A 127,415-nucleotide genomic window follows, 5' to 3' on the forward strand; every position below is an offset into this window, starting at 1 on the left:
ACAAACTGTTTGCTCATCAGGCTTTCTGAGAAGAGCTACCACTGTGTCTTGGCTGTTAGTGATAGGTGTGTGCTGAGTGATTTGGGAGGAGGTTGAACCCTGCTCCCTGTCTGTCTCTCTGTCTCCCTGTCTGTCTCCCTGTCTGTCTCTCTGTCTCCCTGTCTGTCTGTCTCTCTGTCTGTCTCCCTGTCTGTCTCCCTGTCTGTCTCTCTGTCTGTCTCTCTGTCTCCCTGTCTGTCTCTCTCTGTCTCCCTGTCTGTCTCCCTGTCTGTCTCTCTGTCTCCCTGTCTGTCTGTCTCTCTGTCTGTCTCCCTGTCTGTCTCTCTGTCTCTCTGTCGGTCTCTCTGACTCTCTGTCTCCCTGTCTGTCTCTCTGTCTCCCCGTCTGTCTCTCTGTCTCCCTGTCTGTCTGTCTCTCTGTCTCCCTGTCTGTCTCCCTGTCTGTCTCTCTGTCTCCCTGTCTGTCTCTCTGTCTCCCTGTCTGTCTGTCTCTCTGTCTGTCTCCCTGTCTGTCTCTCTGTCTGTCTCTCTGTCTCCCTGTCTGTCTCTCTGTCTCCCTGTCTGTCTCCCTGTCTGTCTCTCTGTCTCCCTGTCTGTCTGTCTCTCTGTCTGTCTCCCTGTCTGTCTCTCTGTCGGTCTCTCTGTCTCCCTGTCTGTCTCTCTGTCTCCCTGTCTGTCTCTCTGTCTCCCCGTCTGTCTCTCTGTCTCCCTGTCTGTCTGTCTGTCTGTCTGTCTCTGTCTGTCTCTCTGTCTGTCCCTCTCTGTCTCCCTGTCTGTCTCCCTGTCTGTCTGTCTGTCTCCCTGTCTGTCTCTCTGTCTGTCTCCCTGTCTGTCTCTCTGTCTGTCTCTCTGTCTCTCTGTCTGTCTCCCTGTCTGTCTCTCTGTCTCCCCGTCTGTCTCCCTGTCTGTCTGTCTCTCTGTCTCCATGTCTGTCTCTCTGTCTCCCTGCCTGTCTCTCTGTCTCTCTGTTGAGGCCCCAGTGTTGAGAATCAGCGGGGTGGAGATGTTGTTACCTACCCTCACCACCTGGGGGCGGCCCATCAGGAAGTCCAGTACCCATTTGCACAGGGCGGGGTCTCGACCCAGGGTCTCGAGCTTGATGACGAGATTGGAGGGTACTATGGTGTTAAATGCTGAGCTGTAGTCAATGAACAGCATTCTCACATAGGTCTTCCTCTTGTCCAGATGGGTTAGGGCAGTGTGCAGTGTGGTTGTGATTGCGTCGCCTGTGGACCTATTGGGGTGGTAAGCAAATTGGAGTGGGTCTAGGGTGTCAGGTAGGCTGGAGGTGATATGGTCCTTGACTAGTCTCTCAAAGCACTTCATGATGACGGAAGTGAGTGCTACGGGGCGGTAGTTGTTTAGCTCAGTTACCTTAGCTTTCTTGGGAACAGGAACAATGGTGGCCCTCTTGAAGCGTGTGGGGACAGCAGACTGGGATAAGGATTGATTGAATATGTCCGTAAACACACCAGCCGGCTGGTCTGCGCATGCTCTGAGGATGCGTCTGGGGATGCCGTCTGGGCCTGCAGCCTTGTGAGGGTTAACACGTTTAAATGTTTTACTCACGTCGGCTGCAGGGAAGGAGAGTCTGCAGGTTTTGGTAGCAGGCAGTGTCAGTGGCACTGTATTGTCCTCAAAGCAAGCAAAGAAGTTATTTAGTCTGTCTGGGAGCAAGACATCCTGGTCCACGACGGGGCTGGTTTTCTTTTTGTGATCCGTGATTGACTGTAGACCCTGCCACATACATCTCATGTCTGAGATGTTGAATTGCGACTACTTTGTCTCTATACTGACGCTTAGCTTGTTTGATTGCCTTGCGGAGGGAATAGCTACACTGTTTGTATTTGGTCATGTTTCCGGTCACCTTGCCCTGGTTAAAAGCAGTGTTTTCGCGCATTCAGTTTTGTGCGAATGCTGCCATCAATCCACGGTTTCTGGTTTGGGAATGTTTTAATAGTTGCTGTGGGTACGACATCGCCGATGCACTTGCTAATAAACTCGCTCACCGAATCAGCGTATTTGTCAATGTTGTTGTTGGACGCAGTGAGGAACATATCCCAGTCCATGTGATCGAAGCAGTCTTGAAGCGTGGAATCAGATTAGTCGGACCAGCATTGAACAGACCTGAGTCCGAGAGCTTCCTGTTTTAGTCTCTGTCTATAGGCTGGGAGCAACAAAATGGAGTCGTGGTCAGCTTTTCCGAAAGGAGGGCGGGCGAGGGCCTGATATGCGTCGCGGAATTTAGAATAACAATGATCCAGGGTTTTACCAGCCCTGGTTGCACAATCGATATGCTGATAGAATTTAGGGAGTCTTGTTTTCAGATTAGCCTTGTTAAAATCCCCAGCTACAATGAATGCAGCCTCAGGATATGTGGTTTCCAGTTTACAAAGAGACAAATAACGTTTGTTCAGGGCCATCGATGTGTCTGCTTGGGGGGGATGTAATGCGGCTGTGATTATAATTGAAGAGAATTCTCTTGGTAGATAATGCGGTCGACATTTGATTGTGAGGAATTCTAAATCAGGGGAACAGAAGAACTTGAGTTCCTGTATGTTGTTATGATCACACCACGTCTCGTTAATCATAAGGCATACCCCCCCGCCTCTCTTCTTACCAGAAAGATGCTTGTTTCTGTCGGCGCGATGTGTGAAGAAACCAGCTCACTGTACCGACTCCGAAAGCGTGTCTCGAGTGAGCCATGTTTCCGTGAAACAAATAACATTACTGTTTCTGATGTCTCTCTGGAATGCTACCCTTGCTCGGATTTCATCAACCTTGTTGTCAAGAGACTGGACATTGGCGAGTAGTATGCTAGGGAGTGTTGAGCGATGTGCCCGTCTCCGGAGCCTGACCAGAAGGCTGCTTCGTTTGCCCCTTTAACGCCGTCGTTGTTTTGGTTCGCCGGCTGGGATCCGATCCATTGTCCTGGGTGGTGGGCAAAACACAGGATCTGCTTCAGGAAAGTCGTATTCCTGGTCGTAATGATGGTGAGTTGACGTTGCTCTTATATTTAGTAGTTCCTCACGACTGTATGTAATGAAACCTAAGATTACCTGGGGTACCAATGTAAAAAAAAAACTAAATACTGCATAGTTTCCTAGGAACGCGAAGCGAGGCGACCATGTCTGTCGGCGCCGGAAGTATGCGTTTACCAGTGGTGCTGGGAATTCCCCGGTTGGCTTATCACAATCCTAAAATTGAGTGGAAACAGGGGGCTCTTAAGGGGTGGTCAGAGGAGTGCTCAGGTAGGTGTGTGGGAGTTTCCATCGGTGCGATGACGGTGGAGAGTCCAGACCAAGTCTCCACCATGCACATTCCCCCCGAATATGCCCATTTGGCAATCGCCTTCTGTAAAAAAGACTATAGAGGTCTAAATTCCACCACAGTGGGGTTCAGTTACCCGCTACCTCTCATCGCCAAAGCGTTGGAGTCATTCCACGGAGCACGCTTCTTCACAAAACTGGATCTCAGGAGCGCGTATAACTTGGTGCGAATCCGGGAGGGAGATGAGTGGAAGACTGTGTTTAGTACCACATCTGGCCATTATGAGTACCTCGTCATGCCGTATGGGTTGAAAAATGCTCCAGCCGTTTTCCAAAAACGCTCTTTTCGTAATATGCTCTCTCCTGCGCCTGACTCCACACCCACTTCTCCTTGGGGAGATTGTTGACAAGTTCACTATTTATACAGGCGTCATCTCTAGTTCACTATTTATACAGGCGTCATCTCTAGTTCACTATTTATACAGATGTCATCTCTAGTTCACTATTTATACAGATGTCATCTCTAGTTCACTATTTATACAGGCGTCATCTCTAGTTCACTATTTATACAGTACAGATGAAAACTCTAGTTCACTATTTATACAGTACAGATGTAATCTGTAGTTCATTATTTATACAGATGTCATCTCTAGTTCATTATTTATACAGATGTCATCTCTAGTTCACTATTTATACAGTACAGATGTAATCTGTAGTTCACTATTTATACAGATGTCATCTCTAGTTCGCTATTTATACAGATGTCATCTCTAGTTCACTATTTATACAGTACAGATGTAATCTCTAGTTCACTATTTATACAGATGTCATCTCTAGTTCGCTATTTATACAGATGTCATCTCTAGTTCACTATTTATACAGTACAGATGTAATCTCTAGTTCACTATTTATACAGACGTCATCTCTAGTTCACTATTCATACAGTACAGATGTAATTTCTAGTTCACTATTTATACAGACGTCATCTCTAGTTCACTATTTATACAGATGTCATCTTTAGCTCACTATAGGGTGTCTCTGACCACAGCTACCTGACTGAAACTTCACAGCCCATATATTCCTTAAACCAGACTGACTCCCTTTATATTACTAAAAACCAGTACACCACAACAGTCCTAAGAATGAAGTTATTTACCTATTTATGCAGATCTAATCTTCCCTACTAGCGTTACCTGACTGAAGCTTCACTGAGCAAAGTGAGGGTGTGTCTAATACCACTAGTGATTACAGGAACACAGTAGCTTTGATCTACAACAGGAGGTAGAAATGCAAGTCGTGTTTACATTTTGCACCAACAAATTCTCTACCGCCCCCTCCCCTCCTCCCTCCTCCCTCTCTCCTCCACTGCCTCACAGTCCTGTCATCTCATTCATCATGGAGATGATAATATACCTTCAGGGTGTACGTGTCTGGGAACAGGTTGGCAGCAGATCGCAGCATCACACCATCTGAGTGGGAAATAATAGAGGGAGGAGCTGAGGATATATAAATGATTTCCAACCTGTCTGTCGAGTCCTGAGATACCGTTAAAACCATCTGTGTGTGTGTAAAAATTACATTTTAGTTTGACTTTCCACTGTTCAGTTGAGAAATTACTATCTATCCCCACTCTTCCAAATATTTTCCTTCAACTATGCTGTGCTGTAGGAGCAGAAAGCCCTCCGAACTCCATCATCCATAACGAGTGATCCTGAAGATATCTGGAGACATTTGGCCTGAACCAGATGATTATGGAATCTCCACTCAGGCTTGACAGGGGATAAATTGACGTTTTAGATCTTGGTGCCTAAGTCAGGCCTGAATGGCTGTCAACAACATAGCCAATCTCTGGGTGCTGAGCAGCTACCCTGGTCTATAGAACTAGGGAAAAACACTTCCTTTAGAGTGTAGAGTGCCTGCCACTTTTAGTCTCCACACACACACACACACACACACACACACACACACACACACACACACACACACACACACACACACACACACACACACACACACACACACACACACACACACACACACACACACACACACAGAGATAGTAGCTCTCGCTACCTTCCATCAAAGTTGCCGACTTGCCTCCAGACATCTTTCAACCTGGTTTTCATTAGAGCCAGCAGACGAAGAATTTACACCCGTGGAATAACAAATGGAAACAAGTTATCGCTGCTCCCACTGTGACTGGGACACCTCGTAAAACTGTGTTAGCACCGTGGAGGATGAGGGATGTGGAACTTGGATTGAAATATTTCAATCCGTACCCTTCTAGAATCTAACCACTGCTTTACAAGGCTCTATGTTCCCATCAGACTAAGCCTCAAACATGTGATCTGATTTCATCATAGCCTGCACCCAAATGGCACCCTATTCCCTTTATAGTGCACTCCTTTTTGACCAGGACCCATAGGGCTCATGTCAAAAGTAGTGTATGGTGTAGGGAATAGGATGTCATTTGGGGCGCAGACATAGCTTAGAGTCAGATGAAATACAGCCAACATTGAGTTAAATAAAACACACCCCTCTGTCTGATTGAAATGTCTAATGTGTGTCCTTGTTTAATAATGATATGATACTCTAAATGAATGGCAAAACAATTGGCTTTATGATTATTATCCATGAGGGTACAGTCAATTCTTTACCCATCTCCTGTTGCCTGTTAAATTAAAACTCTGGAATGAGTAGGTGTGTCCAAACCTTTGACTGGTACTGTAAATACTTGTTGTTAGATTACTTTTTGCTGTGTTTATTACTGTAATGCAGTTTATTCTGTAATCTTTTACCAAATTGTACAGGATTTGTTCTGTAAATGTGTTTTTACTTGATAAAATACCATGCATTGTCTCAAAGTACTCTATAAACTGCAATACGTTTTGCTGTGCTGGTTTTCAACGCATAGAGAAAATCAGAGAGATGAATTTGATGTAGTTCACTAATCCGTTAATCACTAATTGGTTCAGTTTGGCAACTAGAGGCATGGATGACCTAAAAGCCAGAAGATCTTTCAGCCATGACGCTCTGCAGATACTTTCTATGAATGGTAGAGGTTGGTTGGCTGGTGTGTATCTGTGTCTCTGTCTGTCTCTCTCTGTGTCTCTGTGTCTCTGTGTCTCTGTGTCTCTGTGTGTGTGTGTGTGTGTGTGTGTGTGTGTGTGTGTGTGTGTGTGTGTGTGTGTGTGTGTGTGTGTGTGTGTGTGTGTGTGTGTGTGTGTGTGTGTGTGTGTGTGTGTGTGTGTGTGTCTGTGTGTCTGTGTGTGTGTGTGTGTGTGTGTGTGTGTGTGTGTGTGTGTGTGTGTGTGTGTGTGTGTGTGTGCGTGCGTGCGTGCGTGTGTGTGTGTGCGTGTGTGTGTGTGTGTGTGCGTGTGCCTCAGCTTTGTATTTTAGCTTTGTATCCCCTTTATAACAGAAGAATGTTCCACAGACTATAAACTAATGAACTAATTTGTTAAAACAATATATAACATCATCTTTAGTAGCATGTTGTGATCAGAGCTTGTTTAACTAAGTGTTAGGCCAATGTCATTATTTGCAAAGTTACATTCTCTCTCCCAGTGAAAGTGGCTTCTTCTAGTAAAGCTGCAATTAGTGACAATGTTAAAATGATTTCATCCAAACAAAAACACAGGGGTACAATTGTCCCTGTCATAACCATTTAACATTAATGAGTCTAATCAGCTCATCTCTGGCAGATTGTTGGTTTTATATGGGACACTGTGGGCTGGTAAGAGATAGGACAGGTCTTTCATAACACACACACTAAAACACACACATAGACGCATGCACGGACAGGCTCAGATGCACAGACACTCACAAGCACGTGCACATACACAAACAAGCACACACACACATACACACATACACAAAAGGACAAGTAATGATTTGTTCTGAGAAGCTACTCACCAGAACAGACCATCTTTTGAGTACCTTCTGAAAATGAATTATTTGCCTTGAAAATCTGGTAATGACATAATGCACAAGTACCATTAGGGGGCTAAGGGGAGGGGAGTTATGTGGAACATAAATCCACAATCCACTGCCAGATACAAATCTGACTTTGCTCATGGTACACAGAGCATAAAGAGAGTGATTTGTTTCCATCCATAGTATATCATCGTAGTACCAGAACATTCATAATCTCTAAATAGTGTATCATCGTAGTACCAGAACATTCATAATCTCTAAATAGTGTATAATCGTAGTACCAGAACATTCATAATCTCTAAATAGTGTATCATCGTAGTACCAGAACATTCATAATCTCTAAATAGTGTATAATCGTAGTACCAGAACATTCATAATCTCTAAATAGTGTATCATCGTAATACCAGAACATTCATAATCTCTAAATAGTGTATCATCGTAATACCAGAACATTCATAATCTCTAAATAGTGTATAATCGTAGTACCAGAACATTCATAATCTCTAAATAGTGTATCATCGTAGTACCAGAACATTCATAATCTCTAAATAGTATATTATCGTAGTACTGGAACATTCAACATCTCTAAATAGTATATTATCGTAGTACTGGAACATTCAACATCTCTAAATAGTATATTATCGTAGTACTGGAACATTCAGCATCTCTAAATAGTATATTATCGTAGTACTGGAACACTCAGCATCTCTAAATAGTATATTATCATAGTACTGGAACATTCAGCATCTCTAAATAATATATTATCGTAGTAGCGGAACATTCAGCATCTGTAAATATTGTATCATCATAGTATTGGAACACTCAGCATCTCTAAATAGCTCATAGTTTTCTGTGTCCTCTCTGTTCCTGTCTGACTGGGTGCAACCCTATTGGCCCTGGTAAAAAGTAGTACACTATAAAGGGAATAGGGTGCCATTTGGGATGTAGACGTTGCAGCAGGAGAATAATAAACTTCCCTTGAAGTTGCACTAGGCAGAAATCGCTCCGACATTTCCTCGTTGCTAAAACTCGAATAGTTCGCCTAATTTCAGTTTATGTGACAAAATAAACTAGCATAGTATAGAGTCATTAGAACATCTAAACCGCTGTGAATTATATTTTCCATAACCAAAAATATTGTTGTTTCAGCTGTTAGAATCTGGTGTACAAAGAAATAGTGTACATAGAACAGATATAAAGCTTCTTAGACTTGCTTTCAAGTAGAATGACAGATCTATAACCACATTTCTATGTGAATTTGGTCGAGTCGCCCAAAAAATTATATATTGCCACTTTATGTAAAAACTAATCCCATTACATTGTACCACTCCTGCAGTTTCAAAAGCAGTAGGTTGGTTATGAATGGCAACAGTAGGTTGATTATGAATGGCAGCAGTAGGTTGATTATGAATGGCAACAGTTGGTTGATTATGAATGGCAACAGTAGGTTGATTATGAATGGCAACAGTAGGTTGATTATGAATGGCAACAGTAGGTTGATTATGAATGGCAGCAGTAGGTTGATTATGAATGGCAACAGTAGGTTGGTTATGAATGGCAACAGTAGGTTGATTATGAATGGCAGCAGTAGGTTGATTATGAATGGCAACAGTAGGTTGGTTATGAATGGCAACAGTAGGTTGATTATGAATGGCAGCAGTAGGTTGATTATGAATGGCAACAGTTGGTTGATTATGAATGGCAGCAGTAGGTTGATTATGAATGGCAACAGTAGGTTGATTATGAATGGCAACAGTAGGTTGATTATGAATGGTAACAGTAGGTTGATTATGAATGGCAACAGTAGGTTGATTATGAATGGCAACAGTAGGTTGATTATTAATGGCAACAGTAGGTTGATTATGAATGGCAACAGTAGGTTGGTTATGAATGGCAGCATGCAGGCTTTCAGCCCAGTCTCCGATGTTCGTTGGTCTTTTGTCTCATCCCCTGCTTTACAAATAAAAATATGGTCATATAAATTGAAAGTAAACATTACAGAAGTGGATTAAGAGGTGCTCTGGTGGGCAATGTTGAATCACTTCCACTTAATATGAAAGGATTTAAATCAGAATGCTCAATGATGATTATCCCGCCATGTGTATTGTAGTAACCACTTAAATATCAAAGGATTTATGCTACTTAGGTCATTGTTGATGATTACGCAGTGTGCATTCTATTATAATCCATAAAGAGGAAGTTGAAGGTATCAGAAGACATCTGAGGGATGCTAATCTGACAGCTTGACACACACCATCAAGTGCCATTTAAAATCCAATAGCGGTGTTATTGAACTGTGTTTCCTGAATAATAGAGGAAGCGCTCCAAAATGGAGGGATGGGATCACAAGCAAGCCAAAGCTCTGATGTCACAGAGGGGTGTGTTCCACCTTAGTCGATGGCAAAGGGTTTTAATGGCCTTTGTGCATCTTCTGTTGTCATTGTGTAAAATTACACAATAGATTAAAGAGGTCTATCTATGGCAACATAATGTTAACACAGTAGGGAGAGGCTGTAATGTCAGATTGTAAGCTAAGCAGGAGGTTGCCCTACTGTCATATCGTCCCTACATCATATCGCTGTTTGTCTGCATCTCAACTGGCCCCCCTATTCCCATCATAGTGCACTACATTTGACCAAAACCCTATGGGCCCTGGTCAAAAGTAGTGCACTGCACTCTTGGAAAAACAGATTCCATCTAGAACTTAAAAGGCTCCAGGTAGAACCCTTTTGGCTCCAGGTAGAACCTTTTGGGGTTTTGTTTAGAACCCATTCCACAGAGGGTTCAACCTGGATCCAAAATGGATTATTCTATGGGGACAGCCAAATAACCCTTTTGGAACCCTTTTTTCAAAAGGGCCTATCTAGGGAATAGGGTTCTATTTCGGAGGCAGACCCTGTCTTTGAGGGGGAAGGTCAGAATATGTGATTCACAGTTAGAAGAGCATCATAAATCAGTTGTTTCTAGCGTCCCCAGACAGTGACAACCAGCTTGACAACATCTATCAGATGTGGTGTTTCCTCACACTACACACACACATGCACACACAAACACACATGCACACACTCACGCACACGCACACTCACACACACACACAAACACACACACACACTCACGCACACACACGCACACTCACGCACACACACACACACACACACACTCACGCACACACACGCACACTCACACACACACACGCACACACACACACACACACACACACACACACACACACACACACACACACACACACACACACACACACACACACACACACACACACACACACACACAGAGTACTGCACCCTCCTGATGGATTGGAGCTAAAGGCTGACAGATCTGCTGATCTATGTTTATGATGGTGTGTGTGTGTGTGTGTTTGGTAGGAGAACCGTTATCTCAGCAGGGGGCTAACAACACCAGCATATGGAGGAAGCATAAAATAAAACTACTACATAAAAAATATTGAAGAAAATAAATAGTTGCACTCTCACACAAACGGATTTGTAGGCTGTTGCATAAACACTTGCGAAAGACTTCCATTACAAGATCCATGATTGGTTGTACAGATCTTCTCCAATATGAATGTAATGCCAAAGGCAATCTGGTGCTGTGCATTCACAGCAGATGGGACATTATGACATTGAGTTTTGAGCGGCAGCAACCCATTAAGCATTTACAGCTTAAACCATCGTCAGGAGAGGTTGTGTAAACATTGGTGTCAGGTAAAATTCCAAGGTACATTGTACATGATTACTCCTCTGTGGTCACCTTATCCCTGGTAACTTACAGGTTAATACTGTAATTCCATTAGCTGCTCATGTTGGGGTCAATGCTCAGTGAAGGCCATAAGTTTAGCGCAACAATAGACTGATGCAGGTCCAGTCATGAGACAATCCCAATTAAACAATGTTTTGTGGTCACATGAAATGATATATACCCAAAATAAGACATTTATACAGACCCATACCGCTAGGATCACTGAGTAGGAATGATTGCGTAACAGGTGAAAATATTACAGCCTTGAGAAGGAAGGAAGGAAGGTAGGAAGGAAGGAAGGAAGGAAGGAAGGAAGGAAGGAAGGAAGGAAGGAAGGAAGGAAGGAAGGAAGGAAGGAAGGAAGGAAGGAAGGAGGGAGGGAGGCTGAACTGTAGTTTACAGGCCCGTGTCAGAGGGCCGAGGAGAAAACGAGAGGAGACGTGGTTGGGTCTGGCGTCTCAGCGTGGGAGGCTAGACTAGGGGACACGGAGATGTGCAACCAACAAGAAGAGAACAAAAGTCTCTCAAACAACAACAAGCAATTTTGAGTCCCTTTCTGCACCCTGGGTTTATCTATATACTGATTGTCAATGTCCGGTCTCTGATATACAGTACCAGTCAAAAGTTTGGATACACCTACTCATTCCTGGGGGATTTTCTGTATTTTTACTATTTTCTACAAAAGTTAATTTGTGGAATTTCTTTCTTTGAGCCAATCAGTTGTGTTGTGACAAGGTAGGGGTGGTATACAGAAGATAACCCTATTTGGTAAAAGACCAAGTCCATATTATGGCAAGAACAGCTCAAATAAGCAAGTCCATCATTACTTTAAGACATGAAGGTCAGTCAATTCGTAACTTTGAAAGTTTCTTCAAGTGCAGTCATAAAAACCATCAAGCGCTATGATGAAATTGGCTCGCATGAGGACCACCACAGGAAAGGAAGACCCAGAGTTACCTCTGCTGCAGAATATAAGTACATTAGAGAGTTACCAGCCTCAGAAATTGAAGCCCAAATAAATGCTTTACATAGTTCAAGTAACAGACACATCTCAACATCAACTGTTCAGAGGAGACTGTGTGAATCAGGCCTCTGTGGTCGAAATGCTGCAAAGAAACCACTAAAGGACACCAATAAGAAGAAGACTTGCTTTGGCCAAGAAACACAAGCAATGGACATTAGACCGGTGGAAATCTGTCCTTTGGTCTGATGAGTCCAAATTTGAGATTTTTGATTCCAACCGCTGTGTCTTTGTGAGACGAAGAGTAGGTGAACGGATGATCTCTGCATGCGTGGTTCCCACCGTGAAGCATTGAGGAGGAGTTGTGATGGTGTAGGGGTGCTTTGCTGGTGATACTGTCAGGGATTTATTTAGGATTCAAGGCACACTTTTTTATTTAACCTTTATTTAATTATGCAATTCAGTTAAGAACAAATTGTTATTTACAATGACGGCCTACCCCGGCCAAACCCTAACCCGGACGACGCTGGGCCAATTGTACACTTAACCAGCATTCTACAGTGAAACGCCATCCCATGGTTTGCGTTTAGTGGGACTATCATTTCAACAGGACAATGACCCAACACACCTCCAGGCTGTGTAAGGGCTATTTAAATCACCGACAGTAGGGCAACTGCACTGCCGCGTGCAACCGCAGGGCTCCCCAGAGGGTGGTGCAGTCTGCCCAACGCTTCACCGTGGGCAAACTACAGTACCTGCCCTCCAGGAAACTTATAGCACCCGATGTCACAGGAAGGCCAAAAAGATCATCAACGACAACAACCACCTGAGCCACATCCTGAAGGCAAGGTCAGTACAGGTGCATCAAAGCTGGGACCGAGATGCCATCAGACTGTTAAATAGCCATCACTAGCACCTTAGAGGCTGCTGCACTATATACTTAGACTTGAAATCACTGGCCACCTTAATAATGGAACACTAGTGACTTAAATAATTTCTACATATTTTGCATTACTCATCTCATATGTACAGTTGAAGTCGGAAGTTTACATGCACCTTAGCCAAATATTTTTAAACTCAGTTTTTCACAATTCCTGACATTAAAACTTCCCTGTCTTAGGTCAGTTAGGATCACCACTTAATTTTAAGAATGTGAAATATCAGAATAATTGTCACGCCCTGGTCTTAGTATTTTATGTTTTCTTTATTTATTTGGTCAGGCCAGGGTGTGACATGGGTTTATTTTGTGTTGTGTTTATGTATGGGGGTTTTTCGTAGGTTTTGGGATTGTGGCTTAGTGGGGTGTTCTAGCAAAGTCTATGGTTGCCTGAGGCGGTTCTCAATCAGAGGCAGGTGATTCTCGTTGTCTCTGATTGGGAACCATATTTAGGCAGCCATATTCTTTGAGTGTTTCGTGGGTGATTGTTCCTGTTTCTGTGTTTAGTTTGCACCAGTTTAGGCTGTTTTGGTTTTCACGTTACGTTTATTGTTTTTGTATTGTTCGTTTCATCATTCATTAAAGATGTATCGAATTAACCACGCTGCATTTTGGTCCGACTCTCTTTCAACAGAGGAAAACCGTAACAATAATAGTAGAGAGAATGATTTATTTCAGCTTTTATTTCTTTCATCACATTCTCAGTCGGTCAGCAGTTTACATACGCTTAATTAGTATTTGGTAGCATTGCCTTGAAATTGTTTAACTTGGGTCAAATGTTTCGGGTAGCCTTCCACAAGCTTCTCACAATAAGTTGGGTGAATTTTGGCCCATTCCTCCTGACAGAGCTGGTGTAACTGAGTCAAGTTGTTTGTAGGCCTCCTTGCTCGCATACACTTTTTCAGTTCTGCCCACACATTTTCTATAGGATTGAGGTCAGGGCTTTGTGATGGCCACTCCAATACCTTGACTTTGTGGTCTTTAAGCCATTTTGCCACAACTTTGGAAGTATGCTTGGGGTCATTATCCATTTGAAAGACCCATTTGTGCCCAAGCTTTAACTTCTTGGCTGATGTCTTGATGTTGCTTCAATATATCCACATAATTTTCCTTTCACATGATGCCATCTACTTTGTGAAGTGCACCAGTCCCTCCTGCAGCAAAGCACCCCCACAACATGATGCTGCCACCCCTGTTCTTCACGTTTGGGATGGTGGTCTTTGACTTGCAAGCCTCCCCCTTTTTACTCCAAACATAACACTGGTCTTTATAGCTAAACAGTTCTATTTTTGTTTCATCAGACCAGAGGACATTTCTCCAAAAAGTATGATCTTTGTCCCCATGTGTAGTTGCAAACTGTAGTTTGACTTTTTTATGGTGGTTTTGGAGCAGTGGCTTCTCCTTGCTGAGTGGTCTTTCAGGTTATGTTGATATAGAACTAATTTTACTGTGGATATAGATACTTTTGTACCTGTTTCCTCCATCATCTTCACAGGGTTCTTTGCTGTTGTTTTGGAATTGATTTGCACTTTTCGCACCAAAGTACATTCATCTCTAGGAGACAGAACGCATCTTCTTCCTGAGCGGTATGACTGCTGCGTGGTACCATGGTGTTTATACTTGCGTACTATTGTTTGTACAGATGAACATGGTACCTTCAGTCATTTGGAAATTGCTCCCAAGGATGAGCCAGACTTGTGGAGGTCTACAATTTTTTTCTAAGGTCTTGGCTGATTTCTTTTGATTTTCCCATGATGTCAAGCAAAGAGGCACTGAGTTTGATGGTAGGCATTGAAATACATCCACAGGTACACCTCCAATTGACTCAAATTATGTCAATAAACCTATCAGAAGCTTCTAAAGCCATGACATCATTTTCTGGAAATTTCCAAGCTGTTTAAAGGCACAGTCAACTTAGTGTATGTAAACTTCTGACCCACTGGAATTTCGATGCAGTGAATAATAAGTGAAATAATCTGTCAACAATTGTTGGAAAAATGACTTGTGTCACGCACAAAGTAGATGTCCTAACCGACTTGCCAAAACTATAGTTTGTTAACCAGTTTTAATGACTCCAATCTAAGTGTATGTAAACTTCCGACTTCAACTGTATATACTGTATTCTGTTCTATTCTACTGTATTTTAGTCTATGCCACTCCACCATTGCTCATCCAAATATTTATTTATTCTTAATTCCATTCCTTTCCTTTAGATTTGTGTGTATCGTGTGTATTGATGTGAAATGTTTTGAAATGACTTGTTAGATATTACTGCACTGTTGGAGCTAGAAACACACGCATTTCGCTACTCCTGTAATAACATCTGCTAAACATATGTATCTGACCAATAAAATATGATTTGATATTTGACCAAGAAGGAGAGTGACGGAGTGCTGCATCAGATGACCCAGCCTCCACAATCACCCGACCTCAACCCAATTGAGATGTTTTGGGATGAGTTGGACCGCAGCGTGAAGGAAAAGCAGCCAACAAGTGCTCAGCATATGTGGGAAATCCTTCAAGACTGTTGGGAAAGCATTCCAGATGAAGCTGGTTGAGAGAATGCCAAGAGTGTGTAAAGCTGTCATCAAGGCAAAGGGTGGCTACTTTGAAGAATCTAAAATGTATTTTGATTTGTTTAATACTTTTTTTGGTTACAACATAATTCCATATGCGTTATTTCATAGTTTTGATGTCTTCACTATTATTTTACCATGTAGAAAATAGTCAAATAAAGAAAAACTCTTGAATGAGTAGGTGTGTCCAAACTTTTGACTGGTACTGTAGGTCTACTGTTACTTAGTTTGAATGCTAAGATTCAGATTCAGATTATTTTCATGAAACTTTACAGGCATGGTGAATTCACCACCAGTTTCAAGTTGAACACTATCATTTAATGATTCCTTTTTATGGGTTGGGGTTTGCCTGTAAGTACTGTAAAACAGCAATTAGAATAATATTATTGAAATGGCTTTACAAATCCAACTTCATTGACAAACACACAATGCTATGAATATGGGGGCGGAATGCTTTTTCCTTTTAAGCTGTGCTTAGGAACCAACAGGCCTTGAAATTGTACTTCATGTTATAGATACCCTATAGTTGCGGGGGCTCTTAAGAAAAGCAAAAGCGTTCCCTTTTAGGATGATAACAGCCTTTACTAGAGTCTACTGATGAGAAGAACTGTCCTATTCAGAGGACAACTGAGCTCTGATGAGCCCAGACTTTGTCTGCATCTCCATTGGCCCCTATTCCTTCCATAGTGCACTACTTTGACCAGAGCTCTTTTGGCCCTCGTCAAAAGTAGTGCACTATGTCGGGAATAGAATGCCATTTGAGACTTTGTGTTGTATAATGGGTGTCAAAAGCATTACTGTATGACGGTTGATGAATGAGAGAGCAGGAATATAAATTAAGTCAAACACTATACATAATTTCCCTCACATACTTACCAGGCAAATCTTCTGAACGTTGAAATGTGTATTTTCCATAAAGGACAGTAGATATCAAAGTACACCTAAATAATTTAGTGGGGACATTTTTATAGACAAATAATACAGTGAGGATTGGTTGTTGTCTACTGAGAGGTACATCGGTGATGAAGTATTTTTGAACTTTTAAAATCATATTTTTCTGCTCCTTTTCAAACACACACACACACACACAATAAATAGATAACAGAGAATCTTTTCCAATATATTTCTGATTGCAATAGCTTTCAAACAAAAAGCTGGTCGATTTGTGCATTAAAAAAACAGTTTTTCTCTTGTTTGAAGTAACGCCACACAAAGAGCTTAGAGGTCGAGAGCCAAACACAAGCAAAACAAAAGAACCAAAAACAGTGGTTAAAACATTTCACATCTATTACACACACAAACTTTGCGGTCATGTTGACATGGGCACTGGACAACATAGCCATGAACATACTAAATATACAGAAATATTCATCATCCTCCAAATGAAGAAAAAAACAACTTTGAACATTGTGTTCATATCCAGAACAAATCAACCTTATAATATGGATGGATCAAAACCTTTCTAAATCATCTATAAGACTTCACAGTGGTTAACACCTTCTCTGATTTACAGAATGAGCTCTTAGGGCTCTATTTAATCTGGATCGCTGAAGCCTTACAGAATGAGCTCTTAGGGCTCTATTTAATCTGGATCGCTGAAGCCTTACAGAATGAGCTCTTAGGGCTCTATTTAATCTGGATCGCTGAAGCCTTACAGAATGAGCTCTTAGGGCTCTATTTAATCTGGATCGCTGAAACCTTACAGAATGAGCTCTTAGGGCTCTATTTAATCTGGATCGCTGAAGCCTTACAGAATGAGCTCTTAGGGCTCTATTTAATCTGGATCGCTGAAGCCTTACAGAATGAGCTCTTAGGGCTCTATTTAATCTGGATCGCTGATGCCTTACAGAATGAGCTCTTAGGGCTCTATTTAATCTGGATCGCTGAAGCCTTACAGAATGAGCTCTTAGGGCTCTATTTAATCTGGATCGCTGAAGCCTTACAGAATGAGCTCTTAGGGCTCTATTTAATCTGGATCGCTGAAGCCTTACAGAATGAGCTCTTAGGGCTCTATTTAATCTGGATCGCTGAAGCCTTACAGAATGAGCTCTTAGGGCTCTATTTAATCTGGATCGCTGAAGCCTTACAGAATGAGCTCTTAGGGCTCTATTTAATCTGGATCGCTGAAACCTTACAGAATGAGCTCTTAGGGCTCTATTTAATCTGGATCGCTGAAGCCTTACAGAATGAGCTCTTAGGGCTCTATTTAATCTGGATCGCTGAAGCCTTACAGAATGAGCTCTTAGGGCTCTATTTAATCTGGATCGCTGATGCCTTACAGAATGAGCTCTTAGGGCTCTATTTAATCTGGATCGCTGAAGCCTTACAGAATGAGCTCTTAGGGCTCTATTTAATCTGGATCGCTGAAGCCTTACAGAATGAGCTCTTAGGGCTCTATTTAATCTGGATCGCTGAAGCCTTACAGAATGAGCTCTTAGGGCTCTATTTAATCTGGATCGCTGAAGCCTTACAGAATGCGCGCTAGAAATGTAAAGGTAATTTCCGATTGAGGAAACATTTCCTTTACATTTCAATCGCTCTGTAACGCCGAACTTCCTCAATCCAGATTGAATAGAGCCTATTGAGACCTCATCTAATGGCCTTCTCCCATTTCAAACTGATTTTCTCCATCTCTTCCATAATGGCCCAACAACAGCAAAGACATTGGATTCAGTATAAACATTGGCATAAGTGTAAAGATTTCTTTGATCTTGGCCTAATAGGAATTGAAGCTGTAAAATAAATTAGATTGGCACAATAAGTTTGACATGGTCTAAGGTAAGATAAGCTTAATTGTCCCCAAAGGAAGATGTGTTTTCGGCATTCAAATCCAGACTAGTCTGCTATGGGTCTGGGCACCTGAGGCCTCATGTATAAATTGTTTGAGATGTATAAATCACATTGTTGCTGTGAATTTCATTGTATGCACTATTTAGGATTAAATATAGGTTAAAAAAAACGTGTTATAAATGAGTCCCCTCGACTGTCCTCGGTACCCTACTAAAGTCTTGGTATCTATCTAGCATAGTGCTATACTCTTAGAAATTAAAGTGCTATCTAGAACCTAAAAGGGTTCTTTGGCTGTCCCCATAAGTGAACCTGTTGAAAAAAACCTTTTGGTTCCAGGTATAACCCTTTTGGGTTATACCTTTCTCCTGAGGGTTCTACATAGGCCGACCTTCTACAAAGGTCTCTACATGGAACCAAAAAGGGTTCTATGGGGACAGCAGAAGAACCCTTAATGGAACTATTTTTTTCCTAAGTGTCCTCTATATCCAGATCAGAGCTGTTCTTAGTTTCTGAAAGTCCCCTGGAGATAAATCATAACAGATGTCTATCTTTAAACACCATTAATGTGAATGGGAATAATTTAAACATCAGAAGGCCCCAAGGCTCATGCATCACTAGCTCCATTTACACATTGATAAACATGAACACACACACACACACACGCTCGCGCACACACGAACACTCACACACATCTTAACTCAATACAAAACAGCATTTCAATGGTGTAGATAGGTTTTCCATGTGTCTAATATAGGAATCTGTTAAGGTTGCGCAACATACAAAGGAATACATTTGAGAATAGGTAGAGATTTCATTTAGGATCTAAGGGCATAATAATCTAAGGACATAATATAGTAGGTGTGTGATAATAAACAATGAAAGAAAATACTAGTAGTATTCACACAAGAGAAATGAAAACAGAATCTTTCAAATAGCCCTCAATTAGAATGATTTTCTTAACATTTGATAGATTCTGTACACTAGAGGGATGCTATTTCTAGGTAATTATGGTTTCGATATAGATAATTGCCTGGGGAAACGAGGGGTTTTACCTTGAATAGGCCTAGATTGTCAAGACTTTTCTTTTAAAAATGGTATATTGTTATTGTTTATATGATTATTTTTGCAGGTAACCATATCGTTTTTTCTTCTCTCCTCCCTCTCTATTCATAACTGAAATGACATAGAGAAAATAATTTCACCATATTGAAATGGCTTTCATTTAAGCACAAAACATAAAATAACGCTTATTGTGGAATCCTAGAAGCTTCACATTAGACCTTTTGGCAAATGGACACGTCAAACAGACTTCACAGAAAATATTCTCAAGAGCCAGGTGGTACTCAGAAATGTGTCTGATAAACACATTACCTATGCGATTCAGTCTGTTTTTATTTTTAGTCTAAGTTAACCAATCCTTTTTATTCTTTCTCTCTTGAGCCCATATCAAGACATTCTGTATCTTCTGCACTCTTTAAATACAGGCCTTGTGACAGAAACACACACCGCAAGCACAGTCAGCAGCTGTAAGCAGTCTGGAGGAGCTCGCTAGCTTCACGAAACAGACAGAAAGTATTTAAAGAGCAAGTTGTTGGCAAGAAAGAAAAAAAAATTGTCATAAAAATAAAATCCTCTAAAACACACTTTGACACTTTTAAAGTGAAAGTGGTGAACCATTATTTACAGGATTCCAGAACTTAGGCACAGGGAGCCTTTTAAACCATTGACCTCTTGTGTCGCCATGGACACACACACACACACACATGCACTGTGCTGTCCGTCAGTATGTGACCTTCAGGGGAACTCTTCAGTGTTGGATTCAGTTCACACAGAGCATGCCTCTCATACTGGCAGCCCACCCCACACAGCCTTTGGTATAGGCAAAGCAACAATAGTTTCATCATTATCATCATCATCTTCAACATCATTCTAATAATCATCATAGTTATTCTAATTATCATCTTCTTCATCATCATTATAATCATCCTTAACATTCCCATGATGTGTTAAGAGTCCCACAGATAGCAGCTTTAGGACGCGCCACATTTCAAACGCGGCTCCCGTTTCATGTACTGTATATCTTAGTGTTTTTAATAAGCAGCCATAGCAGCAGCATTGTCATGTAAATGAAGCATCAGCCATCATTGGCCAATTCATGGGAGAGATATCACTGTCCAGACACACATGGTCTTCTCCTTCACAGTCTGGGGATGAACCCACCAGTTCTATCTATGAAATGTGGAACTGCGGCGGGATATTAGAGAAATGTTTCCATCTTGGTTCCTCTACTAATTCTTCTCTCCTCCGACACTCAGACTGCCTCCCGCTTTTCAGGCGTACGTCTCCCCTGTCTTAAGAGCCACCAGCTCAGAGTCCTCAGAAGTGTGTCTGCCGTTTAAGTGTTCGCTGTTGCAGTCGTGGTGGTACATGAAGGCGGGCACCTCAGTGATTGATGTGGCGGTGTAGGAGGTAGAGCGCATGGAGCAGTGGTCCCTCCGTCTCTGACCCCACTGGGCCTTGTACTGAATCCATTGTCGCTTCAGAGCCGCCTGCACCTGAGAAAAAGGGACATTCAGATTATAAACTGTATTCTCTAATGGGTGAGTAAACATGCAAATGCATAAACACACACTGAGAGAGAGAGAGAGAGAGAGAGAGAGAGAGAGAGAAAGAGAGAAAGAGAGAGAGAGAGAGAGAGAGAGAGAGAGAGAGAGAGAGAGAAGAGAAAGAGAGAGAGAAATCTATATAGCCATGTGAAAAAGTAAGTACATCCCCTGGAAAGTATTATTTATAAAATGTTTTTAACATTTTTGAACACATGGATATGAGCTAAATTCCCACCACATTCATTGACAAAGGTAACCCAGTAAAACAAATCACCCCCCCCCAAAAAAAATTTGGGGGGAAAATGTTATGGAATTAAATAAACAAAAATGCATTTTCCTTATGCAGAAAAAGTTAGTACACCCCTACCTTTACCATCACATAAAATGGCTAAAATTGGAATCAGGTGCACCAAAACAGGTGCAAATGATTAGAAAATAATTAGAGAGAAATTAAGAAGGGTCCAGCCTTCCATAAAGATTAGAAACTTGGTCTGGTTTGGTCTTAACCATATGGGTGTGTGGTAACACGTCATGCTAAGATCAAATTACCTACCCGAGGCCCTCAGAAGAAAGATTATTGATGCTTGTGAGTCTGGGAGGGGTTACAAATTCATTTCCAAGCAATTTGAAATACATCATTACACTGTCCAACAGCTCATCTACAAATGGAGAAAATTCCAGACCACAGGCAATCTACCTAGGACAGGTCGTCCCACCAAATTCAGTCCAAGAGCTGATCCGAAAAATGCTTATAGAAGACTCTAAGAACCCCAGGGTAACATCAAGGGATCTACTACAGGCCTCTCTTGCCACAATGAATGTCGAAGTGCTTGAGTCAACTGTCAGAGACTGCACAAATGTGGCCTACATGGGAGGTCAGGAAGGAGGAAACCTCTGCTCTCAAAAAATAATATCAAGACATGACTGACGATTGCCAGACAACACCTGGGTAAAGTCCAAGACTACTGGAACAATATGCTCTGGACAGATGAGTCAAAGGTGGAGTTGTTTGGTCGCATGAAAACGAAACACTGCCTTTGAACAGAAGAACCTCATACCAACTGTAAAGCATGGAGGCGGTGGCATTATGGTTTGGGGCTGCTTTGCTGCCTCAGGGCCTGGCCAACTTGCCATCCTTGAGTCAACTATGAATTCTATAATGTACCAGATAATTCTTGAGGAGAATATGAGGCCATCTGCCAAAAAGCTGAAGCTGAACATGGATCTTGCAACAGGACAAAGATCCAAAACACAAAAGCAAAGATACAACAGAATGGCTGAAAAATAAGAAATGGAGGGTTATGGAGTCAAACCCCAGGTCCCATCGAAATGCTGTGGGGGGACTTGAAATGGGATGTGCATGCAAGAAAGCTCTCGAACATGACACAATTGATGTAGTACTGTAATGAAGAGTGGGTCAAATTCCTCCCAGTGGATGTAGAGACTGATAGACAGTTACAAGAAACGGCTACATTGTTATTTCAACCAAAGGGGGCAACACAAGCTATTGAAGCTAGAATGTACTTCTTTTTTTCTGCACTATGGAATTGCATTTCTGTAGATTTTTTTAATGAATAAATGATTGCAAAGTATAATCTTTCAGTGTAATTTGTTAAAATAGGTTACCTTTATCTGTCAATAGTGTTGAAGTGAAGATTACATATCCATCTGTCCAAATATGTTTAAAAAAAAGACTACTTTCCAGGGCGTATACTTACTTTTTCCACAAGACTGAACATAAGTACAATTTTTTTTTTAAAGTTTGTTAAAACAGATAACAAAACCTACTATTTATAAGTGTATAAAATAATTGATCAGTAATTACGAAGAAAAACAGGTATTTTAGGAACGCCTTATGGTTCTTTGCGTGTCAAAAAAGATGCACGTCAAATAACACTATTCTATTGTAGAATGTTGTGTGTGCTGAATTTCCACGTGCAAGCCAAGCGCCACCAGTACTTATCAGTAGCACTGTCAAAGCTGTACTAAAGTCTGCAAACAAGCACACACCATGTGTATGTGACCAATACAATTTGATTTGTTCACAATACCGCGTTGGTAATAAGGCATTATTTGTTCGAACGCTGGTTCTGGGGTAGCTAGCTAGCCTTAGCTTCGTACCTAGCTAGCACCAATACAACCAGCCTGAAAACAATGACCAGTAGAAACTGCAGTCATTTTAATTATTCTTAGCAATGATTTAGGAATCCTTGTGAGTAAGTATTAGCTAGGTAGCCACTTGTTGTTTGCCTATTGATATTGAACTTCAGTTCATGAAAATAAATAGCTAGCCAACTACTTAACCCTGTTGCCCAAAGCTAACGTTATAAACAGCCAGCTAGCTTCATCGGACTAGTGAGGCTCAACCGGACCGGGTTGTATTGTGAAGCTAGACACTATAAGGATTAGGCTTGGTAATCAATTAAATGTGGCTATCAATCTAGCTACTCAATACCCAATATATTTTTTCCCAACGCCCTTCTCAGACTCCAAAACGCTCCAAAACACCCACACAGTATTGTTTTTCCTCTTGGAATAATGTTCAATACACGTAGTAGGTTGACAATAAATGTGTCTCAATTCAGTTCTTTCAGAGACCCGCAGTAAGAGCTAACTTTAAAAAATTTAAATAAATGGATTTATATATATATATATATATATATATATATATATATATATATATATATATATATATATATATATATATATATATATATATATATATATATATATATATATATATGTATCTTTTAAAATTATTATTTGTTTTTATTACCAATGTAGAAAAGTCTGTATACATATAGTACGTACGTACATAAATATACAATTATAATATATGCTAGGGGCTACAACAAATGACAAATTATACACAATAAGAGCTAACTGTTACAACGCTAATGTTCTCTGCGTGTCACTGAGTAGACTGATACCCCATGTCATTGATCCACCATCCATAGGTAAGACTGTACAGTGAAATAAGTATGCCCACAATGCAATTCTAAAGTATACTACATCCAGTGTGATTTCAACATATTTTTGTCGAATTAACAAATGATTGTCTTTTGTTGATTTTATATAACAACATTCCAAACTCGTTTACCATGATTAAATTATGGCATAATTCTACTATTTGTTTTAATTTTCATCGCTGTCAATTATATACTTTTATTTTGAAGGCTAACCGCAAAGTCCAGTATTGTGGCTAATCCTTATTGCGGCTAGCTTCATATAGATGGGTCCGACCACCATTAATCAAATAAGAACTGTTTTATAAATTAGGGTTATTTTAGATGATGACACCCAGCTATATAGTTAGATAGCTAAACTATAGCTACTGAAACAGATGATGTCGTTTTGCTATGTTTTTGGGGTAGACATTGTTTGCATCCATCAGCTAACTATCTTTTTTTATGACCAGCACATTAGGTGCGCGAGACAACTTTAACAGCGTCATAGCATAGTATCGATGAATCGTTGTGACATATGGAATATAACTTATAGTGTAATCAATGTGTAATAACTAGTTAAAAATGTATGAACTCGTTCAATTATTATGTGACGTGCAGTCATATTCAGGTCCTGATTGGTCAACATTCATATTTGACACGTCAAATAGTGTTATTTGAAGTGTATCTTTTTTGACACGCAAAGACCCAAACGGCGTTCCATAGTATTTGTTTTATTTTTTAATGTTTGTGTTCATGTGAGTGTGTAAGAATTTGGTTACATACTGCGTTAGGCATTTTAGTGTCTAACCACACACTTTCATCAATATGCATGATCATTAACTCAATTTAATGTGACAGCTGAGGAAATGTGGATTGATTTGATACATGTTAATAGAAGTTTGTAGATATGAATTGGGCAAGAACTGAATTCATTCAATCCCAATCTAGACTCCCATTTCCTGTCATTACTTGAAGGATAATATCTTCCTTCCTCACTCAGTTTAGTGCAGGTCGAGGAGCTTGAGGCATTTAAACAATAGTTAGGCACTTTTGAAAAGAGACACGTGAACACAAGTGTCCATTTAGGCTAGTTTATCTGCTTTTTGTTTGTACATTTTACATTATGAGAGTATCACATTTTTGAGCACAGCACCAATCTGATTAAGGAGCGTGTAAAAAATGTCAATCAAAGCAGTGTGTGAAATAGGGCCCTATTCAATAATAATAATAATTATAATCTGTATCGCTGAAGAGTTACAGAATGTGCCATAAAAGATGTAAAGGTAATTTCCGATTGAGCTGACGTTTATAGTGAATGCAATCACAGCTAACGAGGGAACATTGCCTTTCAATATCAATCGCGCTGTAACGCTGAACGTCCGTGATACGGAATGAATAGAGCCAATAGTTAACTCAAAAGAACGGGCTGACCCAGAACAAGGAATGTCTAATTCCTGAACAACGCCACACTAATTACTGAGGGAAAATGAGGACAGGACACACTGCACTCTCCCATGATCTAATGATGCAGAGCATATCAACAACTAGCATTCTAAAACAATAAAAAGGCGACCAATCGAATGACTTTCTTCAGTATGCTGTTTTTACTCGTTTTGTAATACTCGTTGTTCCTGCCAAAACCAGCAGCTGTACCGAGACACATTGCTGTGCACAGGGTTTCTCTTTCCTTTGTATTAACTAATTGTAGTTCCAAAGTAGTGCACTATATAGGGAATAGGGTGCCATTTTAGACACAACCTAGAAAACATAAAAATAAGTACAACTTTTTTCCCCATTGGCTGAACTTGACAAAGAGCTATTCAACAATGTGTTGTTTAGTTAAGTCTCAAATGGCACCATATTCCCATATATACTGTAGTGCACTACCAGGGCCCATAGGGAATATAAGGAATAGGGTGTCATTTGGAACATAGCTTAGGTCTATGCAGTTTGGCAAATCGGCAATGAACTCAGCCCCAAAAACGAATGTCTCAGAGACAGTACAAACTATTATGCGGCAAAGCAAACAAACATTCCTATACCAAAAAAACTATTACTTTGTGTCAATGTGTCTTTTATCCCCCCGAAACTGAATCTGTTCTTTGGACATGTCGAACTTGTTTACTGAACGAACGCTGTGTTAATTCGCAGTGTTTTTGTCAGTGCAAGATACCACCTCATGCTGAGTATTCAAATAAGTTCTCAGTTTTCCTTGGTCTGCGTATTGTTTTTGTTTTCTCGTTTCTCAAGCGAAGAAAATGCTCAGTCAGTCCCTCTTTCTCCTAGTGTCTGGCCAAGCAGTATGCAACCCCTGAACGATCAAATGTGTTCTATCAATGTATGACATTAACTAACTGGGTGGGGGAGCCCACTGGTGAATGTAGACAGCAAATAGCTGCAGGCTGAGCTAAGTGGGTGACAGACAGGCAGGGTGATTCGCCCCAGAGTTGTTCAAGTGTCTGTCTTCTTTCCTCTTCATCTGAGATGGCCTTACTGCTGTGGTCCTTGCTGCTGTACAGGAGTCAGCAGCAGAGACGCGCTCCCTCCCACTCTATAACCACGGGCCACTCATCAATCTGTTATTAGGTGCACAAGATGACCTGGAAATGTCACCAGGCAGCGATGAGCTGTTTCAATGGTACAGTATATCACAAAAGTGAGTACACCCCTCACATTTTTTGTAAATATTTGAGTACATCTTTTCATGTGACAACACTGAAGAAATTACACTTTGCTACAATGTAAAGTAGTGAGTGTACAGCTTGTATAACAGTGTAAATTTGCTGTCCCCTCAAAATAACTCAACACACAGCCATTAATGTCTAAACCGCTGGCAACAAAAGTGAGTACACCCCTAAGTGAAAATGTCCAAATTGGGCCCAATTAGCCATTTTCCCTCCCCAGTGTCATGTGACTCATTCATGTTACAAAGTCTCAGGTGTGAATGGGGAGCAGGTGTGTTAAATTTGGTGTCATCGCTCTCACACTCCCTCATACTGACTGGTCACTGGAAGTTCAACATGGCACCTCATGGCAAAGAACTCTCTGAGGATCTGACAAAAAGAATTGTTGCTCTACATAAAGATGGCCTGGGCTATAAGAAGATTGCCAAGACTCTGAAACTGAGCTGCAGTACAGTGCAGTACAGTCACTCAGAACAGGCCTCGCCATGGTCGACCAAAGAAGTTGAGTGCACGTGCTCAGCGTCATATCCAGAGGTTGTCTTTGGGAAATAGACGTATGAGTGCTGCCAGCATTGCTGCAGAGGTTGAAGGGGTGGGGGGTCAGCCTGTCCGTGCTCAGACCATACACCGTACACTTCGTCAAATTGGTCTGCATGGCTATCGTCCCAGAAGGAAGCCTCTTCTAAAGATGATGCACAAGAAAGCCCGCAAACAGTTTGCTGAAGACAAGCAGACTAAGGACATGGATTACTGGAACCATGTCCTGTGGTCTGATGAGACCAAGATAAACTTATTTGGTTCAGATGGTGTCAAGCGTGTGTGGCGGCAACCAGGTGAGGAGTACAAAGACAAGTGAGTCTTGACTACAGTCAAGCATGGTGGTGGGAGTGTCATGGTCTGGGGCTGCATGGGTGCTGCCGGCACTGGGGAGCTACAGTTCATTGAGGTAGCCATGAATGCCAACATGTACTGTGACATACTGAAGCAGAGCATGATCCCCTCCCTTTGGAGACTGGGCCGCAGGGCAGTATTCCAACATGATAACGACACCAAACACACCTCCAAGACGACCACTGCCTTGCTAAAGAAGCTGAGGGTAAAGGTGATGGACTGGCCAAGCATGTTTCCAGACCTAAACCCTATTGAGCATCTGTGGGACATCCTCAAACGGAAGGTGGAGGAGTGCAAGGTCTCTAACATCCACCAGCTCCGTGATGTCGACATGGAGGAGTGGAAGAGGACTCCAGTGGCAACCTGTGAAGCTCTGGTGAACTCCATGCCCAAGAGGGTTAAGGCACTGCTGGAAAATGATGGTGGCCACACAAAATATTGACACTTTGGGCCCAATTTGGATATTTTCACTTAGGGGTGTACTCACTTTTGTTGCCAGCGGTTTAGACATTAATGGCTGTGTGTTGAGTTATTTTGAGGGGACAGCAAATTTACACTATTATACAAGCTGTACACTCACTACTTTACATTGTAGCAAAGTGTCCTTTCTTCAGTGTTGTCACATGAAAATATGTACTCAAATATTTACAAAAATGTGAGGGGTGTACTCACTTTTGTGATATACTGTATCTGACTTGTCTTCCCCTCAACATGGCCAATCAAAATTGTACTTTAACCAAAGGGTAAGGGTTCTTCAGAGGTTCAAGTGTAAACTGTACTTTATCAAAGGGTAAGGGTTCTTCAGAGGATCAAGTGTAAATTGTTACTGTATACTGTCAACTGTACCTCAAGAAACAAATGATCTAAGAGTAGAAGTGAATGGGAAGTGAATTGCTTGAGTTGCTTGAGTTTTACTGAAAAGTAATGCTTACCTCGCCATTGAAAAAGCAAAATATCGTTGCCACTAGTAACCCCTGGAGGAAAAGCAAAACAAACAAACATCAGATCCTCTTGCTAATATTAACATACTGTTTGTCAGATCAGAGCTTTGGCAAGGACTGTGCTGCTGGCATACCATCACTTGCATAATTTACCTGGTAATGCATTAATATATCCATGATGTAGTCATAGCGATCAGTAGCATTACCCGGTAATGTGTTAATATATGCATGATGTAGTCATTACCTGGTAATATATGCATGGTGTAGTCACACCTGGTAATAAACTCAGCAAAAAAAGAAACGTCCTCTCACTGTCAACTGCGTTTATTTTCAGCAAACTTAACATGTGTAAATATTTGTATGAACATATCAAGATTCAACAACTGAGACATAAACATGAACAAGTTCCACAGACATGTGACTAACAGAAATTGAATAATGTGTCCCTGAACAAAGTGGGGTCAAAATCAAAAGGGAGGAGGATGTCTTCCCTGTAACGCACAGCGTTGAGATAGCCTGCAATGACAACAAGCTCAGTCTGATGATGCTGTGACACACCACCCCAGACCATGACTGATACTCCACCTCCAAATCGATCCCGCTCCAGAGTACAGGCCTCGTTGTAACGCTCATTCCTTCAACGATAAACACGAATCCGACCATCACCCCTGGTGAGAGAAAACTGCGACGCGCCAGTGAAGAGCACTTTTTGCCAGTCCTGTCTGGTCCAGCGATGGTGGGTTTGTGCCCATAGGCGACATTGTTGCCGGTGATGTGTGGTGAGGACCTGCCTTACAACAGGCCTACAAGCCCTCAGTCCAGCCTCTCTCAGCCTATTGCGGACAGTCTGAGCACTGATAGAGGGATTGTGCGTTCCTGGTGTAACTCGGGCAGTTGTTGTTGCCATCCTGTACCTGTTCCGCAGGTGTGATGTCCGGATGTACCGATCCTGTGCAGGTGTTGTTACACGTGGTCTGCCACTGCGAGGATGATCAGCTGTCCGTCCTGTCTCCCTGTAGAGCTGTCTTAGGCTTCACACAGTACGGACATTGCAATTTATTGCCCTGGCCACATCTGCAGTCCTCATGCCTCCTTGCAGCATGCCTAAGGCACATTCACGCAGATGAACAGAGACCCTGGGCATCTTTCTTTCTGTGTTTTACAGAGTCAGTAGAAAGGCCTCTTTAGTGTCCTAAGTTTTCATAACTGTGACCTTAATTGCCTACCGTTTGTAAGCTGTTAGTGTCTTAACGACCGTTCCAGAGGTGCATGTTCATGAAGTGTTTATGGTTAATATAACAAGCAGGGAAACCGTATTTAAACCCTTTACAATGAAGATCTGTGAAGATTGTTTCTTTTTTTGCTGAGTTTATATGCATGATGTAGTCATAGCGATCAGTAGTATTACCCGGTAATGTGTTAATATATGCATCATGTAGTCATTACCTGGTAATATATGCATGATGTAGTCATGCCTGGTAATCAAATCAAACTTTATTTGTCACATACGCCGAATACAACAGGTGTAGACCTTACTGTGAAATGACTACTAACCAGCCCTTAACCAACAGTGCATTTCAAGAAAGAGTTAAGAAAAGATTGACCAAATAAACTAAATAAAACAATTGTCAAAATTAACACAATAAAATAACAATTTTGAGGCTATATAAAGGGGGTACAGGTACAGAGTCAATGTGCGGGGGTACAGGTTAGTCGAGGTAATTTGTATATGTAGGTAGGGGTGATAGATAATAGACAGTGATATAATAAACTGTGAGTAGCAGCAGTTTAAAAAAACAGATAATGGTGTATGTATGATACAGTCATTACCTGGTAATATATGCATGATGTAGTCATTACCTGGTAATATATGCATGATGTAGTCATTACCTGGTAATATATGCGTGATGTAGTCATTACCTGGTAATATATGCATGATGTAGTCACTACCTGGTAATATATGCATGATGTAGTCATTACCTGGTAATATATACATGATGTAGTCATTACCTGGTAATATATGCATGATGTAGTCATTACCTGGTAATATATGCATGATGTAGTCATTACCTGGTAATATATGCATGATGTAGTCACTACCTGGTAATATATGCAGGATGTAGTCATTACCTGGTAATGCATTAATATATGCATGATGTAGTCGTAGACCTCCCCCGCCAGGCGGTTCTCTGGCCTCCAGGGGAAGATGACAAACTGGATGCCCAGGAGAGGGACCAGGATCAGGGTAGCTCTCACTGCCTTCATGTACATGTTAGACTCTGCCCGGTGGGTGTCCCTCAGCTTAGTAACCAGCACCCTCACGATGTTTAACAAGAAGAACAGATTTACCTGGGAAAGAAAAGAAATAAATGATTTTATAGTATATAAACCTAGATGCCATTTCCTACAATTGTGCCATTTAGCAAAGCACTTAACCTGCCACAACAACTGCTTCAAGTACGCCCAGTGTGGCAGCCCCCTGCTCCAACCTCTCCAACCTGTATATAAACAGTACCATTGAAAAGTTTCTTTATTTTTACTATTTTCTACATTGTAGAATAATGGTGAAGAAATCAAAACTATGAAATAACACATATGAAATCATGTAGTAACCAAAAAAGTGTTAAACAAATCAAAATATATTTTATATTTGAAATTCTTCAAAGTAGCCACCCTTCGCCTTGATGACAGCTTTGCACAAGCTTGGCATTCTCTCAACCAGCTTCATGAGGTAGTCACCTGGAATGCATTTCAATTAACAGGTGTGCCTTGTTAAAAGTTCATTTGTGGAATTTCTTTCCTTCTTAATGTGTTTGAGCCAATCAGTTGTGTTGTGAGAAGGTAGGGATGGTATACAGAAGATAGCCCTATTTGATAAAATACCAAGTCCATATTCTGGCATGAACAGCTCAAATAAGCAAAGAGACATGACAGTCAATTTGTACTTTCAGACATGAAGGTCAGTCAATCAGGAAAATGTCAAGAATTGTGCAGTTGCAAAAACCATCATGCGCTATAATGAAACTGGCTCTCATGAGGACTGCCACAGGAAAGGAAGACCCAGTGTTACATCTGCTGCAGAGGATAAGTACATTATATTTAACTGCAGCTCAGATTGCAGCCCAAATAAATGCTTCACAAAGTTCAAGTAACAGACACATCTCAACATCAACTTTTCAGAGGAGACTGCGTGAATCATTCCTTCATTATCGAATGTCTGCAAAGAAACCGCTACTAAAGGACACCAAGAGACTTGGGCCAAGAAACACAAGCAATGGACATTAGACCGGTGGAAATCTGTCCTTTGGACTGATGAGCCCAAATTTGAGAGTTTTGGTTCCAACCGCCGTGTCTTTGTGAGACGCAGAGTAGGTTAACGGATTATCTCCGCATGTGTGGTTCCCACCGTGAAGCATGGAGAAGGAGGTGTGATGAAGAGGGGGTGCTTTGCTGGTGACACTGTCCATTATTTATTTAGAATTCAAGGCACACTTAACCAGCATGGCTACCACAGCATTCTGCAGCGATACACCATCCCATCTGGTTTGCACTTAGTGGGACTATCATTTGTTTTTCAACAGGACAATGGCACAAATCACACCTCCAGGCTGTGTAAGGGCTATTTGACCAAGAAGAAGAGTGATGGAGTGCTGCAACAGATGACCTGGCCTCCACAATCACCTGACCTCAACCCAATTGAGATGGTTTGGGATGAGTTGGACAGAGTGAAGGAAAACCAGCCAACAAGTGCTCAGCATATGTGGGAACTCCTTCAAAACTGTTGGAAAAGCATTCCTCAAGAAGCTGTTTGAGAGAATGCCAAGAGTGTGCCTTGTCATCAAGGCAAAGGGTGGCTACTTTGAAGAATCTAAAATATAAAATGTATTTTGATTTGTTTAACACTTTTCTGGTTACTACATGATTCCATAGGTGTTATTTCATAGTTTTGATGTCTTCACTATTATTCTACAATGTAGAAAATAGTCAAAATGAAGAAAAACGCTTGAATGAGTAGGTGTGTCCAAACTTGTGACTGGTACTGTATGTGGAGGGGTTGGGATAAAAAGGAAGTCAAATTTCGGTAAGACCTTGCATACAGTTGACGGACCATGTGATCTTAACCCACCTTATGCTGGGGACAATAAAAGGCCACTTTAAAATGTTGTGATACACAACACAATGCCACAGATGTCTCAAGTCTTGAGGGAGAGTGCAACTGGCATACTGACTGCAGGAATTTCCACCAGAGCTGTTGCCAGATAACTGAATGTTAATTTCTCTACCATAAACTGCCTCCAGCGTTGTTTCAGAGAATTTGTCAGTACAGCCAGCCGGCCTTGCCTGAGGCGGTTGGGGGGGGGGTTTGTGCTGAGGAATATTTCTGTCTGTAATGAAGCCCTTTTGTGGGGAAAAACAAATTATTATTGGCCCACCCAAGGCTGCACCCCTGTCCAGTCATGTGAAATCCATAGATTAAGGTCTTATTTCAATTGACTGATGTCCTTATATGAATTATAACTCAGTAAAATCTTTGAAATTGTTGCATTTAGATTTTGATTTATTATAGTTGCAATGTTGCTAATTAGCTAAATTTCTAAAATTGTCCATGATGAGATTCGTATGTGCAACCTTTTGAGTTCCTAGACGTTCGCATTAAGTAACTTTCTGTCTTATGCATCCATACCGAATGTAACATATCATACTAATTTCGGTGTCCCGGATTTACGTTTGCTATGTTACGTCTAGTCTATGTGACCAGGCTGTACAGGATGTAGCCTTGAGTGTCCACTTCAGGTATTTCAATTGAGTAGGGTGTGACTTACGAGCAGCGCTGCCATGATGGGACCGTGGACCACGTAGAGCAGGTGGGTCTCAACACTCATCCAGCAGCTACAGGAAAGAGAAACATTAGCCATTAAACAAGTCCCTCTCTACAAACAGACAATGAAGTATTCTTCTTCTTCTTCTAGATCTGTTTACTGCAGCCCACCACACAGCTGCTCAGCATATTTACAATACTAGTGCAGAGGACCATTACTCACTTGTCATCAAAATACTTCTTCCTCGCCACAGCGTGAATGGATGCAGGCACTAGGGGAAACCCTGGAAACCAGAAGACAAACACTGTAAGGACATCTGCAAAACTAATTAATCAATTCATGAACTAATGATGTTGTGTTTATTATAAAGTAAACAGCTATAATATTTTTACGACAGTAATTTGTGTGTAATTCCTCATTTATAAGAGTAACCTTTTGCATATCTACTGTACTGTAACCTGTATAGAAGAAGTTAAAGGGGAAGGTCGCCCCCACACCTCTCTGATTCAGAGGGGTTTGGGTTAAATGCAGAAGACACATTTCAGTTGAAGGCATTAAGTTGTACAACTGACTAGGTATCCCCCTTTCCCTTTCACTCAAAATACAAAATGAGCATAAACACAGCCAAGGTAAGTGGATATCCCTTTGAACTGTCCCTTTAAGGCTGTTAAGTATTGATCATGCAATTTATTGTGAAGATACCTGACAGAATACCTGATACCTGACTCTTTCTAAACTCAAAACAAGCTTATGTTGTCTGCTACAAGCTTAGCAAGAACAACCCCATACGAGGCCATTTCCTCTACTTACCAAGTCTGGTTAAATCCTTTCCCTAAAAACAACACAACCATGCCAGTATTTATTGGGGTTCTCATTTTAGCTGGGGCCATAAACAGATGAAACAGATGAATCCGAGCATCGGGTCAGTTTAGAAGTCATTTATCAAGGTCCTCCATCCCTCTCTCTTATCCCTCTCTCCCTCTCTCCATCCATCCCTCCATCCCTTTGGGTGGCTGTGTGAAAGATACTGTAGCTACTGCCCCGAAGTTACATCGCCGCATCTTTAATAATGGCCGATCATTCACAGTTATATCGTACCACTTATCGGGTGGCCAGGGCTCATACTATAACACTCCTCCTTTAATCAGAACAGACAGCACGTTAATAGCTGCTATCCAATAGGAAGAGCTAATAAAGCTGTCAATCAAATGCAAGGTTTGGCAGGTTCGACACACGGGGAATGTCGACTGGTTAACAGGGTTGTCTCTGATCCTGTGTCCCAACACAGACTTTGTCCTGTCCCGTTGTGTGACACAAGCTGATCTATGTGTGGTCCAGCGATATGTTAGCTTATATTATATTAGCTATATTAGCTTAACGTTTAGAACAAACTGTAACATACAACAAGCTGCTGTACAGACTTGTTACCATATCGTGTTAACTCAGACATCAGACATCAGACATTTTTTGTGGTATGTAAATATAATTACAGAACAGAATAGAGTACAGAGAAAATCAAATAAATTACCCATAAAAAGATGGGCAAGGTGCACTGTCAAAGTTATGGATTCCGTTTTAGTGAGGTCAACATAAAGGTGAATAGCCTACATCTGTCTAAACGACTGCATCATTAAATTACATTTCTCTTGATGGTTAAAAATGAGGACTGTCACTTTAAGTATAGTAGAAAGAGGAGAGAGAAATGGCCATGGTTTGAGAAACAATGAATTCAATTTTAAATAGTGGGTGCTGGAGGAACCACAGGAGGCTGCTGACGGGAGGACGGTTTATAATGAAGCTGGAGTGGAGTGAATGGAATGGTATCAAACACATGGAAGCCAATTAACCCAATTAAGGTGCAATCGGCTACCTGTGGTAGAAACCTGTTCCCTTGGGTTATCTGCCTGGAGAAAGGGAATTACTGGACTACTCTCACATAAGGACTTTCTATCATCACCAAGGAGTGGTGAGTTTATCCAGAGAGGAAGAGGCTACGTGAGAGGCCTAAATGCGCCCCAGAATCTGTCAGTGTGAAAAATACAGCGAGAAGTAGAAAAGACTTTGGTCAACAAATAATGACATTTCTAATTTACTATGTGAGGCTTATTATATTAAATATACATTTAGTAATGTTTAGGTTGTTACGAAGGTAAATAAATGGACGCACATGGCATTCAGGCAACTTTGAGAAAAACAATTTTATATCGGAGTTGTCGCTGCTGTTCACATGCGTATTTGCCCTCTTATGAGCTAGAATGTTCCAGCCTGACACCGCCTCCTCTCGCTTGCCTTCTGCCTTTGTGGACATTTATTCCCATTGTTATGCTGCATTCATAACCAAGTGGGAAGGTGGCAATTGCCAGTTGTGAAGTCATACATACCAGTTGCATGCATTCATGTGCTTTGAACTCGTTCAGAAACGCTGATTTGCTAATGGCCACAAGCTGCATCAAGCATAAACTAAAAGTACAACTATCATGCATGTAAACACATTTGTGTTAAAAAAATAGATTCATTAGATTGCTTTTATAAAATGTTATTTTTGTTGCATTTAACTGCTGAAAAATGTAATCAAGGTCAATTCCTTAGTAGGTGACGCCAGAGGTCAGCATCTGGGAGAAGTTGGAGCTCAGGGATGATCGACAAGTTTCCCACTAGTAATTACCAGTTGGAGGTAATTCCCAGTCGTATGTGGTAAATACCACCTTCTCAATTGGTTATGAACACAGCATATGAGCATACGACCAGTCCAGCATCTTGTCAACATGTAGATAATCTTTGGTTTATCATTTATAATTTTTTCCTTTGTTGATTGACTCTCCTACACTTCTTATTGGATTATAATTGATATTTTTGTAGAAAGAATTTAACCGTTTTTGAGACGTAGGATTTAAGGACATTTCAAACTTTTTGGTTCACCTTTTTTGGTTTTGTGACCATTCAACTCTGGATTATTGAATTGACTATTGACCTTCTATTGCTGGCTATAACCACTGATCCTAGATCTGTGGTTAAGGCAGGTAGTAAGACTCACCCCAGCCTAGGAGGTAGTACCAGTGTAGATGCTGCTCCTCGGCGAACACAGCCACCACAATGAGCGTGTGCAGATAGATCCCCTCACACAGCATCCAGAAGTAGTTACAGCCCAGCATGTACATGTGGAAGAAGTGCAACACCTTACAGCCAACCTGCAGGGGATTAGGATCACAGAGAGTCACACAGAGACAATAACAACAACAACACAAAGCCCAACACTCAACCAGCCCTGACACAATATCGTTAGTGGGGTATTATGATTTTACGAGAGGAGGATGTTTATCCGTTTACTCCTTACTGTTCGAGCCACAGAGTATCCCTCACTCCACATTTCAGATAGTTGTATTTGCCAGACAAAATAGACTGTTAAGCAGCCTATATTCTGTTCAATAATATCCCCACATTCTTGTCAGTCAACACCATACTATCATATGTCTCTTTCTGTCTTTTAAAGCCTTTCTATTTTTTTAACGAGTGTTCTTCAAAAGGTTCTCCTATGGGGACAACCGAAGGACCCTTTTAGGTTATTGATAGCACCTTTTCTTCTAAGATGGGACTTGGTCAAAAGTGGTGCACTATATAGGGAACAGAGTTCCATTTGGGACGGGCCCATACATATTAACTGAGGCTCATCCTCTAGTTTTTCCCTTGTTGAGATTCCTGGTTCTCAGCCCTCTGTCTCCAAGTGTGCTGATCTAATTAGAAGATACTGGCATTGGTATTAGCTAGTCTCCTGTCCCTGAGGTCCGTGTATGCAGCATACGCAGCCTTAAAAACCTGTCAGTCACCCACAAACTCTTAGCCATATGTCACCTCCTCCTCTCCCCTCTTCCTCCTCCTCCTATTTGTCCTGCGGCATTACATGTATGGTGAAAGACAGTTGACATTACTAAGGTCTATTGGTGTGATCAGAACACTTCATGGGAGCTCCTGAGTGGCGCAACGGTCTAAGGCACTGTATCTCAGCGCTAGAGGCGTCACTACAGACCCTGGTTTGATTCCAGGCTGTATCACAACCGGTCGTGATTGGGAGTCCCATAGAGAGGCGCACATTTGGCCCAGCGTCGTCCGGGTTAGGGTTTGGCCAGGGTTGGCCGTCATTGTAAATAATAATTTGTTCTTAACCTGACTTGCCTAGTTAAAAACCTCTTAAGTATCTGCCCCTTTTTTTTCATTTTTTGCCTAAAATTACACCCAAATCTAACTGCCTGTAGCTCTGGACCTGAAGCAAGGATATGCATGTTCTTGATACCATTTGAAAGGAAACTCTTCGAAGTTTGTGAAAATGTTAAATTCATGTACCGTCGTGTTTGAAATGCAAGAAAAAGGCCATAATGTATTATTCCAGTTTAGATTTGAGATGGTAGCAGTGTATGTGCAAAGTTTTAGACTGATCCAATGAACCATCACATTTCTGTTCCAAGTTTTGTATCAAGACTGCCCAAATATGCCTAAATGGTTTATTAATACATTTTCAAGTTCCTAACTGTGCACTCTCCTCAAACAATAGCATGGTATTATTTCACTGTAATAGCTACTGTAAATTGGACAGTGCAGTTAGATTAAAAATAATTAAAAATAATTTCTGCCAATATCAGATATGTCTATGTCCTGGGAAATGTTCTTGTTACTTACAACCTCATGCTAAACACATTAGCCTACGTTAGCTCAACCATTCCGCGAGGAATCCACTGATCCTGTAGAGGTTAAATTTTAAAAACTCACACAAAAAACGTCTCAGCACTTCATAACCACAACCTAATGTAATTGGGCAGTCTGGATGGTTCTCAATGTTTTATGGAACAGAGTTTAAGGCACTCATGTCTGACAATTCCAAAGTGTGTCTCAAGTCTTTGCCCTACTTGACCTGAGCACTAGGGATCCACTCCTCTTTCACTACTGGCAGACTACTAGTCTCTGCTGTGATCCGCCAGAGAGAAAGAGACCTTGTTATTTTTGTTCAGAGAGAGCTGAGTCTATTCTCCCAGCAGAGCACCACATCTCTAAATCAAACATGCAGTCAGAACACAGACCGACCCCATCTAAATTTGCCGCTCGAGGATTTCAACATGTTCCACTAAAGACGTGTAGTATGTGCAACCAACTGTGATGGGATTTCTTTTCATCCCATCCCTGGAAATCAAGACCATGTTGTCTGAGGTGTGAAAGACAAACTACAATTTGGTTCTCTCGCTTTTCAAAACAAGCAGATTATAATAAATTTAAGACAGATTGGGAAAGGTGGTTCTGAGCCAATGCTGCTAGAACATAGCTATTCATACTCATTTTGAAAGCTGTCGTTCCTTTCTCCCTGTCGGTTGGATCACCAGGGTCAGTTGGTATATCTGAATAAATCTTCCACTGTGAATATGCCAGTTGGATTAGGCTTGAAGTCTGTTTCTCCAGTGAGAACGTGATGGTACGGGGAGAAGAGAAGAGACGATGAAAATCAAACCCAGACGACAGTATTTTTCTGTGTCTGGCTAAACTGAAGGACATCTCTAAAGAGATGCTCCAATCGAGAGAATGATAACAGGACCTTACTGTATACATTGGGCCAGCAGTCTTCTGCTAACCATTTAACCTAACTGGGAAAAAAACGAATGTCTCTACTCATAGGCTATCCATCTCTACAAGCCCATGTTCTAGCTATTTCTCTATATTAAGATCATCTCTACAATTCTCAGACCTCTTAAAAAAATAAAAAATAAAAAAACGTTATATTTTTATGGAACTGCGACTCTGTAACTCTGTCTGCTGAGTCACAATACTGTATAATAAGAAGCTGATTTATTCAAATCCTTTCCATTGAAAGGTGGACAATGAAAATGTCTCTTAAAAGACAATACTGAAAGTATCAGAAAGGGATGATTATACCAGATACAGTAATGTCACATTCCATAGAGGCAGATTTACTATCTTCACCTTAACAGACCTCAGGATACAAAGAATTCACGTCTGACTGAAACTCAACGAGTGGCAACAGTTCAAAAGTCTGAGAAATGAAAGAAGTCTGAGTGATATGAGAAGTATAGCTCTGGGCTGTCTGTTAATGGCAAAACACATTAAAAAGATATGCTGAAAAGAAGAAATTATATTCTAACGAACGCTTTTAGAAAAAACAGCTGATATAGAGTAAACTCATTTGAGTGAAGTAAAATAGTGCTCGAGGGCCACATCGTTTTTAAGAATTCAAACAAGTATTATTTTGAAATGATCATGCAGTGCAACTCTGAGCAACACTGAAGAGTCGTACATTATATTTCCTCTTCCCATTGATCTTCTTGACCTTAAATGTGAAATGTATTTCTGTGATGTGTTTGACTGTGATACGGGTTGAGTGAAGTAAAGTGACACTTACTGGATTTCTTCCCACTACATCTGGGTTGTTGACCACTGCTATGAGGTAGATGAGAGTTAGGGCGGAGTTGAGGACATAGGAAACAAAGAGGTTCTTATGAAGCGTGATCCTTTGGCAGCTCAGGTTCCTGAGTGAAGACAAAGAAACAGCATAATAAAGTTAACATATGATGTGGGTCTGGCTGCGGTTACCCCAGCAGACATTCACAGTTACCCCAGCAGACATTCACAGTTACCCCAGCAGACATTCACAGAGAGAGCTACATCAAACAATTTACTAAATGACAGAAGCAAAATGATTAAGCTGATTATCTCATTTTTTTGTGTGAAAATATATAAGGAATGCTGTCGATAACATAGGTTACAGAATTGTAAGTGATACAGAGTGTAAATTGTATGTCTGAAACGAGAGAACAAACTTCAATATAAATCGTTAGTATGTGAAATATGAAAAATTACTTCACAGTTAACAGTCACAGATGAGAATATAATCTGCAAAACTGGAGGTAAATTATTCTTGTCATGAGAAACGATTAAAAAAAATAATGGAACTGTATGCAAATCGAATTTTAACATCATCAAAATAATGAATATTCATGATGAAAAATCCATTCTGCACTTTGCAATAAAAAACTAAATCCGCAACTTCAACATATTAAATCCTACAAAAAAAGATGTTTCGAGCTTTGATGAAGTAAACAGGACGATAAATAACATGAACCATTGGAATGACTAACTCTGGCCCATAATGACTTAGTCAGATGTTGCGGTCATCTGAACGAAGGATCCTCTTGTAAAATATAAATACAGATTGTCTTTCCATTCAGAGCATGCTGTAAACTGGTATAAGAATACACAGCAATTCTCTCAAGCAACACCAAAGAACTGAAATCATTTGCTTCGGTTCAGCAGTGCTAAATACTGGCACACACAACGTCCGACAATAAGTGGAATCAGTTGTCAAAAAAGATTATTGACGACTGTATTTGAGGTCCCTGTGGAGCTTCCTGATTCTCACGGAATCTGATACAGAAGCATATTAGTCACATAATAAGTCATTTACAAAGTAGTGGGGGTACAATCATCAGTAATCAAAAGCTCCATCATCCATATGGATGGCAGTGGAATCAAATGATACTATTTTCTATAAAAAGGTTAGGAAAGTAATGCCAAACACGAGCAATTAAAGATAGGATGGAACAGTGTTTACTGGAGTGAAAACACTTTGTGCCAAACCTGTGTACAGCAACAATGTCCTGTTATTTGTCTCCAGTCATTGGAAGCTAATGTAGCAGTCTTGCTGTAAATGTGTTGTTTATAGAAGAAGAAGAAGAAGAAGAAATCTCAGCATGGCAGCATTAGTAAATGACTTATTGTGGGTCAGTGGTGTGTGATGTCTTTGAGAACAAGGCTAACTTTAAATGGCCCAACAGAAGTAAAAGGATATATTAGCAAAATATCTTCAAACTAGGATAAGCAGAAAATAGAACAGACAGAAGAACGCTCTTCATCTGAAGATGCTGTATGGATGTTCAGACTACACCTAAACAAGCTAAAGGAGTTTCAGGGCAACGTCTGGCATGCAAGGTACAGTAATAGCAGGAACTACCAAAATGATAACCCCATGTACATTGACACTTTAATCAGACAGGCCCTGTCAAAACAAACAGAGCCATTTTATGACAACAAGCATCATGTATGCATTAGGACAGGATCAGACTGCACAGTGATACAATATTTTTTAAGCTAACCCAACTCTATTTTTCCACAGCTAGCTGGAGTATTTTTTGTCGGTGAGTCCTGGCAGTGCTGAAGTGGAGGCCATAAATAAGAAGTGCAGCTGTACTGCGTCAAATACCACTGTAAACTGCACATCTGGGAACATTAAGACTTTCAGTTTTAAAGGGATCAGCCTATAAATATAGTGCCATGATCATAAAAACGATGTTCCCCTAAAAAGCAATGCTTTGCTTGCCATCTTTAAAGCGTAATTGAGGTCATAATTAGCTGACTGCTTTGATCGTCCATTGATGCTTTACAATGCCAAGAAAGGATCTATTCTATCTGATTCGTGTCATGACACACACAGTGTAGTTTGAGCATTTACTTTTGTTTTGGATAGCGGCTAGTTGGCTACTAAGATATGCACCTGAACTATGTCTTAGCTAGATTTATGAGCAGGTATAAACTTTGCGGAACTTTGCAGTCTGTTACAAGACCTACTGTACGTTGGCTCACATTGCAGTCTGTTACAAGACCTACTGTACATTGGCTCACATTGCAGTCTGTTAGAAAACCTACATTGACCCACAGCTGCATTTGCTGGTTAACACCCTACTTGCTATATCCATTGAGATTTGAAACACGTCAAATGTCAACATTTTGGGAATTTTCACATTGGCAACTGAGCCAAATGAGAACTATCCCAAGTCTATATTAACCAATATGATGCAGAAATGTTGTTTTTGCTCCTGCAGTTATGTCCCCCATAATGTTTATTCAAGGATAATGGCCTAATGGTTATAGACTCTTAGAAAAAAGGTTGCAAAAAGGTTCTTCAGCTGTCCCCACAGGAGAACCCTTTTTGGTTCCAGTTAGAACTCTTTTTGATCCAGGTAGAACCCTTTTGGGTTCCATGTAGAACGAACCCTCTATAGAAAGGGTTCTACATGGAACCCAAAAGGGTTCTACCTGCAACCAAAAATGGTTATTCAAGGGTTATCCTATGGGGACAACCGGGGGAACCCTTTCAGCTTCAAGATAGCAAAAAAATAAAGAGTGAATGGACATTTTGATAACTTATCAGCGGCTCAGACACGAGACGTATGTTGCAGGGACTCATAGGGAAAACCAGCCACGTCACGGACACCTACGTCTTACTTCCGGATAAGGTAAACACCTTTTTCGCCCGCTTTGAGGACAACACAGTGCCACCGACGTGGCCAGCTACCTATGATGGTGGGCTCTCATTCTCCGTGGCCGACGTGAGTAAGACATTTAAGCGTGTTAACTCTCGCAAGGTTGCCGGCCCAGATGGCGTCCCAAGCCGCGGCCTCGGCGCATGCACAGACCAACTGGCATATTCAATCTCTCCCTATCCCAGTCTGCTACACCCACAGCATCTTTCTTTTTCCCAACGCAGTTAAGCCAAAACCATGCCCCATTATTCAGAGTGGCGTTCTACAACGCTTTGAGCGCTCTCTAAGTCTGGAAGTGAATATCACGTAGCGTGAAATTTCAGTCTCTGATTAATAACATTTGCCCATGTATTTCAAAATTGAAAAATATATAACATAATGTCGTGGACAGACCTAGCCACTAACGTCCCTTAACGCTCAAAGATAGATTCAATGGCTACGCCCCGTAGTCTATTAGTAGTCTATTATCAGGTAAAAGTATATGCTTATTATTAATAATTTCTCAAATATGTATTAGCTAATCATTCAGTCGAATAAACAATGCTACTGCTTATTCGACTGAATGATTAGCTAATACATATTTGAGAAATTATTAATAATAAGCATATACTTTTACCTGATAATAGACTACTAATGATAATATAACAACTTATAACAATACGGAGCTAGTAACGTTACATATCCTAGGTAAATTTAGCTGACCTTCAATTGAGGGAATTCAGCTGACATTTTTACAACTCTAAAAATAAATACATGGGCAAATTTGACCAAACATGATAATAATAGGCCTGCATTACGGTAGGCAGCTAAATTGTTAAATTACACTTTCCATCCTTACCTAGGAAGGCCACTGTCTCTGCGGTGATCGCCTGTGAGAGAGACAACGTTAGCCAGCCAATGACAGCGTAGTAGAATGCCTCTCTGAATAACGGGGCGTAGTTTTGGCTTAACTGCGTTGGGAAAAAGAAAGACGCACCCTAGACCCACTTCAATTTGCTTACCGCCCCAATAGATCCACATACGATGCAATCACCATCGCACTGCACACTGCCAGTGTTATATCAGTTGAAACACACGGCCATCTTTACAATTCAGTTATCTCAGAGGAAATACACAGCCATCTTTTCAGTTAAATAATGACAAGATGATTGATAAAGCACTCTCAGATCCTTAGGAGAAATATATTATACCGCCTGAACAGCACCACCATCAATATTATCATAACTTTCATCATATTTATCACCACTATCATCATCAACATCCTCATTTTCATCACGATTAGATGTGTCTTCATCTTCACCATAATCACCATTATCGTCATCATTATCACCATCATCAGAAGTATTCATTAATCATGTGGGAAAAAAAGCTTTGATAGTCCAAGACCGACTACTCTCCCTAATCAAACCAGTAGCTTGTTTCATAAAGAAAGCAACAGCAGCATCTATAATTACCTGAAGTAGAAGAATATGGCCAGAGAGATCAGGAGGGAGGCTATGGATAAGGCATGACCCACAATCGCCATGTAGTACAGGATATAGGCCATCTGGAAAATACAGATACATGAACATTAAAACAAATAGGATCATACAGAGTGGTGCATCAAGGACATTCATGAACCATTATAAACTGGGTGGTTTGAGCACTGAATGCTGTTTGGCTGACAGCTGTTGTATACCACAGGTATGACAAAACATTTCATACAGTGGTGCATCAAGGACATTCATGAACCATTAACCCTGACTTCCATTTGCTACCCTGATGTAACAAAATATGAAAGGGGTGAGACTAGGACCTTAAAGGGATACTTCGGCATTTTGGCATGCATGATTATGATTATCTACTTCCCCAGAGTCAGATGAACTCGTGGATACTATTTTTATGACTGTGTTCAGTATGAAGGAAGTTTTTGCGAGACAATATTGACTAGTGTTACCGCAATGACAAAGTTTACAGGAACAGCTCAAATAAAAATGGTGTCCACGAGTTCATCTGACTCTGGGGAAGCAGATAAAGGGCTTCACTGCCAACATCCCAAAGTATCCCTTTAAGGTCTAGGACCTGGGTATTTCAAATCAGGTCCTTAAGCTCTGTAGCACAGCTGGTTTTCATTCGTACTCTAATCACAGTTTGACTAAGCCACGCTTGAACCATTTACCATGTAGAACAGTGGTCACTAACTGGTCGGTCGACTGGTCAATCTCCAAGCCATTCCTAGTCAATAACCATTTCTGTAAAAAAAAACTATGATAAAGCCTTGGGTTCCTATTTTTTAAAATTAGTTTTGCGGTGTTGGCGGCAGTTGCACTTGATTCAGTAGCCCTAGGGCCGGGAAGGCAAAGGGTTCCCATTTTGAACCATTTAATGTGTCTGTGTTTGCTAACTACCTCTCTCAAAGAGTGCAGTGTGTAAAGTCAGAACATCTGCTGCCTCAGCCACTGCCTGTCACCAAGGGTGAGCCCCAAGGCTCGATCCTAGGCCCCACGCTCTTTTCAATTTACATAAACAACATAGCTCAGGCAGTAGGAAGCTCTCATCCATTTATATGCAGATGATACAGTCTTATACTCAGCTGGCCCCTCCCCGGATTTTGTGTTAAACGCTCTACAACAAAGCTTTCTTAGTGTCCAACAAGCTTTCTCTGCCCTTAACCTTGTTCTGAACACCTCAAAAACAAAGATCATGTGGTTTGGTAAGAAAAATGTCCCTCTCCCCACAGGTGTGATTACTACCTCTGAGGGTTTAGAGCTTCAGGTAGTCACATCATACAAGTACTTGGGAGTATGGCTGGACGGTACACTGTCCTTCTCTCAGCACATACTGTATCAAAGTTGCAGGCTAAAGTTAAATCTAGACTAGGTTTCCTCTACCGTAATCGCTCCTCTTTCACCCCAGCTGCCAAACTAACCCTGATTCAGATGACCATCCTACCCATGCTAGATTAAGGAGATGTAATTTATAGATCTGCAAGTAAGGATGCTCTTGAGTGGCTAGATGTTCTTTACCATTCTGCCATCAGATTTGCCACCAATGCTCCGTATAGGACACATCACTGCATTCTATACTTCTTTGTAAACTGGCCATCTCTGTATACCCGTCGCAAGACCTACTGGTTGATGCTTATTTATAAAACCTTCTTAGGCCTCACTCCCCCCTATCTGAGATATCTACTGCAGCCCTCATCCTCCACATACAACACCGTTCTGCCAGTCACATTCTGTTAAAGATCCCCAAAGAAAACACATCCCTGGGTCACTCGTCTTTTCAGTTCGATGCAGCTAGCGACTGGAACGAGCTGGAACGAGCTGCAACAAACATTCATACTGGAATGAAACCAATAGAACAGGAGAACGCATATTATGAGTAAGTCTTATCTCAATCTCTTCATTCAAAGACTCAATCATGGACACTCTTACTGACAGTTGTGGCTGCTTTGTGTGATGTATTGTTGTCTTTACCTTCTTGCCCTTTGTGCTGTTGTCTGTGCCCAATAATGTTTGTTCCCTGTTTTGTGCTGCTACCATGTTGTGTTGCTGCCATGCTGTGTTGCTACCATGTGTTGTCATGTTCTATTGCTACCATGCTGGGTTGTCATGTGTTGCTGCCTTGCTATGTTGTTGTCTTTATGTAGTGTTGTCTCTCTTGTCGTGATGTGTGTTTTGTCCTATATGTCCTACAGCCCCCGTCCCTGCAGGAGGCCTTTTGCCTTTTGGTAGGCCGTCATTGTAAATGCGAATTTGTTCATAACTCACTTGCCTAGTTAAATAAAGGTTCAATGAAGGTACAACTCCACCCACTTGGCAGGCCCAGAGAGCAAATCAAGTGCACCTATAGGTCTACTGCTGGCCAATCAGATAGCTCAGATCACTGTGTCTGCAGAGTTTCCTAGAACCATAGACTGTAAAAGTCTGTAAAAGACTGTAAAATATATATATTTTTTATTTCACCTTTATTTAACCAGGTAGGCTAGTTGAGAACAAGTTCTCATTTACAACTGCGACCTGGCCAAGATAAAGCAAAGCAGTTCGACACATACAACAACACAGTGTTACACATGGAATAAACAAACATACAGTCAATAATAGAGTAGAAAAAGAAAACAAAAAGACTATATACAGTGAATGCAAATGAGGTAAGATAAGGGAGTTAACGCAATAAATAGGCCATGGTGGCGAAGTAATTACAATATAGCAATTAAACACTGGAATGGTAGATGTGCAGAAGATGAATGTGCAAGTAGAGATACTGGGGTGCAAAGGAGCAAGATAAATAAATAAATACAGTAAGGGGATGAGATAGTTGGATGGACTGTTTACAGAATGGCTATGTACAGGTGCAGTGATCTGTGAGCTGCTCTGACAGCTGGTGCTTAAAGCTAGTGAGGGAGATATGCGTCTCCAGCTTCAGTGATTTTTGCAGTTCGTTCCAGTCATTGGCAGCAGAGAACTGGAAGGAAAGGCGGCCAAAAAATTAATTGACTTTGGGGGTGACCAGTGAGATATACCTGCTGGAGCGCGTGCTATGAGTGGGTGCTGCTATGGTGACCAGTGAGCTGAGATAAGGTCAGGCTTTACTTAGCAGAGACTTGTAGATGACCTAGAGCCAGTGGGTTTGGCGACGAGAGTAAATCGAGGGCCAGCCAACGAGAGCATACAAGTCGAAGTGGTGGGTAGTATATGGGGCTTTGATGACAAAACGGATGGCATTGTGATAGACTGCATCCAATTTGGCTATTTTATAAATGACATCGCCAAAGTCGAGGATCGGTAGGATGGTCAGTTTTATGAGGGTATGTTTGGAAGCATGCGTGAAGGATGCTTTGTTGCGAAATAGGAAGCGGATTCTAGATTTAATTTTGGATTGGAGATGTGAGTCTGGAAGGAGAGTTTACAATCTAACCAGACACCTAGGTATTTGTAGTGTTGGAATCAGCTAAACTTTGAACATTGAGATATTAAATGAATGATAGGAAATGAAAGAGACTGGGTGTTATGTTAGAAGTTAATGGTTCTCTGAAGAAAGACAGAAGGCTTTGGAATGTGTTTGATGGAGGAGAGGAGAGCGATGGGTTGATATAGGGAAGACAGATGGACATCTGTGTATTAGATGAAAGAGGGGTTGAGGTCAGGAGGTGAGGACAGATTCTCTTAAGAGAGTAATAAATGTTTGGAATCCTGTTACCCTCTTTATTAGCTTCCTGTAGAGCCATAACATGTAAGGATTGGAGAGAAAGAGGAGTGTCTTAAGTGGGATGTATATAAACTGTGATGTCTGAAATGTTTTGCTGTCTGATTTCAGCTGTACAGAACCTTTGGGTTGAATAAACTTGGTTAAAGCTTCTCTAGTGTCCGTGGGTTATTTACTCTGAAAAATAAGAACCTAACAGTAGTTATCCACGTATTCTAAGTCAGAGCCATCCAGAGTAGTGATGCTGGACGGGCGGGCAGGTGCGGGCAGTGATCGGTTGAAGAGCATGCATTTAGTTTTACTTGCATTTAAGAGCAGTTGGAGGCCACGGAAGGAGAGTTGTATGGGATTGAAGCTTGTCTGGAGGTTAGTTAACACAGTGTCCAACAATGGGCCAGAAGTATACAGAATTGTGTTACCTGCGTAGAGGTGGATCAGAGACAACAGGCCCTCCGATTTGACACAGTGAAACTCTATCAGAGAAGTAGTTGGTGAACCAGGCAAGGCAATCATTTGAGAAACCAAGGCTGTTGAGTCTGCCAATAAGAATGTGGTGATTGACAGAGTCGAAAGCCTTAGCCAGGTCGATGAATACGGCTGAACAGTAATGTCTGATATCGATGGCAGTTATGATAGGACCTTGAGCGTGGCTGAGGTGCACCCATGACCAGCTCTGAAACCAGATTGCATAGCGGAGAAGGTACGGTGAGATTCGAAATGGTCGGTCATCTGTTTGTTAACTTGGCTTTCAAAGACCTTAGAAAGGCAGGGGAGGATAGATATAGGTCTGTAGCAGTTTGGGTCTAGAGTGTCTCCCCTTTTGAAGAGGGGGATGACCGCTGCAGCTTTGCAATCTTTGGGAATCTCAGACGATACGAAAGAGAGGTTGAACAGGCTAGAGATGGGGTTGCAACAATTTCTGCAGATCATTTTAGAAAGAGAGGGTCCAGATTGTCTAGCCCGGCTGATTTGTAGAGGTTCAGATTTTGCAGCTCTTTCAGAACATCAGCTATCTGAATTTGGGTGAAGGAGAAATCGGGGAGGCTTGGACGAGTTGCTGTGGGGAGTGCAGGGCTGTTGACTGGGGTAGGGGTAGCCGGGTGGAAAGCATGGCCAGCTGTAGAAAAATGCTTATTGAAATTCTAAATTATTATAGTGGATTTATCGTGGTGACAGTGTTTCCTATCCTCAGTGCAGTGGGCAGCTGGGAGGAGGTGCACTTATTCTCCATGGACTTTACAGTGTCCCAGAACTTTTTTGAGTTTGTGCTACAGGATGCAAATTTCTGCTTGAACAATCTAGCCTTAGCTTTCCTAACTGCCTGTGTATATTGGTTCCTGACTTCCCTGAAAGGTGTCATATCCCGGGGGCTATTCGATGCTAATGCAGAACGCCACAGGGTGTTTTTGTGCTGGTCCATAACCATATTTGTTCCTGATTCTACATTTTTTGAAAGAGGCATGCTTATTTAAGATGGTGAGGAAGGCACTTTTAAATAATGACCAGGCATCCTCTACTGACGGGATGAGGTCAATATCCTTCCAGGATACCCAGGGATGTTTCAGGGAGCGTTTGACAGTGATGAGGGGTGGTCGTTTGACCGCGGACCCATTACGGATGCAGGCAATGAGGCAGTGATTGCAGAGATCTTGGTTGAAAACAGCAGAGGTATATTTGGAGGGCAAGTTGGTTAGGATGATATCTATGAGGGTGCCGTGTTTACAGATTTGGGGTTGTACCTGGCTGGGGGGGTCTATAACAAGCGGCAACGGTGAGAGACTTGTTTCTGGAAAGGTGGATTTTTAAAAGTAGAAGCTTGAATTGTTTGGGTACAGACCTGGATAGTAAGACAGAACTCTGCAGTCTATCGCTGCAGTGATTGCAACTCTGCCCCCTTTGGCAGTTCTATCTTGTCAGAAAATGTTATAGTTATGGATGGAAATTTGAGGGGTTTTGGTAGTCTTCCTGAGCCAGGATTCAGACACGGCTAGGACATCCGGGTTGGCAGAGTGTGCTAGGGCAGTGAATAAAACCAATTTAGGGAGGAGGCTTTAATGTTAACATGCATGAAACCAAGGCGTTTACGGTTACAGAAGTCAACAAATGAGAGCGCCTGGGGAATAGGAGTGGAGCTAGGCACTGCAGGGCCTGGGTTAACCTCCACATCCCAGAGGAACAGAGGAGGAGTAGGATAAGGGTACGGCTACAGGATAAAAGAACTGGTTGCCTAGTACGTTCAGAACAGAGAGTAAAAGGAGCAGATTTCTGGGCGCGGTAGACTAGATTCAAGGCATAATGTACAGATAAAGTTATGGTAGGATGTGAATACAGTGGGGGTAAACCTGTGCATAGGGTGACGATGAAAGAGATATTGTCTCTCAGTATATAATTTTAACCAGGTGATGTCACTGAATGTGTTGGAGGTGGAATTAAAGTGTTCACTAAGGCCTATTGAGCAGGGCTAGAGGCTCTACAGTGAAATAAGGCAATAAATACTAACCAAAACAGCAATGGACAAGACATATTGATGTTAGGGAGAGCCATGCGTAGCCGAGTATTCATGGGAGTCCAGTGAGTGGCTTCAGGCAGCTAGAGGGCCGGGGCTAGCAGCTAGCAGAAGGGCCTTAGAAGGACGTCACGACGGAAAAAAGTCTGTTGTGGCCCCCTCGTGCTGATAATGACAGCAGACGGATCAGCAGGGCTCCGTGTTGCAAACCAAGCCAATTGGCAAAATAGGTATAGTGGCCGAAGAATTTGTCCGATGGGCCTCTTAAGCTAACAGTCCGGTGTGCTCTAGATATCTAACGTTAGCGGGCTGCGACTAGCAGTGCCGCAGAGCCAGTTTGAGGATCCCCTCAAGCAGATTTCGTCGGTAGTCCAGTCGTGAAGGATCGGCTGGGTTCCGTGCCCCTTACCGGCAGTAGAAGGGGGTCCGGGCCAGTTGGCAAAAAGGGTATTGTAGCTCAGGAGTGGCTGTTGGGCTTCTTCTGCTAGCCAGGATATGGGCCTAGCATGGGCTAGCTCCAGACTAATTGCTGCTAGCTTTGAAATAGGGACGTGACGTTAAACCAGGAATAGTCACTCGGATTGCAGCTAGCTGTGGTGATCCAGGTGAAAAGGTTCAGAGCTTTCTGTAGGAATCTGGGGATATGGAGAGAAAAATACGTCCGGTATGCTCTGTTTTGAATCGCGATGTACAAACTGGCGAGAGCTTTCCGAGCTAAAGGTTGGCTGATGACCGCTAGCAGTGGTTAGCTGACTATTAGCTAGTTAGCTGGCTAGCTGGCCAGCTTCTGCTGGGGAATACCGGTTCGGAGGTGGATAAGAATACTTTAGAAGAGACAGATCCACACCACATTGGGTGAGGCGGGTTGCAGGAGAGTATTTGAAGTTGAGGTTCAGAAAAATATAAAAGATATGCAAAGAAAAAAGATATACACATGGGACACAACAAGACAAAGAACAAAGATGTCTGACTGCTATGCCATCTTGGATCAACCAAACAATGATAATGTGATATTTCCAAATGTTTAAAACCATGTCTAGAGTGAAACTCAACCAATACAGCAAAGAGTTGCTGTTTTTATGAGTAAGATTATGTTTAAGTTGTTATTCAGCACTGTCAACACTTTGTTCTACACTTTCATATGCCATATAATTCATGTTCTCGCTACAACCAGCACTGCAGCTGCAATGAATGAGTATAGCCAGTGGTGTAGTGGAGGGTATACCCAGGTACACACCGCATAACCACTTATTTGTCAGTGGGCATTACGTATACTCACTTCTTAATCCCCACTGATATGTATCAAAGTAGTGTGGTGGAAGTACACGCCTTATCAATTAATAAGACAGATGGAACAGATCAGAATGTTCAGGTTACAATTTGATAAACAATTATTTCTTCACATTTTAGGCACAGCAATGTAGGCCTACGTGTGAATCTTCCAAAATGCAATTGCTGGAAAACACCATTCTAAAATGCACATGAAAGCTGGTTTATGGTCAGAGATGGAAATACCCACTAGACATTTAGAGAGAGGGGGGATTTAAAGATGCAACTACTATCACTAGGATAATACCTTTGGCTGCTAGACAATGAAAGAAAGTTGATTTGAAAACCAGTAAAACAGGAGAATGCATATTATGAGTAAGTCTTTATATAAAAAACAATGCCTCCACGTTTCCATGGTGGGATTGTGGCTATAGGCTACTTTGAAGCAAGGTAAGACATGCCTCATAATATGAAACATCCATCTGTCAAATAATTCAAGAACAGGGAAAATATAGCAATGCCAATGATAGACCTAACCATCTTCTGGTAGATGGAAAGGCTTTCCCAACAACCTTCTCTATTAAAGGTTAACTAGCATAAAAGTAGCCTATCCCAACCTGTCAAAATGATATCATGCATCAATCCAGTTGCCATTTCTTTTGAAATCTTCATCTATCTCATGTGACAGAAACAGCTAACCAAACAACAGAGCTAGGTGTCTGCACACTTGAATTAAAGGGTAACTACACAAAAAAAATCTAAATTTCTTAGATTGTTCCCAGACCTCAAATGTCATCTCCTGATGTGGTTCAAGCATTGTTATGGACTTAGAACATACAATTGTGTTGTTTTTCTGTTACAAAAAGTTGGGTAAAATCTGAAACCTGTGAATTTCTGACTCCGTTGACAGCCTCATTTATCTGTTTCAGTAATGGGCCTACTATTAGTGTACCTGCACAGTACAGCTTGGGTTGGCCTGACTGTGAAAGACCAATAAGGGATTCAGAATTTTAAGTCCTTCAGAGTGTATGTCACTGTATCTCATATAATTTTTCACACAGGGCGAGTTTCTTTCTCTGGGTGGGCCATCTCTGGGTGGGCCACACCACTGAGTACACTACACCCCTGAGTACACTACACCACTGAGTACACTACACCACTGAGTACACTACACCACTGAGTACACTACACCACTGAGTACACTACACTACTGAGTACACTACAACACTGGGTACACTACACCCCTGAGTACACTACACCACTGGGTACACTACACCCCTGAGTACACTACACCACTGAGTACACTAAACCACTGGGTACACTACACCACTGAGTACAATACACCACTGAGTACACTACACCACTGAGTACACTAAACCACTGGGTACACTACACCACTGAGTACACTACACCACTGAGTACACTACACCACTGAGTACACTACACCACTGAGTACACTACACCACTGGGTACACTACACCACTGAGTACACTACACCACTGAGTACACTACACCACTGAGTACACTACACCACTGGGTACACTACACCACTGAGTACACTACACCACTGAGTACACTACACCACTGAGTAGAGTAAAGTGTTCCGGTAAGCTTGCATTGTTATTATTAGCTGATTGTGTTTTTTTAATAATTCACTTATAATTCACTAATCATAGGAGTAACAACAGGAATTGGTGCATGAGGAAGAGATTATGCAGTGCGACTTGAGTTCCACCATCAGAATGTGGAAGAATGTGTCCCCTTTTCTCAGCAAAGGGAGGAGGGAGAGCAGAGAGACGGTGAGTCGGGTGAGAGGCAGCCTCACCACTGTTCCCTCCCTCCACTCAGGCTGATCATCAGATCAGGCCATCAGTCCAGTAAAAAAATATATATTATTATGCTCACTCAGCTGTGGCTCACAAGTAATACAACAAATGATCTATTATCAACGTGATTATATACCTACATTTTTAAAATATAATTTAAAAAATTGTCTGACAAGAACATTGGCAGGGCAATTCAAGCATAGCCAATATGCAGTGATAATGTATTGGGCCTAAAGCGTACTGCACAAACCTCATTGCTACAGAACTGTTTTTAATCGGTTAATGTTGCAAAGGCTTATGTTTTTCTAGTCATGTTTAAAAACAAACTGAGCGATAGATCTCGGCTTGCACTTTAACTCAGAAAGAGATCCTAACTTATAAAAGGCTGGTGACCACTGACGTAGACAAATAGTCATAGCATTCTTTGTGTCCTCAGGATGCCCCGCTTCTGTATAGCACTTTGTGACATCTGCTGATAAAGGGCTTTATAAATAAATGATACATTTGATTGATTTAAGAAACCAGCCCTGCCTGTTTCCCATTGCTAGGGTCAGGAGTTTTACTACTACTCACTGGTCAGAAATAGAAACCTTTGCCAGCTAAATTTGACCAGTTGTTCTCTATATGACCTCTTCCATATGTCATGATTGTAAAATGTCATCAAGTGTAAGCTTTGGTACATTTACTGTACCATATTTATCATATTTAGCTTAATTTAACACATTTTTCCCACCTTTGTCTCCTCTGCATTGAATATACCTGTATTATCCCCTTGAGAAGATGTCCTCTTATTGTGATTGTAAAATGGGATCAAGTGTATGCTCAAAATAGCATGTATAAATAGGATTGATGGATCACTCTGTGACAACCCTTACCTTCAGCTTGCCTGTAGTGTGGAAGTTACACAGGGTGTAGTTGGACCACGTCCTATTGGTGTCTGGGTGGCGGAACCACTGTCCTGATTCGCTACAGATCTTTGTAGCTTTTTCTGATGAAACAATAAAGTAGGACTAATGACACACTATTTTACAACTTAATGTTAGATGGTTCCTCACCTTGAAAGTAGTCTATGGTAGTCTATGGTAGTCTATGACACTTAAAGGTCGACTTTGGACAAAAAAAACGCAAAAATAACAGCTTTAAACTTTATAACTGATCAATGCACCATCATACCAGGTAATTGAATGCAAAAATAAATACAAATAAAATGATGAATGAGATATTTGGCAACAGAAGTGCCATTTCTTACAGATCTCTACAGCTTCTGTCCAAAAACAAATCCTGTGATATGATGTCAACACATACTGAAGGAGTTACTGGCTAGCTACAAGTGGCTAGCTTAGCTAACGAACTAGCTACGTCGGTCGCGGCGCCCATGACCAGGATGATACATTGATGAACCACCAAATGCACACCCCATATCTGTTTGAAAATTAAGAAAGAGGCGAGTTGGACCGTTTTGTGTGCCCAAAGGACCTTTAAACATAAACACTTAAACTGTGCAACATGTCCATAAGCTTTGCAACCTCTTGAAACCATGAATAATGAATTAAAGGTCCAATTGCAGCCGTTGATAATGTGATATCAAATAATTTATGGGTAACAATTAAGTACCTTACTGTTATTATTTTTAATTAAAATGGGCAAAAATAGCTTATTTTTAATTTAATTTCTCAAGCAAGAATGTTGCTAGGACTGTCTGGGAGTGGTCTGAGTGGGGAGGTGGAAACTGAAAACCAGCTGTTGGCAGAGAGGTTTGGAACTCTCTTTCTTACTGGTCTAATAACTAATTTACCCCCTGGTGATGTCACCAGGCAGGCCAAAACTCCATCCCATCTTTTCAAACAACTAAAAGGCTTTTATCATAATTTTCACAATTTCACAATATTATACCACCCTCATAGTGTGAAAATGTATATAAAGCACTAGGCCTTAAATACTATTCATATTTTAAATTCAAGCCAAGTTCCACAAGGAGTTAACAAGTCAGCATTGGAGCATCTGACCATCCAGAACTTTGACTTTATTTATTATTGCTTGTAGTTTACAGAAAGTAAAGAAATGCAGAATTTACATAGTAAAAAATAGCATAGAAAACAAACGCACACACATAGAGACAAACAGGACACAAAAACAAACGCCTCTTATAGCCAGGCCTTACCTGTGGAGTCGAAGTCAGGGAAATAGTTGGGGCAGTTCTGCCAGGTGACTGTTCCAGCAGGTGTATCATCCCAGCACAGCCAGCCATCCCAGGTCCGGTTACAGTACAGCCCTGCACCGCCAGCAACATACAACCAGACACAGCACACGAATGAAGACTCACTGTGAAAACACTACGTAGCTTAGCTTAGTGAAACCAGCTGTAGGCTACATGAACCATTTGGCCACACTCGTCTCTCATCTGTCTACTGGAATAGCATGTTAATCGTAACTCTGCACAGTGACATTGTTTGGCTCTGTGATTTGTGACCGTACGTGTCTTTGTGGGTTCTTCTGATTGTGTGCTGTAACCTTGAAGTGGCTATGAAATGTATTATATTCTATTATAATGATATTCTGGAATAATCACACACTCTGAGTTTGTATTATTATACACCTTTTAAACCAATACGTTTTTCTGACAACTTCAGCATCCAGTCAAATTTGCAGACTTTTCTTTATAAAAGATATTGCCGGTTACAAAGCCGTAATGCTGTGGTGGCATTGGCAAGCACTACGCCAGGCCCGGGCAAAGACAGGCCCAGGGGGCCGTACGCGGCCCACGACCTGATTCAATACGGCCCGTGGAATCATGTTGAGATCACATAAAGAATTTGCCATAGTAAAGTTTTGAAAAAGTTATTTGTTATTCAAATTAAAAGACCAATGAACACTCGCCTTTGCATAATGATTTAACTCCCACCACTTGTGGGACATTTATTTTGAAGGCACGTATAAATAACAACTGCACAAGGACAGACAGTGACTGACAGGCTGACACGTCACAGTTACAAATAGCAGCTATCTAGAAATTGCGCAAAAAATAGTTTTTCAAAGATTTCAAAGGAAAGGAAAGTAGACAATGAATGTAGGGTTTTCAGCAAGAGTGGACAGGGAAATATTTATTTCTTGCGGAATCAGGGAAAGCTGTGTGCTTAGTGTGCAAAGAGAGCATCTCTGCCTTGAAAAACTACATCTTGTCCCGACACTTCCAGACGAAGCTTGTAATGTAAACTCACCCCGTTCTGTACAAATGTGCGTAATCGCGATATTCAAACGAGGCTACAAAGAAAACTAATGGGACTGTAACGACTGTGTTGACTTCAAAATCGGGGGTGTGAACTAGGTTTCTATTCAAGCGTTGATCGACATGTTAATGGCTCTATAGTATTGGAGAAAAGTTTAAAAAACTGACCCTCCGTTACATCTTGACGTGTCATGTCGTAACGTACAGCACGCATAAAGCTACAATTTCTGTCTTACAATCTCTCTCCACCAGGTGTAGCAATTCTCTCATCGTTTAAAAACAAGAAATGGACAGTGACGAGGGTAAGGGGGATACCTAGTCATTTTTTACGTCATCATTGCATGCGATCATCATTCTCAAAGCCGCTGTTTACTTCTAAGATCACTTTAGCACCGCTCTAAAAACTTGATTCAAATTCAACACAAACCTTCAAATAGGTATGTAATGACACATTATATCAACTCTTTATAGTGTTTTATTTACATTTTAGAGGCGATAAGGTGATAAGTTGGACAAATCGAGTGAAAAAAGCAATTTTCCCACACGACATCTCTCCTTCTCACTATCACGCATTAGTTTCGCTTCCCCACCCGCCATTTTTAAAAAGACCCGACGGGGCTCATTGCCTGCTTGAATTATGCAGAAACGGGCAGCGTTTAGGTCATGTAATTGATTTTGTTGGAAAGGGGAGAAATTGTGCTTTACAATGGTATTGACATTACAGTTGATCCGGAAGTATTACGTTTTTGGGGCGCTAAAATAAGGGCAATTGTACAGACCAAGGCGATGTACGAGTTTACGTGAGTTTACGTTAGAGAAATAGAGGAATATGTCTTCTGAGCAGAATGCAAGTGCATCGAAAGAGTTGCTTTCTCAGTTGCAAAAGCAGCAAGGACTTTTCACAAAACTGCATTCAGTAAGCAAAACCGGCTATGTAGAGCTAGCTATGCTAGAGCTAGCTATGTACGGTCCCACAAAATTGCTAAACATAGCAAGCCATTCGCTGAGTGCAAATTCATTAAAGAATGTTTAATTGACTCTGCAGCAATACTTTGCCCCGACAAGAAAGAGCTGTTTGAAAATGTTTCCCTGTCAAGACGAACAGTGACACATCATGTTGAGGACATCGCAGAGAATACGGAACAACAGTTGAAAGACAAGGTAAAGGATTTCACCTATTTCTCCTTGGCCCTGGATGAGAGCAGTGATGCACATGACATGGTACAAGACGTAATCCAAGACTTTAAAATTACGGAGGAGCTTGCTTCAGTGCAGTCAATGAAGAGCACAACCACAGGGAAAGATTTCTTGGAGGAGGTTAATAAGTGTATGTCAAAGCTGGGGCTGACTTTTGAAAGTTATCCAGTGTGACCACTGATGGGTGCCCAGGAAAAAACGTTGGCCTTTTGAAAAGGATACAAGATCAAGTAGCTGAGCTAAACCCAGATCAGAAAATTATTTTCCTGCATTGCATTATTCATCAGGAGGTGCTCTGTAAATGTGTCCTGAAAATGAGCCATGTTGTGGATACAATCAGTAAAGTGGTACACTTCATAAGAGCAAAATCTTTAAACCACAGGCAGTTTGTCTCACTGTTGGAAGAGACAGCGTCAGGTCATGCAGATCTCCCCGACCACACAAACGTGAGATGGCTGAGTTTGAGGAAGGTGCTTAAAAGTCAGAGATTGCTGAGTTTTTGCAAATGAAAGGAAAATATGTGGAGTTTTCTCGTCATTTTGAGGATTTCAAAGTGTTGGTATTGGGTATTTTCCAGAACACATGTGCTCATTTCAGAGGAGCCAGCAAGAATAGTGCACTCTATATGTGCTCTGGGTCATTAGACACCATTAGACATGCACCTGTCTGGGGAGTGGATATGACTCTTTATTTATATGCCAGTGATATGGCCTAATATTTACTGTTGCTATGGTTACACCTATTGGGAATTTTCCAGAACATGTGTGTTCATTTCAGAGGAGTTAGCAGGATGACATGTCTGTTTATTTTTGAACTATTGCTATGGCTCTAATGTTTCCATGCCCTAACATGAAACCAAACTAAAAATTAGGCAAAAAGATAACGGTGGCTAAATGCCAGAGGGGATGAATCATTAACATAAATTGAGTTACTATGTCTGTGACGTAAGGAGGAAAAATGTATAAGAAGTGTGTGCCAAGGTTGAAAAGGCAGTTGTCTTCATGAACCAGCTCAGCTTTTATTATATTGTAATAAAGTCTATTTGAACCCACAGGCTCCGGTATTTCAGAAATATTATTGACTGAATATTCCCACGACATTGGAAAATGACATGCTGTTGGTTTCCTCTCCTTTCACTTTCAATGTGGATAACACTCCCACTGTCCTGCAAATTGAGCTTATCGATCTTCAGTCTGATGCAGTGATTGGAGAACTATTCAAAACAATGTCACTGACGAGGTTCTATGCATCTCTCGATGAACAAAACTTTCCAAAGATTAGGAGTCATGCTCAGAAGATGTTTGTACTGTTTGGGTCAACCTATGCATGTGAACAGACATTTTCAGTGATGAAATACAGTATAACAAGTCAAGATACAGATCATCTCTTACTGACTCTCACATCTCAGCAATCCTGCTCATAGCGACATCAGAAACTATAACTGACTTCACTGCTCTAGTCAATGCCCATCAGAGACTTCACTCCTCACACTGATTGAGTAGTTTAAATGTAATGTTGAGCTCTCTCTCTCTTTCTTGTGTTTTTGTGCATACCCGTTAACAAGAGTTCTGTCCGTGGTGCTGAATGCACAGTGTACTTTTCCCTCCATGTAGTTCATTGCATGTTTAATAATGAAAAAACCTACCAAAAGGAGAACATGGATGTGGTTTATTTCTGTGCATGTTAAAAAAGTCAAATAATTTGCATATCTGGACATGATTTACAGTAGATATACAGTGAGGAAAAAAAGTATTTGATCCCCTACTGATTTTGTACATTTGCCCACTGACAAAAAAATGATCAGTCTATAATTTTAATGGTAGGTTTATTTGAACAGTGAGAGACAGAATAACAACAAATAAATCCAGAAAAACGCATGTCAAAAATGGTATAAATTGATTTGCATTTTAATGAGGGAAACAAGTATTTGACCCCCGCTCAATCAGAAAGATTTCTGGCTCCCAGGTGTCTTTTATACAGGTAACGAGCTGAGATTAGGAGCACACTCTTAAAGGGAGTGCTCCTAATCTCACCTTGTTCCCTGTATAAAAGACACCTGTCCACAGAAGCAATCAATCAATCGGATTCCAAACTCTCCACCATGGCCAAGACCAAAGAGCTCTCCAAGATTGTAGACCTACGCAAGACTGGAATGGGCTACAAGACCATCGCCAAGCAGCTTGGTGAGAAGGTGACAACAGTTGGTGCGATTATTCGCAAATGGAAGAAACAAAAGAATTGTCAATCTCCCTCGGACTGGGACTCCGTGCAAGATCTCACCTCGTGGAGTTGCAATGATCATGAGAACGGTGAGGAATCAGCCCAGAACTACACAGGAGGATCTTGTCAATGATCTCAAGGCAGCTGGGACCATAGTCACCAAGAAAACAATTGGTAGCACACTACGCCGTGAAGGACTGAAATCCTGCAGCGCCCGCAAGGTCCCCCTGCTCAAGAAAGCACATATACATGCCTGTCTGAAGTTTGCCAATGAACATCTGAATGATTCAGAGGACAACTGGGTGAAGGTGTTGTGGTCAGATGAGACCAAAATGGAGCTCTTTGGCATCAACTCAACTCGCCGTGTTTGGAGGAGGAATGCTGCCTATGACCCCAAGAACAGCATCCCCACCGTCAAACATGGAGGTGGAAACATTATGCTTTGGGGGTGTTTTTCAGGTGTTTCAGGTGTTTTTCAGGGGACAGGACAACTTCACTGCATCAAAGGGACGATGGACAGGGCCATGTACCGTCAAATCTTGGGTGAGAACCTCCTTCCCTCAGCCAGGGCATTGAAAATGGGTCGTGGATGGGCATTCCAGCATGACAATGACCCAAAACACACAGTCAAGGCAACAAAGGAGTGGCTCAAGAAGAAGCACATTAAGGTCCTGGAGTGGCCTAGCCAGTCTCCAGACCTTAATCCCATAGAAAATCTGTGGAGGGAGCTGAAGGTTCGAGTTGCCAAACGTCAGCCTCGAAACCTTAATGACTTGGAGAAGATCTGCAAAGAGGAGTGGGACAAAATCCCTCCTGAGACGTGTGCAAACCTGGTGGCCAACTACAAGAAACGTCTGACCTCTGTGATTGCCAACAAGGGTTTTGCCACCAAGTACTAAGTCATGTTTTGCAGAGGGGTCAAATACTTATTTCCCTCATTAAAATGCAAATAAATTTATAACATTTTTGACATGCGTTTTTCTGGATTTTGTTGTTGTTATTCTGTCTTTCACTCTTCAAATAAACCTACCATTAAAATTATAGACTGATCACGCCTTTGTCAGTGAGCAAACGTACAAAATCAGCAGGGGATCAAATACTTTTTTCCCTCACTGTATCTATCAACACAGTCATACACATGATGTATAATCTTGTAATATGGTTCTGGCCCGCGATGGCAAAAATACACTCTAATGTGGCCGCCCAGGCCTGCACTACGCTCTTAAGCTCGTGGTGGTTGCTAAGCAGCACCCATTACTACTATCCTCCTGGCAGTTCTAAACTTTGCGAGCCATGTCACTTCACCCATCTCTTCACATAGCCCACCACTTGCACGATTTTCTTAACCACAACTGGACGCATCCGTAACGAATTACTGTGGGAATAAAAAAATCACTGAATTATGAAAATACTGGAATAAAGTATGCCAATGAAATTGAAAGCATCAAATTCTTGCGAAATGAAACTCCCAAAGTCATCCAATATTGTTATAATAGCCTACATTTGATTGAAGCAATAGCCTACCCGCGTGTAGTCAACTATTTCGTGCTGCTTTGAGACAAGCCTGGGGTCTTGAATAATCAATCAATGTCCGATTTTTCTTTTCACTGAATCTCAGTTTGGATTTTGGTTAGGCTACAATTTGTCACACCCTGATCTGGTTCACCTGCCCTTGTGCTTGTCTCCACCCCCTCCAGGTGTCACTCACTATCCCCGGTGTATTTATCCCTGTGTTTTCTGTCTCTCTGTGTCAGTTCATCTTGTTTGCCAAGTCAACTAGCGGTTGTCTCCTAGCTCCTTTTTTCCCCGGTCTCTGTTTTTCCTAGTCCTCCTGGTTTTGAACCTTGCCTGTCCTGACACCGAACCCGCCTGCCTGACCATTCTTCCTGTCCTGACCTCGAGACTGTCTAACACCCTGTACTGTTTGAACTCTGACCTGGTTATTGAACTCTCGCCTGTACCCGACCTGCATTTTGCCTACCCCTTGTGTTATAATAAATATCGGAGCTCAACCATCTGACTCCTGTGTCTGCATATGGGTCTCGCCTTGTGCTCTAATACAATTAGGCTGTGGAAATGTTAGCCACGTTGAGGTGAGTGCTGCTAATGATGATCTTGTCTAGTTGGCTCATTTATTAGGACGGATCAGAACATGTTGCCAGCATGTTATGTAGTTTAACAAGGAGATTATTTTGCTCTTCACTCGCAATAGTTTAGTAGCCGAGGTCTATTCACAACCAAAAAGCCTGCGACTCGTCTTAATCAATCAATGTGATTTTGTTTCACTGAATTTCTGTCTGTATATTTGGTTAATTCTCTGACTGGGAGGTAGTATAGCTCATCTTTCACTTGGTCATCTAGCACTTATGAGTAATATTTAGCATGCAATAATGTAGCCTAAATTAAGTGTAGGTCATTATTTTTGCTCAATAGCAAAAGCGCACAGAGGATGTCAAATATGAACATGAGACTCACGTGCTTTTGAAAATATCTATTTAGTTATATTATTTTCTATGTGTATCGCGATGAAGATACTCTCAATGTAAAACCCTACCGCCCGCTGCCTAACAAGGCAGAGTGAGTGTAGGGAAGAAATGAAACAGGGATGAAAAAAATATAGACTTGGGCTCTGTTTCAAAATATCACTTTTTTTTTATATGATAACGTTTCCACATGTTGCCATGAAACAAGTTCTATGGGAGAAATATTATTAGTATTTTATTCTGTTATATTTCATTATATTCTTAGCCTACTATAAAATAAGTGTGTTGACTGTGATCAGCGTAGCCTAAGTGTGTTCGGTCTGTTTAATGAACAAAACAACTAGAGTTCCTGTGCATGGCACAGCCACATAGCATATGGACTGCACAGATCAGTAACATAATGAAACTCAAAATATGCCATTATATTATTTTGAAAATAAATTTCATTAGTCTTATAATGTTTCTCATGACCTGAGTATTTTCTCAATGGATTTATTCAAATAGACACCCACCCACATCTGTATACCACTACTACCACTCCTCACCGGCATGTGCACTGGAGGTTTAAAAGGCATGTGCACTGGAGGTTTAAAAGGCATGTGCACTGGAGGTATAAAAGGAATGTGCACTGGAGGTTTAAAAGGCATGTGCACTGGAGGTATAAAAGGCATGTGCACTGGAGGTATAAAAGGCATGTGCACTGGAGGTATAAAAGGCATGTGCACTGGAGGTATAAAAGGTATGTGCACTGGAGGTATAAAAGGCATGTGCACTGGAGGTTTAAAAGGCATGTGCACTGGAGGTTTAAAAGGCATGTGCACTGGAGGTTTAAAAGGCATGTGTACTGGAGGTATAAAAGGCATGTGCACTGGAGGTTTAAAAGGCATGTGCACTGGAGGTATAAAGGAATGTGCACTGGAGATATAAAAGGAATGTGCACTGGAGGTATAAAGGAATGTGCACTGGAGGTATAAAGGAATGTGCACTGGAGGTTGAAAGGAATGTGCACTGGATGTATAAAGGAATGTGCACTGGAGGTATAAAAGGCATGTGCACTGGAGGTTTAAAAGGCATGTGCACTGGAGGTATAAAAGGAATGTGCACTGGAGGTATAAAGGAATGTGCACTGGAGGTATAAAAGGCATGTGCACTGGAGGTTTAAAAGGAATGTGCACTGAAGGTTTAAAAGGAATGTGCACTGGAGATATAAAAGGAATGTGCACTGGAGGTATAAAAGGCATGTGTATTGGAGGTTTAAAAGGCATGTGCACTGGAGGTATAAAAGGAATGTGCACTGGAGGTATAAAAGGAATGTGCACTGGAGATATAAAAGGAATGTGTACTGGAGGTATAAAAGGAATGTGCACTGGAGATATAAAAGGAATGTGCACTGGAGGTATAAAAGGAATGTGCACTGGAGATATAAAAGGAATGTGCACTGGAGGTTTAAAAGGAATGTGCACTGGAGGTTTAAAAGGAATGTGCACTGGAGGTTTAAAAGGCATGTGCACTGGAGGTATAAAGGAATGTGCACTGGAGATATAAAAGGAATGTGCACTGGAGGTATAAAGGAATGTGCACTGGAGGTATAAAGGAATGTGCACTGGAGGTATAAAAGGAATGTGCACTGGATGTATAAAGGAATGTGCACTGGAGGTATAAAAGGCATGTGCACTGGAGGTTTAAAAGGTATGTGCACTGGAGGTTTAAAAGGCATGTGCACTGGAGGTATAAAGGAATGTGCACTGGAGATGTAAAAGGAATGTGCACTGGAGGTATAAAGGAATGTGCACTGGAGGTATAAAGGAATGTGCACTGGAGGTATAAAAGGAATGTGCACTGGATGTATAAAGGAATGTGCACTGGAGGTATAAAAGGCATGTGCATTGGAGGTTTAAAAGGCATGTGCACTGGAGGTATACAAGGAATGTGCACTGGAGGTTTAAAAGGCATGTGCACTGGAGGTATAAAAGGCATGTGCACTGGAGGTTTAAAAGGCATGTGCACTGGAGGTATAAAAGGAATGTGCACTGGAGTTTTAAAAGGCATGTGCACTGGAGGTATAAAGGAATGTGCACTGGAGATATAAAAGGAATGTGCACTGGAGGTATAAAGGAATGTGCACTGGAGGTATAAAGGAATGTGCACTGGAGGTATAAAAGGAATGTGCACTGGATGTATAAAGGAATGTGCACTGGAGGTATAAAAGGCATGTGCACTGGAGGTTTAAAAGGAATGTGCACTGGAGGTTTAAAAGGCATGTGCACTGGAGGTATAAAGGAATGTGCTCTGGAGGTATAAAAGGCATGTGCACTGGAGGTTTAAAAGGCATGTGCACTGGAGGTTTAAAAGGAATGTGCACTTGAAGGTTTAAAAGGCATGTGCACTGGAGGTATAAAAGGAATGTGCACTGGAGGTATAAAAGGAATGTGCACTGGAGATATAAAAGGAATGTGCACTGGAGGTATAAAAGGAATGTGCACTGGAGATATAAAAGGAATGTGCACTGGAGGTATAAAAGGAATGTGCACTGGAGATATAAAAGGAATGTGCACTGGAGGTTTAAAAGGCATGTGCACTGGAGATATAAAAGATTAGATTAGATTAGATTAGAGTAGCGCACATCATCACTACCTGATTTGTTATACGGCTGATCTCTGTTCATCTTCTCAAAGCATTTGTATTGACCGTCGATGATCTTCTTCCTCTCCTCCTCCTCCTGACTGACCCTGGGGCTGACTGGAGTCTCCACAGTGGGCTCTAGCAGACCATGAGGAGTCACCTTCTGGCTGTTTGGAGTCTCCACAGTGGGCTCCACAGACCCTGGCTCTAGCAGACCATGGGGAGTCACCTTCTGGGGAAGAACCACATGTAACGGGACAGAAATCATAAAGAAACAAACACAATACAGCGTGAGGATTTCTACTTGTCAACAGGGAACAGTGATTACCAAGACACAGATATATAGAATACAGTGTGAGGATATCTACTTGTCAACAGGGAACAGTGATTACCAAGACACAGATATATAGAATACAGTGTGAGGATATCTACTTGTCAACAGGGAACAGTGATTACCAAGACACAGATAGATAGAATACAGTGTGAGGATATCTACTTGTCAATAGGGAACAGTGATTACCAAGACACAGATATATAGAATACAGTGTGAGGATATCTACTTGTCAACAGGGAACAGTGATTACCAAGACACAGATATATAGAATACAGTGTGAGGATATCTACTTGTCAACAGGGAACAGTGATTACCAAGACACAGATATATAGAATACAGTGTGAGGATATCTACTTGTCAACAGGGAACAGTGATTACCAAGACACAGATATATAGAATACAGTGTGAGGATATCTACTTGTCAACAGGGAACAGTGATTACCAAGACACAGATAGATAGAATACAGTGTGAGGATATCTACTTGTCAACAGGGAACAGTGATTACCAAGACACAGATATATAGAATACAGTGTGAGGATATCTACTTGTCAACAGGGAACAGTGATTACCAAGACACAGATAGATAGAATACAGTGTGAGGATATCTACTTGTCAATAGGGAACAGTGATTACCAAGACACAGATAGATAGAATATAGTGTGAGGATATCTACTTGTCAACAGGGAACAGTAACAGTTATTATATAAAGACAGATCAATAACTAATAGAAGTAAAAAACGGTTGAAAAACATGTAGAAAACACTTCAGACAACATACAGAATGGGTAGGCGGGCCCAGAGTTGTTCCTGATCAAGAGCCCAGAGTAGGAAAACCTCCTGGCTCTAGTTATGGTTTTAAACATATCAATGGAATAATAACCAGGAAACACAACAGACCGACAACAGAAACAGAATAAGGATTAAGAATAGTCTGACTAGAGCTGTTGGGGTCCTGTCTGCACAGCCAGGGTGCGCTCCTAATGGCACCCTATTCACTAAAAAATGCAATACTTTAGACCAGGGCCCATAGGGTTCTGGTCCAAAGTAGTGGACTTTATAGGGAATATGGTGCCATTTTGGATGCATTGCCTGTCCCAGACAGACCTGTACTGTTTTGTCCATTAATCAACTGAGAACGAATCAATCTCCAATTACCTTTAACTTTTCCTTGGAGAACGTCAGACATTTGGACCAGGTCTTATTAATGAAGGGACTTTGGACCCAATTACCAGATTCATCACAATATTTTGACACTTTTCCTGCAAAAAAAAGAAACAATTCATGGTAATTGTTAGCGATATAATTTCAGCGATGAGTAATGGTGATTTGGCAGGTGCTGAATCTATCATCAATCCATCCCTGAATCCATCATTGTCATATGAAGCCGCTGCTATAGCTACACTGACTGGACTGTAATATCAACTGTAGAGGCAATAGTTACCTACTGGGCACAGATGTAAGTTCAACAACTAGTTTTGAATTTGGTTGAGTTGTCAACTAACGTGAATTCAACGTGAAAATAACATAACATTTCACTATGTCATTAGGTTAGAAGCTGGATGTAAAAAATTGGAAATGCCTTTACATTGATGATTTTTTTAAAAATCCTATCAGTTATTTTTTTAACGTGACGTGGAAACAACGTTGATTCAACCAGTTTGTACCCTTGTCGGCAGTTTTTTCTCTCTCATTTTGCTGTCATATAAATGTTGTTATTTGTACAGCAGATTGCCCCTTTAAGTGTTATTCTGTTTGTCCTCATTACTCAATTGAGCATCACTGCATTCCATAACACTGAGAGCCAGCTCCTTGTCATTCAACTAATTCACCACCAAAGCTAGAAAACCACTTAAGATATAAGTTATGGGCATCACATAACACTTTAATATACCAGACTTGGGGAAACTCTTCCCTGCTCTAATCACTAAAGCGTGAGTTGTATCTCCTGTTGGATAATGACTGAGATCACGATGTTCCCTGTCTGTAAGCACGCTAACCCAGCAGCCTGTCCTCGCCCAGCAGCTAATCAACGGTTCGGTACATAAAACCCAGCTGAGCTATACAAGACAGCTTGCTTCAACCGAACAAAAGAAGAGTGAAATAATTAGATAAACTGTTGCATCACCAGTGATTAACAATCTATATACTCTACACTCGTTAGTCCAACTCTCATTGCAGTCATTGTGTCACTGGTCAGATTGGTCAGTAAAGTACCTGTATTCAAAAAGCATCTCAGAGTAGGAGTGCTGATCTAGGATAAGTTTTGCCTTTTAGATCACATTCCATAAGAGTACATGGACAGGGAGGACCTCTGCAGAAATTGGATTATTTATCAGTGTGCGGTCTTACCAGTGGTGTCCAGGCCGGGGTAGTCTGGGCAGTTCTGTGTGGCGTAGGTCCCCACCGGAGTCTCGTCCCAACATAACAAGCCATCCCACATACGACTACAGAACACACCTGCGTCAGGGAGAATTACTTTTTAATATCTTTAGCTAACTGTTCATTAATAACACTTCAGGCTACCTCCATATTGCTGAACCATGTGTTAACGATTCATGTCTAACCCTATTATTTACAGTACCAGTCAAAAGTTTGGACACACCTACTCTTTCAAGGGTTTTTCTTCATTTTTAATATTTTCTACATTGTAGAATAACAGTGAAGACATCAAAACTATGAAATAACACCTATGGAATCATGTAGTAACCAAAAAAGTGTTAAACAAATCAAAATACATTTTATATTTTATATTCTTCAAAGTAGCCACCCTTTGCCTTAATGACAGCTTTACACACTCTTGGCATTCTATCAACCAGCTTCACCTGGAATGCTTTTCCAACATTCTTGAAGGAGTTCCCACATATGCTGAGAACTTGTTGACTGCTTTTCCTTCACTCTGCAGTCCAACTCATCCCAAACCATCTCAATTGGGATGAGGTCGGGTGGTTGTGGAGGCCAGGTCATTTGATGCAGCATTCCATCACTCTCCTTCTTGGTCAAATAGCCCTTACATAGCCTGGAGGTATGTTTTGGGTCATTGTCCTGTTGAAAACAAATGACAGTCCCACTAAGCGCAAACCACATGGGATGGCGTATCACTGCAGAATGCTGTGATAACCATGCTGGTTAAGTGTGCCTTGAATTCTAAATAAATCACTGACAGTGTCACCAGCAAAGCACCCCCACACCATCACACCTCCTCCTCCATGATTCACGGTGGGAACCGCACATGCAGAGATCATCTGTTCACCTACTCTGTGTCTCACAAAGACACGGCGGTTGGAACCAAAAATCTTCAATTTGGACTCATCAGACCAAAGGACAGATTTCCACTGGTCTAATGTCCATTGCTCGTGTTTCTTGGCCCAAGCAAGTCTCTTCTTATTATTAGTGTCCTTTAGTAGTGGTTTCTTTGCAGCAATTTGACCACGAAGGCCTGATTCACACAGTCTCCTCTGAACAGTTGATGTTGAGATGTGTCTGTTACTTGAACTCTGTGAAGCATTTATTTGGCCTGCAATTTCTGAGGCTGTTAACTCTAATGAACTTATCCTCTGCAGCAGAGGTAGCTCTGGGTCTTCCTTTGTTGTGGCAGTCCTCATGAGAGCAAGTTTCATCATATCGCTTGATAGTTTTTTTGACTGCACTTGAAGAAACTTTCAAAGTTCTTGACATTCTCCATATTGACTGACCTTCATGTCTTAAAGTAATGATAAACTGTCGTTTCTCTTTGCTTATTTGAGCTGTTCTTGCCATAATATGGACTTGGTCTTTTACCAAATAGGGCTATTTTCTGTATACCACCCCTACCTTGCCACAACACAACTGATTGGCTCAAATGCATTAAGAAGGAAAGAATTCCACAAATCAACTTTTAACAAGGCACACCTGTTAATTGAAATACATTCCAGGTGACTACATCATGAAGCTGGTTGAGATAATACCAAGAGTGTGCAAGCTGTCATCAATGCAAAGGGTGGCTACTTTGAAGAATCTAAAATATATTTTGATTTAACACTTTTTTGGTTACTACATGATTCCATATGTGTTATTTCATAGTTTTGATGTCTTTATTATTATTCTACAATGTGAACATTTTTAGAAATAAAGAAAAACCCTTGAATGAGTAGGCGTGTCCAAACTTTTGACTGGTACTGTCCATTTGAGACATTTAGCAGATGCTCGGTGCCTTTAGCACTTTCCATAAAAGCAGAGATGCTCCAACCATTTAGCTATGGTAGTTTTATAGGCCTTTATCACTGCATTTAAGTCATTTATAGGCCTATATCACAGCATTAAAGTATTTTATAGGCATATGTCACTGCATTTAATTATTTTATAGGCATTTATCACTGCATTTAAGTATTTTATAGTCATATATCACTGCATTTAAGTATTTTATAGGCATATAACACTCCACCCCAAAAACTATCTTTTGGTATTTTTTCATTAGTCCATTGTCGACACATTCCCATCTTGTCAGCAAACAAGTTTTCAAGATATGTAACTTTCAAAATACAGAAATTATCTCCATATGGCGCATTTTTACATCATATGATGCTGTGTTTTATATTATATAATGCAAAATGTATCATACGAGATTATTTCTGTATTTTGAACGTTATATACTATCTTGAAAACTTGATTGGTGACAAGCAAAACATTTTGGGACTGTCAGCAATGGTCTAATGAAACAAATACCAAAAGATAGTACCAGCATTTCTATTACCTATAGCATCAAGGGAGCACTGATTACACATCCATCCACTAAGATTTACTCACGCAACAAAGGTCATAGCATCAACACTAGTGCTTTCTCAAAGAGCTCCATTAATCAGATTAACTCCCAGTAAGTAGTGTGATTAGATTAAAGGGGCAATCTGGGATTGGTACATCCATTTTTGTACTTTTAAATTAGTGATTTGTGCTTCACCTGTGATGTTGTGCTGCTGGTCTCGGCTGAACAGCTCAAGACATTTGTATTGACCCTCGGTCATGGTCTGCCTCTCGTCCTCTATTATGGCCAGGACAGGCCTGAGAGATGTGTCTGGGCCAGCAGGCTCAGAGCTGGACTCCCCGGCAACAGTTCCGCTCTGCAAAGACACAGCAACAACTTCATCTTACCACAATAGAGCTATTTAACATCTAAGTGACTGGATAGTGATGTATGTGTATGTTGCACCTAGTCTGTGCTGCCCTGAAACTAATTGCCCTGCGCTGAATCAATTTGTATTGTGTTGTGACAATATTGGCATGCTTGTTCTTCAGCAGTCAATGTGTAATGATCTAGAATGAGTCCTAGAATGAGTTGTTCTCTTTCTATGGTATACTATTGGAATTGTGAGAGTGATTTATTGACAGTATAGTCCCACATGAACTTGGGGCGGCAGGTAGCCCAGTGGTTAGAGGCAGGTAGCTTAGTGGTTAGAGGCAGGTAGCCTAGTGGTTAGAGGCAGGTAGCCTACTGCTTAGCGCGTTGGACTAGTAACTGAAAGGTTGCAAGATTAAATCCCTGTGCTGACAAGGTAAAAATCTGTTGTTCTGCCCCTGAACAAGGCAGTTAACACACTGTTCCTAGGCTGTCATTGAAAATAAGAATGTGTTCTTAACTGACTTGCCTAGTTAAATAAAGGAAAAATGTATATTTTTTTAAATTCATGCTTATAGCAATAGAAGAATAGAGTATCATTCTGTGAGTGTCCCAATGCTGTACTTGAAACGTGCGTTGACATAGTTACAGATGACTAGCATACAAGAACCTACAAATTCTCTATCGATAGTTTTGTCAAACCGTGGTTGACTCATTCATGTATTCCTCCACACAGTAAAATGCATTTGAGAACTCACAAAATAATTCAGAAAAAGGGATAGATGTTTTATATGTAGAGGACAAGAGTGTCTCTCTGATCCTGTCTGTTCTCCTATTGTGTGGTTTGGGAAAAAAATCTTTAAAAACCATGGGAGCTCGTCTCGTCTCCAACGCTGATGTAGATAACACTTCACTGCACAAAGACGAGAAGGAAATCAAGATTCAAATAGCATCTGTGTCCAATGTGTCGTCGTGAGTGTGACTCATCTCTCCTAATATTTCTACAGAGAATTAAGCCACTCAAGCGTTGGGGCTTGTCATTTCTCTCTCTCGCTCTCTCTCTTATTCTCTTGTTCTCTTTCCGCTTCCACACTTTAATTAATTATACATAAATATTAACACAATAGCTTGGAGAGATTTGCTCGCAAACACCTCCCACCCGCCCTAACCTCCTCCCTCCTTTCTCCCTCCTTTCTCTCTTTTTTAATTACTTTCATCTCTTCCCGTTGAACTTTTGGAGAGTTCTTTTCCTTCTCCAGGGAATAGTACATCAGTTACCTGACAATTCAAAGCATACTGAGCTACAGACACAAACATAAAAGGAAGGGGAGATTTTTTTTTCTTCGTCTGAGAGAGTTTTCGGAATATTGACGACGTCCCATGTAGCAGTTTAGCAGCCGTACATATGATGTCACTCCAAACGTTGAAGTAAATGACGTCATACATACGACCACCAGGCCACCACCAATGTCAGCTTTAAAGGTCCAGACAGTGAGTAAACCTCACCTGTACACAAATGTCCTTCCTCTATCCTTTCCTCCACGCATCTTGCTGAAATAATAGTTACTTCAGAAGCTTAGAGTAAAGCTTCACTGGACGCAAAGACAAGTGCATGAACATCAGCCAGATTAAAGAGATCAGCATGAATTCGATTTACCTTTTACACTCAGCCAGGCAGACAAATGTAATTTAATTACATGGTATAAACACTTATCAGCAGCCAACTTATCATCAGGTGAACATTTCATTTCACATCGACACTGATGAATAGAAGACCAAATGGACAAAGGTATTATTATCAGTACAAAGGTATTATTATCAGTACAAAGGTATTATTATCAGTACAAAGGTATTATTATCAGTACAAAGGTATTATTATCAGTACAAAGGTATTATTATCAGTACACAGGTATTATTATCAGTACAAAGGTATTATTATCAGTACAAAGGTATTATTATCAGTACAAAGATATTATCATCAGTACAAAGGTATTATTATCAGTACACAGGTATTATTATCAGTACAAAGGTATTATTATCAGTACAAAGGTATTATTATCAGTACAAAGGTATTATTATCAGTACAAAGGTATTATTATCAGTACAAAGGTATTATTATCAGTACAAATGTATTATTATCAGTACAAATGTATTATCATCAGTACAAAGGTATTATTATCAGTACAAAGGTATTATCATCAGTACAAAGGTATTATTATCAGTACAAAGGTATTATCATCAGTACAAAGGTATTATTATCAGTACAAAGGTATTATTATGTGCCTACTTTACCTCTACATGCTTTACCTGGGCAAGCTCTACATGCTTTACCTACTTTACCTCTACATGCTTTAGCTACTTCACCTCTACATGCTTTACCTACTTTACCTCTACATGCTTTACCTACTTTACCTCTACATGCTTTACCTACTTTACCTCTACATGCTTTACCTGGGCAAGCTCTACATGCTTTACCTACTTTACCTCTACATGCTTTAGCTACTTCACCTCTACATGCTTTACCTACTTTACCTCTACATGCTTTACCTACTTTACCTCTACATGCTTTACCTACTTTACCTCTACATGCTTTACCTACTTTACCTCTACATGCTTTACCTACTTTACCTCTACATGCTTTACCTACTTTACCTCTACATGCTTTACCTACTTTACCTCTACATGCTTTAGCTACTTTACCTCTACATGCTTTACCTACTTTACCTCTACATGCTTTACCTACTTTACCTCTACATGCTTTAGCTACTTTACCTCTACATGCTTTACCTACTTTACCTCTACATGCTTTAGCTACTTTACCTCTACATGCTTTACCTACTTTACCTCTCCATGCTTTACCTGGGCAAGCTCTACATGCTTTACCTACTTTACCTCTACATGCTTTAGCTACTTCACCTCTACATGCTTAACTACTTTACCTCTACATGCTTTACCTACTTTACCTCTACATGCTTTACCTACTTTACCTCTACATGCTTTAGCTACTTTACCCCTACATGCTTTACCTACTTTACCTCTACATGCTTTAGCTACTTTACCTCTGCATGCTTTACCTCCTTTACCTCTACATGCTTTACCTCCAATACCTCTACATGCTTTAGCTACTTTACCTCTACATGCTTTAGCTACTTTACCTCTACATGCTTTAGCTATTTTACCTCTACATGCTTTACCTACTTTACCTCTACATGCTTTAGCTACTTTACCTCTACATGCTTTACCTGGGCTGTTTACAAACAAAACCAAAGCGTGCGCAACTTTGGGGCAGGACAGATGAGGTTGGCTTACTATCAAAAGATTATTGACAACATCTAAACCATATTTCTTCTCCAAATCTTAATTGAAAACATCAATAAAGTTACCCAATATGCACTGTTGTTTCTCAAATACATTGTTACAGTTGTTGGTTAGCTAGCTGGTCCAAAATAGGGAGGGATTGTGAAACTACTTGTGATTTTTCCTTGATTTACATTGGCCATTTTGTCAGTTGTACTATCTAATGTCTTCCATATTGCCAAATCTCCTCATCTGCTTGCATGCGCGTCCCCTATTAAGGTGTTTTGGTACATCCATTATGCACTATGCTTTTCTGCACGCTTACTGTTCCACAGGTCAATATAGTCTACCTGTCTAAAGGTCTATCCTGCCCTCTATCCACCATTCATAGTGACAATAGTGGTAGGTGGATCGTTTGTCCAGATCTGCAATCGGCTAACTAGCAATCATACCACAGATTAAATCATTCACATCTGCACAGATTTTCAATATAAATCCACAAGATAGAAGAGTAGCTGATAGGCAGGGGAGAGGCCAGTGTGTCATTGTGCTTGGATTTATTTATCTGTATGTACGATTTTTACTGCTCTAAGGATATAATTATTGTTGATAACCTTATTTACTATTATGTAGTGATTTCTTGTTCACTCTTTATGAGGTGCGCACTGCACAGAATACCATAAGCATTATCAATTAATTATCACAGTAACTTATTGTAATATTTGTTTATGTGTCAATTAATCCCGTGAGGGATTGGTTGCCAATCAATCAATCAATCAATCAAATGTATTTATAAAGCCCTTTTTACATCAGCCGATGTCACAAAGTGCTATACAGAAACCCAGTCTAAAACCCCAAACAGCAAGCAATGCAGATGTAGAAGTACGGCGATTTGACACTAAATAAAATAGGCTACCTGTAGGCTACCTGCGCACATTCATCCACTCCACTCTAATATAATTCCAGCATCCAAACTGCGCCACAACCTTTTGCTTAATGGAAAGAGACAAAATGCCCCAAAAAATCTGTTACAAAACATCAAAGAGTTTAATGACATTCAGAGATTGCCAAACCAAGCCTTCGATACTGAGTAGGAAGGGATGTATTTTCAGCTTGTCGAGAATGAACATTCTCTACTTGATTGTGGTGTTGGAAAAACAAACATGAGGATAAGCGCTCGAAGTCGGTAATCGTTATGCAGTTATTCATTGCTTATTGGATGTGTGTGGTGCATTTGCACAGAAACCAGTTAGTGGAAAATTTGTTGCATATGTTTTTATAATTATAAATATAACATCAAGATTGAAAAAATCTGATTTCCCCCTAGTTGATTATTGTTTGTAGCTGGCTTTGATCGTAGTGTAATGAGACAGGCAGGGAAAGTGAGCTCGTCCCCCCTCCCTTAGTATAGTCGTGCATAAGTAAAAACACCTCAAAACAAGACATGGTATTACAAACTGTAATTACACAAATGTTCTAATAAATTACCATTATACATAATACCCTTTGCATCTCATGAATAATACATTAGGCTGATATCTGCTGCCTTGAGTTTCATGATCATAAAGTAACAAAAGGCAAAGACAGTGGCATTTGTGCTATAAGGTTTTTATAACTGGTTTTCCATGCCAGCTGACCATTGGTTTTAAGTAAAGTATGATGAGGGTTGGCAAACAAGTGGGGATGCATCCAGCAAGCAAGCAAGCAAGCAAGCATGCTGGCTCACTCACTCACTCACTCTCTCTCTCTCTCTCTCTCTCTCTCTCTCTCTCTCTCTCACTCACTCACTCACTCACTCACTCACTCACTCACTCACTCACTCACTCACTCACTCACTCACTCACACTCACACACACACACACACACACACACACACACACACACACACACACACACACACACACACACACACACACACACACACACACACACACACACACACACACACACACACACACACACACACACACACACACACACACACACACAGAGAGACACAGAGAGAGACAGACAGAGACATAGATACACACCAGCCAACCAACCTCTACCATTCATAGAAAGTATCTGCAGAGCGTCATGGCTGAAAGATCTTCTGGCTTTTAGGTCATCCATGCCTCTAGTTGCCAAACTGAACCAATTAGTGATTAACGGATTAGTGAACTACATCAAATTCATCTCTCTGATTTTCTCTATGCGTTGAAAACCAGCACAGCAAAACGTATTGCAGTTTATCTAGTACTTTGAGACAATGCATGGTATTTTATCAAGTAAAAACACATTTACAGAACAAATCCTGTACAATTTGGTAAAAGATTACAGTAATATATAAATTGCATTACAGTAATAAACACAGCAAAAAGTAATCTAACAACAAGTATTTACAGTACCAGTCAAAGGTTTGGACACACCTACTCATTCCAGAGTTTTAATTTATGTTTACTATTTTCTACATTGTAGAATAATAGTGAATACGTCAAACCTATGAAATACACATGTGGAATCATGTAGTAACCAAAAAAGTGTAAAACAAATCAAAATATATTTTAATTTTTAGATTCCTCAAAGTAGCCACCCTTTGCCTTGATGACAACTTTGCACTGTTCATCATTACTTGATGACAACTTTGCACACTCTTGGTGTACAACTTTGCACTCTTGATGACGACTTTGCACACTTAGCTTCATTAGGTAGTCACCTGGAATGCATTTCAATTAATAGGTGTGCCTTGTTGATTTGTTGATTTGTGGAATTTCTTCCCTTATTATTGCGTTTGAGCCAATCAGTTGTGTTGTGACAAGGTAGGGGTGGTATATAGAACAGCCCTATTTGGTAAAAGACCAAGTCAATATTATGGCAAAAACAGCTCAAATAACCAAAGAGAAATGACAGTTCATCATTACTATCTTGTCACAACACAACTGATTGGCTCAAACGCAATAATAAGGGAAGAAATTCCACAAATCAACAAATCAACAAGGCACACCTGTTAATTGAAATGCATTCCAGGTGACTACCTCATGAAGCTAAGAGTGCAAAGTTGTACACCAAGAGTGTGCAAAGTTGTCATCAAGTAATGATGAACAGGACATTTAAGAACTTTGAAAGTTTCTTCAAGTGCAGTCGCAAAAACCATCAAGCGCTATGATGAAACTTGCTCTCATGAGGACCGACACAGGAAAGGAAGGCCCAGAGTTGCCCCTGCTGCAGAGGATACGTTCAGTAGAGTTACCAGCCTCAGAAATTGCAGGCCAAATAAATGCTTCACAGAGTTCAAGTAACAGACACATCTCAACATCAACTGTTCAGAGGAGACTGTGTGAATCAGGCCTTCATGGTCAAATTGCTGCAAAGAAACCACTACTAAAAGGACACCAATAAGAAGAAGATACTTGCTTGGGCCAAGAAACACAAGCAATGGACATTAGACCGGTGGAAATCTGTCCTTTGGTCTGATGAGTCCAAATTGAAGATTTTTGGTTCCAACCGCCGTGTCTTTGTGAGACACAAGTAGGGGAACAGATGATCTTCGCATGTGTGGTTCCCACCGTGAAGCATGGAGGAGGAGGTATGATGGTGTGGGAGTGCTTTGCTGGTGATACTGTCAGTGATTTATTTAGAATTCAAGGCACACTTAACCAGCATGGCTATCACAGCATTCTGCAGCGATACGCCATCCCATGTGGTTTGCGCTTAGTGGGACTGTCATTTGTTTTTCAACAGGACAATGACCCAAAACATACCTCCAGGCTGTGTAAGGGCTATTTGACCAAGAAGGAGAGTGATGAAGTGCTGCATCAGATGACCTGGCCTCCACAATCACCCAACCTCAACCCAATTGAGATGGTTTGTATGAGTTGGACCGCAGAGTGAAGGAAAAGCGGCCAACAAGTTCTCAGCATACGTGGGAACTCCTTTAAGACTGTTGGAAAAGCATTCCAGGTGAAGCTGGTTGAGAGAATGCCAAGAATGTCTTCACTATTATTCTACAATGTAGAAAATAGTAAAAATAAAGAAAAACCCTTGAATGAGTAGATGTGTCCTTATTTTTGTTAATGAGAAGCTGAAGATGTACTCACCACCATGAAAGATATCAAAAGCCAGTAGGAGCTTTTTAACCCCATACTGTCTGGTCCCAGCCAAGTCTGTGGAGACAGAGAAGAGAAGGGAAGAAAAACATTCTAGCGGAAAATTGGATTAACATACAGAACCAGGTTGTTGTCTTGAATCACGATTAGGCAGCCTTGAGGGTTGAGAACAGCACAACATTCTTTACTCTTGAATACTAATATACTGCAACAGTGGTTCCCATATTGACTGTTCCGGGGATATTCAAGTTTTTCTGTCCGGGCTTGTGGTGTGAGTGTGAGGGTGTGTGTGTGTGTGTGTGTGTGTGTGTGTGTGTGTGTGTGTGTGTGTGTGTGTGTGTGTGTGTGTGTGTGTGTGTGTGTGTGTGTGTGTGTGTGTGTGTGTGTGTGTGTGTGTGTGTGTGTGTGTCTGCGCGCATGTGTGTTTGCATTCATGTATGTGACTGACAAAAAAAAGTTAATGATCGTTCAAAAAGAGATGGAGAGAGAGAGGAGCAAAACTGGAGAGAGAGAGAGGGAGAGGAGGAAAACTGGAGAGAGAGAGAGAGAGAGGAGCAAAACTGGAGAGAGAGAGAGAGGAGGAAAACTGAGAGAGAGAGAGAGGAGGAAAACTGGAGAGAGAGAGAGAGAGAGGAGGAAAACTGAGAGAGAGAGAGAGAGGAGGAAAACTGGAGAGAGAGGAGGAAAACTGGAGCGAGAGAGAGAGAGAGGAGGAAAACTGGAGAGAGAGGAGGAAAACTGGAGAGAGAGAGAGAGAGGAGGAAAACTGGAGAGAGAGAGAGAGGAGGAAAACTGGAGAGAGAGGAGGAAAACTGGAGCGAGAGAGAGAGAGAGGAGGAAAACTGGAGAGAGAGGAGGAAAACTGGAGCGAGAGAGAGAGAGAGGAGGAAAACTGGAGAGAGAGAGAGGAGGAAAACTGAGAGAGAGAGAGAGGAGGAAAACTGGAGAGAGAGAGAGAGGAGGAAAACTGGAGAGAGAGGAGGAAAACTGGAGCGAGAGAGAGAGAGAGGAGGAAAACTGGAGAGAGAGGAGGAAAACTGGAGAGAGAGAGAGAGAGGAGGAAAACTGGAGAGAGAGGAGGAAAACTGGAGAGAGAGAGAGAGAGAGGAGGAAAACTGGAGAGAGAGAGAGAGGAGGAAAACTGAGAGAGAGAGAGAGAGGAGGAAAACTGGAGAGAGAGAGAGAGGAGGAAAACTGGAGAGAGAGAGAGAGAGGAGGAAAACTGAGAGAGAGGAGGAAAACTGGAGAGAGAGAGAGAGGAGGAAAACTGAGAGAGAGAGAGAGAGAGAGGAGGAAAACTGGAGAGAGAGAGAGAGAGGAGGAAAACTGGAGAGAGAGGAGGAAAACTGGAGCGAGAGAGAGAGAGAGGAGGAAAACTGAGAGAGAGAGAGAGGAGGAAAACTGGAGAGAGAGAGAGAGAGAGGAGGAAAACTGGAGAGAGAGAGAGAGGAGGAAAACTGGAGAGAGAGGAGGAAAACTGGAGCGAGAGAGAGAGAGAGGAGGAAAACTGAGAGAGAGGAGGAAAACTGGAGCGAGAGAGAGAGAGAGAGGAGGAAAACTGGAGAGAGAGAGAGAGAGGAGGAAAACTGGAGAGAGAGAGAGAGGAGGAAAACTGAGAGAGAGAGAGAGGAGGAAAACTGGAGAGAGAGGAGGAAAACTGGAGCGAGAGAGAGAGAGAGGAGGAAAACTGGAGAGAGAGGAGGAAAACTGGAGAGAGAGAGAGAGAGAGGAGGAAAACTGAGAGAGAGAGAGAGAGGAGGAAAACTGGAGCGAGAGAGAGAGAGAGGAGGAAAACTGGAGAGAGAGGAGGAAAACTGGAGCGAGAGAGAGAGAGAGAGGAGGAAAACTGGAGAGAGAGAGAGAGGAGGAAAACTGGAGAGAGAGGAGGAAAACTACAGTGTGAGAGAGAGGAGGAAAGGAGGAAAACTACAGTGTGGGAGAGAGGAGGAAAACTACAGTGTGAGAGAGAGGAGGAAAACTACAGTGTGGGAGAGAGGAGGAAAACTACAGTGTGAGAGAGAGGAGGAAAACTACAGTGTGAGAGAGAGGAGGAAAACTGGAGAGAGAGGAGGAAAACTACAGTGTGAGAGAGAGAGGAGGAAAACTACAGTGTGAAAGAGAGAGGAGGAAAACTACAGTGTGAGAGAGAGGAGGAAAACTAGAGAGAGGGAAAACTACAGTGTGAGAGAGAGAAAAAAGGAAAACTACAGCGAGAGAGAGAGGAGGACAACTACAGTGTGAGAGAGAGGGGGAAAACTACAGTGTGAGAGAGAGGGGGAAAACTACAGTGTGAGAGAGAGGGGGGAAACTACAGTGTGAGAGAGAGGGGGAAAACTACAGCGAGAGAGAGAGGAGGAAAACTACAGCGAGAGAGAAAGGAGGAAAACTAGAGCAAGAGAGAGAGGAGGAAAACTACAGCGAGAGAGAGAGGAGGAAAACTACAGCGAGAGAGAGGAGGAAAACTACAGCGAGAGAGAGAGGAAGAAAACTAGAGCAATAGCAAGAGAGAGAGAACGATATCGATCGAGGCTGACAACACAAGAGGCAGACAAAAATAGTTAATGCTAGTTAATCATTGTATTGTCAACAGTGGTGCTTCTTTCTCAGGTTGAATGGCTGGACTGCCATGCCTGGGAGTTAGATTAGAATTCCCCTCAGGTCTCTTTACATTGGCCCTGCAGATCCCTATTGTAAACCCATTACGCCAATCAGTGCACTGCTGTTAGCTTTCCACACCTCACTGGGGCTCCACAGCAGGTTCCACTGTCAGTTGATAGACATACATCAGTAAGCATGTCATTGTGACTGGCTTTGGAGGTCGGAGGGGGGCTGGGGGAGTGTGTTCAGTCTTAGAGGAGAAAGAACTGGAGAGGTGATTAAGCACTCCATTAATGTTGCTGTGCTTAAGCACTTAATTATTCTAGTGTGTTACTTAAAAACCTATCAGCCTTATATGAACATTATTGATGTGACATAATAAGCTGTGGCTTAATGGTGGCTAAGGAGCAGTGTAGGAAAGGAAATTATATCAGTACAAGTGCATTCGCTACCGTACACCCTGAAAATACATCCTCAGAACAGGCATGGTCATCTGAACAGCTTGGAGTAGAAGTTACCTGTAGGCACATATCTATGACCAGCATAACCTCCCGGAATCAGCAAAAAAAACAGTAAAACTGACCCCAGATCAGTGCCTAGGTGGAACTCCTGCTGAACACAGACAGTTAAAGCCCCTGTTCGTCTCTGCATGCCAGCTCCAGCTCCTACCCCTGCCAGATGGCTGAGGGCAGTGCCACACAGAGAACAAGGTACTTATCTGCTGCTGGCATGGCTTACCCACCCACCCCCGCCTGTGAAATGGTGCACAGAGAGAAATATGGGAATAGGTGGGTGTTACAGAAAAATGCCAGTGTACATTTCTGTGGCACCCAGACAAGGGAAGGAAGGAAGGAGAGAAGGGTGGGGATTGTAAATGTATGTGCGAGGTCTACCTTTTTACCTTGATCCTGATCCTGTGTTACTACTGTGAGGCAGTGTCCCTCAGGCTAGCAAGTGTCAGGTCGTAGTTCCAAAGGCACAGTGTTAATGACAAACTGTTATGGGCTATCAATTCTATACGGGAACACCTCTGATACTGTTTATAAGCCATACATTTATAATTCAAGACAACAGAGACAGTTGTAGCTTAAAGAGCAAGTTTTTCATGTAATGGTCATTTTGGAGAAAATGATGGATATTTGAACGTGACAATGTAGTGTTGCCCGTAATCTCGGTTAATCCAGAACTAAAGTCTCACCAAATTGTTAAAATGCTAGATTAAATTGTGATTTGTCCAACGCACTGGAACTAGTGCTGCTCATGCATCCTGTTGTATCATGACGGATCTACGGAACCATTTCGGTTTACGCAATCTGTCCACATGAGATTTTGTTGCCAGAAACTAAAACTTTGGGGACACATTGACCTGTGGAGAATTTGGAGAAAAGCTGAACTTCATTTAAGGACACAGTCCACGGAGTATACCGCAGGGAACAACCAGAGGGACTAGCCTTAAAAAGTAGTGAAACTCAAACCAACAACTACATAAATCAAATGACAGCAGTGGAAGAAGATAGATCGTAAATGGGTCCGAGTCTGAGAAACTATTAAGAAACCAGTAACCACCCATCAGGACACAAGCTGTTTGAATTCACACTCAGTATTCACGCTCAGTCGAGCATCGTTAGTTTTCTTGGATCTTTGTGTGTGTCTCAAATAGCACCCTTTTCCCTATTTAGTGCACTACCTGCCTAGACAGCCCTCCGAGACGTGCAACACATTAGGGAGAGAACTCTATTACAGAAATTGAGTTTTAACAAGAAGTATGACAGCCTAGTCAACATCAAAACTGATATCTGTTGACTAAAATTGGACATAAGTGAATTGCAAACCATTATAGTCAACAGTGATCAGGTCTTTGGACAAAGACAGAATGAGAAACACTATAGGCTTTATGGATATAATGTAATGTAATATAATAATATATAATAATATAATTTTATATTATAATATAATAATATAAAATAATAATATTATGAAGTAATATAATATAATAATATTATAATGTAATATAATGATTTAATAATATAATAATGTAATATCATATAATAATATATTAATATCATATAATAATATATTAATATAATATAATAATATATTAATATAATATAATAATATTATAAAGTAATATAATATTATAATGTAATATAATGATTTAATCATGTAATAATATAATGTAATATAATAGAATTTAATATCATATCATATAATAATATAATAATAATATAATAATATAATATAATAATATGAAATAATAATATAATGTAATATAATACTGTAATATAATACTATAATGTAATAATCATAATAATAATCATAATAATATCATATCATATCATATAATAATATAATATGATAATATCATATAATAGTGCAATATAATACTATAACACAATAATCATAATAATGTAATATAATAATATAATAATATCATATAATAGTACAATATAATATAATAATATGAATATAATAATATAATGTAATATAATAATATAATAATGTAATATAATAATATCATATAAGAATCATAATAATCATAATAATAACACCATATAATTTAATAATATCATATAATAATATCATATAATAGTACAATATAACATAATTATAAAATGTAATATAATATGCATGTCTGGGATGCTCTGGATCTAGGTGTATGGGAGGGTGTTCCAGTTCCAGACGATTTCCAGCCACTTCACACAGCCGTTGAAGAGGAGTGGGACAACATTCCTCAGGCCATAATCAACAGCCTGATCCACTCTGTGAAGGAGATGTCATGCTTCCTGAGGCAACTGGTGGTCGCACAAGATACTGACCCACTCCCCATCTTTTTTTAATGTGCATATCTGTTTTCCCAGATATGTGCAATCCATAGATTAGGACCTTATGAATTAATTTAATTTACTTATTTTCTTATATGAATTGTAACTCCCTTAAAATCTTTTAAATTGTTGCATCTTGCATTAATATTGTTGTTCAGTTTATATCGGAATATGTGTGTTGACTAGATACACTTCCTAGGGACATCCTGAGAGTCTCTCTCTCTCTCTCTCTCTCTCTCTCTTCTCACTCTCACTCTTTCTTTCTCTTGCTCTCTAAATCGTTCTATGTCTGTCTATCTCTCTCAATCTCTCGCTATTTCTCTCTCAACAAAATAGTTTTTCCCAGGATGAGTTAGAACAGCACTATCCACTCTGTCTTAATAAATAAATAATGTGCTTTCCGTTCTGCATGAGCTTTAATATCTTAGGCACACATTAGTTAGTTAACCCCAGCCTAGTAGGCTTTCCCCCAGACTATAGTTGATTTAACTCTCTGGGCATGTTTCTCTTCCAGCAGGGGAATTCACAGTGCTACAGTATTTCTGCTTAACCCATTATCTCAGTAGCTCAACAACCTCTACACAGAGATATATGGAAACCTTAAAACATCAATGGGCAATTATCTGTGCCTTTGACAAGTGTGGTATGTAAAGTTACAATACTGTGAATGGACATACAACTGAGATGCGGCTCTGTGTGTAATTCCCATGCAGAGGACAGAGAAAGGCCCTCACTAGCTGGAGAGTCCATCTATAATAAGATGGCACTTTAGAGCAGCAGTAGCAGTGTACCAGGCACATCGCTGGGGAAAGGATGGTGATGTGGATCAAGTGGGCTACAAGGGTTATGTGTAGAGGGGTAGGGACCTCTCCAGAGCCACTTAGGCTAAAGGTTTGGTTTTTAGAAATGTGAGGACTAGATTAGGAGAGAAGAACACGACAGTAAAAAGAATAAGTTGCCGAAGTTTTATATGTGAGAAAATCTGACCAGCGATCTCTCAGGAAGAAAAGGACTTTATTGGCATGAGAAACATATGTTTACATAACCAAAGCAAGTGAAATAGATGATAAACTAAAGTGAAATCAACAATTTAAAAAACATTACACGCACAAAAGTTCCAAAAGAATAAAGACATTTCTAATGTCATATTATGTTTATATACCAGTTGTAAATGAGAACTTGTTCTCAACTAGCCTACCTGATTAAATAAAGGTGAAATAAATAAATACAGTGTTGTAATGATGTGCAAAAGGAAAAATAAATAAACATGAATATGGGTTGTATTTACAATGGTTGCCCTTTTCTTGTGGCAACAGGTCACAAATCTTGCTGCTGTGATGGCACACTGTGGTATTTCCCTAATAGATATGGGAGTTTATCAAAATTGGACTTGTTTTCTCGAATTCTTTGTGTGTCTGTGTAATCTGAGGGAAGTATGTGTCTCTAATATGGTCATACCTTTGGCAGGAGGTTAGGAAGTGCAGCTCAGTTTCCACCTCATTTTGTGGGCAGTGTGCACATAGCCTGTCTTTTCTTGAGAGCCAGGTCTGCCTTCTCAATAGCAAGGCTATGCTCACTGAGTCTGCTCATAGTCAAAGCTTTCCTTAATTTTGGGTCAGTCACAGTGGTCAGGTATTCTGTAACTGTGTATTCTCTGTTTAAGGCCAAATAACATTCTAGTTTGCTTGTTAATTCTTTCCTATGTTTTAAGTAATTATATTGTGTTTTCTCTTGATTTGGTTGGGTCTAATTGTGTTGCTGTCCTGGGGCTCTGTGGGGTCTGTTTGTGTTTGTGAACAGAGCCCCAGGACCAGCTTTCTTAGGTGAGGTTTGGGGGCCACTCAATAAAATGGAGTTTGAAATGTGGGACAAGCATCCAATTGAAGCCCTACATGCAGAATTCTCTCCAAAGAATTGGTGTATTCCAAAGAAATACACCAATGCATGTAGGTCAGAAATATCCAAGTCCAAATTCAAGTCTCCAAATTAAGAGCTGAGCCCAGGAACAAGCCCTCTCAGTCAACTGGTGTTGGACCTAACCAACCAAGCTGACACTAGCACTGCTTCAAAATAAATAATTCAAAAAAACAAAACCAATCAAAGGACATTGGAAAAACAAAAACAAATCCCAAAGCCGACTAAATTGCTATCAGGTCCTAAATAGAGAATATTAATGGGCTGAGTGACCACCAATTGGCAATAGAAACCAGCAGACGTGCTATAAGAAGACATGGCTACACAAAGAGGAGCGTGTATGTGGTCACTGCACGACAGGGGAGGAAGAAACAGAGATTGACTTTCTCCTTTCTTATGAGAAATATTCCTCACCAAGAGATTCATTATTCGCAGAAATCACTACATTTATTCCAAACAAGGGAGAGAGAGAGGGGGGAGAGAGAGAGAGAGAGAGAGCGAGGGAGAGAGAGAGAGAAAGAGGGGGGGAGAGAGAGAGAGAGAGAGAGAGAGAGAGAGAGAGCGAGGGAGAGAGAGAGAGCGAGGGAGAGAGAGCAAGGGAGAGAGAGAGAGCGAGGGGAGAGAGAGCGAGGGGAGAGAGAGAGCGAGGGAGAGAGAGAGGGAGAGAGAGAGGGGGAGAGAGAGAGAGAGCTACCCAGTATGGAAAGGCCACAGTGTCCATGTGCTCTGTGAAAGAGTTGACAGACAGACTGATAATGGAGTGGAAATAGAGAGCGAGAGAGACAGAGAGAGAGAGAGAGAGAGAGAGAGAGATTTGAGAGCATAATCCTACCAATAGCTCTTTACGGAAGTGAGGTTTGGGGGCCACTCAATAAACTGAAGTTTAAAATGTGGGACAAGCATCCAATTGAAGCCCTACATGCAGAATTCTCTCCAAAGAAGTGGTGTATTCCAAAGTGCGGGGTGGTATTGTCATTCGTCACCTCTCTGTCTGGATGTGGATGTTCCAGGGTGAATCTTCCCAGCCAGTATGATCTGTTCCAGGATGAACATTCCCAGCCAGTATGATCTGTTCCAGGGGGGGGATCTTCCCACGGCCAGTATGATCTGTTCCAGAGGGAATCTTCCCAGCCAGTATGATCTGTTCCAGGATGAATCTTCCCAGCCAGTATGATCTGTTCCAGGATGAATCTTCCCAGCCAGTATGATCTGTTCCAGGATGAATCTTCCCAGCCAGTATGATCTGTTCCAGGATGAATCTTCCCAGCCAGTATGATCTGTTCCAGGATGAATATTCCCAGCCAGGATGATCTGTTCCAGGGGGAATATTCCCAGCCAGTATGATCTGTTCCAGGATTAATATTTCCAGCCAGTATGATCTGTTCCAGGATGAATATTCCCAGCCAGTATGATCTGTTCCAGGATTAATATTCCCAGCCAGTATGATCTGTTCCAGGATGAATATTCCCAGCCAGTATGATCTGTTCCAGGATGAATCTTCCCAGCCAGTATGATCTGTTCCAGGATGATCATTCCCAGCCAGGATGATCTGTTCCAGGATGAATCTTCCCAGGCAGTATGATCTGTTCCAGGATGAATCTTCCCAGCCAGTATGATCTGTTCCAGGATGAATATTCCCAGCCAGTATGATCTGTTCCAGGGGAATATTCCCAGCCAGTATGATCTGTTCCAGGATGAATCTTCCCAGCCAGTATGACCTGTTCCAGGATGAATCTTCCCAGCCAGTATGATCTGTTCCAGGATGAATATTCCCAGCCAGTATGATCTGTTCCAGGGGGAATATTCCCAGCCAGTATTATCTGTTCCAGGATGAATCTTCCCAGCCAGTATGATTTGTTCCAGGATGAATCTTCCCAGCCAGTATGATCTGTTCCAGGATTAATATTCCCAGCCAGTATGATCTGTTCCAGGATGAATCTTCCCAGCCAGTATGATCTGTTCCAGGATTAATATTCTCAGCCAGTATGATCTGTTCCAGGATGAATCTTCCCAGCCAGTATGATCTGTTCCAGGATAAATCTTCCCAGCCAGTATGATCTGTTCCAGGATTAATATTCTCAACCAGTATGATCTGTTCCAGGGGTAAAATATTCCCAGCCAGTATGATCTGTTCCAGGATGAATATTCCCAGCCAGTATGATCTGTTCCAGGATGAATCTTCCCAGCCAGTATGATCTGTTCCAGGATGAATATTCTCAGCCAGTATGATCTGTTCCAGGGGTAAAATATTCCCAGCCAGTATGATCTGTTCCAGGGGGAATATTCCCAGCCAGTATGATCTGTTACAGGATTAATCTTCCCAGCCAGTATGATCTGTTACAGGATTAATCTTCCCAGCCAGTATGATCTGTTCCAGGGGGAATATTCTCTGGACCTGACATGTCATTGTATTAGACATCATTATTCAGTCTGGTTTGGTCATGGGTTTGGCCACACGAGTAAAGTAAATGTCTAGCGAAAAAAAACACTTTTAAAAGTTAATTTTCTGTTAACTCAGACCCAAATAATGTTGTTGGCTCATCCTATACTCTTATTTGTGGCCAAAACATGAATTAAAGAAAAAACACTTCCAAAAACCCCACCTCAAACTCCTGAGGAGGATGAGCTGGCCAATCAGTGGTCTACTTATTGAATGTTTTTAATGACCAGTAAACACCCACAACATTCTGTTGTTTGGGGATGCCAACATAATTCAAACACAGAAAAGCTGCTTTTTCACTTACGTAATTACATGATTTTTTTCACTCATATTGTCATTAATTAAAATCTGGAAAAACTGGACGGTTACTTTAAACCAGAGACAGACCTGACTAAATGGAAGTGTGCCATATATTTAAGATATTATTAAAATGTTATTATAATTATTTATTATATCTATCTTAAATGTATGGCTCCGGAAGTGTGTACACAATAGTACACATCTGGAGTTTTGTATGAGGGAGATAGTGTACATAATAGTGTACATAATAGTAATATAATAGTGTACACTGAGTGTACAAAACATTAGGAACACCTTCCTAATATTGAGTTGCACCCCATTTTGCCCTCTATGGGGTTGAGATCTGGAGACTGGCTAGGCCACTCCAGGACCTTGAAATGCTTCTTACGAAGCCACTCCTTCGTTGCCCGGGCGGTGTGTTTGGGATCATTGTCATGCTGAAAGACCCAGCCATGTGTCATCTTCAATGCCCTTGCTGATGAAAGGAGGTTTTCACTCAAAATCTCACGATACATGGCCCCATTCATTCTTTCCTTTACACGGATCCGTCGTCCTGGTCCCTTAGCAGAAAAACAGCCCCAAAGCATGATGTTTCCACCCCCATGCTTCACAGTAGGTATGGTGTTCTTTGGATGCAACTCAGCATTCTTTGTCCTCCAAACACGACGAGTTGAGTTTTTACCAAAAAGTTATATTTTGGTTCCATCTGACCATATGACATTCTCCCAATCTTCTTCTGGATCATCCAAATGCTCTCTAGCAAACTTCAGACGGGCCTGGACATGTACTGGCTTAAGCAGGGGGACACGTCTGGCACTGCAGGATTTGAGTCCCTGGCGGCGTAGTGTGTTACTAATGGTAGGCTTTGTTACTTTGGTCCCAGCTCTCTGCAGGTCATTCACTAGGTCCCCCGTGTGGTTCTGGGATTTTTTCCCACCGTTCTTGTGATCATTTTGACCCCACGGGTGAGATCTTGCGTGGAGCCCCAGATCGAGGGAGATTATCAGTGGTCTTGTATGTCTTCCATTTCCTAATAATTGCTCCCACAGTTGATTTTTTCAAACCAAGCTGCTTACCTATTGCAGATTCAGTCTTCCCAGCCTGGTGCAGGTCTACAATTTTGTTTCTGGTGTCCTTTGACAGCTCTTTGGTCTTGGCCATAGTGAAGTTTGGAGTGTGACTGTTTGAGGTTGTGGACAGGTGTCTTTTATACTGATAACAAGTTCAAACAGGTGCCATTAATACAGGTAACGAGTGGAGGACAGAGGAGCCTCTTAAAGAAGAAGTTACAGGTCTGTGAGAGCCAGAAATCTTGCTTGTTTGTAGGTGACCAAATACTTATTTTCCACCATAATTTGCAAATAAATAAATAAAAAATCCTACAATGTGATTTTCAGGATTTTTTTTCTCATTTTGTCTGTCATAGTTGAAGTGTACCTATGATAAAAATTACAGGCCTCTCTCATCTTTTTAAGTGGGAGAACTTGCACAATTGGTGGCTGACTAAATACTTTTTTGCCCCACTGTATGTATTGCGGGTGACATGTTTATTGTGAATAAATAATCCACACAATAACAGAGAGTCCCATTCATTTCCCATGAAACTCAGCTCACATGTATTAGTTGTTCAGGTCAAGACAGGGGTAATCTGGTACAGGACGAAGGTTAAAGAGGTAAATTACCTCAGTAAAACTTTTAGGACGGTCTGGATGACAGTCCCACTCGCTCACTGCTATGATTGACCTTGGGTCTTATTATTCCCAGATGTGGGATCCCGCTAACGCAAGGGAGTCCTCATGTGCTTAGGGTCACCCCCTCGTCCCCCTACTGTCCTCCTCCCCAATCACTGAGTGACTCCTCCGTAGTCTGATCCCCTGATTCATGAAACTCTATATGTTCTTCTCCTCCTGATCCCTGATTCATGAACTATCCTTTCCTCCTCTCCTCCTGATCACTGATTCATAAACATCCTCTCCTCCTCTCCTCCTGATCCCTGATTCGTGAACTATTCTCTCCTCCTCTCCTCCTCTTCTCCTGATCCCTGATTCATGAACAATCCTCTCCTCTCCTCCTGATCCCTGATTCATGAACTACCCTTTCCTCCTCTCCTCCTGATCCCTTATTCATGAACTATTCTCTCCTCCTCTCCTAATCTCCTCCTGATCACTGATTCATGAACATCCTCTCCTCCTCTCCTCCTGATCCCTGATTCATGAACTATCCTTTCATCCTCTCCTCCTGATCCCTGATTCATGAACTATCCTTTCCTCCTCTCCTCCTGATCCCTGATTCATTAACTATTCTCTCCTCCTGATCCCTGAACTATTCTCTCATCCTCTCCTCCTTTCCTCCTGATCCCTGATTCATGAATTATCCTCTCCTCCTCTCCTCATCTCCTCCTCTCATCCTGATCCCTGATTCATGAACTATCCTTTCCTCCTCTCCTCCTGATCCCTTATTCATGAACTATTCTCTCCTCCTCTCATCCTGATCCCTGATTCATGAACTATCGTCTCCTCCTCTCCTCCTTTCCTCCTGATCCCTGATTCATGAATTATCCTCTCCTCCTCTCCTCCTCTCATCCAGGTCCCTGATTCATGAACCATCATCTCCTCCTCTCCTCCTTTCCTCCTGATCCCTGATTCATGAACTATCGTCTCCTCCTCTCCTCCTGATCACTGATTCATGAACTATCCTCTCCTCCTCTCCTCCTGATCCCTGATTCATGAACTATTCTCTCCTCATGATCCCTGATTCATGAACTGTCCTCTCCTCCTCTCCCCCTCTCCTCCTGATCACTGATCCATGAACTATCCTCTCCTCCTCTCCTCCTGATCCCTGATTCATGAACTATCCTTTCCCCCTCTCCTCCTGATCCCTGATTCATGAACCATCCTCTCCTCCTCTCCTCCTCTCCTCCTGATCCCTGATTCATGAACTATCCTTTCCTCCTGATCCCTATTCATGAACTATCCTCTCCTCCTCTCCTCCTGATCCCTATTCATGAACTATCCTCTCCTCCTCTCCTCCTGATCCCTGATTCATGAACTATCCTTTCCTCCTGATATCCTGATTCATGAACCTATATATCCTCTGCTCCTCGGTTCCAAGCAGAGTTCCTCTTTTGAGACTTGTCCCATTTCATGTGTATCCATCTCCGCCTCGTCTTCCACTTCTCCACTCCATTTCCACATGTGATCCAGCTGCTGCTATTCCCCAAGAACCAGACAAGGCATATATTCAACGACGCAGCCCCCGGAGACTTGCCTGACAGCATAAAAAAATATGGAATAATAGAAAACGAATGGAGGGAAAACAGCAACTGCAAGCAATTAACCACAGAATGACTTATTTATTTTATATCTGTGGCTTTATGGGCCCAAAACCTGTTGGGTGTGATTAAAATGGAGGCCTACCAAACAGCGGCGGCGTGCAGCGTTCTGCCGTTCTCGCCGAATGAGAGATCTTTATTCTAAGTCTCCATCTGGGAGTCAGATCCAGGTAAATTGGATTTGTAAATTTGCTGCCGCATGCAGATAATGTATTTAGGAGGATAATACACAGCCATAATCTCCTGCTTGAGTTGGATACAAACATTTTTTTGTGTTTACTTTTCTATTGTTTAACTTTGAGACGTAAGCGAACACCTGAATGGACAAAAAATGTAATAGAAAATGTTTCTACACCAATGTTGTTATTGTGAAGCCCAGCTTGGATAAAAGAGCTCAGTAACCCAGCTATCCTTTCAGGAATGGTTAAATACGTGTCCACAGGCAGCATTTCTATCCAGAAGGCCAATACTTATCTTGTCCAATAATATTTTAAAGCCCATTTTGTTATAAAATAACAAGTATATTTTAATATTTACGATTCATAAGAGCAAAAGCTATTGATCTGTTACTTGGCCCTTGTCCCATAGTTATTCTAACAGAGCACTGGGGGTTATTCCCTGCCTGAGCAGGCCTGGTCGGTGTCCCAAATGGCACCCTATTCCCTTTGTGGTGCACTACTTTTTTAAAACCAGGAACCATAGGGCTCTTTTCAAAACAAGTGCACTATATAGGGAATATGGTGCCTTTTGAGACACCTTTTGAGACACACTTTTGAGACACACTCCAGCTCTTTCCTATCCTCTCCTGCCCTTGAGAAGGAGAGCAGATTTTATTTTCTACAGAATGGAATGGAAGACAGGAAAAGAGAGGCAGGCAGTGTCAAGTACGCTGGTGGTGAGCCTCTTCAATGCAGGCCATCAGGCGTTTACTACTCCATGTACACTTGATTCATATCACATCGGCACGCTATATGGCAACCCACGTATTTCGTTTACAAGCCAGCAGCAGAACCAAGGGTGGAGATGGGGGAATGCGGGGAGAGTTACAGGGCTAGGGAGGGGGAGTAATATGGATAGTGGATACACCATGAAAAAGGATAGAATTTTGTTTTAACAGGAGAAGGCCACGTTGGACAGTGTTTTGGAGCCTGAGGCTCTTCTCAGGCAGCATTGGGTGGAGATTTACAACGGGGGTTTTATGTTTGTGAAGGCGCCTGCTGAGAATAAATGAGCATTTCCTCCTTCAACACTTTGAATATGACCACATGGAATACTGTCGGGTGTCTTAAGGCTAACTCCCAGTCCACCCTGTCATAACTCAGACCCATAAGCTTCCTTACGCGCATGTCTGTGTGCTCTGAGGATAGAACCTTTAAGCACTCCCTTTTAGAGCGAGGCAATATCTCAAAATGAGCCAGATTGTTCCATCCTTCCATCTCCATTAACAGCTGTCCCGAAATACACTCAGGTTTTATATTTATGTCAGGCAGAGAATAAAGTCATGTTGTTAGTAACAGTCTGAATATTTAGGGTATTATTCATTCTTAGTAACAGTGTGCTGCATATTTAAAGTATGATTCATTAACACACTCACTAGGAGGAAGCAATAATGGGCCCTGGTCAGAAACAGTGCACTGAACACCCTGGTTGAATGGTGCTCTAACAACTCTGCAGAATGATTTACATGTGTGTGATTGTATTCTGTGCTGATGGCATTGGGACACCTGGGACGCGGAGGAAGATTAAAGAGGAAGATTAAAGAAGAAGATTGACAGCTGGGGATTTTTTTCCTATTATCTACAGTACCAGTCAAAAGTTTGGACACAAATCAAAATATATTTTATATTTGAGATTCTTCAAAGCAGCCACCCTTTTCCTTGATGCACACTATGGGCATTCTCTCAACCAGCTTCATGAGGTAGTCACCTGGAATGCATTTCAATTAATAGGTGTGCCTGTCAAAAGTTTAGACACACCTACTCATTCTTTATTTTTACTATTTTCTATGTTGTATAATACTATTGAAGACATCAAAACTATGAAATAACACATATGGAATCATGGAGTAACCAAATATATTTTAGATTTTAGATTCTTCAAGGTAGCCACCCTTTGCCTTGATGACAGCTTTGCTCACTCTTGGCATTCTCTCAACCAGCTTCAACTAGAATGATTTTACAACAGTCTTGAAGGAGTTTCCACATATGCTGAACACTTGTTGGCTGCTTTTCCTTCACTCTGCAGTCCAACTCATCCCAAACCATCTCAATTGGGTTGAGTTTGGGTGATTGTGGAGGAAAGATCATCTGATGCAGCACTCCGTCAATCTCTTGGACAAATAGCCCTTACACAGCCTGGAGGCGTGTTTTGGGTCATTGTCCTATTGAAAAACAAATGTTAGTTCCACTAAGTGCAAACCAGATAGGATGGCGTATCGCTGCCATGTTGGTTAAGTGTGCCTTGAATTGGGGTGGCAGGTAGCCTAGTGGTTAGAGCATTGGACTAGTAACCGAAAGGTTGCAAAATCAAATCCCCGAGCTGACAAGGTAAAAATCTGTTGTTCTGCCCCTGAACAAGGCAGTTAACCCACTGTTCCTAGGCTGTCATTGAAACTAAGAATTTGTTCTTAACTGCCTTGCTGAGTAGTTAAATTAAATAAAATTCTAAAGAAATCACAGACAGTGTCACCAGCAAAGCAAATCTCAAATTTAGACTCATCAGACCAATGGACACATTTCATAGTTTTGATGTCTTCACTGTTATTGTACAATGTAGAAAATAATAAATAAAGTATATTATGAATGAGTAGGTGTGTCCATACTTTTGACTGGTAGTGTACTGGAATTGGTTATCTAAATAGTGATGCTGCTACATAGAGATTCAAACAATTATACTGTTTACCTGTAAATAGAAAACGTTTCTATTGCAGCTGCTTTCTCAGCTGTGCCAATAGTAGAGAGAAGAATAGCATTATAACTAACATCGAACCAACATGCTAGTTCATTCACAGTTCACGCAGAACTATTTTATTAGATGATATTGAACCTTTATTTAACTAGGCAAGTCAGTTAAGAATAAAATCTTATTTACAATGAAGGCCTACCAAAAGGCAAAAGGCCTCCTGCGGGGACGGGGGCTGGCATTAAAAATATAGGACGAAACACACATCACGACAAGAGAGACACCACAACACTACATGAAGAAATAAAATAAAATTATTTGTCACATACACATGGTTAGCAGATGTTAATGCGAGTGTAGCGAAATGCTTGTGCTTCTAGTTCCGACAATGCAGTAATAACCAACGAGTAATCTAACTAACAATTCCAAAACTACTACCTTATACACACAAGTGTAAAGGGAGAAAGAATATGTACATAAAGATATATGAATGAGTGATGGTACAGAGCAGCATAGGCAAGATGCAGTAGATGGTATCGAGTACAGTATATACATATGAGATGAGTATGTAAACAAAGTGGCATAGTTAAAGTGGCTAGTGATACATGTATTACATAAAGATGCAGTAGATGATATAGAGTACAGTATATACGTATACATATGACATAAATAATGTAGGGTATGTAAACATTATTAAGTAGCAATGTTTGAAGTGGCTAGTGATATATTTTACATCAATTCCCATCAATTCCCATTATTAAAGTGGCTGGAGTTGAGTCAGTGTGTTGGCAGCAGCCACTCAATGTTAGTGGTGGCTGTTTAACAGTCTGATGGCCTTGAGATAGAAGCTGTTTTTCAGTCTCTCGGTCCCAGCTTTGATGAACCTGTACTGACCTCGCCTTCTGGATGATAGCGGGGTGAACAGGCAGTGGCTCGGGTGGTTGTTGTCCTTGATGATCTTTATGGCCTTCCTGTGACATCGGGTGGTGTAGGTGTCCTGGAGGGCAGGTAGTTTGCCCCCGGTGATGCATTGTGCAGACCTCACTACCATCAAATCAAATCAAATCAAATTTTATTTGTCACATACACATGGTTAGCAGATGTTAATGCGAGTGTAGCGAAATGCTTGTGCTTCTAGTTCCGACAATGCAGTAATAACCAACGAGTAATCTAGCTAACCTCTGGAGAGCCTTACGGTTGTGGGCGGAGCAGTTGCCGTACCAGGCGGTGATACAGCCAGACAGGATGCTCTCGATTGTGCATCTGTAGAAGTTTGTGAGTGCTTTTGGTGACAAGCCAAATTTCTTCAGCCTCCTGAGGTTGAAGAGGCGCTGCTGCGCCTTCTTCACAATGCTGTCTGTGTGGGTGGACCAATTCAGTTTGTCTGTGATGTGTACGCCGAGGAACTTAAAACTTACTACCCTCTCCACTACTGTCCCATCGATGTGGATAGGGGGGTGTTCCCTCTGCTCTTTCCTGAAGTCCACAATCATCTCCTTAGTTTTGTTGACGTTGAGTGTGAGGTTATTTTCCTGACACTACACTGCGAGGGCCCTCACCTCCTCCCTGTAGGCCGTCTCGTCGTTGTTGGTAATCAAGCCTACCACTGTTGTGTCGTCCACAAACTTGATGATTGAGTTGGAGGCGTGCGTGGCCACGCAGTCGTGGGTGAACAGGGAGTACAGGAGAGGGCTCAGAACGCACCCTTGTGGGGCTCCAGTGTTGAGGATCAGCGGGGTGGAGATGTTGTTACCTACCCTCACCACCTGGGGGCGGCCCGTCAGGAAGTCCAGTACCCAGTTGCACAGGGCGGGGTCGAGACCCAGAGTCTCGAGCTTGATGACGAGTTTGGAGGGTACTATGGTGTTAAATGCTGAGTTGTAGTCGATGAACAGCATTCTCACATAGGTATTCCTCTTGTCCAGATGGGTTAGGGCAGTGTGCAGTGTGGTTGAGATTGCATCGTCTGTGGACCTATTTGGGCGGTAAGCAAATTGGAGTGGGTCTAGGGTGTCAGGTAGGGTGGAGGTGATATGGTCCTTGACTAGTCTCTCAAAGCACGTCATGATGACGGAAGTGAGTGATACGGGGGGCGGTAGTCGTTTAGCTCAGTTACCTTAGCTTTCTTGGGAACAGGAACAATGGTGGCCCTCTTGAAGCATGTGGGAACAGCAGACTGGGATAGGGATTGATTGAATATGTCCGTAAACACACCAGCCAGCTGGTCTGCGCATGCTCTGAGGGCGCGGCTGGGGATGCCGTCTGGGCCTGCAGCCTTGCGAGGGTGAACACGTTTAAATGTTTTACTCACCTCGGCTGCAGTGAAGGAGAGTCTGCATGTTTTGGTTGCGGGCCGTGTCAGTGGCACTGTATTGTCCTCAAAGCGGGCAAAAAAGTTATTTAGTCTGCCTGGGAGCAAGACATCCTGGTCCGTGACTGGGCTGGTTTTCTTTTTGTAATCCGTGATTGACTGTAGACCCTGCCACATACCTCTTGTGTCTGAGCCATTGAATTGTGATTCTACTTTGTCTCTATACTGACGCTTAGCTTGTTTGATTGCCTTGCGGAGGGAATAGCTACACTGTTTGTATTCGGTCATGTTTCCGGTCACCTTGCCCTGATTAAAAGCAGTGGTTCGCGCTTTCAGTTTCACGCGAATGCTCCCATCAATCCACGGTTTCTGGTTTGGGAATGTTTTAATCGTTGCTATGGGAATGACATATTCAACGCACGTTCTAATGAACTCGCTCACCGAATCAGCGTATTCGTCAATGTTGTTGTTTGACGCAATACGAAACATATCCCAGTCCACGTGATGAAAGCAGTCTTGGAGCGTGGAATCAGATTGGTCGGACCAGCGTTGAACAGACCTCAGCGCGGGAGCTTCTTGTTTTAGCTTCTGTCTGTAGGCAGGGAGCAACAAAATGGAGTCGTGGTCAGCTTTTCCGAAAGGAGGGCGGGGGAGGGCCTTATATGCTTCGCGGAAGTTAGAATAGCAATGATCCAAGGTTTTACCAGCCCTGGTTGCGCAATCAATATGCTGATACAATTTACGGAGTCTTGTTTTCAGATTAGTCTTGTTAAAATCCCCAGCTACAATGAATGCAGCCTCAGGATGTGGTTTCTGTGGATTCCAGTTTGCAAAGAGTCAAATAAAGTTCGTTCAGAGCCATCGATGTGTCTGCTTGGGGGGGAATATATACGGCTGTGATTATAATCGAAGAGAATTCCCTTGGTAGATAATGCGGTCGACATTTGATTGTGAGGAATTCTAAATCAGGTGAACAGAAGGACTTGAGTTCCTGTATGTTGTTGTGACCACACCACGTCAGAGAGACCTAAGACAACAACATTGCATGGCAGCAACACATGACAGCACAGATGGTAGCAACACCGCATGACAACAATAACACCACATTACATTGATATGTTTCTGTGATGTTGAAAACATCGGAAGTACATGGAGAGTTACTATATGGATGAAAACACCATGTGTGCCACAGACCTGGGCTTCAAATATAAAAAAAGATGTATTCAAATACTTGGAACGCTTGCTTGCCTTCTGCCTGAAGTGCCAGATGGGCAGGGTTTGCAGTTTTTTTTAAACTTTTCTGTTTGTTTCTTAAGCCAGGCAAGCTCAAACAGACACAGATACACTATGTGAATCGATGTAGGTATTTGTAACCCAGTTCTGGTGTACAGTATCTCACCAGGATAACAGTCCACACTCGTGAACCCCAAATATTTGCAATACCAGACTGTTCAAATGTGGTCTAGGACTAATAGTACTTCGTTTTTCTCTCAGGATTTTATTCAGGAGATGTTGTTTTTCTCTCAGGATTTTATTCAGGAGATGTTGTTTTTCTCTCAGGATTTTATTCAGGAGATGTTGTTTTTCTCTCAGGATTTTATTCAGGAGATGTTGTTTTTCTCTCAGGATTTTATTCAGGAGATGTTGCAGACAGTCAATCATCTCTAAATCCTACACACTTCTTCTTGTAAATTCAGCCTGCTTCCAGCCCTGTGGGTAGTAATGCTTGCACGATCACGACATCCTCTTTTTGTTCTACTGCAAGGCAATGAAGGCATGCAGCTGTGCTGGGGTGGCAGACAGCTGTCAAATATCCTATCATTTTCCCTGTATTTTCACAGTTGTTTGCGCTTTGATATCAACAAAGGAAAATAAATAAATAAATGTAATTCAGTTAAAGGAACAACAGTGCTCTTTTCTTGCCGACAAGCAAATTCTGTTCTGACAGTGTCACCATTTTGATTATCCCTGGACTGATTTTGTATTGTTTTGCTCTCCTGTTTCTAGGTAGACCCCTTGATTTCAGGCCCTTCTCTAACATTGCATAATAGTTATTTACGAGGGGATAAAAAGTCCATGATTTCAGGCCTATTATACGGATATCTACATTTGAATGAGGGCTGAGGGCTATTATAGGGGGAGAATAACAAGTCCTTTCATTTAGCCAACCTTCCCTCTGTTTATACTGATTTATCCTACACTGGTTTATCCTTCCCTCTGTCTGTTGATTTCCTTTGACTTTTTCACCAACTTACTGTATATGTCATCTCTCAGCGAGGGACATTTGTTCTTCTCCTCTCCAAAAGCAGACAGGCATAACTATTATGACCCAGAGTGATTTATTGAATATTGCTGCTAGACCTTTAGGCCATTTAGGCCTTGAAAGGGAAAACACAGGCAGGAATGACATCCCGAACACATGACATACTGTAAGAGTGTATCCATGTTCCTATGTCAGACAACAAGTGCACAATATTGCCATCTTTTAAAAATCAGAACTGAATTATAAGGCAAAGTTTATTATGCCTGTTTCACATAGGTATTACTAGATAATAAAAAGGTTGGCCTCATAGTGGAACTGCTAAGACAGTCAGAAATATGAGAATGTGATCAAAACAGCACAACAGGTATGGTTGAGCTGCCGCTGTCCTAATGCATTAGGACTGATGGGCCACATCCAGTCAAACCAAGATAAGGCCTCAGGGTCAAAAGCTGAGGATCTAGGAGAGATGATAGATCTGTGGACTAGATGGGAGGCCAAATAGATCAGAAATCCTACTTAATCCTAACACTCAATCTTGGGACTCAAATTGAGAGGTTCAAAGCTTCAAAGAGAAAGTACACAGACATGCTCAAGGATAAATATCGGTGCACAAAGGGAGTGTCTAAGAGCTGTGGGAAGTGCAGCGCTTGGTGAATGGAAGCAACATTGGTCCGATAAATCAGAGCGGGTAGAAGGCAAAAAACTGCCAGAAATAGCTCTGTTTGCGTACCAAATGGCACCCTATTCCCGCTGTAGTGCACTACTCTTGACAGAGTAATGCACTATATAAGGAATAGGGTGCCATTTGGGACGCAACCTCTGTGAGAGCAGAGAAGCAGACAGAGCCCAGTCAAGTCAATGGAGACTCGAAGGGGATGTCAGTCTTCCATCATGCAATATGGCCAAGGGGTAGGCTACACACCAACTAACCTTAATGAGAAGAAGACTGTTATTGGGCTTCTCCCCCTCTTCATGGAAAGAAGCACCCCCAGCTTACTTTCCGAGGAAAATCTTTACCTAACAATGCATTTACAAGTCTTTCTCTCTGAAAACAAGAAAGAAATATTGCTTGTGTACCATAAAAAAACAAGAATATTCCAATGTTCATTCCATGGAAATCTCTTCAACATGTATTTTAACTAGCACAGGGGAACACAAAATACCTGCACAAGTCATTTCTTATGCAAATGGCTGAGCATGCTTGCAAACCTGGCAAGCACAGCCATGAGAACATTATGACAGATATAAATTAGGTACGGGAGGAGAAAAGAGAGGCTGCATTTGGGTTAAACAGGATTCAGAGGACGGAGTGGTATCATCTCATTATTCTGTTGGCTCCTTGAGTGTCAGTCAGTATGCCAGCTACCACCAAACCACAGTATTTATTGCCTGCATGGTTGCTCCCTTGGAGCTTTCTATTTCTCTTTATCTCTCTCTCTCTCTCTCTCTCTCTCTCTCTCTCTCTCTCTCTCTCTCTCTCTCTCTCTCTCTCTCTCTCTCTCTCTCTCTCTTTCTCTCTTCTCTCTCACTGTGTGTGTCTACTCCACACTCTCATATACACATTACTGGTGGCTAAACCATCCCATTGTGTATGTTAGGGTTTATACAGGGTATACAGTATTTTGTATGGTTATTCCAGCTGTTGTGTATTTCTTTCTATTCTTAACACCCAGTTTCCTTCAGAAATGACAGAGACATGATAGGTGTATAGAATGCTAGTCTACTAATACATGTACAGTTCAGCTATGGTTCTGACATCAATCTTCTCTCTTCACTGGCCTTTTCTGATTTTGCTAAATCATTTAAAGATGTACAGCTAAAATAAACCTTTGAAACACACTGTGATTATAAACCTGCATATCACTTAATTTTATGACAAAACTCACGGCTTTGTCAGCGTTTTAATAAAAGCATTACAGTAAATCTCACTCCAAATAAGTGACGGTTCCAAAAGGTTAATGTAGCTTGACGCTAGAGTGTTCTGGTTCTGTAGTTCTGCTCATTGTCAGGCAACACAGACAGTTCAGCTGCATTAGACCCGTTGGGGCAGAGTCACGCTAGAAGACAGCCCAGCTCTGAACCCTCCTCCCTGGCTAACTAATCCTCATTATTAATCACACCCCCAAAAAAACATTTAACCTATGCACCACAGGCTCCATCATATGCTGTGTCAACAGTCAACACTACACTTCTTTTAGCGGGGAATAGAAAGGATCGGTTTCTATAGCAGATTCGTCAGTCACACGAGATCAGAGCGGAGCTGCCACCGCATTCCCAGGCCTGGAACGTGGCCACGTTGAAAGAGTTCCCAAGTCCTTAACGAACAGCACCAGCAGCACATTCTTCCCCAGTTTAATTGTGCGTGAATAATGGATCTAATTCCATCAAAATATAATAATTGATCTCGTTCTAATGGCCTGTTCTATTTCTATGGTGATAGCGTCCCCTATTCACTGTAGTGCATTCTGTCATATCGACCCCTACTGGTGACGTAAGAGGAACCACATGTGACGACAACACTGGAGGGAAAATCTAATATTAACCGGATTACTGCTATGCCTTTCCGAGCCATGTTCTCATTCACAGAAAAGCATCATGGGAGAGCGGCTTTTGATCCACACAACATGCCCCGCAGCCTCAGATGTCTGAATGGGGACGTTGTGTCCCAGAAGACAACAACATCAGAAACAAAGAGGACATTTACCTCTATAGTCTTAGACAGACCACCAGGAGGTAATAGAGAATTGGTAAACTTGCGTTTGTACCACATACCTTTAATCCAGGATCCTTTCATGTCACAATGACAAAGGTTTTTGTTACGGTGGAATGTTCAATCAAAGGAATTACTGGCGAGGGCACTAGAGCAGTCTGCATGACCTGACCCCAACCTGGCCGCACTTCCTAACCTCTTGCCAAATGTATGACCATATTAGAGACAGATTTTTCCTTCAGATTACACAGATACACAAAGAATTCAATAACCTGTTGCCACAAGAAAAGGGCAACCATTGAAGAACAAACACTATTGTAAATACAACCCATATTTATGTTTATTTATTTTCCCTTTTGTACTTTTCCCTTTTAAGGGCCAATAAAACCCTTAAATTGAAATTGAAATTGAAATTGAGAGTGAGAGAGGGAGAGCGAGGGGAGAGGGAGGGAGAGAGGGAAAGAGAGAGATTCTCAGTGAAGCCAGACACATCCATACAGTTGCAGTCCCTGTGTCCAAAACAACCCTAAAAGAAATTACACATGAGAAGGGGGTAGAAAGAGAGAGAGAGACACAGACACAGACACAGACACCCATACAATACACCCATTCCCTGTGTGTAAAACAACCCTAAAAGAAATTACACATGAGAAGGGGGTAGAGAGAGAGACACAGACACAGACACAGACACAGACACCCATACAATACACCCATTCCCCGTGTGCAAAACAACCCTTTTAGTGAGGCGGTTCCTGTTGTGAGCTCATCTGGCTTTGGTGACTGACAGGTGGCACATCTGAAATCCAACATATGTGCATAACATGCATAACACATGTACAGTGCCTTTTACAATTAAATAACTATAATAATTAATACTTAGCAAATTCGAATGAAATTGTAATTAAGTTATGAGCACTGGGACTGTACCTGAAAGGTAATTAATGCCACTTTGATCATTGACATGTATATTTATAGAAATACTGCATGCCTAGCTCTACTGTGAAGATAACTACGTGACTTCTGTCTACTCGCTATTCTGCCTTAACCTATTTCTGGTCTCAGATGACCAATTTACAAATGGTCATTGAAGGGATGCATTTTCTTTAAATGTGTTTGTCTGTCAGTGAGGGAAACACGTGCCATTCACTTTACACTCTTTCTCTGTTTCTCTCTCGCTCTTTCTGTCCATCTCTCTCTCTCTGTTTCTCTCTTGCTCTTTCTGTCCATCTCTCTCTCTCTGTTTCCCTGTTTCTCTCTCTGTTTCTCTCTCGCTCTTTCTGTCCATCTCTCTCTCTCTGTTTCTCTGTTTCTCTCTCTGTTTCTGTCCATCTCTCTTTCTGTCCTGTTTCTCTCTCTCTCTGTTTCCATCTGTTTCTCTGTTTCTCTGTTTCTCTCTCGCTCTTTCTGTCCATCTCTCTCTCTGTTTCCCTGTTTCTCTCTCTGTTTCTCTCTCGCTCTTTCTGTCCTGTTTCTCTCTCTCTCTGTTTCCATCTGTTTCTCTGTTTCTCTGTTTCTCTCTCGCTCTTTCTGTCCATCTCTCTCTCTCTGTTTCTCTCTTGCTCTTTCTGTCCATCTCTCTCTCTCTGTTTCCCTGTTTCTCTCTCTGTTTCTCTCTCGCTCTTTCTGTCCATCTCTCTCTCTCTGTTTCTCTGTTTCTCTCTCGCTCTTTCTGTCCATCTCTCTCTCTCTGTTTCTCTGTTTCTCTCTCGCTCTTTCTGTCCATCTCTCTCTCTCTGTTTCCCTGTTTCTCTCTCTGTTTCTCTCCCTCCCTCTGGACAGCTAAGTAAGTAAGGTCTAAATTACACAACTATTAACTAATCACTAGATGGGGTCTGGCCTATGTCTTTTTATGGGCAGTAAAGCAATCTGCAGTGGATCTTCAAAGCTAATTTCCAAGGTCTGCCTAGGTGAAATACACTGCACAGATCCAACTAAGATCTTTCCTTTTCTGTGGAGAAGTAGAAACAATTCAGTCTTGATGCATTTTTGTTTCTGATGACACTGTAGATGCAAATAAATCAGGGCTATTTAGCAGTGTTGGAAAGTCTCGGGGGACATTTGATTGTAGAAAACGAATGATGAAGAATGGCCATCGGTTGTGTTGCATGGATTAGAAGAGAAGGTAATAAATCCATCTCAGCCAGAAGCGGTTTGGTGTTCACCAGCAGGCCAGTGTATTTTTCTTTATCACATTGTATTTCTTGCAATAAAACAACGCTGCAAGTGTGGCAAAAGTAGACCTTATCTTTTTAAGACATCATAAATAAACTTTTCTCCTCACATTCTTCCATTGGCACTAAAATATACCTTGGATGGTCCAGGAAAATGTTGATAACCACATGAAAACACTTGGCATTAGGGTGAGCATGCCACAAGTGAAATGATGTCATTCTAGACTTGAGCCAAGTTTTGTACATCTTTAATGATCACAGACACGTTGGTGTATTTTTGAGAGTTTGATAGGCTGATAATAACATTTCATGAACTGCTATAATTTATTTTTGCAGACATTTGGTAGGAGATCCTACCTGGAGTTTCATAGTTAGTGTGAGGGGACGTGCATTGTATTACTTTTGAGTCAGCTAGCATGATTTAGAATGGATAAAACAATTTGTTTAAAAAATCCATGAAAAATAACAATGGTCATTCATTCTATATTGGCAAAGCAAAAACATTATATTCCTAATTGTTTCAAATGATTTTACTCACTTTGATAAAGTACAGCATATTACAACAGATAAAAAAAATACAAATAACTAGGACCATTCCATCTATTATGGCAAATAACTAGGACCATTCCATCTATTATGGCAAATAACTAGGACCATTCCATCTATTATGGCAAATAACTAGGACCATTCCATCTATTATGGCAAATAACTAGGACCATTCCATCTATTATGGCAAATAACTAGGACCATTCCATCTATTATGGCAAATAACTAGGACCATTCCATCTATTATGGCAAATAACTAGGACCATTCCATCTATTATGGCAAATAACTAGGACCATTCCATCTATTATGGCAAATAACTAGGACCATTCCATCTATTATGGCAAATAACTAGGACCATTCCATATATTATGGCAAATAACTAGGACCGTTCCATCTATTATGGCAAATAACTAGGACCATTCCATCTATTATGGCAAATAACTAGGACCATTCCATCTATTATGGCAAATAACTAGGACCATTCCATCTATTATGGCAAATAACTAGGACCATTCCATCTATTATGGCAAATAACTAGGACCATTCCATATATTATGGCAAATAACTAGGACCATTCCATCTATTATGGCAAATAACTAGGACCATTCCATCTATTATGGCAAATTGAAAACAGCGTATTCCAAATTCTCTCCAATTACTTCACCATCTTTGATTGAAGTAGTGTTTAGTACAACCAATTAAAATGAACATAAAACATGTCAAGATCTTTAGAAGAATTCATAGAAGATAAATGAAGAAAAGAATCCAGTAGATTGAACCCAGAACCCTGTATGCAGACATGTATGTTGACTCAGTATAAGCCTTTCTATATATGATAATGCATCTGTGGATCATAACTCATGAGCTTTGATATCCTCCTTTTTCAAGAAAAACTTGCTCACATTCTTTTAGTGTGTGCTTTCAATTATTACCAGGAGAGAAGACCTTTCCCAAGAATCCCCTCTTACCCTCCCTCCCTTTCCATCTCGAAGACGGAGTGATGTGCTTTTCTAACAGTTTCTCCTTTTCTCCTCTATCACTCATCATCTCAACCTGACAGTGAATGGCAAAGACAGGCAGAGGCAGCAGATATCATTATATATCAACATCATGAGAAAACGACCTCATTGTAATCAAAGGTTCTATCTCTCTGAACATGGCAGACATTTTGAAAAAGTTTCTGGAGAACTTTTCATTTTCAATAAGAGTTTTCATTAATACAGTTTGGTACCAAATGAGATAGCATTACTGGAGTTTTAAAGAGAACAATTTGTCATGTGAATTAAACGTACCAACATTTTGTCAAATGCTGAATAAATGTGAAAAATATTCATCAAAAGATCAAAAAAAACTTGCTGATATGCAGAGTAGGTGAGATTCATATTCATGTAAAAATAAAAAACAAAATTCACCCTTTGTCCTGAATGAAAAATTTCCCTATGGTATCATTGAGGAAGTAGCCTTATACTTGTGGCTGGTAGAAATGGGAAAAGTGATTAAATAAACATTTGTGGCTGGAGATTAGCCGAGAAGCATTATGATTCCCTTCTGCACTGAGCTTTCCAGTATAGTCTTTTGGGTGTTGGACTAACTGTGCTGCATTTGGATGTAGTGGGGTGTGGATAAGCAGAGGAGAACAGAGGAGCTAGGAGCACGGTCCGGTGATCACAGACACACAGAACTAAAACAAGCACCAGAGCTGGGAAGAGAGTCTCAGAAATAGCATCACAAGAGTTTGGTGTGTGAAATAAAAGACAAACATTGAGGGTGTGAGATGGCAAAAGAGAAATAAAGAGAGAGAACAGTGTCAGTGTACAGAGAGGACGCTAGTTATTTTATGACAAGCCCCCGGTCTCTCGTTAAATAGGTAACTGGGGAGCATGCTCTGGTTCAGCGACAGAGAACTCAAGCCGGGCCGCTATACTGCTCTGACAAGCTTGTTTAACGGCAGCCGAGGGCCTGTTCGCCAATGACTATGGTTAATAATGCTCAACCGATCATTTTATTGTTGGTTGTTATCTTAGGCTGAGATCATGCATGTTAGAGCTGCAATGTAGAGAACAATAGCTTTTAATCAATTGTTTTTAACCAATTCAAAACCAATACATTTATCAAGTGTGGAGAGTATATAGAGATTTTATACCACAACATTGGTGCATAATTTCCATTGCTAACAATGGAAATTGGTAGCATATTGATTTTGGCAGAGACAATTCCACTGTATAAACAGTGTTCACATAGCAGTAGCCTAAATTAGATTACAATTGTTAAAGTATACAAATCGTTTTAATAATATTTTTGTACATTTGACAAAATGTTTCTAAAAGCTCTAAATTGTCTTCAGCATCCACTTTTGTTTCGTTCTCAAAAACCTATCCAGAAGAAATAGCCCCCACACAGACAGGAGATTAAGAAGGTTTAACAAAGAATATTGATCCGTTTGTCTGCATCTCAAATGGCACCCTATTCCCTACATAGCCCTACAGAGCCCTATCAGTCCTAGTCAGAAGTAGCGCACTATATAGGGAATAGGGTGCTGTTTGGGATGCACACTTCCCTTTAAGTCATCAGGACAGGCCCTAGGGTTCATAATCAATAGAATAGAAAAAATCCGTCTGGGGATGATTGTTCCTGGTGTTCCAAAATGTGCCAAAATGGCAGTTACGTATAGGTGGCCAGGTAAAACGCAATCAATTAGGAGTAGGAAAATCAACTCCCATTGAGGGATTATCCGGACAGAGAGACTTGGAAAGGGGAAGCATAATCAGTCAGAATTATAAATGTCTCACAATTGTTAATGAATTGTTGAGAGAAATGAATTATAATTTGCAACCAGACAGTTATTCCAGTCTCTCTGATAGACTTGTGTAAGACTGGGGAAGCCTTTTAGTTAGGCAAAGTCTGGTTCTTATGGCTGGAATGAGAACTAGCTTTCAAATCTGACTGTGTCAGTGTTTTCCTCAGTTTTATCAGAGGCTGACAGATCCATTGTGCCCTTTTCCTCCCAACCTCATGATAGCCTGTACAGTACATAGATGTACATATATGTACATAGAACATCTGCTCATGAATCAAAAGATATCTATGTATGACGCATAGAACATATATCTATGTACAGTATGTCGCATAGAACACCCTAACATCAGGCCAGGGGAGTCCCTGGCCATCTTCAGAAAATGTCCTCTCTTCTTTCTCATGTCAACTCTCCCTGAGAGACAACTCTCCCTGAGAGAGAGAGAGAGAGAGAGAGAGAGAGAGAGAGAGTGAGAGAGAGAGAGAGAGAGAGAGAGAGAGAGAGAGAGAGAGAGAGTGAGAGAGAGAGAGAGAGAGAGAGAGAGAGAGAGAGAGAGAGAGAGAGAGAGAGTGTGAGAGAGAGAGAGTGAGAGAGAGAGAGAGAGAGAGAGAGAGTGTGAGAGAGAGAGAGTGAGAGAGAGAGAGAGAGAGAGAGAGAGAGAGAGAGAGAGAGAGAGAGAAAGAGAGAGAGATAGAGAGAGAGAGAGAGAAAGAGAGAAAGAGAGAGAGAGAGAGAGTGAGAGAGAGTGTGTGAGAGAGAGAGAGTGAGAGAGAGAGAGAGAGAGAGAGAGAGAGAGAGGCTTATGTTGCTTCTATACAGAATGCAAGTATTGAAAGATGAGGTGCCTCACTGATAACAAATATGTGCAGGTGATGAAATTATCTGGCACAAACAATTGTGTTTCCACAAAGACCCAAATGAACATACTCAACAAAATCTACCTTTAACCACAAGAATATGGCTGAATTTCATCTTAGTGCTCACTGAAAATAAGCATTTTAGATTGGATACATTAGGTGCATTCTGTCAATTCTGGAGTATGAAAGCATGGTTGCTGCAGCTATACAAGCAAATTGCCTCTGTGTAGGAGTATATTTGGGCTTCTGAATGGCGCAGCGGTCTAAAGCACCGCATCTCAGTGCAAGGAGCATCATTACAGTCCCTGGTTTGAATCCAGGCTCAATCACATCCCGCCATGATTGGGAGTCACATATAGCAGTACACAATCGGCCCAGCGTTGTCTGGGTTTGGCCAGGGTAGGCTGTCATTACAAGTAAGAATTTGTTCTTAAATGACTTGCTTCGTTAAATAAAAAGTATTTGTCCCTATGAGAAAGAACAGCTAGGCTGGGTTCTGAGTCTGTCCATCGTGTTTTCATGATAAACATATTTCTGACATTTTTTTACTTGAATGAATTTTACACCTTTCACAAATAGAAAAATCTCTCAAAGTAAAATCACAACAATGCATAGAACTCCCTCATTTGGAGAAAAATTACATCTGAATCATACCCTATGTCTCTACTCTGATAAGCTCTGCATAGGATCAAGTGTAATCGCAGCCTTCTGCTATTTTTGTATTTTTAATTTCACATTTATTTAACCAGGTAGGCTAGTTGAGAACAAGTTCTCATTTGCAACTGTGACCTGGCCAAGATAAAGCAAAGCAGTTCGACACATACAACAACACAGAGTTACACATGGAGTAAACAAACATACAGTCAATAATACAGTAGAAAAGTCTATATACAGCATGTGCAAATGAGGTAGGATAAGGGAGGTAAGGCAATAAATAGGCCATGGTGGCTAAGTAATTACAATATAGCATTTAAACACTGGAATGGTAGATGTGCAGACGAGGAATGTGAAAGTTGAGATACTGGGGTGCAAAGGAGCAGGATAAATAAATAAATAAATACAGTATGGGGATGAGGTAGATTGGATGGGCACACAACTATCGTGTACATCAGCTCCACCTACTGATGCAGACGGGGTGTTCAGTAGGGCTGGTATTATCACAATACTTGGATACCGATACGATATGTATTGCGATTCTCACAATTCTAAACTCAGCAAAAAAAGAAACATCCTCTCACTGTCAACTGCGTTTATTTTCAGCAAACTTAACATGTGTAAATATTTGTATGAACATAACAAGATGCAACAACTGAGATATAAACTGATCAAGTTCCACAGACATGTGACTAACAGAAATTGAATCATGTGTCCCTGAACAAAGGAGGGGTCAAAATCAAAAGTAAAAATCTGTATCTGGTGTGGCCACCAGCTGCATTAAGTACTATAGTGTATCTCCTCCTCATGGACTGCTCCAGATTTGCCTGTTCGATTGCGGTGAGATGCTACCCCACTCTTCCACCAAGGCACCTGCAAGTTCCCAGACATTTCTGGGGGGAGTGGCCCTAGCCCTCACCCTCCGATCCAACAGGTCCCAGACGTGCTCAATGGGATTGAGAACCGAGCTCTTCCCTGTCCATGGCAGAACACTGACATTCCTGTCTTGCACAAAATCACACACAGGACGAGCAGTATGGCTGGTGGCATTGTCATGCTGGAGGGTAATGTCAGGATGAGCCTGCAGGAAGGGTACCACATGAGGGAGGAGGATGTCTTCCCTGTAAGGCACAGCGTTCAGATTGCCTGCAATGACAATAAGCTCAGTCCGATGATGCTGTGACACACCGCCCCAGACCATGACGGACCCTGCACCTCCAAATCGATCCCGCTCCAGAGTACAGGCCTCGGAGTAAAACTCATTCCTTCGAAGATAAATGCGAATCCGACCATCACCCCTGGTGAGACAAAACCGCGACTCGCCAGTGAAGAGCATTTTTTGCCAGTCCAGTCTGGTCCAGCGACGGTGGGTTTGTGCCCATAGGTGACGCTGTTGCCGGTGATGTCTGGTGAGGACCTGCCTAACAACAGGCCTACAAGCCCTCAGTCCAGACTCTCTCAGTCTATTGCGGACAGTCTGAGCAGTGATGGAGGGATTGTGCTTTCCTGGTGTAACTCAGACAGTTTGTGTTGCCATCCTGTACCTGTCCCGCAGGTGTGATGTTCGGACGTACCAATCCTGTGCAGGTGTAGTTAAACGTGATCTGCCACTGTGAGGACAATCATCTGTCCGTCCTGTCTCCCTGTAGCGTTGTCTTAGTCATCTCACAGTACAGACATTGCAATTTATTGCCCTGGCCACATCTGCAGTCCTCATGTCTCCTTGCAGCATGCCTAAGGCACATTCACGCAGATGAGCAGGGACCCTGGGCATCTTTCTTTTGGTGTTTTTCAGAGTCAGTAGAAAGGCCTCTTCAGTGTCCTAAGTTTTCAGAACTGTGACTTTAATTGCCTAGAGTCTGTAAGCTGTTAGTGTCTCAACGACTGTTCCACAGGTGCATGTTCATTAATTGTTTATGGTTCATTGAACAAGCATGGTAAACAGTGTTTAAACCCTTTACAATGAAGATCTGTGAAGTTATTTGGATTTTTACGAATTATATTTGAAAGACAGGGTCCTGAAAAAGGGACGTTTCCTTTTTTGCTGAGTTTGTATGTATTGTGATTCGATACTGTGATTTTATTCCGATTCGATGTTCGAAAACATATTGCTCACCATATGTCTGCTACAGAGGGACAAGAGAGAGCCATGAGAAAACGAGCTTTGATCAGTGCTGGTAATAAAAGTGCTGAAAACTAATTGGCTCCCTATTTAAAAAGAAGATGCAGAACAATCTATGAAGGAAACGTTTTGGTGCAGGTACAGCCAACTACCCTTTTTGCGATATTGTCAAAAACGATACGATATGCTATATTGTCAAAAATAATATCTCGATATGTCACTGTAGCGATTTTTCCCCCATCACTAGTGTTCAGTATATTATAGACACTGTAGTTCTGGAGAATATGGGGGAGTTATCCCTAAATGCTGATCTTGGGTCTGTTTTGCATTTCCCTCACTAATGGTTAATGTTAGGAATGAATAAGGGGAAGCTGATCCTAGATTTGTACCTAGGGGAAACTTCTCCCTGGAGTGAATGTTAGGTAGACACAGCGCAGGCAATCACTGGAAATTGTTCACCGCTTAGTGTGTGGAGAACTGGCGCACCGGGACGATCCAAAAATAGACCCAGAGAGAACAGCTCCTCTTTGTGTTGGAGCAGATTAATGAATAAGGAAATGTTAAGAAAATATTTCACTACGGTGTCATTTCATGGGTAGGTCGCCGATTGAGGACAGCCAGCCGATCGTGTTGCTCCAAGAACATGAGTGATATGCAGTAATCTGAAAATCACAGAACACATATTGAAACACTTACACATGTAATGTAATTACCACATCATATCATCGCTAGCTCTGTAAATGTCTTTACCACATTACGGGGATTTAATCAATGTTTGTGGGAGCAGCTGCATCCACACATCCACGAGAACAAGTATCTGAAAGGGAGCTGTATTCTCTCACACTGGCTTCATGCACTAATGTGTATTTTATAATGGGAAAACATCCCCACGTCATCCTGGCTGGCTAATGTCTTGACAAAAAAATGTGATGCTGTGAAATTTTACAAGGTCAATAAAAGAGGGAGACAAATAGAAAATGACTACAAGATAAGGTTGCACAAACGTCGTCTTACACATAACCTACACTACGCAAAAGGCCGAAGGACAACATGTCCCCACAGCAACTAACACATTTCAATCCCATTTCATTTAAAGCTACAGTCTGGGATTGGAAAGACAACAACATGGAAGAAGGAAATGTACTATTGAACAGATTCCCGGATCCCAGACTGTACCTTTAAATGGACAACATTTATATTGTCTACTGAAAACAGTTATGACCAGTATCGTTGCTCTGTCAAATGACCCTAGTGGAGCGTTGTAGACAACAGAACCGCAGCCTGAGACAGACAGAGAGAGGCAGAGTGACGTACATGAACCAACCAATGAATCAAAAAGGAAACATTAGTTTAATACATAGGAACAACAAGCTCAGTCTGTATACACTGCTGACCTCCGTTGACAGAGCTCTTAGTTACATACACTACCGTTCAAAAGTTTGGGGTCACTTAGAAATGTCCTTGTTTTTGTCCATTAAAATAACATCAAATTGATCAGAAATACAGTGTAGACATTGTTAATGTTGTAAATGACTGTTATAGCTGGAAACTGCCATTTTTTAAATGGAATATCTACATAGGCGTACAGAGTTCCATTATCAGCAACCATCAGTCATGTGTTCCAATAGCATGTTGTGTTAGCTAATCCAAGTTTATAATTTTAAAAGGCTAATTGATCATTAAAAAAACATTTTGCAATTATGTTAGCACAGCTGAAAACTGTTGTGCTTATTAAAGAAGCAATAAAACTGGCCTTCTTTAGACTTGTTGAGTGTCTGGAGCATCAGCATTTGTGGGTTTGATTACAGGCTCAAAATGTCCTCTTGCTCAGTTGTGCACCGGGGCCTCCCACTACTCTTTCTATTCTCGTTAGAGCCAGTTTGCGCTGTTCTGTGAAGGGAATAGTACACCGCGTTGTATGAGAGCTTCAGTTTCTTGGCAATTTCTCGCATGGAACAGCCTTCATTTCTCAGAACAAGAATAGACTGACGAGTTTCAGAAGAAAGTTATTTGTTTCTGGACATTTTGAGCCTGTAATCGAACCCACAAATGCTGATGCTCCAGACACTCAACTAGTCTAAAGGCCAGTTTTATTGCTTCTTTAATCAGGACAACAGTTTTTAGCTGTCCTAACATAATTGCAAAAGGGTTTTCTAATGATCAATTAGCCTTTTAAAATGATAAACTTGGATCAGCTAACACAATGTGACATTGGAACACAGGAGTGATGGTTGCTGATAATGGGTCTCTGTATGCCTATGTAGATATTCCATAAAAAATCTGCCGTTTCCAGCTACAATAGTCCTTTACAACATTAACAATGTCTACACTGTATTTCTGATCAATTTGATGTTATTTAATGGACAAAAAAATATGTTTTTCTTTCAAAAACAAGGATATTTCTAAGCGACCCCAAACTTTTGAACGGTAGTGTATGTCTTTGTGTCCTGTGTCCTTGTCTGTGTGTGGAGGAGGGGAGTGGGTGGGGTGGTGGAAGGGTAGGGTGTGTGTGTGTGTGTGTGTGTGTGTGTGTGTGTGTGTGTGTGTGTGTGTGTGTGTGTGTGTGTGTGTGTGTGTGTGTGTGTGTGTGTGTGTGTGTGTGTGTGTGTGTGTGCGTGTGCGTGTGTGCGTGCGTGAGTGCGTGCGTGAGTGCGTGAGAATGTACGGGTATCCCTCTCTCAATCTCACGCTCTCTGTGTGTGTGTGTGCCATTTCAGGGCATGAGAGCACCGAGGTTTAACTTTCATTTTAATTTAATCTCCCTCCTGGTTCTCTGCTTTCCTGTTAGTCTGGCATATTTGCCGCTACACTCATCACTGATCAGACAGCTGATGTATCACTCCCCAATCTCACAGATAGAGCAACCAGACGTATGCAACTGAGCTCCAATTGTGTGCTTGTGTCTGTTTCTGACAGTATCCCGTCATATATGTGCACATCGCCCCTTCAGCCCATCATCCCATCTCAAATCAATGCCTGTTCAGACAGACCGACAGACTGGCAGAGGGTAATACATTTCCTTAAACATGATTACATTAACAGAACTAATCTATTCAACAAGGCATCACATCCGGATTTAGCCACAATAGCCGCCTGGGTACTTTCTGCCCCTTCTCTGGTCAATGTTAGTGCACTTTGTAGGGAATAGGGTGCCATTTGGGACTGATTCTTCACAAGAATGGTTTTGATATAAGTAGCCAACGGAATGACATCATTGATTGCTAATGATCTTCTTCATCAATATGCTAAAACAATGTATAAGGGAAATGGTTCCAGGTTGTGTCATGGCAGTTCTCGTCTCACTATTAAATCATCTGAGTGGACACGTTGTGGTGCTTGGATAATACCACACTGATTCTAATTTAGCCTGGTGGCTGACTACGTTAGACTTTCGGTACATTGACAACAGCCACAGTCTCCCCAGTCCCAATCACATCTCCTTTACACACCCATGCTACTTTAGACACAATGTTTAATACTCAACTGGCTACTTTGATTCACATGTAAAATGATATGCTCCTGATTATACTTAGAAATCAGCCCAAATGACTGAGAGGGAAAGTGGATATACAGTATGGTATGGGAAGGGAAAATTGTAGGCTAAGCCATGTTTTCTACATAAGCTTTGCGAGAATGTCTTCAATCAACATATTCCACATGCTGAAACAGAAATCTAGAATATGTGTCAACAACATTAGTCTATTTGGGAGGGATGGGTGTGGGCTTTTAAGGTATGAAACATTTTAAAAGTCAATACAGCATTTCATTTTGTGATTTGATTTGTTATGATATTAAATAAATGTCACATTCCTATAAACCATGTTAAATTGTGTGAGACCGATTGCTTGATATGGTCAACGAAATATGCCATCCCATTGACTAATGACTGATGAGTGTAGGGAGCTCATCAATCAGAAACCAACCAGTAGACCTACACATATGCCCTTTTATGGTCACAGATAAATTCATAAAACATTTACCATTGTGCCTCTTTGGTGTTTATAACATTGGATTCCCTTGGTCTCATTCCTTCCATATCAGCCAGTATTATGAACAGAGTAGGTGGAAAGCAAAGTTCACTGCCATCTGCTCAGCACAAGCTGTACAACGGAATATGAAGGCGCAATTTATTTATGTAAAATCGCAAAATTTAACAATGATCAATGACTGTTGAGTGGCAGGCTATTCTAGTACATTTTTTAAACCTAATTTTAATTTTAAGATTGTGACAGTCACGTTAAAAGAAGTGAATGAATCCAAATAGGAATAAAATAAAATAAACGCAACAACATAATTGAAAGCTCTTACCTTGCTAAAAATGGGTTGAAAGATTACAATTCTGTAAAGGGTCCAATAGTGATGTATTTCAGAAGAGCCCGGTGGTGCAGCCTATGCAGACAGAAAGCTTATTCTGAGACTGACTTCCATCGTCCGTGATTCTATTTAACTCAACCAAATGTACATTTACAATATTTTTTTCAACCGGAAAAGGAATATCCACTCGAAAATCAAATAATAATAAAATCAATCAAGTGCGACAATTGCCATTGTTGATTTCATTGCAGCTATGAAAGCTAATTTTTATGACCGACGCGTGCTTTACGTTTCTGCGGTGATAACGCGCCAGTCTGTTCGCGGTTAACGCTGTGACACTTCACCAACCGATAATCCAAGTGCATCTAACTGCCTCCGGTTTCGCGGAGTTCCTCCTAGGATTGTGACTGCCTGGTGGGTTTCAGCACTTTGTTAAAGACTCACAGTGGCGAGGCGCGAGCATCTCAGCGTGTGCTTTCTTCTGACTGGCGCTTTTGGCACAAGTGATGGACTCTTAAAAAGGACATTCAACGCTCAGGTTACAATATGCGATGGTGCTGGGTGACTGTCCCGGGTGAGGTAATGTACATGCAGCCCAATTGAAATTAAGACTCCCACCGGTTGATTATTGCTGTCGTTATCATTTTTCTCCTCAATGGATATTGATTCATTCAGAAAATGTTGAACATGAACTAACTCATATTTTTTAAATTATATAATTCTCTTTTCGTTTGTGAGGTGAGGAGTTTGTGATTTCATATATTAAAATTGAAATGTTTTTTTTTCCTTTTACAAAAAAGTGTCTTATGTGTGGGGTGGAGATTGAGTCGGGTTACATTGAAAACCAGGTCCACTAAAAACCAGGCACAAGCAGCATAGAATCCTTAAAAGACAATGGCAAAAAGGAGGGCAGCAGAAACCAACATCACCTTCCCCATCATCATCAGAACTGTCATTGTCCTGGTAATCTTTATCAACATCATCACCATTGTCACCACCTTTTTATTCTTCCTCCTCCTGCTCTTCCTCCTCCTCATCATTCACTAAATCAGAAGCCCCAGTTCAAGACATTTGGAAGAACATTTTTTTTTCTCTGTTCATTTTTGTATTTTCTATACCCACCTCATAAGTGCACTTCCAGGCGTTCGCCTCTGACGTCAATGTCATTACAGCTTTAGCATTTATCTGTCTGTATTCTACACACACTCACGCACGCACACACGCACACACATACACACACACACACACACACACACGCATGCACACACGCACGCACGCACACACGCACACACACACACAGACACATACACATACAGAAAGGGGGTAATGGGGGCATGAAGCTGCATATTTATGACATATTATTAGACTGAAATGCATGATGGTCTTGTTATCTCTAAGTCTCAAACAGCAGGGGAAAACAATGCTGAGAAGATAGACATTTAATTCACTGGGGAGAACGGGGCGGGCAAGCAATCTTTCCATATATGTTTTTTCTTCTTCCAACTTTGAAAATAACTTTGCAGTTTACGTCTTTTTGCTACATGCAGGGCCTAAAAAATGTTAGGTCTGGGAATGTACCGTTCGCCAAGCCCCAGCCACGCCCTTCACCTATTCCCCATTTTGATTCAGAAAAAAACCCTGGCATTGCTAAATCCACGCAAGAAGGGTGCAAGTGGACACTTTGGGGAGAACGGTGGAGAATCGGATGCAACTCATGCAATAACATGACTTTTAGGTACTACCTTTTTTTATTGGTACTACCTATGAGGAGAATCAGTGCCAAGTAATGACTTGTAATGACTTGCAACCATAGAGTTAAATACTGTAAACATTATCTACCTCTATGCTTGCAACCTCCACATCCTATCTATCCAATTAGTAGTAGGCCTACATAATGTAAAATACCTACTGTCATTATATGAGGATAAGCTCCTACATGTGCCCACAAGTCATTGAAGATGCCCTCTACCGTTGTCCACCACCACTCTCTTCCAGCCACATCTGGAACGCGGGACACTAACACTTATAAGACATCTTGCTATTCCCTCAGACGAACCATCAAACAGGCAAAGCATCAATACAGGACTAAGATTGAGTCCTACTACACTGGGTCAGAAGCTCATCGGGTGTAGCAGGGCTTGCAAACTATTACGGACCACAAAGGGAAACACAGCCGCAAGCTTCCCAGTGACGCGAGCCTGCTAGATGGGCTAAATGTCTTTTATGCTCGCTTCGAGACAAGCAACACTGAAGCACGCATGAGAGCACCAGCTGTTCCGGATGACTGTGTGATAACGCTCTCCATAGCCAATGTGAACAAGACCTTTAAACAGGTCAACATTCACAAGGGTATTCGTGGACTAACTAGCAAGTGTCTTCACTGACATTTTCAACCTCTCCCATTTTCAACCTCTTCAACATACCACCAGAGTAACTTCAGAATAACTTCAGTGAATCATATCTTGCTTGCTGGCTGCAATAAAAATCATATAACCATGTGCATTAGCTAGCTAGTGAATTGTCTCAATGCATCTTCTGAATATGAAATTACAAGACACAGAAGAAACTTGCCTAAGGGTGTTTCCCAATGTCCTCCTTGTTGTAAAGGTAACGTTAGCTAGCTAGGCTAGTCAGTCCCAGTGTGGGCTAGGTAGCTAATAGCCAGTGAGCACTTTTTCTCTTAATGGAAAAGTTAAATAATAAACAATCAAGCTTTGTTTATACACTAGCTGGGTAGTGTAATGCGTGTGTACTGGCGGCAGAGAAGTCAGGCGCAGGAAGAGCAAAGACTGAGTTACAATGTTGCAGTTTAATAATAAAAATCACTGTGAACAAAAACAATAAATAAATACAATGGGACGAAACACTTCGCACGCCAGACATAATGTGCACAAACTCTTACAATCAACAAGGACATTTGGGGAACAGAGGGTTAAATACACCACATGTAATTGATGGGATTGAAACCAGGTGTATGGGAAGGCAAGACAAAACAAATGGAAAATGAAAGGTGGATTGGCGATGGCTAGAAGACCGACGATGTCGACCGCCGAATGTCACCCGAACAAGGAGAGGGACCGACTCCGGAGGAAGTCGTGACAGGTAGTTAGCATAAAATGCTGTTGCCTCAGCATTGTCAGCTAGCTAGCAATCTAACATTGCTGGACTGGTGATTGTTTTAAGCTGCTAGCTGGGATAGAAAAAATAAGGATGAACTGTCACCCCAAAACCTATTGACCAATAGAGACTCATCATCTATGCATCCCGCTAAACCCTGCCTACATGGAAAGAATGTGCCAGAATTTTGCAAACATAAAAAGGCAACAAATACAAAGGGCAGGGTAACGTAAACAAAAATATAAAAAATTGCAAGCAAAGAGGGAAGTTCATTTACAATTAATTAATTCATAATTAAATACAATTAATTAATTCATTTACAATTAATTTGTTCTTGCCTTTCAAAATGTATTTCCTTGCGATATAATTTATTTTCCTCTCAATACTTTTGGGTTAATGTTTTGCTTTCAATATTTTTTTTGTTTGTTTGCAATACTTCAAATGTTCTCGAATTCTAAAGGTTTGCTTGATATTAAAGGCACACAAGTAATATCAAATCAAAATCAAATCAAATCAAATTTTATTTGTCACATACACATGGTTAACAAATGTTAATGCGAGTGTAGCGAAATGCTTGTGCTTCTAGTTCCGACAATGCAGTAATAACGAGCAAGTAATCTAACTAACAATTCCAAAAAAACTACTGTCTTATACACAGTGTAAGGGGATAAAGAATATGTACATAAGGATATATGAATGAGTGATGGTACAGAGCAGCATAGGCAAGATACAGTAGATGATATCGAGTACAGTATATACATATGAGATAAGTATGTAAACCAAGTGGCATAGTTAAAGTGGCTAGTGATACATGTATTACATAAGGATGCAGTCGATGATATAGAGTACAGTATCAACGTATGCATATGAGATGAACAATGTAGGGTAAGTAACATTATATAAGGTAGCATTGTTTAAAGTGGCTAGTGATATATTTACATCATTTCCCATCAATTCCCATGATTAAAGTGGCTGGAGTAGAGTCAGTGTCATTGACAGTGTGTTGGCAGTAGCCACTCAATGTTAGTGGTGGCTGTTTAACAGTCTGATGGCCTTGAGATAGAAGCTGTTTTTCAGTCTCTCGGTCCCAGCTTTGATGCACCTGTACTGACCTCGCCTTCTGAATGACAGCGGGGTGAACAGGCAGTGGCTCGGGTGGTTGATGTCTTTGATGATCTTTATGGCCTTCCTGTAGCATCGGGTGGTGTAGGTGTCCTGGAGGGCAGGTAGTTTGCCCCCGGTGATGCGTTGTGCAGACCTCACTACCCTCTGGAGAGCCTTACGGTTGAGGGCGGTGCAGTTGCCATACCAGGCGGTGATACAGCCCGCCAGGATGCTCTCGATTGTGCATCTGTAGAAGTTTGTGAGTGCTTTTGGTGACAAGCCGAATTTCTTCAGCCTCCTGAGGTTGAAGAGGCGCTGCTGCGCCTTCCTCACGATGCTGTCTGTGTGAGTGGACCAATTCAGTTTGTCTGTGATGTGTATGCCGAGGAACTTAAAACTTGCTACCCTCTCCACTACTGTTCCATCGATGTGGATGGGGGGTGTTCCCTCTGCTGTTTCCTGAAGTCCACAATCATCTCCTTAGTTTTGTTGACGTTGAGTGTGAGGTTATTTTCCTGACACCACACTCCGAGGGCCCTCACCTCCTCCCTGTAGGCCGTCTCGTCGTTGTTGGTAATCAAGCCTACCACTGTTGTGTCGTCCGCAAACTTGATGATTGAGTTGGAGGCGTGCATGGCCACGCAGTCGTGGGTGAACAGGGAGTACAGGAGAGGGCTCAGAACGCACCCTTGTGGGGCCCCAGTGTTGAGGATCAGCGGGGAGGAGATGTTGTTGCCTACCCTCACCACCTGGGGCGGCCCGTCAGGAAGTCCAGTACCCAGTTGCACAGGGCGGGGTCGAGACCCAGGGTCTCGAGCTTGATGACGAGCTTGGAGGGTACTATGGTGTTGAATGCCGAGCTGTAGTCGATGAACAGCATTCTCACATAGGTATTCCTCTTGTCCAGATGGGTTAGGGCAGTGTGCAGTGTGGTTGAGATTGCATCGTCTGTGGACCTATTTGGGCGGTAAGCAAATTGGAGTGGGTCAAGGGTGTCAGGTAGGGTGGAGGTGATATGGTCCTTGACTAGTCTCTCAAAGCACTTCATGATGACGGATGTGAGTGCTACGGGGCGGTAGTCGTTTAGCTCAGTTACCTTAGCTTTCTTGGGAACAGGAACAATGGTGGCCCTCTTGAAGCATGTGGGAACAGCAGACTGGTATAGGGATTGATTGAATATGTCCGTAAACACACCGGCCAGCTGGTCTGCGCATGCTCTGAGGGCGCGGCTGGGGATGCCGTCTGGGCCTGCAGCCTTGCGAGGGTTAACACGTTTAAATGTCTTACTCACTTCGGCTGCAGTGAAGGAGAGACCGCATGTTTCCGTTGCAGGCCGTGTCAGTGGCACTGTATTGTCCTCAAAGCGGGCAAAAAAGTTATTTAGTCTGCCTGGGAGCAAGACATCCTGGTCCGTGACTGGGCTGGGTTTCTTCCTGTAGTCCGTGATTGACTGTAGACCCTGCCACATGCCTCTTGTGTCTGAGCCGTTGAATTGAGATTCTACTTTGTCTCTGTACTGGCGCTTAGCTTGTTTGATAGCCTTGCGGAGGGAATAGCTGCACTGTTTGTATTCAGTCATGTTACCAGACACCTTGCCCTGATTAAAAGCAGTGGTTCGTGCCTTCAGTTTCACACGAATGCTGCCATCAATCCACGGTTTCTGGTTAGGGAATGTTTTAATCGTTGCTATGGGAACGACATCTTCAACGCACGTTCTAATGAACTCGCACACCGTATCAGCGTATTCGTCAATGTTGTTGTCTGACGCAATACGAAACATCTCCCAGTCCACGTGATGGAAGCAGTCTTGGAGTGTGGAGTCAGCTTGGTCGGACCAGCGTTGGACAGACCTCAGCGTGGGAGCTTCTTGTTTTAGTTTCTGTCTGTAGGCAGGGATCAACAAAATGGAGTCGTGGTCAGCTTTTCCGAAAGGGGGGCGGGGCAGGGCCTTATATGCGTCGCGGAAGTTAGAGTAACAATGATCCAGGGTCTTTCCACCCCTGGTTGCGCAATCGATATGCTGATAAAATTTAGGGAGTCTTGTTTTCAGATTAGCCTTGTTAAAATCCCCATCTACAATGAATGCAGCCTCCGGATAAATCGTTTCCAGTTTGCAGAGAGTTAAATAAAGTTCGTTCAGAGCCATCGATGTGTCTGCTTGGGGGGGGGATATATACGGCTGTGATTATAATCGAAGAGAATTCTCTTGGTAGATAATGCGGTCTACATTTGATTGTGAGGAATTCTAAATCAGACGAACAGAAGGATTTGAGTTCCTGTATGTTTCTTTTATCACACCATGTCACGTTGGCCATAAGGCATACGCCCCCGCCCGTCTTCTTACCAGAAAGATGTTTGTTTCTGTCGGCGCGATGCGTGGAGAAACCCGCTGGCTGCACCGCTTCGGATTGCGTCTCTCCAGTTAGCCATGTTTCCGTGAAGCAGAGAACGTTACAGTCTCTGATGTCCCTCTGGAATGCTACCCTTGCTCGGATTTCATCAACCTTGTTGTCAAGAGACTGGACATTGGCAAGAAGAATGCTAGGGAGTGGTGCACGATGTGCCCGTCTCCGGAGTCTGACCAGAAGACCGCTTCGTTTCCCTCTTTTTCTTTTCTGAGTCGTTTTTTTTTTTGGTCGCTGCATGTGATCCACTCGGTTACACTGGTTGTAAGGCAGAACACAGGATCCGCATCGCGAAAAACATATTCTTGGTCGTACTGATGGTGAGTTGACGCTGATCTTATATTCAGTAGTTCTTCTCGGCTGTATGTAATGAAACCTAAGATGACCTGGGGTACTAGTGTAAGAAATAACACGTAAAAAAACAAAAAACTGCATAGTTTCCTAGGAACGCGAAGCGAGGCGGCCATCTCTGTCGGCGCCGGAAGTATGAGGTATCATATACAGTTGTGGCCAAAAATATTGGTACCCTTGTCAAAATATTTTGGTTATCCACATATGTATGTCTTTGGTTTGCAGTTGAAAAAAGAAAAAAAAATTGAATAATTTCTTAAAGCTTAGCTTATTCCACAAATAAATCCTAAAATGGCCCGGACAATATTATTGCCACCTTTTAGAAGTATTAGAAGAAATTAGATCTCAAGCTGGTGCTTCTCCTTTACTTTGGAATTAAACTCACCTGTGGTGAGTTGCAGGTGCCTGCAATATAAAAATCACTCATTCAACCAGTTTGAATAGAGAAAAGAACTCATTCTCCTGTTTTGTGTCACTGTGTATTACAATGAGCATGGAGAAAAGAAAGAAAACCAGAGAATTATCCAAGGAGGTCAGAAACATGATTGTAGACAAGCATGGACAATCTCAAGGCTGCAAGTCCATCTCCAGAGACCTTGATGTTCCTGTTTCCACCATATGTAATGTTATTAGGAAGTTTAAGTTTCATGCCACTGTAGCCAACCTCCCTGGATGTGGCCGCAAGAGGAACCCTGATGGAAGATTGCAGCGAAGGATTTTTAAAATGGTGGAAAGGTACCTTGTTCAACTGCCACAGATTCAAAGGTATGACAATTTCAACTCGCACCATCCGTCGCCAACTCAATGAAAGGGGGTTATATGGTAGGAGACCGAAGAGGACCTCACTGCTGAGAGAGAGACATAAGAAAGCCCGACTGCAATTTGCCAAAACACACCTGAACAAAAGCCTCCTGGGAGAATGTCCTGTGGACAGATGAGACCAAATAAGAGCTTTTTGGTAAAGCACACCATCTCTATGTTTACAGAAAACAAAATGAAGCCTTCAAAAAAAAGAAAACCTTCCCTACAGTCAAAAGTTGAGGATGTTCAGTGATGTTTTGGGGTTGCTTTCCTGCCTCTGGCACTGGGTGCCTTGAACGTGTGCATGGCATCATGAAACCAGGAGAATACCAAGGCATTTTGGAGCGTAATGTCGGACCCAGTGTCAGAAAGCTGGGTCTCCATCGAAAGGTCATTGATCTTCCAGCAGGATAATGCAGGATAAAAAGCACCCAGGAATGGTTCAAGACAAAACACTGGACTGTTCTGAAGTGGCCACCAATGAGTCCAGATCTAAATCCCATTGAAAACATGTGGAGAGATCTGAAAACAGCAGTTAGGAGAAGGCACCCTTCTAATCTGGGAGAACTGGAGCAGTTTGACCAAGAGGAGGGGCCAAACTGCCAGTACAGAGGTGCAGGAAGCTTTGCAGTTACTTTGACCAAAGGCTGTGCTACAAAATATTAAGTCTAGGGTGTCAATAACGCTGTCGATGCCATTTCTGTTAATTTTCTGATTCAAATGGATATACTGTATTAAGTTCTGAATTAAAAACAAAGGCTCTGTAATGTTAACAGTGAAATAAAGAATTGTGGAGACCAAATAATTGTCAACTTATTTTTAGGGAAAATTGTGAGTTACTTGAAAAAAAAAAAAAAAAAAAAAGCAATATTTTTGGCCACGACTGTATGTGAGGAGTGTTTGTTCACGTCTCCACAAGATCATTAGATTAACCTTAATAGGTGCATATCAAATTAAACTGCCATCTCCTAGTGATGCTTTAATACACACTTTAATACACACTGTGCATCAGCGATGCCACAATGTTCATTTAAGGTAGAGAGAAGAAACTCCTGGGATGTGTTTGAAATGGCACTCTATTATCTTCACACTGTAGTGCCTTACATTTGACAAGAGCCTTCATTGCTCTGGTCAAATGTAGCGCACTATGTAGGGATTGGGAATAGGGTCCCATTTCAGACACAGCCGTGGTAATAATAACCATACTACACAGGGGCCTTCTCGCCAGCTTCGCAGCTTCTCTCCCCTAGTTCATCTGTCCATTAGAGACCAGTGAACGTTGGGGTTTTAAAAAGGCAATTACACCTGGATGAAGGTTTTGACATAGCGTAAAACACTGAGACACGCTGTCCTCACTTGACCTGTCATCAGGCAGAATCCTCTTAGAAAGCCAAAGTGGCGGTTTCAACTAGTTACCACAGTCACAAAGTCAAAATGACCTATATTGTAGAAATTAATGAAAACTAAAATGAGTATTTTGTTCTTAATTTAAGGTTAGGGTTAGGCATAAGGTTAGCAGTGTGGTTCAGCTGCCCACTGGTTTCCATGTTTTATTAGATATGAGGCAGCCACAGTGACCTTCACAAGCAATGAAGAGATCCTTAGCCAGCTTAAGCCCATCATGGCCATTGTTTGAGCCAGGTAGGGAGGAAATGGAACCAGTCAGGCACCTGTTTCACGAGGAGATGCTACATTTTAGGCTCTGGAGGGGAAAATAAAGGCACGTAATGGCGGCCGGTGGCAGATAATGTCACGGGCATTAATTGTCTGGATCCACAGAGAGGATCCCTCTGGTAAAATCTGGAGACTTCCTCCAACTCCTCCAATTAGCCCATTTGGTCACAAATTGATAGGTCCTTGATTCTGGAATGGCTCAAAAATGGCGGATGCCCACACAGATTCAAACCTCCCAAATGTATTTATCAAAGTCACAATCTTAAGACCTGCAGGTCTACTCACAGTGGGTGGGGTAAGATGCTGTTACACACATCACATGTCACTGTCATATGAGAAATTTAACTTTCTTCCAAGAACTTTAAAAAAAAAAACCTGTAGAGCCACAGAGTTCAATCCCATCAGCTGGAGAAGACCTTTATGGTCAAAATGATCTCTGTTGTGTTGTGTGTAGGCAAAACTGTGGGACACATTCTATTTACTGTAGACCCACTACAACTCAACTCCAGAAACTGTTGTGCTAGAAGCATATGCACTCAGTCTCCCCTGGTGCCAGGCCAGCATTTCGTGACCATTCCTCTGAGCTTTGCTCCATTGGCAGAATAACGTTTTGTTTGATTTACGGAGGTAATCACAGAAGAAGGATGGTTCCACGCCTCACATCTGCATACGCCTTGCTTATTCAGGGGGTTCTAAGTTCAGCTCTCAGGAGGTGGGGCGCTCTACAGTAGCCTCCATCCACAAACCTAACAAAAAATATGACTTTATTAAGACACACAAATACAATAGCGCCAATGTGTTTACCTGCCAAGTCTGCTGAGAACGGATGACATTTATTTTTGATATAAAGTTATTAACCTTTGGAGGCTGCCGCGTGGAGTGCACAGATTGAAATCTTTCTTCACTTTACTTTGTGAATGTGTTGTAAAATACATCAGGTTAAATAAATGTGTGGCTGTGTGTCTGTATTCAGGGGATTCATTTGAGTAATTTGTAATCTTCCAAACTTTGATTGAAAATGACTCTGGCACGCGTGCAGCATGCAGGCTACAGTGGTGGAACTACTTTATCTCCATTGAGAGTCATAGAATGTGTGCCATCAAGGAAGTTTCTGTTTACAGACTGAAGGTATTGCTTCAGCCTCAACATAAAACAAAGGTCTGTGAATAAACACAGATGATTTTAAATCGAATATTCACTCTCAAACCCAAGATTCCGTGAATGCAGAGTTCACTTTTTAACTTTTTTCATAGGGATTCAGATGAAATTATAGAGCCTTTGATTACATCCTTTGAATACTAAAATCACATTCGAGCTCTTATTTTGTGCATGTAGAACCTAAGATACCAAGCTTTATGGACGTGTATGTTAAACAACCAGTTATACACTGAGTGTACAAAACATTATGAACACCTGCTATTTTCATGACATAGACTGACCAGGTGAATCCAGGTGAAAGCTATGATCCCTTATTGACGTCACTTGTTAAATCCACTTCAATCCGTGTAGAAGAAGGAGAGAAGACAGGTTATTAAATAAAGATTTTTAAGACAATTGAGACATGGATTATGTACGTGTGCCATTCAGCGGGTGAATGGGCAAGACAAAAGATTTAAGTGCCTTTGAACAGGGTATGGTAGCAGGTGCCAGGCGCACCGGTTTGTGTCAAGAACTGCAACACTGCTGGGTTTTTCATGCTCAACAGTTTCCCATGTGAACCAAGAATGGTCCACCACCCAAAGGACATCCAGCCAACTTGACAGAACTATGGGAAGAATTTGGGGTTGTATGCTTTAAAGCAATGCCCATTACAACGTCTACAGCAGAGCAGTGGTGTAGTGGAGTGTAAACGCAAGTAAACGTTTCCCCAGCTTTTAAAATTAAAATTGCTTGACAGTTTACTCACCTTTTGCAGAAAACTGCATTGAAAGTATAGGGAGTGTAACTTTTTCATCACAACTACTTTTTTCACCACTGCATCACTCCAGCAGAGGTACACAGTACAGTTGATCTGTGTTTCCATAACATGGCCACGTGACAGAGAATGTAGGCGGCGAGACAGATCGATAGGGAGTGTCAGCCAGGCCAGCCTAGCCCAGCCTAGCCTCGGACCAGACCAGAGAGATCAATTCAGGCAGGGGTGAGAGAGAGAGAGAGAGAGAGAGAGACACTCCTCTTAATCCCACACTGGATGATGGACTCTGGGGAAAGTGTGATACCATGTGTTGGTACGGAAACAGCCAGGCTCCAGAGCACTCAGTCAGAAGATGTTTGGTTTAGTTAGCATCCTAAATAGCACCCTATTCCCTTTGTAGTGCCCTACTTTTAACCAGGGCTGATAGGGCTCTGGTCAAAAGAAGTGCACTATGTAGGGAATAGGGTGCCATTTAACACGTATAGACACTGACACCAAACATTTCCAGCTGGTGGGCAAAGGTCAGAAAATGTACTTCTCTCATAGGATTTAATTCGATTATTTATTATATCAGTCGCCTCAACATGACCAAACTTCTTGATTCTCTTTTGATGGATATTTCAGAGGTATGTATGAGTGAAATGCCTGATGAAGGGATGAAAGAAAGAAGAGGGGTGCTGCTGCTTACTCATTTACAGCAGTTAATATGGGTGGAAGGTGAAGTCTGTAAAACGTTGCCTTGGATCCCCACCCAGTGGCTGTTTAGGATCCAGGCCCTGCTGCCAAGATATCAGGTCATGCTCAATGAAGGTCCTAACGGACCTAGGACCAAATCCATCCACAGATAGAGTAGTTAGAAGTAATAGACTCTGGTATAACTCTGTTAATAGACTATGTTAATTATGGATACTAATATACTAGGAACACAGTCTACATGGAGCTACTGGGCGGTTTACTTTCTCAAGCATACACTGTGTGTCCCAAATGGCACCATATACCCTATATAGTGCACTACTTTTGACAAGAGTCCTATGGGTCTTGGTCAAAAGTAGTGCACTATACAGGGAATAGGGTGCCATTTGGGATGCACATCCTTTTGGTTTGCCAAGGGCAGCTGCAACAGGTATAATTCTGCCACCAGGAGGCGCCTAAAGTTCTGTAACCTAGTCCCCAAGTCATCCTCAAACTTGGGTAATCTTTTAGCTTCCAGCACTTTCAATTATATTATTT

General features: G+C 41.6%; 1 protein-coding gene across 1 annotated transcript; it reads right to left on the reverse strand.

Moving 5' to 3' along the window:
* Positions 1-16,540: 16,540 nt before the first annotated feature.
* Positions 16,541-70,386, reverse strand: LOC112229225 (calcitonin gene-related peptide type 1 receptor-like). Its single transcript, XM_042309833.1, has 14 exons — positions 70,232-70,386; positions 67,648-67,755; positions 66,454-66,557; positions 64,977-65,196; positions 55,378-55,488; positions 54,092-54,204; positions 43,883-43,974; positions 39,512-39,638; positions 36,149-36,302; positions 33,337-33,397; positions 33,118-33,184; positions 30,425-30,643; positions 28,286-28,327; positions 16,541-20,779 (listed from the first exon to the last, which is right to left on the reverse strand). Exons 1-14 carry the CDS (start codon positions 70,293-70,295, stop codon positions 20,555-20,557), a joined length of 1,707 nt encoding a protein of 568 aa, XP_042165767.1. The 5' UTR covers positions 70,296-70,386; the 3' UTR covers positions 16,541-20,554.
* Between the last annotated feature and the right edge of the window lie 57,029 nt (positions 70,387-127,415).

This window comes from Oncorhynchus tshawytscha, linkage group LG31 (assembly GCF_018296145.1).
Source record: "Oncorhynchus tshawytscha isolate Ot180627B linkage group LG31, Otsh_v2.0, whole genome shotgun sequence".
In the NCBI taxonomy this organism is placed as follows: domain Eukaryota; kingdom Metazoa; phylum Chordata; class Actinopteri; order Salmoniformes; family Salmonidae; genus Oncorhynchus; species Oncorhynchus tshawytscha.

Coding starts and splice junctions, on each gene's coding strand:
- LOC112229225 (XM_042309833.1), bottom strand. CDS start 70,295: ATGACCGAGGGTCAATACAAATGTCTTGAGCTGTTCAGCCGAGACCAG. Junction 28,328..30,424: donor ATATATTAATGCATTACCAG/GTAATGACTACA, acceptor CTTTTCCTCCAG/GGGTTACTAGTGGCAACGAT. Junction 20,780..28,285: donor TTTGCTTTTTCAATGGCGAG/GTAAGCATTACT, acceptor CCTTTTTCTCAG/GTGCAGGCGGCTCTGAAGCG.